The 144,179-nt window shown below is 43.2% G+C and overlaps 2 protein-coding genes across 2 annotated transcripts; both read left to right on the plus strand.

Moving 5' to 3' along the window:
* Nucleotides 1–1,964: 1,964 nt before the first annotated feature.
* On the plus strand, nt 1,965–10,920 carry LOC132250191 (syncytin-A-like). The gene is made up of 2 exons (XM_059726567.1): nt 1,965–2,559; nt 8,309–10,920. Exon 2 carries the CDS (start codon nt 8,917–8,919, stop codon nt 10,399–10,401), a length of 1,485 nt encoding a protein of 494 aa, XP_059582550.1. The 5' UTR covers nt 1,965–2,559; nt 8,309–8,916; the 3' UTR covers nt 10,402–10,920.
* A 146-nt stretch (nt 10,921–11,066) lies between these two features.
* Nucleotides 11,067–101,664, plus strand: BCAT1 (branched chain amino acid transaminase 1). The gene is made up of 11 exons (XM_019489726.2): nt 11,067–11,431; nt 36,862–36,933; nt 57,566–57,766; nt 60,486–60,596; nt 61,589–61,708; nt 66,354–66,517; nt 68,862–69,004; nt 77,203–77,288; nt 81,771–81,911; nt 83,448–83,522; nt 92,308–101,664. Exons 1-11 carry the CDS (start codon nt 11,174–11,176, stop codon nt 92,347–92,349), a joined length of 1,413 nt encoding a protein of 470 aa, XP_019345271.2. The 5' UTR covers nt 11,067–11,173; the 3' UTR covers nt 92,350–101,664.
* The last annotated feature ends 42,515 nt before the right edge of the window (nt 101,665–144,179 follow it).

Consider the following 144,179-nt stretch of genomic DNA (forward strand, 5'->3'; position numbering starts at 1 on the left):
CTGCATGTGCCTGTGCTTTGAATAAAGGCTGTTATTTTTATTTTTTTTAATACTGTTTTTAATGTCATAAAGGAGCTTATTTTTTCTTACATTTTTTCCAGGTGAAGAATACTGTTTGTTACACCTTCATGACCATGGTTCTCATGAGGTTTAAGATTTATGTCTCATATTGATATATCAAAGGGAGAGAATAATTTATTCAAATCAAGAAAAATGAAATACAAAAGCATTAATTTTGCAATAGAATCGGGAAAGAAAACATTTTCCCAAGTAAGATTATTTGGGACTATTAAGTAGGTGAGAAGGGGAAATGAATACCTCTTTATGCACATATTAATAAGGGAAAGCAACGTATTAAATATAGAACTAGCAAAGATGAGAAAAAATGTTCTTGTCTGTAGACCTTAAGCTATGTCAATCCAGGAGGATATGTTCTTTTGACTTCCCATCCTTGTGCTACTGCTTGTGCAGCCTCCTTGATAATAGCAATGAGGGAAGGGCTAATGGAGACTGGATTTGGGTGTTTGTCCTCTGGCACTACTCAGAGCTGGTGGTCTTTCCACACAAAGAGTATGTTTGCACTGCAGCTGGGAGGTGTGACTGTACCAGACCTGAACTACAGCTAATCTGTAAGTGCTTGTTTGTGTGACAAGAGTGATGAAGGCAAAAGCCCTACAGACACAGGCTAGCAACTTGAGTATGTACAGCTCATACTGGGCTCTGCTGCCTCTTTACTGCCTTTGTTACTGGAGCTAGTTTTAAATTATTTTGTTTCACAGCGTATAGCCGATTTTGGATTTTAAATTTAATTGCAGAACAACAAGGACGTTTTTTTACCTCCCTGCCTGCCATCTGACACCTCCAGGGAAGGAATTCTACTTGATCAGCACATCAAAGAGCTACTCAACACAGCTCACACACTCTCAAGGACCCAGAGGGACAGCCTTCCATCTTCAGCTCTCTCTGTGCAAAAATGAAGTTTATTTCTTACCTATGAGGACTTCTTATCATCTTATACCATCTACACTTTTCCCAGAGCCTGGTGAAGGGACTTTGATCCCGAAAACTTGCAGAAAAGGACAACTTGCCATTTTCCAGTTGGTCTAATAAAAGGTATCATTTCGGAACCAGGAGTTCTAGTTTTTTGTATGTCTAGGTTGACCCCTGGCTTTCTGATTTGAAAAGCAAGGATTTTCATAGGCACGGTGTATATCAGGACCAGGCTCAGCTGGTGTGGCCCTGTCCCCTGCAAGTGGTGCCCACAGGGAATGGGGCTCGGAGCTGATGGGGCCATGCCAGCTGAGTGCCAAGCCCGCCCCTGGCCCTTAAAAATGGTGCTGAGCCCAGTGCTGCTCGTAGGGGACAGGGATGAGGAGAGGGATGGGGCTGGGCTTGGTGCTTGGCTGGTGTGGTCTCAGCCCCTGAGAGCGGCGCTGCACCCATCCCCATCCCCTGCGAGTGGTGCCGGGCTGGCAGGGGATGGGGATATGCCAGCTGAGCACCAAGCCTAGCCCTGTCTGCTGTGAGTGGTGCTGTGGAAGGACACGTTTGGTGCCACTCACAGGGGATGGGGCTGGGCTGGCATGGCCTCATCCCTTGTGAGTGGCGCTGGGCTCGTGGCTCAGCTGGTACAGCCCTATCCCCTGCAAGCAGTGCTGGTGCGGCCCAGGCAACCTCACTCGCAGAAGATGGGGCCACGCCAGCTGAGCACCAAGCCTAGCCCCGTCCCGTATTTTTTGATACGGCATGATGTGTAAGTTGAGTTTGATTTTTAAGACGCAAAAACTGGACTTCAAAACACGACTTACACACCACAGAATATGGTAGTGATCTTAAGGCCAGGTAGATGTCTGTCCCTACCACAGAGAGCAGACAGCTTTGTGTGGTGGCTGAGCATGTGCTCAAAAGTGTGCTACAGCCTCCCCTATGCCTCTGGGTGGTAGTCTACAAAGTGGCTTGTGGAATCAGAAAAAATATATGCCTTAAACTTTGATTATTTTAGTTATAAGATGACATAACCGCTTTGTGTAGAATTGCTGGCTCGGTACAGTAGAACAGATAAGGGCAAGTGTTTGTTCTTTGTAACTCTTCTGCAAATGCTTCGCTCACTGCGGCCTTGAAGGTAAAAAAAAAAAAAGTATGTACAAAGTAGATTTCCAGGTGCAAGAAGGAGGTTTGTGAACTAACCCTATCTCCCCCATAATTCCCATCCTGATGACAGCAAAGAAATAATGAAGTAATATTATAGCCGCTTTTCATGCTAATTTCACTATATGATCACGTGAGTTGTAAGCGACTGTTAAAAAGTATATAAGCCTCCTGATTTTGCTCTTGGGGGGGGGACCCCTTCCAAGTGCTTGGGAAATCCATGTCACTTTGGAACTCCCCCTACAGCTGTAGTTTCTTTTGAATAAAAGCTTCTGCTGACCTGACCCAAAAGTACTCTGTGTGTGTTTCCACGACAATTCCTGGTGCCGTGACTCGGATCCAGAACACAGGCTGAGGAAGGAGGACCGCAGGCTACCCCCCCCCCGAACCCTGAGGCGCCAAACTTGAGAGGTAAGAGACCTAATTCAAAATCTCTATTGGGGTTTCGGAGGAGGACTGCCTGTAGGCTCCCAACTTGGCCGTGGTAACTGGATCTGAACCTTGTTAAAACAGGTCAGTCTGAACCTTACTGCCGGCTAAAATTTTCTGTCTGGTAAAGGATCCCATTTTGTGTCTGGTAACGTATGTTTTAGGGAGAAACTGTTTGAGGCACCTTCATCCAACAGCACATCGGGCTTGTAGTTAATTAACTAAGGCGGTGTGGGGTAGGAGGTCTGGCTGACTGAATAAATGTGCATGTGTGTGTGTATTTAGAAATATGAGCCACTGACCAGGACTGAGACTACGGTTGGGCTCAGCCGCCCCAATTCTGCCTGACAGGGCAGTTTTGAAAGCAAGGGGGCCCAACTGGAACCTCGTGACCCAGTGGACAGGGCTTATTGAATGAATGTGTGTGTGTATTTAGAAATATGAGCCACTGACCAGGACTGAGACTACGGTTGGGTTCAGCCGCCCCAATTCTGCCTGACAGGGCAGTTTTGAAAGCAAGGGGACCCAACTGGAACCTCGTGACCCAGTGGACAGGGCGTCTGAGTGATTTTGTCTTTTCCAAACCCCTCGTCCCAGTAGCTTCTGCCGAAAGCAGAAGTGAAAGGATCCCTCTAGTGTTTCCCTCCCCATTTCCATTTTATGAGCCGGTGTCGGGTCAGAAGCCTTTTGTCTGGGCAGTGAAAAACTGCGGGGCAAGGCACTGAGCGGCCCGGACATCCTAAATAAGCCTCTCCTACGTCTCCCTGTGTGACTGAAAATGGGAACAAGTCAGTCTAAACAGGTTCCTGTCCCCCCTAAGGGGACTCCGGCGTACTTTATGTACACACACTATTCTCCCGAGACTTGCAAGTACCTGGATAAGTGGAACTGGTATACTAGGGATGATCCTGTGAAACATTTTCCACAGGAAGGAACATTTGATCAGGATAAAATAGTGCACTTGAGAGGGGCGTTAGAGTCCCGTGGATCCAAAACACCACAAAACCAGTGGGACGCGTTCTTTTATTGGTATGATGAAATGTCCAAAAGGCGGACAGAATCTCAAACTAGGAGCCTAAAAGACTCTCAAGAAAAATTAAAACAGCAGTTAAAAGCTGTTCGGGAGAAATTGGCTGCTCCCCCAAATTACACGCTGGCCACCGCTCCAATGTATCCAGCATTGCCCGGGGCGCCCCCACCACCGGAGCCAGCAGAGGATATCCTTGACCTTTGTTCGAACCCTGCTCTCCTGGGACTCCCACATCAGCAACAACCGGTTCAACATCAGGCTGCAGCCCAGGCTAGTGACCCATTAGCTGAAGCTCCTTCAGTAAATCCATCCACGGAGCTTAATAGTCCGGACTCATCCACCATATCTGCCACTCAATCATCACCAGTGTGGCAATTTACTCCTGGGTCACAACCCACCACAGGTGTATTTAGAAGAATGGGAATAGGCATGGAAAGATCTCCCATCAATCTGAGATCCCGAACTGCACAAGTTTACCCCCTAAGACAAATGCCAGGCATTGGCACCGATGGACAAAATATAGTAACTGTGCATGCACCCTGGACTCCAGGTGATCTCTACAATTTAACTCAAAAGTTCCCAAAAATCAAGGAAGACCCAGAAAAATTTCAGGAAGAATTGCAGACTGTTATAAATTGTTATAATCCAACATGGGCTGACATTAATCAGCTCATGCGATCCATTTTGCCCAAGGAGACTATGCTACGTCTGTACGCTGCCTGTACTTGGCCAGATCAAAACCCAGGGATTGGCCAAGACTTTATTGACAAGAGAAATGCTTTGGTTCAGGCAGTTCTCACAATTTGCCCAAAAAAGGCAGACTGGACCAAAATAAATACCTGTAAACAAAACAAAAATGAACACCCCAGTGACTATTTAGAACGCCTCAAACAGGCATTTGAACGATACTCAGGAATGGATAACCCAGTCGGAAATGCTAAACAAGCAATAGTGGCAGCATTCGTCCAGGGACTTAACCCTAAAATTGCTGAGAAAATTCAAACAGTAATTATTGGCTGAGAAACTAAAGATTTGACCGAAGTCCTTGCTGCGGCTAACCATTTTCATAACAAATTGGAACGGTCTAAAGACAGTGCCGAGTTTAAGTTAATGGCCTTACAGATTTCTCAGTTGCAGGGTCCAGGTAGAGGAAGGGGATGAGGACGGGGAAGGGGAGGCCCGGGTAGATTCAGGGGAAGAGATAGATCCTTGAGCCCACAAAACCCAGGCTATGGGAACCAATGTCATTATTGCAAGCAAGAAGGACATTGGAAATCAGAATGCCCCAACCGCCCCGGCCAAGGACCCAGACCCCAGCCCCCACCTCCACTTCCTGTCAATTTTCCCAGTGTTGAATAGGACAGCCTGAGGGACAGTGACATCATTGCTCCTTTGCTTGCTACTGACCAATCTGGTCCGTTTGTTGAATGCCTTATTTCTGGTAAACCTGTCTCCTGTCTTGTCGACACCGGAGCGTCCCGCTCCACGCTAAAGGCTGCTAAGTTTCCTTTTCTACCTTATTCTCCTGAAACTGTAAATGCTGTCGGTATAGGCGGACAACCTATCCCACATCCCGTCTCTGAACCTGTCTCCATCTCTATTGGCCCTTTGTCTGAAAATCATGCCTTTCTTCTTAGCCCCTGTGCACCTGTCAACCTTCTTGGTAAGGATTTGCTGTGTAAACTGGGATGCGTGATTTATTGTAGCCCAGATGGTGTTTACCTTGAGGTACCGGAACATAGGGAAACCGAGCTTGTGGCTTTGCTAACCCAGGAGTACTCTGATTCTGACACTTCCTTCTTGCAAGAGGAACTGTTGGCACGAGTACCTCCACAGCTGTGGTCCACCCATGCGAATGAAGTGGGGCACATGCTGAGTGCTGAACCAGTGCGTATCATCCTGAACCCTGCCAAGCCACTTCCTCGTGTCCCACAGTACCCCATCTCAAAGGAAGCTGAGGAAGGGATCAAGCCTGTCGTTTCCTCACTCCTTGAGCAAGGGATTATTGTCCCAATACGCTCCCCTTGCAACACACCTATCCTACCTGTCAAAAAACCTGGTAAAGATACGTATCACTTTGTGCAAGATCTTCGAGCTGTAAATGCCGCTGTGTTACCCGCTTTCCCCGTGGTCCCTAACCCTGCCACTATTCTTTCCTGTATCTCTTCAGATGCTACATATTTCACAGTAGTGGATCTTTGTTCTGCTTTTTTCTCTATCCCCGTTCATAAGGATAGCCAGTATCTGTTTGCATTTACTTATCAGGGATTTCAATATACCTGGACAAGACTCCCTCAGGGATATACAGAGTCCCCAACCCTGTTTTCCCAGATCCTAAAAAAAGATTTGGATCCTATCACGTTCAAAGGGGGGTCCACCCTTGTTCAGTACGTTGATGATCTATTGTTAGCCTCACCCACTTTAGAGGCCTGTGAGCAAGATACTTTGACACTCCTCACAGCTTTAGCTCAGAAAGGCCACAAGGCCTCAAAATCTAAATTGCAGCTCTGCAAGTCTAAGGTACATTATTTAGGGCATGATATCTCAGCAGGAGAACGACACCTTTCCCCTAGTAGAGTTGAAGCTATCCTCAACATTCCCAAACCTATGACTAGAAAACAGATGAGGGGATTCTTAGGTGCAACGGGTTATTGTAGACAGTGGATCCTGGGTTATGCTGCTTTCGCAAAACCCTTGCAAGCATTCACTCATGATACCACCCCGGAACCCCTCCCTTGGACTCCTGAAGCCGAACAAGCATTTGTGGTCCTTAAGCAAGCCCTCACTCTTGCTCCTGCTCTTGGACTTCCTAATTATAAGAAACCCTTTACCTTGTTTTGTCATGAACGGGAAGGAATCGCTTTAGGAGTACTCACTCAGCTGCATGGTGAAAAGCAACGCCCAATTGCATATTACAGCTCTGCCCTTGATCCCGTAGCTGCGGGACTTCCTCCTTGCCTCCGTTCAGTTGCAGCTGCTGCCTTGTTGGTTGAAAAGGCAGATTCTCTAGTTTTGGGACACTCTTTAACCATTGCAGTTCCACATGCTGTGATGGCCCTTCTGCTCAAGGGCAAAACTCAGCACATTTCCAATTCCCGTCTTACTAAATATGAGAAACTTCTACTGTCAGCTGCAAATGTAACCTTAAATCGCTGTTCAATTCTGAATCCTGCGTCACTTCTGCCTATTGCCTCTGATGGTGAGCCTCATGATTGCCTGTCTATCACAACTCAATTGTTAACCCCTCGAACTGACCTCAAGGACATTCCTATCCCGAACTCTGACCTTGTTTTGTTTGTTGATGGTTCCTGTCTTAGAAATGATGCAGGCAAATTAGTTGCGGGATATGCACTATGCACTCAGTATGCTGTTTTGGAAGCCTATTCTTTACCCCAAGCTCGTTCTGCTAAAGTTGCTGAACTCATTGCTTTAACACGTGCTTGCATTCTTGCAAAAAATCAAACCACAACCATTTATACTGACTCTAAGTATGCTTTTGGTGTTGTTCATGATTTTGGACAAATCTGGAAACAAAGAGGGTTCCTCACTTCATCAGGGACCCAAATCAGTCATGGTTGTTATGTAAAAGCGCTCTTAGAAGCTGTTCAATTGCCTCTTGCTATTGCTATTGTTAAATGTAAAGCTCATGAGAAACCCTTTGATGATGTCACACGAGGAAATGATCTGGCAGACCGTTCTGCCAGAAATGCGGCCCTTTCTGGCCCACAGGCTCCTAACTCTGTTTTTGTGTGTTTTTCAGCAGACCAGTCTCCTTTGGCTAGCCTTTCAAGTCTGGCCCTTCTTCAAAATCAGGCCCCAAAAAAGGAAATAAATGACTGGCTGCGTGCAGGATGTTCACTGCACCCCGACTCTCTCTGGCGCTCCCCGGACGGCCGCCTGGTGGCGCCTAGAGAGCTTTTGCCACATCTTGCTCGTTTAACCCACGCTGTGGCCCATACGAGCAAAGGAGGAATGATTGCTACAGTACAAAGAAATTGGTTTGCCCCAAATTTTCCTTCCATGGCACAACAGTACTGTAGCTCCTGTCCCATCTGCTTAGCTCACAACATTGGGCAACGGGTAAAAACGACACCCACAGCCCATCCCCCTCCATGGGGACCGTTTATAAATCTGCAAATTGATTTTGTGCAGCTACCTAAGTGCTGTTCTTATGAATACATTCTTGTTATTATTGATGTGTTCTCTGGATGGGTGGAAGCCTACCCATGCGTACGTGCTGATTCCATCACTGTAGCAAAGAAATTGCTCAAAGAATTCATCCCTAGATTTGGATTGCCCCTCACAATAGATAGTGACCGTGGCACCCATTTCACAGGACAGATAGTAAAAAACATCTGCCAAGCACTCAACATACAGCAACACCTACACTGTAGTTATCATCCACAGTCAAGTGATACTGTAGAACGTAAAAACTCTGATTTAAAAACGCGCATTTCGAAGATTTGTGCTGAAACAGGCCTCAAATGGCCTGATGCACTGCCCATTGCTCTTATGCACATTAGAAACACTGTTAACAGAAAACATGGCCTAACCCCTTATGAAATACTCATGGCACGACCCATGAGGATGCCAGCTACACCACCTGTTGCCCCTCACCAAACAGACCTACAATTAACTGATGAAACTGTACTAAATTATTGCAAGGCATTAATGAAGTATGCCAGGTCTGTTCATTCACAGGTCCAAGAAGCCTTACCTCAACCACCGGATGTTCCCTGTCACAACCTCGAACCAGGGGATTGGATCTACGTAAAGGTCTATCAACGGAAAAACGCACTTCAACCCAGATGGAAAGGACCTTTCCAGGTACTTCTAACCACTAATTCTGCTGTTCGTTGCCAAGGTCACCAAACGTGGACTCACGCCTCGCACTGCAAGAAGGTATCACCTCCATTGGACCCCGAAGCAGCTGTATTCCAACCAAGGTTGGGATCTTTCCCTGAGGCCAAGGACAAAGACCCTCAGGACCTCACTCAGGCAAGTGAGGAGCATCAGGGTGCAAGTGCTAGTAACCTCTCCCCTGCACCCAACACCTCAGCCCAGCCGGATTCATCAGTTGAAGAACGAAGATATCATCTTCGGCCTCGAAGAAAGTGAATGCTCCCATTCGGAAGATCACCACCTCGATCAAGACCAAGAGCCGACATTATCAGTCCTTTAGGTAACTTGAGCCCAGAGGACGAAGAAAGACTTTGGCTGCCATCCTGGGTTTGGCTGGTAGTGTTCTTTTTCTTACTGGTGCTGGTTATGTTTGTTGTTAAGATTCTTTGTCCCTCCTGTATCTAAAAATGGCACTGATATCCTTATATATCACACTTGGGTATCTCAGTATCACCCAAGGGGGGTGGGAGAAAAATTTGTATTTGCAGATCTCCCATGCGGTGGCTCAAGCTGGAAATAAAAGTGACTGCTGGATATGCTCTCACAGCCCAGCACACCTACACCAAGGAATCCCAACGATCGGAGTACCAATATCCCTCCAGCAATGGGGAACAATAAACGGCGGCTTCGTTAGACGCTACTCGTTAGCTGCCCATCGGTCCGCTCCTAAAGAATGGAGGGCCGCCCCTGCTAACTGGATAATCTCCCCAAGAGTAGAGGCGCCTTTCTGTTACAGATCCAACAACACCGGAGCTTATAATAAAGCCACACCTGTAGGACACTACCCTCATTGCCTAACTACTCTAGATTATAGCCCTAGTAGCACCAGTGGAATCCTGTTGGGTAACGTACCCTCTCTCAATTGTACAGGATTCATGGTCTACAACTTTTCTAAGGAACCTCATGTTGCTCTCATTGCAAACAGATCAGAATTTTACATTCACTCCAATTTTACTTCTTGTAATATATCTCGGTCCAGCAGGATAGCAGCTGAACGTGGACCGTCCTATACGATGCATATCAATCGAAAGTGCCGGATAGGGCACAACAACTGTCGAGATTTGAGTACCCTTTCTGCCCCAGGCCTTTACTGGCTCTGCGGAAACAGGGCTCATAAAATCTTGCCCTGGAATTGGGTGGGGGCATGCACTCTTGGACGTGTTATCCCTGGTTTCGAAATGCATAGTGCAATATATCTGGAACAAGTAAAAAATTTCAACCATCACATGAAAAGGGCGGTTAACCCCTTAGCTACCAGAAACACAGGGTTCCATCGATTTGTGAGAACCTTCATACCGTGGCTTGGAGTAAGAGAATTGGAACTAGCCATAATTAACATTTCAGCCACAATGGAAGCTATGGGAAATGCCACTGCGGATGCAATTCAGGCTCTGCAAAAAGAGATCTCCCAGATCTCACAAGTAACTATACAACACCGCATAGCCCTAGATTACCTATTGGTATCCCAGGGAGGAGTATGTGCCTTAGTAAACTCCACCTGTTGTGTCTATGTCAATCAGGACATGCGAATTGAAACTGACATTCGCAAAATCCGAAATCAGTTAAGGGTCCTACATCAAGTGGCCTCAGAAAATACTGACTGGGGTCTAGAAGAAATGTGGTCTTGGCTAACCTCCTGGCTCCCAGATTTCGGGGCCCTTGGCAAGAAAATCCTGTATGGAATATTGTTTGTCTTGATAGTTCTGATAATGTTCTATGTCTTAATGCAACTGATCCTCTGCTGCGTGAAAGCCAGCAGGGGAAGCTTTAGCAAGGCAAGAAAACCCACAGCAGAGTCTAGCATAATGGTGTTACAAAAGTGTGAGCAGATTGAAAGAAAACATGAAAGGCTGCATGATGAAATAGAGGGGCTCATGAGAATGGAAATTTAAGGCTAAAGTGAGACTAAATAGTCTCAAAGGGGGGGGCTGTGGAATCAGAAAAAATATATGCCTTAAACTTTGATTATTTTAGTTACAAGATGACATAACCGCTTTGTGTAGAATTGCTGGCTCGGTACAGTAGAACAGATAAGGGCAAGTGTTTGTTCTTTGTAACTCTTCTGCAACTGCTTCGCTCACCGCGGCCTTGAAGGTAGAAAAAAAAAGTATGTACAAAGTAGATTTCCAGGTGCAAGAAGGAGGTTTGTGAACTAACCCTATCTCCCCCATAATTCCCATCCTGATAACAGCAAAGAAATAATGAAGTAATATTATAGCCGCTTTTCATGCTAATTTCACTATATGATCACGTGAGTTGTAAGCGACTGTTAAAAAGTATATAAGCCTCCTGATTTTGCTCTTGGGGGGGGACCCCTTCCAAGTGCTTGGGAAATCCATGTCACTTTGGAACTCCCCCTACAGCTGTAGTTTCTTTTGAATAAAAGCTTCTGCTGACCTGACCCAAAAGTACTCTGTGTGTGTTTCCATGACAGGCTGCTGTCATGTGCCTTCATGCCTAGCTTTTAACAGTTGGGGTCACATGCAGGGCAGCCCCGTGACCCCTGGGCAGTGGATTTAGGAGCGGAGCACCTGGGGGCTGCCTGAAGGGTGGTGGAGGTGAGGGGGAGCAGGAAGCGATGCCAGCGAAGGGCTCACATGAGGGCAGCCGCTGGGCGGTGGATTTGGAAACGAGGCACTGGCGGGTCCCGGGAGGGCAGCGGCGATGATGGGGAGCAGGAGCCCTGCGGTCCCCATCTGGAAGACAGAGGCCACTGGGGAGTCCGCAGCCGCGCAGGCGGGAGGAGGGGCCCGGGCGCGGCTCCCCGGGCGGCGCTGTGTTGCCGCTGATGCAATCGGGCCCGCGAGCGCAGCGCAGCGCAGCGCCCCTCCCTGCAGCTCCGCGCGGGGCCGGCCGGCCGGCGGGCGGGGGGGCGCGCTTCATCCGGCCGGGCGCAGGCTTGCTGTCCTCAGCATGATGAAGGTAAGTGCGGTCCCTGCCCTGCGGGGTGCACCGTGGCAACGAGACTAAAGCCTTTGCAGAGCAGCTTTCCCCTTCCTTCCCCCTCCCCAAGGTTTCCCTGGTTGATTGCTGCTTTGCAAGGGGAGCATCTTTCCCCTTTCCTTCTTCCCTTCCCTCCCAAGGTTTCCCTGCCTAGTCAATGACTGCTTTTCAGAGGGAGCATAGGCTCCATGCCTCCTCTTTCCCCCTTCCCTTCCAAGGCTTCACTGGTTAATTGTTGGTTTGCAAAAGGAGCATCTCCCTCCCTTCCCACCCTCCCAAGATTTTCCTACCTAGTCAATTGTTGCTTTGCAAAGGGAACAGCTCCCCCACCCTTATTGTTCCCCATGCAGAGGCAGGGATGTGAAAGGCTCTCTGCTCCTTTTGTAGGGCCCAGTTGCAGGCAGAATAACAGTAACAGGGTGGGGAAGGCAGCCCCCCTGTGTGATCCTGCTTGTGACTGCCAGAGCCACCAAGGGTACTGTGTACTAGGCAGGCATTTTGACTTGAACATGTGCAGGGGTCTGTTAAATGTCTCAGCCTGGGTAAGTCGGGCTGTGCACTATGGGTTTGTGTAATTCTTTCATGGAAGAGAGTGGCTTTTTTGGGGAGGCAGGGTGGAGGGGGAATGAGCTTTTCAGAGCTGCTGTTTGGTCTCCTGTTCCTCTGACTTTTGCACTTGATAGGGCTGGGGGAGGAATACCTTGGTCTTTGGCACCCAAGACAAAGGGCAAAGAGGGGCTGTGACTGTTGATTCCGCTACCAAGCGCTGTGGAGAAAAGCATTAACTTTATACTTTGCTGGACAGCTGTGTAGTGTGGAGATGCAAATTTAAGTACAGACCTTTCTTTTACATGTTCTGCTACCTGATGCCCCAAACTTGCCACTGGGAGAAATGAGGCTTGTGTAGCTTACCCCACTCAAATAATCCCAATCACATGAAGATGAGACAGAAGAGGAAACAGCAGTGGGCATTACTGGTGCCCCTCCAATCTTGATGATTCTGTTTTCTTCCCACCACTCCATTTTGTCTCCTGAAATTCCCAGGTGCTCCCAATGATGAGAGAAGCAGTGTAGACATGAGTTTTTACCCCTGTGGCAGCTGTGCTCATTCTCCCTCCTATTAGCCTCAGATAAACTGAAGGAGTGCTGGGCCAACCATGGCACAGGTTTCAGAGATGCTCATGGTAATCAACTAAGTGGTGTCTCCAGATCTGAATGCCCTGGGCCTGATAAAAGTTGTATTGGGAGGTGAGAGAGAGAGATTTTCATGTCCCGCTGTACTTGTTATGGGACTGGGGAGAGGGACTGGCCTTTAAATTTTAGGGCTGTTTTTGTAGGGGGAAAAAGAAACAAGTAATATATAGAAGTTATATAGCTGTGCTCAGTAAAATGTAAGTTTCATGGTATTGCCCTGCTAGTTCAGGGGAGGAATAACAGGGGAAAAAAACTGGACAATGAGTCAAGAGAGCTGGCTCCACCCTGTGCTACTGATGTGCTGTATAACCTTGGGCAAATTACTTCATCTCTCTATAACCCCAGTCCCCTTGTGCTCTTTGTGCTGTCTGGTTACAGTGGCGAGGATGGTCACTGTGTGTTAATAGAGTGTGTATTGCTATGGGATCCTACAGTTTGGCCATGTAATCAGTCTTGTAATGTAAACAGTAAAACAATCAGTCAGTAGTGTTATTATTACAGCTCCCTGTCCCTTGAGTTTCCCTTTTCACCATTTTCTGCTTTAAATATCAGCTTTCTATTACAGCAAAAACATATTCTTCCTTGAACCTTATCCAGCTCCTTCCCTTATCTATTGCCCCAGTTTACATACAATATTTCTGTAAACAAGCAAATTGTGCCTCTGGTTTCTTCAGTTCTGCCTTCTTCACCTATCACACTGATTTCAACTGACAGGCCAAGTGTTTGCATCATCTTGTGATCATGTGGGTGGTCTGATTTTATTTTATTTTTTTTCATAGCACTGAAGCTGACTGTCAAAATTGGGGTTATAAATTCATGGACAAAATGGAAGATTCCAGAGTAAGGTTCACATTAATGCAGTTCTGATTTTCCTGAATCAGCCATGGGCCTCATTTGTCTGTGGTGTAATTTCATGGAGTAAGATAAAATCATCCTTGGCATAACTATATTTGAACGATCTCTCAGATTGCAGTGGTAGCCAGGGGTGTCAGGAGGAGATATAGCAATTTATTAGTTACATGAGCAATCGGTTTAAACTGAGTCTGTTCAGACTTCTTGAAACAATGCATTCAGATTAGCCATGCTCAAGATTCAGGACAACATTAGTACATAGTCACTGCCATATTAACAATTCATCACTTTGTAGATGTAATTAATTCAGTGAATGTGGCCACAATTATCATTGTCATTCACAGGCGGTGTGAATGTCAGTGTATGCACTCAGAAATGAGCTAAAAAGCTGAATCTCTTTGACTGTTTCTTAAACTATACATGCTAAGTGAAATTTATTATATACGCTGTCCTGAGTGTTGGTTGAATGCAGCATGGCCAGATTAGACAAGCTAATCAAAGACATTGAGGTCAAGATGAGATCACTGGAGTTGTTCTGCAAGAAATTTAACTACCTGACATTAAAATTATGACCTACAACATTGGAAGAATGATAGTTTGAATACAAGGTAATTTGTTAACCAGGCATACCCATTCTACTAATTTGGTGCCTCTCATCACAGAAATAAATAGATGTATAGTCCCACTTGCTAGGAAATAATTCTGTTGTCTTAACATATCCATTAAGGAACCAGGGAATAGTACCTCATAAAAGGAGGAGGAGTCTGGGAAATATTACCATATGCTATTTAAAATGAAAGTCCTCTGATGTTCTTCTATAAGGGCCAACATTGCTTTTTGCAACGGATCCAAAAGGGTTAATATGAAGTTCTAATTAAAAGTCATTAAACTAATCCAGAGCTTCTACCCATCTGTCTTCCTTGATAACATCATCTCGCCGCATGGTTTAATATTGTTTTACAAGCCAAAGTTGTAATAAACCTATAACAGAGTTATTCATTTACTTACCTTCCTTTCGTGCCCAGCTATCATGTCCCATCTATTATGCCAAGTTTTATTCTAGGCCATATGAAATGCATTAAATAAATGTACAGGTACTTAGTGGGTGCATGGCTAAGTCTAATAGAGCTTGCTATTCCAAGTGTTTTATAAACATTCAACCAACACACTTTTGTAGGAAAAGAATGTTTGATTTTTTTTTACGGGTACTTCTTCCTGCAACTTGCTGAATGGGCTCAACTTCCTTTTAGTCCATCATAAGCAGGGATCCTGGTTTTCTTTGTTTAAAAATCACAAATTCTCTGATTAAAAGCCCCCAAATCTTCCCCACACATTTTCCATGATTAAAATGAAATGCTGGGGGGGGGGGGGGGTGTGTGTGTGTGTCTATGATAGATAGATAGATATATCTATCATACATAAATCGGTTTCAGCTGAACACAATGTTTTATTGATATATTTAAAATTTTAAAGCAATTTGGAAGCCTACCAGTACCTCAGTCACTATAATAAAATATATTCTAACTACCTATAAATTTTGACATTTGATTTGGGTTTTTTTAATGATGGAAAATCAGCCCCCTTCACTCACCAAGATGTGGGTACAGCTGCTACCATCCCCACCCTCCCCTCACTATTTTGTGGCACTGAGCAGCCCTAATGTGCTGGTATCTTGCCCATACCATTGCCCCTCAATCCTGACCCCCAGCTCTGCTGGCGCCTCTCACTCTACACCAACAACTCCCTGGCCCTGCGGGTGCCCCTCGCACCCCACCCAGAGCCTTCCACCCTGGCTGGTACCCCTCACTGTCTACCCGCAGTCTCCTTTTCCCACCCCCCAGCCCTGTCAGAGGAAGGCCCCAGGAGCCAGGGCTATAGGGCCAGGGACCCACAGCATTGCCCAAGCCTTGGCTGCTGCCTGTGGGAAGCAGTGGCTGCTGCAGTGGAGCAGAGTGTGAAGCCCAGCTCCCCCTCCTCCATGGGCAGCATAGCTGGTGCAGAGCCCTGGGTGGTGGGGCAAAGGTGAGCTGCCCGCTGCTAACTTGAGGCTTCTCACCCTGCTGCCCTCCCCTCCCCTTCTCTCTGCCCCGAGCCTCTGTAGCCCAGAAGACAAGACCTGGCGCAGCAGGGCAGAGTGGGGCCAGGTAGGGATGCTCAGTGCTGCTGCCGGGAGCCCTGCACCTCCCCCTGCAGCCGAGCAGCAGTAGGGGATGCAAATCCATGCCTCCCCCCCCCCCCCCCCCCGCTGTCAGGTGGGCATGGGGTGCTTTGGCCATGGTGGTGTGGGGCTCATGGCAGTGGCACTGAACTTCCCTGCCTCTCTCTGTCCTGCTTTGGTGGGTCTTGCCTGCTGGCCTGCAGAGAGCCTAGAGGGAGGGCAGCAAGGTGGGGGGCCCTGAGCCCATAGCGGGCAGCTCACACCTGCCCAGCATACAAATCTGGGGGGCATGTGATCTCACTGACCCCCTAGAAGCACATACAATGGAGGGGAGCTGGCTGCCCTGTCACCCCCTAAATGAGCTGCCTATGGCTGTGTCCTGTTCCCTGCACGGGCTCTGTGGCCATGCATTCCCATCCCGGGTCCCATGCCTGATGTACCGCCCAGGCTGGGCAGCAGCCCCAGCCCAGCCCAACTCCTTCCCTTCCTTATTCCTTCACTATGGGGGGGCCTCAGCCCCCCCCCCCCCCCCCCACTTGCCTGCAGGGAGCTGCTCTCTAGGCTGCCTGGCTGCCATGTGCATGTGTACAGGTGCACGTGCATGTGCCTGCCCCCTTCCTTTTCACTCTCCTGCTTCCCTCTAACCCCTTGCAGGCTGGAGTTCTGCCTGCCTGCAAGGGGAAATCCACCATTTCCTGTGTTTTTCTCCTTTAAAGGAGGAAATCCAGTTTTGTCTCCTTTAAAAATCTGGGTTTTATCTCATTTTTCTGTGGCAAGCAGAAAATCCGGTCCCTGATGGTAAGTAAGAGGGCTCAGCACCACATAAGACTTATCCCTTTGTCTTCCACTGACTTACTGAGTCCTCAGACAGTGATGGGTCTGCATTTACCCTTTCTGAAAGTGAGCATCTTAAAACTGTTCACACTACGTAATACTGGGTTCTTATTCTTAACATCTTGTCACTCCAGTCTCTTGTACCAGGCATAATTACTACATTCATTCTGCAGCTGCATTCAGCTTCAGCTCTGTTCCATAAAGAGCACCAGAACATAGCATATAGAGTGCATTTTACTGGATCCTTAAAACTTCCTCCCAAATGAGAAGCCACAATTCCCTTTTCTGAGCCCTAGTTTTCCACCCAACAGTAGAGAGAGAGAGTCATTTGGTCAGAGGTTGTATTACTTGCAAACTACTCACATGGTGCCCTCTAAGTTGATTACAACACAGACTTCTATGTGGAAGTTGGTTACAGACTAAACGAACTGTAGTGGCTGTGGCAAACTGTAAAAGATGATTAGTTTATCCTGTTAGTTTATCATATTACTAAAACTTGGCACTTCGTAGTACTATAGCACTTGGCACTTTGGCTTCTTCAGAATGAAAAGTTCTATAAAGTGCTTTATAGAAGTAGTCAAATTAAAACGGCAATATAGGCAAGTGTCTTCTTGACATATCCTTAAATATTGAAATGGTTGTGGTGTTGTTATTGCCTTCTGGGATGAGAAGACTGTGAGAATTTTGTCTAGGTTTAGTAATTTATTTGAGGCCCACTTGCTCTGTGGGAGTTTACTCCCTTAGTTAACTCATTAAAGTTAAAGCCCAAACTTACCTGTCTGCTTTCAGCAGGCCTGTTTTATACCAGGGGATACATGCTTCCCTAGTTCATCCCCATTACTTCTCCCCACCAGAAGTAAAAATGCTTCACTTTCTGCTTCCCACTGGCATGGAATACTGTTTGCTTCTCTAAGCCAGTGTTTCCCATAGTTGGTAGGGTCAGAAGGGACCTGAGCAGATCATCAAGTCTGACCCCCTGCCATGGCAGGAAAGAATTCTGGGGTCAAACAACCCTGGCTAGGTGTCTATCTAGCCTCCTTTTGAAGAACCCCAGAAGATTTCCTAGCATATCCTGCAGAGGCCCCACGTTACCTCGTACCTTCTTTTTACCCCCTATGCATTTAAAAACGGACTTCTTGTTATCCTTGATCCGGGTTGCTAGTCCCAGTTCCATCTCCGCCTTAGCCTTCCTAACAGGCCCCCTACAGTCTCAAGCCAAGGATGTTTAATCCTCCCTGGTGTTGGCCCCTCCCTTCCATTGGGTGTATGACTCCTTTTTAGCTTTGAGACATTCCTGGATGCTTTTGGTGAGCCATGGGGGCACTCTTGCCCCCTTTGATCTGTGTTGGGATTGTCGCCCTTTGGGCTTGGAGAATTGTCTCCTTAAGGAACGACCAGTGTGCCACAGCACAAAAGTGTGCCGTCAGAAATTAACAGGTATGCTGTAGAACTTTGCCATGGCGATGAGCTACAATACGTATAAGGATGGGGAATACCTTAATAGGTGTGCTGTGGAAAATGTTTATTAATATAAGTGCGCCTTGGGCTGGAAAAGGTTGGGAAACACTGCTTTAAGCAGTTAGTTGTAAATTCTTGCTTGACCTGGCTGGCTGTCTCCTCTTTAGCCCATGCAGACTACTGGTGGCACCAAGGAGTATTGCATGTACAAATCCAATTTACCTACACATAAAGGAAGGGTTGCTTGAAGTATGTGTAGAAGGGAGACCAAAAAAACCCACGAAAAATCTGGATGTCTTAGCATTGAGAGAGGAGATTAAGGACAGTGGGATACAAAAAGGGGCTGTGGTGTCAAAAAAGAAGCATACTGCTTGGACACATAAGGAATGGGATGGAAAATAATACTAAAAACATGATAATGCCATTATATAAACTAGTGGGTCCTCTTTACCTTGCGTACTGCATTCAGTTAGAGAAGTGATTCTCAGCCAGGGTGCTGTGAGATCCTTTGAAGGGGTGACCCAAGGTGTGAAAAGATAGGTGCAAACTCAGGGTTGTTCCTGCCTGGACAATCCCCCTGTTCCACTGCCCAGCCTCTCTGTGAGGGCGGTGCGTAATTTTAGCGGTTGTTTCATTTCGGGTTTGGAGGTTTCAAAGGTCGAAACACCAAATCTGAAATGAAATGCAGGGCTCTGAAACATCCAAAACGTTTTGGAGCTGTTTTGGAGCTGTTTCGAGCTGTTGCAGAGGTGGGATTGCCGGGAAAGAGGGAGGGGGAGGGGTGGTGGGGAGGACTGCTCTGATATTGACATCTGTAGCTGGTGGCCAGTGACAGTGGTCTGTCCCTGAGGCCCCTTCCAATCCCAGTGCTGGGGAATTGAACTGGGATTCAATTTCCCCAGCACTGGGGAACATTTCCCCAGTTCCTGATTCGATTCCCCAGCTCCCCGATCTTTCCCCGAGCTCTTTGATCACTTCCCCCAGCCTTGGGGGGGCACGGGCCCCTGGATGATGTGGGATGGCAGCAGGTTGCTGCTGCCAGCTGGGGATGGCAACAGCTCTGGGCTATTTCCCCATCTGGCAGCAGCAGCATGCTGAAACCCTGCAGTGCCCCCCAGGAAGAGCTGGGGGAATGATTAGAGAGCTGGGAATCAAACTGGGAGTTCCAGCTGACAGGTGGATCCGCCCCAGCTCTCAGGCAGTGCGCAGAGCCATGCTGAGCTATGCTGCACCTGCATTATGGTGCAAGTACCAGGTGGGCAGAGGAGGCGATCCCCACTGCCCCTTGCTACATTGGGGGAGGCTCTGCCACGAGCCTTCAGAAGCCTCAATCACCACTGCTAGATCTGGTGAGTGCAGGGCTCTTTTTCCCCCCCAAAAACTCCACAGTCACCAGCTCTGAAGCATGCGGATGACAGCATGCTGCTGCTGCTGCTAGTTGGGCCCATCACCAGCACCCGGGTCTGCCCAGCACAGCCTGTGCCAAGTGCTGGGAAGAACCAAGTGCTGGTGTTGGCCCGAGCCAGCAGCGGCAGCCTGCTATCATCCCGCACGCAGATTCAGTGGTCTGTGCTGCCCAGGAGGGCTGTGGGGCTATGGCAGTCTCCTCCTGAGAGGAGTGGGCCCCTGGATCTGTGCGCCGGATGACAGCATGCTGCCACTGCCAGCAAGTAATACTAGTTTTGCTTTAAACAGTTTGAGGTGCCGTTTCCCAAGGACCCCTGCACCTATCTCCTTGAAACTTGGCAGGCTTCATGACCTCAGAAGCGGCTACCATCCCTGCAAGATTCATCCGAATCAGGCACAAAATGACAAAGTTATAGGCAGTTTTGTGGTTCCCCATTATGGCCGAAACACCATTGAAATTCTGAAACAGCTCCAAAACAGTTTTGACCGAAACAAAATGGGACAGTGATTCAAAACACTGAAATGAATCACTGTCCCTCCAAAATGCTGGATCCTAAACAAAACAAAACACGGCCGTTTCAGACAGCCCTATGAAACACTGAAACAAAACACTGTCTTTCTGAAATGCCAAATCCAAAACCAAAATGAAACACAGGCATTTTGCACAGCCCTAGTAAGCACTGTAATATATAAATTAGTTTTTGAAATTGGGTGCCACTCAACTCAGAAAAGTTGCGGTGGGGTGCCTCAAGTCCAGTAAGGGATGCTTTGAGTCTGTCTTGAGTACAAAAAGGTTAAGAATAATTGAGCTAGAGCTACTTAATCTGAAAAAGTTATAGCAGAAACAATATTGGCAATAAAAAAGTTTAGGATCGGGGAGAGAGACTGAAAAGATTACGACTGCCTTAGAGAGAGGACTTGACAGAAGTATAGGAAAGAACATAGGAGAGATTTGACATGCATATGGGCAACAAAGATATCCAGAGTAGTGATAGTAGATACAAAAAATAAAAATGGTTTTGGAAGGGAGATAAGTCTTCGTTCTTCAGAGCTCAAGCCTGTGCTGGAAGCAAAAGACCTTGCGAAAGAACACACACATGAACATAACCCTTACTTCTGTGAGTTAATCCCATTGACTCTGGAACACATTTGCAAAGGTAGCTGGGTGTCTTTGGAAATGTATGTTTGGTAGTAATTTCTTAAGGTAAGGTCATTATTTAGTTTAGCACATGCCCACTCATACAGGATTAATGTGTGGCCCATAGTCCATTTGGATTTATCTAACTCTAGATGTGTAAAGGGTGGGAAATCAGGTCTGTTCTTAGAATTGATGCTTTTGAAAAAATCGATTGCTTCATGAATCTATTTCCCTTTCCTTTCCTGTTTGAACACAGTTACATTAACCAAGCCTCTCTAATGACAGAATGTTGCTGTCTCACAGAAGTTTTTGTTAATATAATAAAATAAAACCTCTTTTCATGAGTTTGAAACTGATCCATATATGATATTGTTTTTAGTGCTTTTTAATGCTCTTTCAAATTTTTAACTTGCATGTACTGGAAGAACTTTCTTAGCTCTTCCAGATAACTGACTAATGTAGCTTTCACTTCTGCAGTACTGGATCTATTAAATTGTGTAACACTTCCTGTCTTCCTCTAAACTGTGAATGGGGAAAATAAAATGTCAGTACATTACCCGTAATATTTAAAATAATGTTGATACCCCTCAATTTCTACTTCCATAGCATATGAGAGACTTTATATCTTAAATTTAGTGAGTTTTGAGTGAAATGGAATATGATGACTAACTGGCATGTAACAGTTACAGTGCACAGTGTCTGTGATTACAGACTGGAAGATTCCTTCCTGACTATCACAAGCTTTTGCCAAGAGTGTACTTGGAGGGAACAATAAAAACAGGAACATATTAACCACCTGACATCAGATCAACTTAATGTGAGAGAACATGCTCCTGACACAGTGTTGTATAGTAAAAATATGCTATCAATATAATGTATGTTCATCATTATAGCATTCAGTGATTACAAGACTAATAGTCCTACCACAACTGTACTACAGCTGCATTGCACATTGTGTGTGTAAATAGACATTTATGCTTACTAGGTAATTTGTGGTGTGCCTTGTTCTAGCATGTGTGGAACTTCCTATTTTGAATGATGTGACTAGGTATACTAATTATATGTTTATATGTACGGAACAATTATATGTTTATATGCACGGACCAAGTTAAAGCTCTGTGGAGAGTTTGCACCCTGTCATAATCATGCTTATCCATCTTTGAAAAGTAGCATTTAAGAGACACAAAAAATGAAGCTTCTGATGTTGGGAAGGAAGGGGTTCCTTTCTATAGGCATGAAGGGGAATCCTTTAGCACATTTGTCTCTTTTGGGTACATTGAGAGACTATGAGCAATTGTTTCCATTGCCCATGCTGCTCTAAATAGCAGGAACACATTGTTTCTAGTGCAACTTGCTCCTTATCTGGAGTTTGACTTCTATTGTTTGGTTTTTTTAAGTGGATATTGGCATAGGAGCGCCTCCCCAGAGTGGCCGTTCCTAGGATTTGACTCCTAGGTAGGGATCTACTTAAAGTGTGCAGAGGTGAAGTAAAAATTGTGGGCCGCTCTCAATGCCTGGAACCATTTTCACAGTCTTTTTGCAGGAAGCCAACTTGGCCCATCAGCAGCGGAGGTAGGAGGGGTCGGTCACCATCTTGGCTACTCCCCCTTTGTGCTGGCAGCTCCTTCCCCTGCCCTCAGTGTTTAATTTTTAGGAAGTTTTTTCCCCCCCAGTGATTTATGCACAAAATTGCACCAGTCCTCACGATGATCGCAGAAACCACCTTCTTTGCCGTTTCTGCGGAAATCACAATTTGAGAATTGAGTAGATCCCTACTCGCAGGGTATTTGTTTCTTGTACTTTTTGCCTCAGAAAAAGAGCCTTTAGTTCCCTGTATACTTCTAGATTGGAGCAAATTTGGCAAAGTTTAAAGTAATCTTAGCAATCAGTGTGAGAGATGCAAACAGTTCTCCTCCAGACTTTGGAAATTCTCCCGCTGCTTCAAACCAGCTCCTCAGGTTTAAAAACTGGTTGGAACTGCCACGTAAACAAGGTTCTGGCAGCCAGAGTCTGTGCACTGCTGTGCAGGGGACTTGTGAGATATAGTTTTGTGGGTGAGGTATGTTCTTTGTGTAGCCCTTGACCCTGTATGTGCAATGATACCACACTAGTTCGTCTTCCTGGGGAATCCACACAATCAGAAAAGAAGCTGAATGTGTTCTAAAATGACATAAGATGGTCATGAGGTTAAAAGTCTTTCAGCTTATTAGCTACAGATTCTGTCTCAGACTTCCATTGTGAAGTCTCTTGGGGAAAGAAAGGGAAACAATCTATGCCATAAATTCCTCATCTGGAAAAAGGAAGTAACACTTCCCGACCTCACAGGGGTGCTATGAGTATAGACCCAATATTGCTTCTGCATAGCATAGTAGTAAGACTAATTGGACACCCTGTAAATAAATAAACAATGCAGCTCCTTTTTACCTTAACTGTGATAGTAGTAAAACATTTGCAGGCCCTGCAGAAACCATTCCACCTTTTAGAATCAAATAGCGTATGTGATTCTAAAACACCCTCAGCTAAAAGTTTCTGTCTCTTTCCAGTTTGTCCTACCTTATCACCCTTTCCCTGTTTTGATTACCACCAGATTAGAAATGACATTTGGAGGGCACACCTACATGTTCATTAATGTGTCTTAGATGCTGCTTGGTTTTTGGTTGTAGCCATGTTGGTCTAAGGAACAGGCAGGCAAGGTTCTTTGAGTAGATGTGGTATCTTTTATTAGACCAACTGTGTAATTGGAGAAAATACTTCCTGGCATAGGGAGTCTCTGCTGTTCTGAGACTCCAAGGAGTGAGAGAAGCTAAAAGTGAGACAGTCTCCTCTACTTGGCTTTGGCTTTTTTCCCCATGCTCCTCTCCTTTACCCTCCCCCTTCCCTGCTTTACCTTTTGTTTTCCTAATTTCTACTCATTTACATTCTCACTGACATTCTGTCAGACTTTTAGCTTCTCTCATTCCTGGGAGTCTCAGAACAGCAGAGACTACCCATACCTGAAGAAAGGTGACTGCACCCAAAAGCTTGCTAAGAACTCTTTTTTTTCCAACTACTCACTTGGTTTAAAAAAAGATACCACATCTACTCAAAGAACCTTGCCTGCCTTAGATACTGTGCATTTAATTTAGTACTTGCTTAATAAAGTACTAACTAAATGCTCAGTAACTAGAGTTACTTACTGTGTAGTAGTGCTGGTGCACGGCTATTTTGTGATGCTTAGTGCACATTAGCTTAATAACACTGAGCAGTAGGCTATTAGCATGTTTTTTAATCGCCATGTTACTGCACAGTGTTATTAGGCTAATGCACAGTAAACGTCTTGTGTAGACATGCCCAATGTCACTCATCAGCCAGGCAGTTCTGCAGAACAGGAGCCCAGTCCAATTGTCTAGGATTCTTTATCCAGGCAAGAGAAAGTATCCATGCCCACACATTGCTTTTCAAAAGAGCCATTGCCTTTAACACACACAGTACACTATAATAGCCTAGTTATATAACTAAAGGGCAGTCCTTTTAACGGTTGGTCTGCTTTCAGATCCCAGGTCAGATTGTAGCTGGCATGCATTTTCAGCTTAATTTTATGATCAGCTGTCTCTTAACAGTATAATAAACTCTTTGGAAGTGGAGGCCAGGGCCTCACTGCACTGGCAACTCAACCCAACCCAGAAAGCCATGTTCCTGAGGTCTCCTTGCACGACTTGGACTTGTACCCGATTGCAAACTTGCAATCACGTGTGTGGTTGCAGAATGTTCTGTTGCCCTTCATGCTGTTGATATCTGGTCAAGCCTACCTTGTAAATTACTGTTTCATTGCTTCCAGTGAGAGGTGTAACCATGACATGTGTGGCGGTAACAAGCATGTCCAGCAAAAGAATACCAGAGGCTTTGTTTTCAGTGTATACTTTGGATCATGTAATCCTTTGTCCCAGGGCAAAATGTGTTTAAGATGCTACTATTTGGTAGCATTTTTTTACTCATTTTAACTACACATGACTTTGCAAAAGAGCAAATGAGATTGTGATGGTCAGATCTTATGTTCTTTCCATGACCAAAGCTTCCACTGAAGTTTATGCAGGCTGTGCTTAAAAAACAAATTCAGGATCATGTCCTCACAAATTGGTTTTTCACATTTGTTCTCTTCAAGTGTGTCTGTTCTCAGTATGGGATGTGTCATCACCATAATTATAGTTTCTAGAAGTCTGTAATGATATATTTGCGAATGAAATGATATATTTGAAAGGAAATTCTGATTTTACATAAAATTATCTGTTTCTGGTTCTGAGCCACTATCTCTTCAGACAAATGATTTGGTTTGTCTCTACTATGTATACATTTTTATTCTATAATTAGCAAATGATAATTATAGATATATGGGAAAGCCACTCCCCTTGTCAGGAGCTTCAAGAGCTCTAACTAAGAATTTTACAAATATAGCTGGTTATATTTTATTGCATTTAAAGCCAGGTCTACACTAAAAATGTTTGCCTCTAGCTCTATTATTACAGAAGCTGTTGTGATTATAATTCAGTGAAATAAATTGTGCCAGCATAATAACTCCTAAAGAGGTATGTCTGCATCTACACTAGAGCTTTGCTGGTATAAAGAGGTTCAAAATTGCACTCCATTACTGACATTTCTGTACAAATGCTTGATGGTCATGTGGACCTGCCTTTAATATTTTGTTTTGTCCATATACTCTATAAAGAAAAGCTACAATAATGAGAATAAATATTATCACAAAGGGACATGTGTCTATTAGCACAAAGCCCCTTTTGCTACAATAGTAATGTGAACCCCCTATAAAGAGGTACTGGTACATTTTCTCCTCCTTCTGCCACAGTGATGTAAAGGGATCTTGGTGTAATGGAAATCAGGCCCAAACCCAACAAAACAATCCCTTCCTCCTCATCTGATGAAGTAAGCCATTGCTCACAAAAGTTTATGCATCTCTGATTCAGTTAGTCTATAAGGTACACCACTACTCTGCCTGAGTTTAGACTAACACATCTAACTACCTCTCAGTCCTCACGTACACTTTTGATGGGAGGGGGGAAGGAAGAGTGAGCTTCTGTTTTAGGAGTAACCATATTACAGATCTGGGCCCGATTAGGAAACAAGTTTGTGCATTAATACATCAACTGTATCGAGCTAGCTGTTTTAGTATGTTTTTATTTTTGCCATTCATGCAAACAATCCAGTTATTTAACAAACTAATTAATGCGAGAGCTGACAAACAAGCCAACAAAAGAGGCACTTAGAGGCAATGTTCATAGGAATTAAAGGTGGAAGAGATCCATTAGGTCATCCAGTCTCTCCTATCAGTGCAAGATTGTTCCCTACAGTGAGAGTGGAAAAAAACAGTGAACTACATAAAGGGGTGAAGAGAGAGGAAATAGCACTGAACAGTGGTAAAATAACAAAAGGGTCACAGAGAGGAAAAAACAAAGGAAAGAACATTAGGGGGAAATGCTGCAACACAGAACATCTGAGGTCACTTGGGAAGGAGGCTTTTATAAGGTGCTTTCCTATTTCTCTAGGCACTAGTCTGGCTAAGAAGACAGGAAGTGAAATTGCATGCCTGAAGTGGGATTTTCATCTCTTCAGGGCAGTGGTAACCAGCAAGTTTAAAAAAAGAAGCAAAATAGAGATTCATAGTTGTTCTGCACCTCACTTCAGCACTTATACTGGTAGCATTTTAGACCTACCTCATCTGGGTATAAAGTAGGCATAAGGCATGAGAGGGCATTTATGTATGTACCTTTGTCTGTTCCAATATGCCGGAAATCCAGTCTGTCGTAAGCTGACGAGCCCAGTGCTGCATCACATGCATTTGTATAAATGGTGAAGTGCACAGAAATGTCGATGGTGTGCTTTTGAACTAAAACACCTTTGACGTGTTTTAGTTCAAAAGTGTGCTGCTGCCATTTTCTCAGCGCTGATGCACATTTTGCTGTGTATACAAATGCACATAGAGTTGTATCTTATGGACTAACTGATGCTACCTGCATAGCATCTGTTGAAGTGAGCTGTTGCTCATGAAAGTTAATGCATCTCTGATTCAGTTAGTCTGTAAAGTGTACTTCTACGTTGCCTTCTACCTAATTTCAGACTAACATGGCTAATTACCTCTCTGAGTATAAAACAGCAAAAAAATCAGTCCCAGTATCTGCATGACACTTGTAGTCTGAAGCTGCATAGATCCTTAAATTGTCTGTGGGATTAGTTCCAGTGAATAAAAATTCTTTACATTTTTAGAGGGTGTTTCTCCCCTCTGGCCCTCTCAGAAATCTATGCTGTCAGACGCATGTTCCTTGTGGATTTCAAGCATGCTCATACATTACTGACCCCAGTTTTATTGCATGTTTTTCAAGTGTCTTTGATACGTCTCATTTATCATACTAGCAAAACTGTCAATAAACTCACTGTTACTAAAGTGTTATGATTTGAAAGTTTAATCTACTGCCTTTTATATTCCTCCTTTAAATCTTTCCACCCCAAATAAACATCCTATCCTCCCACATTGTCTAACTTTATTGGCTTTGATGACTCCACTTTGGCAATTGAATTATCTTGTATTGAGTGTTCCCCCTGAAACCAGCTGTTACAAGCAGTGTGCTTCTCTCTCCTTTATATCAAATATGAAACCTGACCAGATTAATTTATCAGTCACACCTACAGTGTATATTCTGCTGGCTTATCCACTCTAGTTTTAAGATTTGCCTTTACACAGCACAGCAAATTGTGCACTAGTTTAAGTATATCCATTTTAATTCAACCTTTGTTCCTTTTCTAGGTGACTAACAGGAAAACCAATTACATCATCAGGAGGGTTTTTTCTTAGTATTCAGCTTTTGTTTTCCTTTCACTGCATCCTGTTAGACTTGGTTACCATGTCCTGCCCCAAATCAAGGCTTTTAAAACCTTCTCTTCTATAGAAACTGGTCAGTGATCAAAACATACCATTACTGGAATCCCTCTTAACTGGCACAGTACACAAGCTAAGTTTTGGAAGAGCTTAAGGTTGAATTATCCTCTTGCTTTCTGAAGTTGTTTTTGCAGGTTGGACTTCAGGCGTATCAATGGGTTTGCTTTGGAAAACTTGCTCTGTGGGAGTACCTCTGCTATGATGACTGTTCCTTTGGAGAAATGGAGGACTTCCTTATCCCAGAAGAAAGATCTGTTTAACACTAACTTTTATTGCCCCAGCTCTTGGGAATACTGTTAGAAACCAAATATGCTTCATGACGATGCAAAACACAACTCTAAATAGTCTTCACAAGTGTGCAAGAAGCCTAACTATTATCACAGGCTATGAAGTCATCTCTTTGCTTACCTGGAATATTTCAAGGACCTGTGACTGTGCTTCTAGCAACTAGTCAATCCAGGTTAAGTAATAGCCCTCTCATTTCTCCGTATTCCAGATCATTGCAGAAAGAAGGGTTCATAAAAGCATTTCTGTAAAAAGTGGATGAGATTCTCTCACTGATATATATGCTCAATCTCATAAGTGAACCAGCTAAGCAAATCACTAGGGGAGCTGTATAACATAGGCCACTGATCTCTTCTGTTCAGAGATGCAATACTTATTTATATAAATAATATTATATATAAAATAATATTATTTGTGTACCATGTAACTACTTCGTTAAAGTGACATAGGGAAGATAAACATGTTGGAATCTGTGATACCATAAATAAGTTTGCAAGGCTGCCTATACACATGCTCATTGGCATTCTAATTAGAATGCATTGGAGCAGACTCGATTTAATTGAGTCTCTTCCACATTCTAATTAGAACACTGCAGCACTGCCACAGCGTCATGTGTATTAAGCCCCATGTGTGTTTAAAAATGGCCATGAGGCACTTTATCTAAATCTCATTCAACTAGGTTTAAGTAAAGTGTCTGTTGGCCATTTTTAAATGTGCAGGGGCTTAATACACATGATGCTGCAGCGACTTAACTACGGCGGCTGCCTGGGAACTGCTCACATTAGAAGCCCGCTATCCCCCATCTCCAAGTATGTGTATAAGCTGCCCAAAATTCTGGAGGCCTTTAGTGAGCAGGTCCCTCACCCAGCTTCCTTATTCAGGCTAGTTCACCCTGTGTCCTGGGTTTCTGGCCAGTTGTTTTTTCATGGTGCAAACATGGAAAAAAAAACCAAACAACAACCAACAATAAAATGAACAAGTCTGCAAAACTACAGATGAACTACAAAACTGCAGTCTTTCTTCAGACCCTGGAAGGGCAACCTCAGCTCCGTGGTTTTTCCTAGCACCATAACCTCCCCTCTCCTTTCCACTCTTCCCCCTTTGTGCCTCCATACTAACTCCGTCATCAGTTATAGCTGCTGTCTGTCTTCCAGCCAGGCAGACTCTTAATTGCTGACTGTCTGCAGGCTGAGCACCTCCTTACATCCTTCTTCAATGTCATGAAGTTAATTGCCTTTTTTTAGTTGATGTTAAAATGAATAGTGTATATCGGGGGGGGGGTGGAACTTTTATTTTTTTTTTTTTTTTTTTTTTTTTAAAGCAGCAATCACTTTACTATTTTTAGTTAACTTTTTTCTATAATCTCATCTTCATGTTGTGTGGCTGCCACAGTGATACTTATCTTTTGGTCTCTGCTTATGATTGATTCTTTAAAAAAATGTTAAGGATGTTTTGCTTGACATGCCTTTGATATAGGGCAGAAAGGCTAACTTTTTGCCTTTAACTTTTTTCCTGGCATTCAGATAAAGTTAACATTATAGGTGATCCACAGTAATCGCCATTTGCAGCATCTGAGAGTCAGTTCTGCCACTTATGAGATGGATGCAACAGGAACCAGAATAACAGAGCCCCAACATGGCAGTCCTGTCAGCAGTAGCACTATACTAAATGTTAGATGCTAATGCCAAAGTCATAGAACCACTGGGTTTTCCAGAAACTCCTTTCTGAGGAAGCACAAAAATAACCACTGCCTCAGTGGTGGCTGATTGTGCTGCTGTGATTGGCACACTGGCAGCTAGTGCTGTACAGTATATTGTGGCTGCCATGTGCTCCTAGGCTTCTGGTGGGGTGTCTTGGACTACAGACAGAAATTATATATATACCAGTATAAATGATCAGAAACTGGTTCAAATCTGTAACACAACAGAAATTCAGTGCACATGAACCACATTCAAAATGGCCAAAACTGGTCTAGCATTCCTTGGCTTCTAGCCTGTGGTTGCATTTCTGGAATTAAAAGTGAATGTCTGTTCACTTGCTTCTCCATTCAATCTCCACAGGTTAGACTAACCTGCAAAGATTGAATCAGTTTAGCCTAGGGCTTTTGGACTGTCTGTACTTAGCTTTGGAGGGCAACAATAGTTTTGGGTATCTAGGCTAGCTCTGACACAGGGTACCATTTGTGTGAAGGTGTGATAAACAAGAAGTCTGTATTAGAGAAACTGGAGCTGGGGACAGTGGCTGGAACTGTCTGAAATGCAGGGAAACTAAAAGCACAGGCACTCAGTGCAGTGTGAGGCCCATGAGTGTCCAAGAAGGGGAGGTCTGCTAGTGCTGGGTGTGAGAGTCGTTAGATAATCTCCGTTACTGTTAATATGAGCTACACACAGTTCTTTCAGATGTTGGTAGGAGATTATTCCCTTTAATAAAGTTTGCCTCAATTAGAGTGGAAATCCTACAGAAACACTTTTCACAGGCTGTGGTATTATCCAATTAAGGTCATTCTGATTAAGGTTCCTGCAGGATATACTAAAGGATTTCCAATGATTATTATAAACTTGAAATCCTTCATAAATGCAACACAAAACTAAACAACCACCAAGTTTTTATTTAGTAGTGTTAACTGTTAATGCAAAGGCATAAAAGGCTAGTTTTCAGAGAGACAAAATGTATCCATGACATCATACTTTTTTGCTTGTACATGTCCTCCATTAACTATTACATATAGGTACAAAATCAAAATTCCTTAAACCACAATAAATGGAGAGTTGTAAAATACTTTTTTTTTTAAATAATATGGGCAAAAGTAAAACAAGTCAAATGTATAAATTGTGACTACTTAAAATATACTCTAAAGAAAAAAATAGTTGGATCTACACTAGAAAATGAGAAATACAATAAGTTCTGTGAAGTGATATAAATCATTTTGATAGCTCAGTTAATTGATCCAGGCAGCTACTGGATTCCAAAGGTTAAGAAACCTCTGTAATAGACCAATGTAACTCTCAGTTACATTTCCACGGACTCTGATGCAGTTTGACTACATAACAGCTTGAAAGAATCAAATTTTTCCCTATAATAATTTCATTGTAAGCAATACATTTTTTAAACAGTCTATGCTATTAACTGCAATAGAATAAACACATTCTCAGTGATTTCCATGGGCAGTATTGCCAGTAAACCAGGGACAATTGTCCTGTTGTGGTTAGCTTCTTGTTTCAAATTGATAGGTTATAAAAATATGACTCTTCTAATTGGTGGGTAATCATAGTGTGTCTTTCCAGTGCTGAAGGAGTAATTCTGTTAAATCTGACTGAGGTGCTATATAACTGTTATGGTCCAGAAAAAAAACCCTTGATTTTTTTTTTTTTGTGGTAAACGATGACAGTTAACTACTTGTTGTGGAAATCCGTTTAGATCTGTAAAACACAATAACTACAGTGAAAACAGAAACAGCCCAGGCAAGTTGGATCTGCTCTCAGATATAATAATAGTGTCCAAAGTAGCTTTACTGATTTGATTGAACTCAATAAGGTTTTTAAGTTGAATGGAAATGGAAACAGACTTCTGGGATACAGGCACACAAACTAGTTTACCATTAGGTAAAAGAAGGCACAGATTTACTACCCTATTGTTTCAACAGTGCTGTATATAAGTTGACCTCATTTTCAGGTTCAAGTGTCAGCAAAACAGCTTTTGGAGTGCAGCACTGTTTTCCCGTTGAAATAAAAGGGAAACTGCCCATATAACTTGGTTCCAATTTGTTTGTCATCTTTTCATGTCCATGTGCTCTTGTTGTGGGTGTTGGTGGCCCTCCTGTTCAGGTGATGTTAAGGCAGTCAGTTATTTTCACTGATTAACAGAGCCAGAAGATACCCCTACATAAAAATGAAGAGGTAGGTGGAAGGATCAGAGGGGCCAGCACTGAGCAGGGGAAGAGGAGAAAGGGGCTTGTAGAACTGCTGCACAAGGTCTAGTGCATCTGGCACTTGGGTTCCAGTGGGCTCTTGGTTCTGACTGGAACTCACAAGCTGCCTGATGTGGTAAAACCAGCTCCAGAGAGGAGTGTCTGTCCCTGTGAACAATGGTGGTTTTCCTCCTTACTCCACAAACAAAATTAAATTTTTTATGGGGCTTTGAAGTTAAGCCCTGTGGCATGAGATATATTAGTCAGATTCCTGATCTCTCTCCACAAAAAGAAAAGTAGTTAGGCATGCTGTGCTAGTCTGAAGTCGGTCAGAAGACGGGGTATGCACCTTTAGAAACTAAATACCATATTATATATTGAAAATATGAATCCTCTAATTAGTAAGTAATGGTTTGTCTTTGCAGTGCTAAAGGACTGAAAGTATTGAACTGTGTGTGTGTGTGTGTGTGTGTGTGTGTGTGTGTATTTGATATTTAGTTTGTGAAAGCTTGTGCATGTTCTCTCTCACTCATTTTATATATATGAGAGAGAGCACACAAGCTTTCATAAACCCAAGTTCACTTCACTGGCTGCTCTCTTCCCCAAGGTATCCTTGGACTTGAAATAGGGCAGTGACGCCTAGTTCTGTGCCAGCGAGGCCCCAGGAACCAAGGTGGATCCTCAAAGAGAGGGCAAGAACAGAGGTGCAGGCGGGTGATTTAACAGGGCAGTTGGGGTGCTGTTGTGGGGTGGACAAATCCTCCTGACCTGGGGGTTATTTTGTGCACCATGAGGAAAGACTGGGCTCATGGGATCCAGCCAGGGACTGGGCCAGAGGAGCAGCTGAAGGCTCTGCTGATGGAGCATGTGGCTACACCTGACTGCTCCGATCAGCTCAGTATTGTCCATGTCCAGCCCCCGCCCCCCACAACCACCACTGCCTCCTTCATGCAAATGCTGCTGCTGCCAGGAGCAACATGAGGCTAGTGCAGGGATTGGGGTGTAATGACACCCCCCCTCCCCCCCGAGAATGGTGAACACATCTACCCCTTACCAGGTCCTTCTAGTGGCTTGTGGGTGTGGGACAATGGCAGATCCCGAGGGCTGGGGACATCTGCTCTGCCCCGCCACATCCCATAGTTCCTTGGAAGCACTGGCAAGTGTTGCCTCCATCCCACCCTGGTCCACTCCACTCCACTCCACAGCCAGGAGCACTTGGAGCCTGGCTGGCTGAAGAGCACTGTTTGGCATGCTCTGGCCATGGGCCTGGAGCCTGGCCAATGAAGCCTGAGTGGCTTAGAGCAAATGATGCCTTCCCTGCTTCCCCAGCCCAGGCTCAGGTGACAGAAGAAGAGGACATTGTAAGGCACAAAGGTGGCAGCTACTTCTCATGGAGACCTGCTCCATCAATTCTTAACTGAGGACCCAAACAGATGGAGGCTTAAGAGGCTTAAAAGTCGCAAATGGTTTGTACATGAAGCCCACAAGCTCCTGGAAGAGACAAGGGATGCTGAACCAGACATATGGGCAGCAATGGAGTAGGCTGACTGCTGGGAAAGATCAGAGCTATTCGTACAGTTTTATACCAACACCAAACAAGTTCCCCATTGAACACAACCTTGACAGAGAAGCATGGGTCAGAGCTGAACAGACTTGAGATCTGGGTACAGACGCTTCAAAACAACACTTCACAAGAACATCTTGGACAGCCTCTTGTGTGAACAAGTGTCCTACAGCACAACACTTATTCAAAAGCTGCAGTGTTTACAGATTGCAGACATCCTCAGACACAGGAAACCTATAAGTCATGTATGATGGTCTGAAGAAAGCTCTAGGCCCTACTGTCAACAAGGTTGCGCCTCTCAAGTCATGCAGTGCTGAAGCCATTACAGATGGAAGCAAGCAGATGTCTCATTGGGTTGAACACTACTCAGAGCTATACAACATCACTAGTGAATCACTGGACCAAATATCAACTCTACAGGTCATGCCAGAGTTGGATGTGGAACCCACTGTAGAAGAGTTAAGCAAGGCCATTGATTCATTATCAAGTGGCAAGATGGTATCCCAGTGGGAATTCTCAAGTATGGGGGGAAAAAAGCCTACTACCATATCTTCATTAGCTGTTACTCAAATGCTGCAAAGAGGGTGAGGTATCACAAGACATGTGACACAAACATCAGCACTCTATAAAAATAAAAGGAGATGAGGGTGACTGTAACAACTGCAGAGGTGTTTCACTACTAAGTACAGCAAGAAGAGCTTTTGTAAGAGTCAACTTGGTGCTCCTACAACACTTAGCAAGTTGTGTGTACCCTGAATCTCAGTGCGGATTCAGGGCTGGAAGATCAACCATAGACATGATATTTTCCCTGCGACAACTTCAAGAAAAGTGCAGAGAGCAAAACCACCCATTGTACATTGCTTTCATGGATCTAACCAAAGCATTTGACACTGTTAGCAGAACAGGTCTTTTTTCAGTCCTAGAAAAGATAGGATGCCCACCAACCCTGTTAAGTTTTATACGTTCCTTCCACGACAACATGAAAGCAATTTGTTCAGTTTGATGGGTCCACTTTGGACAGCTTCAACATAAAAAGCAGAGTGAAACAAGGATGCATTCTTGCCTCTACACTCTTTGGAATCTTCTTCTCTGTACTCCTTGTGCGGGCCGGGCCCCGAGCCCGCCCTCGTCGCCATGTGCGGCGGTGATTCCGATCCCATTCTGGCCGCCATGGGCAAGCCAGGGGTGAACCGGGGTCATACTGGACCCGTCTCCGGTGCACGTGGGCTGTGGCCGTCAGCCCGGACACGCGGGGTGGGAGAAACTGCGGGATGGTTTTGTGCACGTGAGTTAGAATTAGTCACGGAGGCGTAATGGTTGATTGAAAGGATTGTTTACTTACACCCAAAGATGGTATCGGTGTAGGCTGGATAAGTTTCCAGGCACAGCTCCCGCTTGAACCCTCGTTGGAGGACTCTGACAAAACGATTGCTCCCACGGAGTTTGCTAGGCTCCGCGGGTCCGGTTAAGTTGTGTTCGAAAAGTTTCCCCGGAGTTATTCAGGCTCCGCGGGTCCGATATGTTTTCCCCGGAGTTTGCTAGGCTCCGCGGGGTCTGAAATAATAGGAAAGGGATACGTCTAGGATTGCGCTCGGAGATGGGGAGAGGTGAGAAGCAAAAGCTCCGTAGGCTCGGTTCTATTGCCTCTCTTTGCCTGCTTAGGGGAGGCGCGCCGGGTCCGCGAGGGTCCACAGCACTTGGAGATCTTCACACAGAATATCTCTCTCTCCTCCCTCCTCTGGTGTTCGTGGAGTCCTCCAACTTGGGCAGAAACCACACAAGCCTTATGTATGGCTAGCAAGCCAATCGCTAACCGCCACGTGTGCCTAAATTAGGAGTCGGCCAATAACATGGCATGGACCCTAATACAAATGGCGGGAACTTCTTTACAGCGTGTATCACTATGATGCAAAAGAGATGCACACTGCAAAGAAGCTGTAATTTGGCGGGAAAGCCCCCGTTGCACCAGAGCTCTCTCTAGCAGCAGATAGCTCTACCATGCAAAGAATGCGTCAAAAATGGCGGGAAATAATTTAGCAGTGCCGAAGCGTGCACACAAACAAAAAATCACAACTTTGGGTTGTGACACTCCTAAACTGTGTATTTAAAGACATGGAAGGTGGAGTGTACCTCCACACGAGATCAGATGGGGAAACTCTTCAACCTGTCATGACTTAAGGCAAAAACTAAAGTTAGAGAAGGGCTCTTCAGGGAGCTTCTATTCTCTGATGATGCTGCCCTTACAGCCCATGAAAAAGATCTACTACAAGAACTCATGGATCACCTCTCAAGAGTTTGCCAGGCATACCTCTCAAGAGTCTCACCATCAGCATAAAGAAAACAGTTGTGCTAGTACAGGGAGTTCCCCAAGATCCATCAATCACTCTTAATGAGAACCAGCTACCCACAGCACAAAAGGTCAGCTACCTAGGCTCCACAGTGACCACCAACCTCTCACTGGATGAAGAACTTAATGTTTGCATTGGAAAGGCTGCCACGACTTTTGGTACACTAACTAAAAGAGCATGGAACAACTCAAAGCTTACCATCAAGACCAAAATGCTAGTATACAAAGTTTGTGTACTCAGCACTCTCGCGTCTGGTGGGGAAACATGGAAGTGTGAATATTAAGAGAAAAGGTTCAACACCTTCCACCTGCATTGTTTATGCCACACACTCAACATCAAATGGCAAGATAAAATTACTAACATATAAGTTCTTCAAAGGGCAAATTTACCAAGTGTGACAGCCCTACTCAAACAGAGACAACTGTGCTGGCTAGGCCATCTGAGCAGATTGGAAGATGGACCCAAGGACATGCTATATGGGGAACTATCAGAGGGAACAAGAACAATGGGATGTCCCAAGCTTTGCAACAAAGACGCATGCAAGTGAGATATGAAGGCATTTGGAACTAATCCTGACCAATGGGAAACCTTGGCATCACTGTCTCCACCAGGGCATAAAGTCCATGACAGGAATTGGCTTGAACAGTATGAAGATAATAGAGTTCGGAGGAAGCAATCATGAACCGCACAATCATGCCACATACGCTTGCAACCATTGCCACAGATAACGCAAATCTTGGATTAGACTATTCAGTCACATGAGACACTGGAAACCATCTACACCATAGGCTGCACTATCCACTGTCTCTCACAGATAAGAAGATGCCAATCAGTCTTTACAAATGCCCAGATGGGGCAGAGGGAATCCACACATTGAGTGATAATACCAGACTGTGGTTCCTAGATCCGTAAGTTGGTATCTGATGCCATATGAAACAGAAAAAGAGAGAGGACTTGTGAGAAACACAGGAGTCTTTACTCCTCCTCCCCACCTCTTCCAACAAATCAGTTGCTCATTTATTCTCTGGTTATAACCCTGAGACATGTATAAGACTAATGGGAGATTTCAGCAGGCTGGAGAAAGCACAGCAATAAGAAGGTGCTTGACAGAAAATCACCACAGAGGATGGGATATGTTACAATGCAGAAACCCAAGCAGAAAAATCACTCCCTCTGTTTGTTTGTTTATTTGTTTATTTATTTTTCATTCTGACCAAGTAACAATGAGATTGGATGGTCCCAGACTTTGGGGGGTCTTTCTGCAAAGTATTGGCTGTGTGAGTATCTGGGTCTTGGCAGCAAGCGTTTAATTTGCTTTCCCCTGTGTTTTGGTTCTTTGCAGGGCTGTCAGACAGAATGCCTAGCTGGAGGATGTACAGGGGGAGCCACGAAGCAAGTGACTGAATCTTTCAAGGTAAGTTCCTTAGAAAAGGACGTGTGCCTGTGATATGTTGGTATAAACTAGTGACTCTCAACCCAGGTGGCAAGATCTTTTGAAGAGTGCTGCAGGAAGCATGAATCAGAAGGTTAGGGTTGGAAGAGGGACCTCAGGAGGTCATCTAGTCCAACCCCCTGCTCAAAGCAGGACCATCCCCAACTAGATCATCTTAACCGAAGCTTTGTCTAACCGGGTGTTGAAAATCCTCAAGGATGGAGTTTCCACCAACTCTCTGGGTAACCTGTTTCAGTGCTTCACAACCTTCCTAGTGAGAGAAGTTTTCCCCAGACATACAACATAAGTTTTACATTTTTTCATAATACATTCTGTACACATGAACTTGGGTAGACATTAGGGTATAATGAAATTTAATCATTTATTTTTTTCTTATATCAAATACATATCCATTTAATTCTTTAAAATCCATTTTTATATTATGTAATGACTAACTGTATCATCATGTCCATATGTAATGCAATACAGTCTAAGTTTTGATTCTTCCTCCAGAGAGAAACTGTCTTATATTCTATATATAATTATCAATGTATTTGTTAAGTTATGGCTATGTGCTTGCTATCTGGGAACTTGCCATTTTCAGCTGGTTTCAAACGTGAAGAATCAAAGGTACAGGCAACCTTAATTCCATGGCTTTAGCGAGCTCAACATATTCAGCAACCAAACAGTACTACAATAATAATTAGTGCTGATGAGCTTCCAGGAGTTAATGTCAGGGAGTGCCATCTTTTAATTGTTTTAAATTCAAAATTTATTATCTCTCTTTCCCCTTTTCTCAGTAAAAATGTATTGCTGATAAAAGCAGTAAATAAAATAAAATCAGTGTTAATCAGTATATACGTTACCTTCTATTGTTTCTAGATAGTTTTGCTAGGTAATTGGAGCACAGCAGTGGTGCCACAAAACCAGTTATGCTATTCTTCGTTCTTTTTTTACTCTTCCTTCTGACCTCATTTCTTCGTATTGTTTGTCTTGTCTGCACTCTCTTCCCTTTCTTCCTTTTCTCACATCTTTGTACCTTTTTCCCCTTTCTCCCTCTCTCCCAGTTTTACATTCACATACTTTAAAAAGCACCATCTAACTTCCACAAATGTTTTAAAATATTTTCCTAAAGTAGAAATGTTCTGTATTTTTTTTTTGGCATTTCATTTCCTGTTATTGCTGGCTACCACCACAAAGGGAATGAAATTATAATAAATCCTTTTGTAATCATCTTGCTCTTCCTGATTTTTGCATGGTGTGTTAATCCAGTGCGCATTTCCAAATTGTGCCTAACTAGTTGTTGTTTCCCTCCTAGCTGTCAGTCAGCAATTATAAATAAATACTGACTCAAAATTATGATTTAGGGTGACTCTTCAGCTCAAGGTTCTTTCCTGGAAAACACTATTTTAAAAAATAGGGCATAAATATCCAGTTATAAACCTCTATGATAGATATGGAGCTCCATTGACTCATCTGCATTAGTAGATTAGGTAGGTCTCATTAGTTTCACTCTGTTTGGGGGGGGAAGAAATCTAAAAGGCAGTGGATCTTCCTGTCTGCATATGTTAACACAAACATCTGTTGAAACAATGCGTTATAGCTTGCCAAACTTCCCTATGCTATTTCTCCTCTCATGTTGAAACTTCTGGCAGTTACCAAAAGAAGGGTGAACAGTACCAGAGGGCCAGTGTGTTCTCATTATTTTGGGGCCACAGGCAGGCTGGGTATAAATTAGAGCAGCCCTAAGGATGCTTTAAATTACACAGGCAGTCAGACAGGTCTCCATCAGGCTCTGAATGCTGGGAGGCACAAAGCTAGCTTAATGCTGCTTTCTTTCCTTTCCCTTTCATTTCCTTCCATTCTCGTATTTCAGCTGGAATGCGGAATTGTGGCCCAAGCCCGTATCTGAGGCAAGGGAGTGCTAGCTAGAGGGACAAATGGCCATGAAGGCTCAAACCTTAAAAAACCCAGCCACTCAGACTACTGTCTGATTTGTAAATCTATTCCTGCCTTACGGCCGTGTCACTTAAGATTAAATGTAAGCCCCAGAGAGGGGTACACTTTTAGACAATGTTATATTATATTTGTCAGTATTGCATGGGGATATTGCCTGTCACACTGTGCAGAATAAAAACAGAAAACTTCAAACCAATCCAAAGCACTTTGTGACTGGTCATGGAAGCAAACAGCAACATTGTGACTTCAGAAACAATGAGTAATAATAAAGGAATTGTGAACAGGGAAGCTGATTATACTAGAGAAAGCAGCTGTTTATGCACTAGTAATCCAAGATTTTCAGAATGGAAAGAAAACCAGAAAAAGGGGTAATAGTGTTTAACTTAAAATGCATTGTGTGATATCCACTGCATAATGACAGTCATCCTCTTGAACCACCATTTATTTTTAAAATTTAGTTTTAAAATCCTGGGTTAAACTCCGGTGAGAGAGTTGGGTTTTTTTTGTTTTTTTGTTTTTTTTTCCTCTGGCACAAAGCTTGCAAAACATCCCATTGTGGACTGGTGTGAAGTGCACCTAATGAACCCAGTGGCCTGCCAAGTCCTTTGGCTACCTGTTCTTTGTTGTCAAATTTCAGTGGCAGTAGACTAAATCCTGCATTTCTAAACTCCCATTTATTGTTAATAAATAGCTTTTATATATGATCCATTTTTCCACAATCAGCAAGCTAAGCCTTTGTTCTCAAAATGCTATATTTTGTACTATCAGCCTTAGATTTACAGTTAATCTATTACGATTGATCAAGGTAGAGATGGTGTACTTTGTGATTCCAGGGTTTGTACTTCTCGTGCCTGAACTGAATTAGTTCCGCATATAAAGGATTTCATTCTACAGAGTGGTGTCAACCCAGCAACCCTTTCCACAATAAAATGTTTTTGCATTTTTTTCAAGGGGTTCTGAATGAAGGTAGCTTCAAAACAAGAAACTAACAGTATTTTTGCAGCTTTTTTATATCAGCAGAATCAAGCTTCCAGTTTTGGATTTAAAACAATAAAATACATAAAAAAGCAGGGAACAATTATTGAAATTGCAACTGCAAAAGCTTCATACAAAAACAGATATAGCCAAATATTCTGACATGAAGTGACACCATGCTATCATAACATGATTGTGATTTAATGCTTCTTAGAGTTTGTGGTTCCTTTTTTTTTTAGGTTAGACAAATTAAATGCACATTTTCCATAAACTGTTTCTTTTTTTTCCTCCTCTCTCATGATATAACTGTAGGGTAGAGTTTGTGCTGCTTATGTGTCCCAACTGTTCCATCCCATAGGGTGCATCTACAATGCAAAGTGAAATTAATGTGAAGCAATAAACTCCAGTGCTCATTGTACTGGAGTTTATCGCTCCCAGGTGCTCTGTTTACGTGCATCTGGGACTGCCACACATTAAGCCCATTCAGAGCAGTCCTTGGCTGGCAGGCTGACCCCCTGGGCCCACTGCCAGTCAGGGTTGTTCCAACCCAGCTCAGCGTGCTGCAGAGGATTTGGCTGGGGCACAAAGGTGCTCTAGTGAGGGGCCAGCTGGCAAGAAGCCTCCACACTGAAGCACTCTTGTGCCCCAGCCAGCCCTGTCAGCATCTACATGTTCATTGCTGCGGAGTAAAGTACTCCACTGCAGGATAGTACTTGTATTAGTTTACTCCAGCCTAATAGCACCACGTGTGTAGATGGTGACATTTTATTGCAGAGCTAATTAGGCGGTAAATGTCTCATCTAGGCATGCCCATACTTTATCATATTTAGCCATAAACATCCTGGCTTTGTAATACTTTGTTTCGGTATAATTATAGTATTTCTGATTCTCATTTCTAACTTCAAAATTACTGAAACTTATTCTGAATCTTAACTCTGTCTTTCTTTCTTTCTGAACCCTAACCTAACTCTACATTTCCCCCCCTTAAGTCATAGTATGTCTTTGAGGGGGTTTTATAGTTAAAAATTTCTTACTTAAACAAATTCAAAATAACTACCTATTTCTATCTTATGCACTATTTTACTTAATTAAAAATGAGCAGAGCTAATTCTACCTTTACATTTAGAGATACCCTGTATACCAGAGTAATGCAAAACTGTCAAAGAACATTGTCTAGGTAAGCTGGATTTACATTGCATTTTACATTGCAGTTCCAGAACAAGGCAAATCCAGTTTATTGGGGAATTTGGTCCTTATTCTACAACTGAGTTGTTGGTTTGGGGAATTATGTTGGTGAACCAGCATAGTGTAAAGAGGGGTGCAAGAATGAAAAGTGCATTTTAAAGCATCTCTGCACTTGAAAGGCATCCTATGATTTTATGTAATGACATCTAATATATACACATGTACTTTCCAGATGCCCAAGAGCCCAAATCATGGATCCATACCTCATGGTGCTAGGTGGTCTACAAACACAGAAGCAAAAGACAATCTGTGCATTGTGTATAACCATCTGTAGATGCTTGTACACAGTTATTACAGAACATATGACTGTTAAATCTAAAATAACTTGTTCCACTTTCAGATTAAGTGACTCACAAGTGCAGGTGTTTGCGGTCAGTGTTAAAACAGTGTAACTAATATTTCATACTCTAGTTTCCTTTTCCAAATTATTTTCACACAGTCATCACTGTTTCCTGTATTACGAGTTTTAGCTTACAACAGTTCAGCGCACAGATCCCCAAATCAAGTAACTGTTCACTTATTTCTATTAACTGCTTGGTATAATGGAAAACATGCTATGCTATTTCTCTCATCTTATCCTTAAAATTGCCATTTTTTCTGGCAGATAATGTAGAAGAGGTTAAAAGTTAAAATGCATTGTAGTTTACAGTTAAGGACTCTGTAGGTATACATCTTAACTAGGTATGTTTATTATGCTTACAAACTACAGAAGAGCACAGAGGACACCCGCTGCTACTGCTTCACCCTGCAGTGGCAAGTGAGAAGCCCCTGCCGCTGAATGCAGCCAAAGGCCCATTTTCACAGGCCACAGGCCAGATCCAGTGGCTTATGGGCTGGATCTGGCCCATGGGTTCTAGTTGCTGACCCCTGATTTACTGAAGTCATAGCTCAAGTCTGGGACATGAGATTCTATTTCTGCCTTTACCACATTCCAGATGAGTGTTTTTTCTAGGCCAAGTAGACCAAAAAATGTCAGCCTTGTTTGCCTGAAGTTAGGCACGTAAACCAGCTCCTTTGAAAATCAGGCTACTGCTCTCCCAAATATGAATGCATGTGTCTTAACATTAAATCTGTTTGGAATTTTTAACCCAGAGTCCTTCGTGCCTCAGTTTCATGAGTATAAAATTAGTATATTGATTCTTGTTGAGGGGTTCAGATTAAAGGAATATATTTAAGCCAGGCTTTAAATTTTTCAGTTCATATGAGGACTATTCAGCTCCTTTCAATAATTTATCTGAGGACTTTAAATGTATTGTACCGTATATTTTTCAACATTCCAGTTTGCATTTCACAAGCCAATGTGAGCACTCAGTTTGTGTTAGGATCAAACTTCCTTCTAGTCGAACGCTTTCTAAAATTAGAACATGGTGTTTATGCTACATTGCAACAGTACAGCAGTCATAAGATAAAGAACTACACAGCATTAGAAATTGCATTAATCAGCAAGCCTAGCTGGCAAATCAGCTTTTAAGAGAAGACTTTAGACATGAGTTGTTAATTGTCAATTTTGTCATTTAACTAATTAAATACTCCATTGGGAAAAATCCTTTAAAATGTGTGTGTGTGTGGTTTGCACCCAGATTTAAAATAAATATTACAGTCATATATTGGGTCAGACATGGGCCTCTTGGCATGGTTATATCTGAAAGCAAATGTTGCTCAGTTACATTTGCAAATGAATAATTCCACCCAAACATAATGTGATATTTTTAAAAATATTTTTCACATCTGATAGAGGTAGTGTTTGTTTGTTTTTTCAAAGCAAAGCTTATTCTTTTGCCCAAGCATTTTTTGACTGTGGGCATTCACTCAGGAAGCCTTTTTTACATGGGGTTGGGCTATTACGGAGTATGAGTTTCTGCTGTTCTTGGCACTCTGTAGGTAGTTGTTTCCTCTTTGAATACAGCTTGGGTGTGAATGTATTGCAATCAGGAGGTATGATTACATAAAAAGTAGTTTGGGGAGATATTTGACTTGAGTAACTAACGCTCACTATGAAGACTTATCAGTATGGACATCACTACAGATAAAAAACCTGGATATGTATTCACGTTCTACAGTGGGCTTGCGCAGTTCATACTGAAATCTGCACAGCCACAATGTCACTGCTTTTGCTATTTGAGCTTGAGATTAAAACTAGCACATGAATGCCTGTATGTAATGAAATCATATCTGCTGATGGCAGCGTAGACACACCTCATGAGCAGAAAGCCTAGCAATGTGCACATAGATACAAGTAGTTAAGATGCTCAAATATATTGTTGCATGATAAATATATTGTTGCATGGTTCCTTTCAGTTTCTAGTCAGATATTTGTTCAGCTACTTAGTGTATAATTTTAAAAACTTCTAATACTTCTATTACAACAGTTTTAATGTTAAGATATAGACACCTGCTGAATAATCTTGCATTCAAAAGCTTATCTAACTTTATTCCAGCATGCAGTTGGTCCAGTAAAAGATATTGCCCCCCAAAAATCCTTGCATCTTACATATTCCTGGGCCATCATGGCTACAACATCACTCTAACACAACCAACTTTAATATGTGGGTGGGCAACGAGTGCCTTGCAATGGTGGTTTGACCAGCGCAGGGCCCCTGGGATGAGGGCAGCAGGGCAGGGAGCCCTGAGCCCTGCATCTGCCCTTGCTCCACACACACATCTGGGGGGGGTATGTGCCCTGCCCCCATGTCAGCCCCAGCCACCTCCTTTCTCCCCCCCTGGCCCCTGGACAAGCTTTCTGTGGCTCCATCCCAATCCCTGCCCCAGACCTGGGCTCCATGTACTGCCTTAGCTGAGCAGACCCCCAGCTGCAGCCACATTCCTTCTCTCACCGTAGGGACCTCAGTCTGTCCCCCTTCACTCCCTCTATGCCCCGCCCCCTCCATAAGGAGCTGTTCTTCATGCTGCCTGGCTTTCTTGCCGGCCATATGCATGTGTGCGGACACGTGCAAGTGACACCTTCTGTGTCTTGCTTTCAGCAGCCCCTTCTAGGCTGGAACACTGCCAGCCTGCAAGGGAAACCTGCTGTTTCCCAATCCCTGCATGATGCTGCGAATCTGGGACAAATGCTGTCCTGGAGTCATGCAGCCCAGAACCAGGACTTTAGGTTCCCATTCCAAGACTTTCCCACCCAATTAGGGATGGGTGGTCACCCTACTCACCACCTTGACCCAGTCTTGCACTTAGGGCTTGGACCTGATGCTGTCCCAGCCCTGCATGCCTGATCTAGCATGCAGGGCCATGCTGTCTGGCCCATCAGGCTCCCCACAGGTCCAGAAATTTGGTAGAAGGGAAGCAGCAATTAATGCTGCCACCACTTCCTCGAGGATGTTTGCTGACCTGTAGGGAGCATGGCAGGCTGGATGACATGGCTTCGCAGGCCGGATTTTACTCATAAGATGAGTGTTGAGCACCCCTGGACTAGAGGATAGAACTGAGAGGCAGACCACTGAGACCGTATCTAGCTGTGGGAGAATACAAGTAACTTCCTTTGAAGGCAGTGGGAATTCTGCACAATTAGCGGGCATAGAAGCCAACAGTTCTACTTTTATGTCTGTTATACCTTGAGGCACTGACTTGACTTTTTGAGCATTACCTAGGTACAAGCAGTAAAAAAGAATTAATTCAAGGTCACACAGTAAGGATGTAGAATTACTTTACCCATGAGTTTGTTGGTTTATTTGTGTCTTCCCTACAAATTGTTGAGAAGCTTAATATTTATATGATGTTTTGAAGGTCTGCAGTGAAACCTGCTGAATACGTAAATATCTTCAGGTGTGACCATGCTCCCCCCATAAGTCTGCAAACTTGGTGCAAATCATCGATAAAGATGTTGGAAAGCATGGACCCCTGAGGGACACTACTGGCCACTTCTCACCAGGACGACACAGATTTGTTCATAAGAACCCTCTTGGTCCTACCTCGCATCCAGTTTCCTACCCACTTAACCATTGAGCAGTTAAGCCCACAATCTTCCAATTTTCCCATGAGGAGATCATGGAATACTAGATCAAAGGCCTTCTGGAAGTCTAGGTATATAATGTCGACCTCCTCTCTCTTGTCCAGGTGGCGAGATACCTGGTCATAGAAGGAGATGAGATCGATAAGACAAGACCCACCTGCAACAAAGCCATGCTGGCTGTCATTCAGAATCCTACCCTCTGCAAGCGTGTTGCACACAGACTCCTTGATTAATTTTTCTAGGATTTTCCTTGGGATAGAAGTTAGGTTGATTGGTCTATAGTTGCCCAGGTCCTTCCTCTTCCCCTTCTTGAAGATGGACACAATATTGGCCCTCTTCCAATCCTTGGGGATCTCCCCTGAGTGCCATGAGTTTTGGAAAGCAACCTGTTTAAATTTGTTGATGATACCAAAATTTGGGGTGAAGTGGGCACGCTAGGAGGGAGGGAAAGACTGCAGCAAGACCTGGATAGGTTGCAGGGGTGGGCTAACAAAAACAGGATGCGTTTCAATACAGACAAGTGCAGGGTGCTGCACTTGGGCAGTAGTAACCAGCAGCCCACTTATAAGATGGGAAACTCCCTTCTTGAGAGCACGGAGGCAGAAAGGGATTTTGGAGTCATTATTGACTCAAAGATGAACGTGGGCCGACAGTGTGAGGTCATGGTCGGCAAGTCTAACCGGACCTTATTGTGCATCCACAGGTGTATCTCAAGTAGGGCCGAGGAGGTGATCCTCCCCCTCTACACGACGCTGGTCAGGCCACAGCTGGAGTACTGTGTCCAGTTCTGGGCACCCCACTTCAAGAGGGATGTGGCCAGCATTGAGAGACTCCAGAGGAGGGCCACCCGCATGATCCCGGGACAGCAGGGCAGACCCTACAATGAGAGACTACGGGACCTGAACCTGTTCAGCCTTCACAAGAGAAGGCTGAGGGGGGACCTTGTGACCGTCTATAAACTCACTAGAGGGGACCAGAAGGGTTTGGGGGAGACCTTGTTTCCCCTAGTGCCCCCCGGGATAACAAGGAATAATGGCCACAAGTTGTTGGGGAGTAGGTTTAGATTAGACATGCATAAGAACTACTTCACAGTTAGGGCGGCTAGGATCTGGAACCAACTTCCAAGGGAAGTGGTGCTGGCTCCTACCCTGGAGGTCTTTAAGAAGAGGCTTGATGCCTACCTGGCTGGGGTCATTTGAGCCCAGTTTTCCTCCTGCCCAGGCCAGGGGGTCAGACTTGAAGATCTACAAGGTCCCTTCCGACCCTACTTCTATGATTCTATGGAAAAGTTTCGCCAGGGGTCACACAATGACCTCAGGTGCTCCTTCAGTACTCTCCAGTGGAGTTCATCCGATCCTGCTGACTTAAATGTCTAGTTTTTTCTAGTTGGCCACGTACCAGCTCAGCGTCAACAGTAGGAAGGTGGTCATTCCCACCATGCCCCCTGTTAGCCTTATCTAGAATGTTTTTCCCCTTGGTCTGGTGAAATACTGAAGCAGAGTGGGCATTTGGGAATTCAGTATTTTCCTGAGTGTTGGTTACCAGCTGTCCTGAGGTGTTAAGCAGGGGCTCCATGCTTCCATTTGTTTTCCGTCTGCTTCCTACATACCTAAAGAAGGACTTCTTATTGGCCTTGATTCCCGTTGCTAACTTAAATTCAGTCGCCACCTTAGTTTTCCTAATCTTCTCCCTACATGTGTGACCACTGTTGTATAGTCATCATTGAGGACTGTTTCAAGCTTCTATTGTATGTATGGTTTTTTTTTTTTTTCTTTTTCAAGAGGACCATGATATCTGTATTAAGCCAAGAGGGCTTGCCAGCCCTTCTGCTACTTTTCCTCTGCACAGGAATGGTTTTCTTTCATGCTTTGAGGATCGTGTCCTTGAGGAACGACCACTGTTTTGTGCACTCCATTCACCTTCAGTCCTTGGTCCCGCATCGCCTTCCCTACTATTAACCTGAGCCTGTTGAAATTTGCGTTTTTGAAGTCCAGGACTTCAGTCCTGCTGTCTGATTTGTCTGCCTTGCGGCAGACAGTGAACATAATGATCTCGTGGTCCCTGTTACCCAGGCTACCCTCAATATTCAAGTCACTCACCAAATCATCTCCTTTGACCAAAACCAAATCTAGGAGAGCATTGCCTCTGGTCGGCCCTTGCACTTCCTGACTCAGATAGAGCTCTTCAGTACAGGTTAAGAAGCTATGTGACTGACCCAATTTAGCCAAGTGTTCCTCCCAATCTATGTCTGTGTAATTGAAGTCACCCATGATGACTATGTCCCTTGCATGTGCGACCTCTGTCAGTTCTCGAGAAAACTCCAAATCGAGCTCTTTCCCCTGGTTTGGTGGCCTGTAGTAAACTGTAGGTGTTTATTACAGGCCACCTCCTCAGTCTGAGTGGAGATTTACTCCATTGCACCAAAGTCAGTATAGTTGATCTTAGAAAAAAGGGTTACTCAATATGAGGAAAGGTGTAGAACATGACCCTTAATGAACTTTCTATCAGTGGTTCTTAGCTTTCTTGCACCCCTTGTTAGATTCAAGGCATCCTTCCTTAGACTTAAGGCACCTTTGGAAAATGCCATCTCTTAGCTTTCACTTATTTTTTTGACAATGGGAAATAATATAGTAATTCTTCCCTTGCAAATAACTCCAGAAAGGTCATGGGTTTACGCTGTGATTAATATGTAGGTTTGCACGCCTAACTATGCTCATATTGTGCAACATCCTTGGTTGAGAATCACTGTTCTAGATACATGTGCTAATTAAGGGATCTTCTTTTTTGGTTTGGTGTGCTGAACAGTATCTCAGTGTTAATTACTGTCCCTGTGTGCTTTTCATTGAAAAGACAAGTGCACAGTAATTAGATAAACAACTGATTTGTTATCAGCTTCTCCTCTATCCCATGGGTAATGAAGGAATTAGCGAGTGTCATAGCTGAACCACTAGCAAGGATATATGAGCACTCATGGTGCTCAGGTCAGGTCCCTGAGGATTGGAAGAGGGCCAGTGTTGTCTCAATCTTTAAGAAGGGGAGGAAGGAGAATCTGGGGAATTACAGACCGGTCAGCCTTACCTCTATCCCAGGGAAAATCCTAGAAAAGAGTATCAAGGAACATATCTGTGGGAACCCTCTGGCTAATGTGATGCGGAGGGGTAACCAACATGGATTTATAGCAGGCAGGTCCTGCCTGACTAACCTAGTTTCTTTTTATGACAAGGCCACCAAATGTTTAGATGCAGGAGTCAAGGTGGATGTTATCTATCTGGACTTCAAGAAGGCCTTTGACACGGTATCTCATACCATCCTTATTAATAAACTGAGGAGATTTGCCTTGGATGATTATATGGTAGACTAGGTAGCAAACTGGCTCGGGGGTCGCACTCAGAGGGTGGTGGTGGATGGGTCAGTGTCACCCTAGAAAGATGTGTGCAGTGGAGTCCCTCAGGGCTCGCTTCTGGGGCCAGTGCTGTTCAACATCTTCATCAGGGGTGGGGAGCACCCTGTCCAAATTTGCAGATGACACAAAAATATGGGGTGGAGCTAACACCCTGGAGACGAGGAACCAGATCCAGGCTGACCTCGACAGGTCGGGGAAGTGGGCAGAGAGCAACAGGATGCAATTCAATAAGGACAAGTGCAAGGTGCTACAGCTAGGGGGAAAATACTGCCATCATACCTATAGGCTGGGGGGGGGCAACTTTCTCAGCACCACTGCGGCAGAAAGAGATCTTGGAGTCGCTGTTGACCCCAGGATGAACATGAGTCATCAATGTGATGAAGTAGTTATTTGTAGGTGCTTCACAAACAGGTCCAGGGACATGATTCTCCCTCTCTACACGGCACCGGTCAGGTGGCAGCTGGAATACTGTGTCCAGTTCTGGATGCCGCAGTTCAAGTGGGATGCAGACAACCTGGAGAGGGTCCTAAGAAGAGCCACTCATCTGATTGGAGGCCTGCAGGGAAGGCCGTACGAGGAAAGATTAAGGGACCTTAACTTCTTCAGCCTCCAAGAGAAGGCTGAGAGGAGACCTTGTGGCGGCATACAAATCTATAAGGAAAGAGCAACACGAAGTAGGTGATGATCTGTTTACCAGGGCACCCCCTGGAACAACAAGGAACGATGGCCATAAGCTATTGGAGAGTAGGTTTAGACTGGACATTAGAAAAAAGTTCTTCACAGTCAGGGTTGCCAGGATCTGGAATGGGCTTCCAAGGGAGGTGGTGCTTATCCAATCCTTGGGAGTCTTTAAGAGGAAACTGGACAGGCACCTAGATGGGATCATGTGATCCCAGGTTTGGTGACCGTTTTCTTGCCTGCCAGGGATAGAGGGTTGGACTGGATGGCCCACTGAGGTCCCTTCCGACCCTAGAATCTGTAAGTCTGTCAAGGGTGGTCAGTGCTTCCTAAATGCCAGGGAATGGCAGCTGTTTGTGGATGCAAAGTGGTGTTATGCAGGTACTGGCAGCCCAAGAATGTCTAGCTATCTTTTGCCTACCACAGATGCAGCTTTTTTGATTCTTCCAGGCTCCCCTCTATTTCTTGCATATTTTTAGCATATCTCACGGGCTGATAAATGTGCTTGCAAGGAATCTTGACAAACAGTTGAGCATATCTCTCCCTACCTCTCCATCTACCCAAGTTATGTTGCCCTTAACATGTAGTATCTGTGTCCCATGACCATTTCTCTCTCAATCTCCTATTTCCTTATCATTCCGCCATTTTTCAGCTTTGCTGCCTGCCAGATCCACAAATTAGAAGCAGCACTGTGAAATGCTTGGAGCATTAATTAACAAAAACCACCACTATACATTGTCACCTATATTGGCAGTATGAACAGAGGATTCCCTTTCCCTGTCAAAATAGTAGGTTTCCCTTATCAGAGTTGGGGGTTACTGGCAGAGTAGATGGATGTGGAAATTTACACTGCTATTTTCATGTGTTCTTTTTTTATGGACAAACAGGAGGCTTCAGTTTTCAGTGTGGTTCACTAGGTACCTTTTACAGCTTTATTACTGTACACTTTTTCTTCCACCACTGTAGTATCTAAACAGCACAATAGGGTGCCTATACATGAGCACGGAGGCTGCTCCAACATGCTGTAATTGCAGCACTTCCGAACAGCCTCGGTTAATCCAGTCTGCTAGAGCGTGGTAGTTACCATGCTTCAGCCAGCCTCTGCATCTCATGTATCATGTCCCCACACTTCAAAATGGTAGTGGGGCACCTTATCTAAAGCTTTTATCATGTAGAACGAGCTACATGAGACGCTTAGGACGCTTTAAATAGAGCAGCTCAGAGAGCGCTCTAATTAAAGAATGCCCCCCAACCCTGGAGTGCCCATAGTGTTTGACTGCCAGCCAGGGAAGAAAAGTAAAAGTGCACCAATACATTGGTCCCATATATCAGCACTGATGAAAGGAAAATTGGCATTATTGGCAATCGGCTTTTTTTGGTTGATGTGCCCGATTAATGTCACCAATAAATGCTGCGTACGTGCAAGTGACCAGGAGTGCAGCCCAGCAGCATCAAGAACAGCGTCCAGCTGGTAAGTCTGTTGTGGGGGAAGCAGACAGAGGCTCCTGTGGTGAGGGAGGGATTGAGGCTGGCACTGGGCCTGGGGAAGGAGAAGGCTGTGCACGTCCAGGGTGGAACATGGGATGGAGCCATGAATGGCTAATCTGGGGGACACCGGGGGGGGGGGGGCTCCCGCTGCTGCTGCTGCTGCATGCGCCCTGGGAGGGCATGGCGGGGAGTGTTCCTACTGGGTCTTCCTTGCAGGGTGAGGGCAAGCTGTTGCTCTGGGCTGGGGCTGGGGTGGTGCTGGGCTCTTCCTGGTGGGAGGGTTAGGCTGGGGCTGTGCTTGGGGTAGGCGGTGGCAGCTCTTGGAGAAGGGCTACGGGACGGGGGAGTTGCAGCCCCCCTCCCCCCCCAAATTCACCATAGCAGTGCCGCTACCCTCCTCAAGTGCAGCCCCGGCTCAGCCCCCACACTATGAAGAGCCCAGCTCTGCCCCAGGCCTCAGCCCACAGTGGCCGCCCGCCCTTGCCCCACGTGCAGATCCGGAGGGCTCATGCTCCCCCATACCCTCCTGGGGTGTATGCAGCAGCAGGAGCTCCCCCCCCCCCCGCCCTCCCAGATGAGCTGCAACTCTGTGCCCCACTCTGCCCCGCCCTGGCTGTGTAGCGCATGCCCCAACCCCATTCCCTCCCTCCACAATGTAGGGGCCTCTTTGCCTCCCCCATTGCTCCTTGCCCCACAACAGACATACCAGCTGGATGCTGTTCTCCAAGCTGCTGGGCCACATATTGGCAATCAGTTTGGTACTGGCTGATATGGCTCGTTAAAAATCAGCAATCAGTATCAGCCTAAAAAAATCTCTGTCAGTGCACCCGTAAAGAAAACAAATGGGAGAACAGAAGGGAAGTAGAAGGGTACAGGTATAGGCTAGAAAGTTTGAGAGAAGTACAGGAAGAAGCTTTAGGAAAGAGTGGACAGTACTAATGGTCAAAAATAAATATATTTTTAAATGTTTCCTCTTGAAGTTTTCATATCAGGGACAATGAGAGTGATTAAAGCTGCCTTTTGCCTGCCTCTGTTGATAAAGCCATGATTTTTCCACAGCAGGTGCAGAATTCATGGAAAACATCCATTTGAATAAACTCCATGACATTTTGCAAATAGATGAAAAATGCGTGTAATTTGTTGAGTGTAGAATTACATGTCAATGTCAAGTGCTGACAGCCAGTCAAATCAGTGGGTGTCTCGCACAGGAAAGCATGCATCGCTTTGCTGTTATACGCCTGCATATGTTGTTCAGCCAGTGAGATTTGTAGCTGAGCAAGAAAGTGAGTATGTGTTCTTGAAATTAATGAGAAGACATGAAAGGCATGTAGTATTTTTCTCAGCTGAGAAATTAAAAGAATCCAAGGGAGATATTTCACGAATGTGGTGGTTTGACTCTTTGTACAGCATGTAATGTTTTGTGGATTTCAAATGAAAAGCAAGCTATGACAGGCTCCTTGAAAGTGCCTTGTGGAAATAGGAAGTCCCAGAAGTTCAATCTACAGAAGGTTAGACAGAGTACAAATAGCAGTGACTGAAAGAACAAACGCATGGTAGAACAGAAGTTTACCAACTTAGAGAGACTTTTTGCACTGTTAGTGTTCCACTTCTTGCCATAGGGAACCTGACTATGAAAAGCAATTTGGAAAGCTCTTTGAAAAATGTTAGTGTCAAGCGTCATTTGGATCAGTTACAAAATATGTATTTACCAAAGCAATTTGAAAGTCACATACATGACCTGAAAAAACAATTGAAAGATTGTCTGGGGCTTATTCCTGTTGAGAGAACAGATGCTGAAGGCTGCTCTGTGCTAAATATTGACGTGGCCCTGTTGACCTTCCCAATGAATAGGAAAGGAGAGTTTGGAACTTAAATGCACTCTGTTAGAAGAAGCTTGTTTAGAAACCATGAACTTCAGGATGGTGAGTCAGGCAGTGGCAGTAGTGCTTCAGAAAAATGAGGCCTTTTGATAAAGCAACTACTTTTGCTGAGAGTGTTGTATATATGTAGTCCAGAGGGGTTTAAAATGTAATTGTAAAACACATTTGTCTTCCTAATGTAAAGTATACGCACTGTAATCCATAACTGATATACGCAAGCACATGGGCACATTTACGTTGTGTGTCACAGGCACATTGGCGTTCCATAAACCTTCTGGAATAGATTCAAATAGAGTTGGCAACCCTAGGTGCAGGTGGATAACCAAGGATCAACTGCAGAGAAGTAAATAGCCTAAGAGAAAAGAGGAGCTACAGAGCTTCAGGTAGGTATCTAGGGTAAGATGCCGCTTCCAGGAAGGTAGCAAACAGTAGGTGAAGGCCAGCTGGGCAGATTGCAGCACATCAGAATAGGCTGAGTATGGCTTGGGATGCACCCCAAGCCATAATAGCTCTTGCAAGGGCCAGGGGACCAGTGGGCTGAGGGGATGGAAGTCTAATGGGTGTAGGCTGAAGCAGCCCTGCCAGGGCCAGGGGCCAGCAGGCTGCAGGAGCTGATGTTACAACAGCCAGAGGACCTGGTTAACGGAGTCTGAGGAGAGGTGGGCAATTATTTCCACTGGAGGACCACTTAATGAGTTTTGGTGAGTTGTCAAGGGCTGCAAGCAGGGCCGTCCCTGGGGGGCGTGAATCGGGGTGACTGCCCTGGGCCATATGCTTTAGGGGGCTCTGTGGAGCTGGGTAGAGCGGCGGTTCTGCGTCCAGCCGCTCGCTCCACACAGAGCTGGGCGGAGCAGCTGCTTCACATCCAGCCACTTGCTCCCCACCACCACCACCGCTGATGGCAGCAGCAGCTTCTTCAGGGCTGGGGCGCATGGGATCGAAGCAGGGGCATGGCTCCACATGGGCTGATTTGCCCTGGGCCCTGCACCCTGCTCAGGTCGGCTTTGACTGCATGAGTAGCCCTGCCCCTTGACAGGTGCCCCACCCCCTGGTTACCATCTTGAGGCCAGAAGTCTTGCGTCTAACCCCTGAGCTTTGCCACCAGAAGCCCCTCCCCTTGCCCCAGAAGTACTCCTTTGGGAGGAGGTTATCTGAATCAGAAAAAAAATACCATATACTAAAAGTCAAACATCTACTATAACATATTTTAATTTTATTACAAAAAATATTTTGTCTTGATTTGTGTTTGTGTAGTGTATATAGATCAAAATAGGATAGTGCATAATAGGTCAAAAATAAAGTCTTACTCTTGTATTTTGTGTGTGGGTGGGTGTGTGTGTATGGTGGGGGGGTGGGTGTGCATGTGGTTTGTGAGAGGGTGTGACTGTGTGGGAGGGTGTGTAGGGAATGTTGCAAGGTATGTATATGGGGGGGTTGTGGGAGCAGGGTGTAGGTATGTGGGGTGTGAGGGAGGGTAGGGGAGTGTGGGGACGCCCCACACACTACCCCCATGGGGCACAGCTTGTGCTGCTGGCGGCAGCAGCAGAAAACGGGGCCCTTTGGGGAACTCCTGGCCTGTGCAGGTGCTGCTGCCCGGCGGCACATGGCTCCAGCCAGAGCTACACATTACAACAAGGAGCTCAGTGTGCTGCCTGCCTCTATCGCAAAGGACTCTGCAGTACACATGCAGCTCCCAGCACTCGCATGCCATCGGAGGAAGCCCCACACAATGGAGCTGGCTGCCTTCCCCACTCCCTGCCACCACAGAAACAAGGGATAGGGCTCCTCTGGTGGAGTCCCGGCAGCTGCACATGGTAGGGAAGGAAGCCGGTTCCAGCATATGGGGCTTCCCTGGTGGCACGCGAGTGCCAGGAGCTGCGTGTGCACCATGGGGAGTCCCTCATGATAGAGGTGGGCCAGGCAGGCAGCGCTTCTTGTCACCATTTGCAGCTCTGGCTGGAGCCATGTGCCACCAGACGGGACTGCCCACATGGGTCATAAGCACCCCAAGAGCCCCCACCTATTGCTGCTGCTGCCACTTGTGGCAGGGGCTGTGCGCCATGGGGGAGAGTGTGTGGGGGTCTCCACAGCCCCCTACCCTCCCTCACATCCACACCCTGCCCACCAGAGCCCTGCATTCCTGCCAGCCCAGCCCCATGCTCCCTGCCCCAGCCTAGCTGCAGCTCCCTCCCACCCCCACTGCTTCCCTACCTACTGCCTGGAGCAGCAGCCCTGCCTAGAAGCTGCGCACCAGAGTGCGAGCAAGGCATGGGGGCTGGGCAGGGTACAATTGGTGAGCACTCACAGGCCGGATGGAATTGCCTGGTGGGCCGGATCTGGGCCACAGGCTGTATTTTGGCTGCCCCTGAGTTAAAGCAAGACCCATGAGGCATGGGCATGCCTGTAGGGATGGGGTTGGAGGCCGTAATTAGCACCGGTGAGGCACATGTGGTTTAGCTAGGGGCTTGGGCCCAGAGCTAAGCAAGAGAAGGAGGGATTAGAACAAGCAATTGAGGCTACTTAGATTTAGCTCACTATGAGTCTCCAAAAGTGGCCTCCCAAATACATGTGTCATCCAAAAAGCCTAGAAGGTAAGGACAAGGGGGTAGCTGTGGGAGGCCACAGGAAGTGATGGTAGACACAGTTTTAATTATTGTTGCTCCTTTTGACCTAAGCAGTTAGTATTTGGGGCTTCACAAGGCTGTTTCTGTTTGGACTGGAAATGGGTGGGGCATGTCAGGTATATTTCCGGTGCTGTGCTGCCTTCAAGTTTGCACAAAGACTGGACGTAGTTGATAAAATAAAATGGCCTAAATCATGGAGATATCTAAATTAAAAGTGGTCTTGAATGCAAGGGTAAGAGTGACTACCTAACACCTTTGAAAAAATCACCCTGCTTTGATTTTGGATATTGAAGTCTTTGGTAAGTAAAAGCTTCCTTATTCAGAAGCATATTTGATTACATGCTTGACTTTTGAGTACATGCTTAAAGTTGAGCTCTTGCCTAACTGTTTTCCTAAATTAAGGCATACATGTAGGTGGCTGATTTTGAAGTGACCATCTTTCAAAATTCTGTTTTTGGTTGGTTGTTTTTTTTTATTGTCTGCTCTTTTCAACCTCTCTTTTGCAGTTGGTTAATAAAGAGGATATTATTGAAAAGCTCCTGTGTTGGTTTCAGAAAATCTTGAAGCAAACTGTTCCCTTTAGAGAATTTACTGTCAGCTGGCTAATTCTTAGTATAAATCAGTGATTCTCAATTTTTTTAGATTCAAGATATCCTTTGTTAGACTTAAATCACCCCTTTGAAAATGCCAGCTCTTTGATTTCACTTGTTTTTTTGACTACAGAAATTAATAGAGCAATTCTTCTGTTGCAAAGACTTCAGAAAGACCCCACCCAACACCTCAGAATGGTTTTGAAACTCTGGATTTCTTTTGGAAGTCTTTTGGTTTATCACATTAATCTTGTAGGTGTGCAAACCTACCAGTGTTAATATTGTGTGGCTCACAAGGGCACCCTTAAAAGGATCTCACCCCAGACAGTTGCAGTACCCTGGGTGTGAATCACTGCTATGAAGAGTTAAGAGCAGTAATTGCTGTTTCGTCAATTTTTATTTGTTAATGCAGCCTAGCTAATGTACCATAATATCTAGACAGGCCCTGCAATTGGTGATGGTTTAAAACAGGCTTCTAGCTATTCATGTGCTTCAGCTTTCAGTTGATTTCACATCTAAGCCATTATGCAAAATAATAATGAAAATAGGCTAGTGTTCATTAACGATCGCTTGAAAATCAGATTGTGCAACCATTGTACTCTTAGAAGAGGACGTTTTAATATAAGTCTTGCTCTTAAATTTTGAGCCAGAATTTGTCTTGCTTCCAAAAAAAATTATCCTTAACCTGAGAAGCCAAGTCCTTTGCAGAGGCCATGACAGCAAGTGTTGAACCTTAGCGGACATTTGAATTTATTGAACAGCTGTTCAAAACTATGGAGCAGCTTGTCTTTCTCCCACCTCATGGATACCACTTATCTTGTAGAAAGAAACAGTTAGCTAGGTTAGTCTGAAGTCAGGCACAAGGCAGGGTAGACTGGCACTTTACAGATGAACTAAATGAGTCGCACAGCATGAACTTTCTTGAGCCTGAGCTTACTTCATCATATGTCATAAAAGGACATGGACAGAGCAGTGGCAGTATATCAAACAGAGGGGGATTTGAATATGAAAGACAAGCAAGGAAGGGAGGGGAGAGGAAAGTGGGGTACTGCGTAGAGAGGCAAACACATAATAAACCCATAGGGACAAAGGGGTCAAAAAAGTTAGTCCAGGTAATGGGATGAGAACCTGCAGTCTGTGTTTAGACTATACTTAATACAATCCAGTCTGAGGGTTTCTTGTTCTACAATTTTGCATTGAACCTCATTTTTAAAATGAATATATCTTGTAGTCATAATCCCTTCCTCCTTTTTACCTAAGAGCAAATTCCTTTTCCCCACTGAGTTGGTTCAATTTGACTGGGCAGACAACTTGTGGAAAGGACAGGAGCAGAAAATGAAACCAAGCCTCTGCTTCACACTCCTCTCCATCCATTTCCTACTGTACCAGCACCACAGTCTGCTCTTCTTGCCTACCCTTCCTCCACATTGTGATTCAGGGAAGAATACTCATTTTCCTCTTGAAAATCAGTCTTGCCTTGTGTGAAGTAATTTTTACCCTCTGCATACATACAAATGTATAGGGAAATTACTGGACTATTTATCTAAAAGATTTCCATACATAGATGGAATATTTTCCAATAATTATTTTCCTTTTCTTAAATAATGTTAATAATTGTAATGCAAAGTGTTCTGTACGTATGTGCATGTGTGTAATCATGCATGTTTGTGCCTATTTCATATAAATAATCTTACCCACCTCTTAGTCACTTCTGGATTGCATGTTTGTACATCCACAGTAACTGGTACATAAGCATTTTTAATCCAATTTGGTTTTTACATCATGCATTTGTTTCACTTTTTTTCCAGGCTGAAGACTTAATTATTACCCCGGCAACTACTCTCAAGGAAAAACCAGACCCCAATGGTTTGGTGTTTGGAACTGTGTTCACAGATAACATGTTGATAATCGAATGGTCTTTGGCTTCAGGATGGGAGAAACCTCATATTAAGCCTCTTGAGAATCTTTCATTACATCCAGCCTCATCATCTCTCCACTATGCTGTGGAAGTGAGTACTGAATGGGTTGGGAATTTATCTTTTACTAAGTTTTTGAAAACCTAATCTTGTAATGTAAGTATTGCCGCTGTCTTAGTTGCACATGACTAACACATGGCTGAATTTTGCTGTGCTAACACATTGCTGAATTTTCCTATGCTAACATTGGTCTCAGTCTCAAGTAACTCCATTGGCCTTAGTGGAGTTACCTTATATTCACTTTTGGGTAATTGAGAACTCTCTTGGTCCATGGTTTCCAGTTCATTTTACCATATACTCTGACACTGAAACGTGCTGTATTACACTCCAAGAATGATTTTATTAATTTGGGGGTGGGGCACAGACATGAAACAGATAGATCCTCGAAGATCCTTAGTTTGGACTGTAGAATCTGCCTAGCATGTCTTTGTTTGTGACTTCTGCTAGCTACCTAGTTCTTTGGTAGCTTCATAATATTGCAAATGATGTGTTGGAACAGAGAGAAAAAGCAAAGAGTTGCCTATAAGAAAGTGAAATGTCACAGCTGGAAGCCAGCGTGGTGGTGTTTTAAAAAATACCTAGTGATGAATGTCTACAGTGGTCTTTTCTGTATCATTGGAGCAGCTTGCTCTATACTCTCGTTCATGTCAGAGCCTCAGTAAAGTACTTTGAACGGCTTAGGAACACAGGGTGAAAACGTGCATCCTGATTCTCCTCCCACTTCAGTGTAAACTGTGAGAGACTCTACCAAGTCAGTAAAATTACACTGGTATAAGAGAAGCGTAAGTAAAGGGAGAATCAGGTATATGACCTTTTCTTTCTGTCACTGGGCTCTAATGCCTACTCTACTTTTATTTTTTCCATTCACTTACCTAACCTTCTGGGATCTGTACTAATGATTATAGATCCCTGTGGCTAAGTATACTAGTGACAACTCTTGACCTGCCCAAGAAGCAGGCAACCACGCTGGAGTCCCAACATTATTTCACTCATAGTAGCCTATTACTTCTGGCCCAGTCTGGAATCATTGCTAATATGAATGTGCTCTTACTTTTTTTTTTTTTTTTATTTTATTTTACCCTTGTTGCATCACATTTCCTCTAGCCAAGAGGACAGACAGAGGAGAATCTGGTGTCAGTGCTGTGGCTCAATGAATACACAGTGGGTATAATAAAAATGATCAATTTGGCATTCCCTCCCTTTTTCTCCTTGCCCTTCATGATACAGTTTGATAGCCTGGATCTGCTAGCTTCCAGATCCAGTTCTTGTGATGTACAAATACCAGATAATATTGTGTACATATTTGTAGCAGCAAACCAGCAAGCAACTGCAGCTGTTGCTTTCCTTGGAATAGAGCATTCCTGAAACACTGTCATTGTCTTCCTTTTTAACAAGTGAAAAGTTTACTGAGCTTTGAAAAGTTACAAAAATCTGTCCTGGGGAGGTAAGAGCAGGTGTGGAATCATGTAATGATGTAACAGCTTGAGCAAGCATTGTGTTTCAATAGAGATTTGATTCTATTTCTACCAGACCATTGGACAAAACTTAGCAGTAGCATTCCTTCCTCTTCCCTCTCATACAGATTCTAGTAACTGCATGTTGTGAGGAAAAACTCTATAGTAAACCCATTTGGCATTACAAAAAATAGCTTATAGCGGGTCCAGTACAAAATGCAAGTTTCCATGTCATCAACTATGCTATGACTTACTAAAGGTGCTTTTTGTTCTCTAGCTACAGTGTCCTATTTGTGACGTGTGTGTGTGTGTGTGTGTGTCTCATGTGTTTAAAAAAAATGCTTCTTAATGGGGAGAACATAGTCCATAGTAATAAGAGCAGCATTGAAGGTGAGAATTCCCAAGTTCTCATTTTGGCTCTGCTATTTAACTGATGGGCAGCCTAGAGAAATTTGCTAAGGCTCTGTTTATATTGCAGTTGGGCTGTCTTAAAGCCTTAGACAGACCTATCCTATTCTAACCCTTATGGAAAAATGCTGTATAATTTAGGATTACATTAAAATTACTCTTAAAAACACAAAACTATCAAGCTCTAAGCTGTACTATAGAGCTTAGTATTGTTTTGGAATCATCCTCAAATTATCAGATGTTTTTAGTAGTTTTCTGGTAAATTCTTTTGGAAGACCATGGGCCAGATTTTCTGGTGTGCTCGAAGTAGTTGAGTTTAGCCTGTAAATTATCAGTAGAGAATATATGTTAAAGCTAATTGATTGGGCTCTAGGATCAAGGCATTGCAACTGCCTCCCTTAATTCTTCTCCTGTCCTTTACCCTTACCCCTGTACAAATGCACGCTGGGCTGAGCCCTGAGGCAAAGTTATCATGTTACCTTAAATTCTGCAGGCATTTTTTCTAAGGGAAGTTATTGTTTGGGGTCAGTCCTGACATTAGTCAGGTTATGAGGGGATAGTTAAGTCAACCCCATGCTACAAATATTAAGTTGTAGCTAGATTTCATTATAATTGCTAGCTCCCCTGATGCTGATATGCTTATAGCATACTGAAGGCTAGCACAGGAATGAAAATACTCCTTAGTCTTACCAAGATATTGTAAGGACTAATTAGCCTTTATACAGTGCTTTGAAAATGTAGTTAGAGAAGTGCTAAATGCTTTCATTTCCAATGGGCATGTTCTGTATTTTTTTTCACTGGTCATCATGCAGTTACCTTCCATAGTGATTGTCTGTGTCTGATTCTATCTTTTTTTTTTTCCCACCCCCTCCCTTTCTGGCTTGGTGCAGCTGTTTGAAGGAATGAAAGCTTACAGAGGAGTGGATGGTAAAATCCGCCTGTTCCGCCCCATGCTCAACATGGACCGGATGGCACGGTCAGCAAAGCGAGCCACGCTGCCAGTACGTAATTGAAGCACGTTTTAACCTCCTTATGCTAGGAAAGTATTTTTATTTTTAGGCTGAAGCTCTGCAGCAGCTGTAACTCTCGCTGAACACCAGAGCTCTTCATCTCTATCGTTATAGAAGTTCAGCCATGGGAAAGTGATCGCTTCAGGGAGCTACTAAAATCAATTCTGCCATGAACTCATCAGCACATACACGCAGGTTCTGTCTCTGCATCCTCTCCTTCCTGCAGAAAAAAGTGTTTGGGGATTTACTAAACCTCTTTAGAGATGAAGGCACGTAATACAAACATTCATCTGAGCATTTATACATAGGTAGGTGGCCAAACTGTGCCCTCTCCCATATAAGCCCATACAGTTCCCCAAGTCAAATTTAACCTGGCATCCCTAGTGGCTAGGTCTGCAAGGCCCAAGTTTTATTCTTAGTTCTGCTAAGAGTTTTTTTACCTTAGTTGGATGATTTCACATCTCACAGCCAACCACATATTCTCACTATGCTAGTGAACTTCCAGCAGGGCAGAAGGTACCTTTCTAGTACTTGCACGCTGGCCTGTGCATTCCCTGCCATGTCAGTTATCCAGCTTTCTGGAGGCATTTTCCAGTAAAGTGGGACATCCGGTCTCCTTGCTTGTTCATCAGTTTCTAGAAAACCTTGAAGAAGAGCTGGTCTCCACACTTAGGGAACAAACGGAAAAGTTGAGGTGTACCTTTGTGCATATTGAGCTTTTTCTAGTGTCCATTGCAAACTGGAACCATAATTGTTCATCCCACTGTTTCCTTGATTGTGTTTGGACAATACATTTCCTAACCGCATGAAGATACTCGGGATAGTTCATTTCTGGTGTGGTTACAGCCACAGGGCCCTTGCATCCATGCTCTGTCACACCAATGATAGTGGTATAATTCTGTGGAGCTCTGTAGCCTGTCACCCTGATTAAAAGTTCCCAGGAGTATGTTTCTGATAAAGCTGGGTTCTTTCTTTCTTTTCAGTGTTTTGATAAGCATGAACTCTTAGATTGTATCCGGAAGCTTGTGGAAGTGGAAACAGAGTGGGTCCCCTACTCAGCCGCTGCCAGCCTGTACATCCGCCCTACATTGATTGGAATAGAGGTGGGGAAAATCTTTTTCTTTTTTCAGTTGTATGTACATGTTCATTGCTTTGTTGTTGTGTTGTCCTACCCTGGTTTGGCACTAATATTCTGGCACTTAGCCCCTGACATTCATTTAATGGCACAATCAGCTCACATCTGTGATACCAACAATCACATGCCCTACTATGCCACATGTGCGTGCAGTTTTTGGGAGGAGAAATCAGATTTCAGTTCTGCTCTTTCAGCTTGCCAGTATAGGTGGAGCTTAAGATGGACCTCTTGTTCTCAGACTTACATCAGTGGTTTTACAAAGTATTTGGTATAACATTTTAAACAAAATCTTACAAGGCAGCAATTTGGAAATATTGAAATATTGGAAACTGTCATGGCTATATGGCTGCATTTTGCATTTATATGTTTGTGAAGATACACCTTAGCCCAAAAATAATATTTTTGCACTGTCTTGCATTTGCATGCTCAGTGGCTGTGTCTACACGTGCATTTAACTATGGAGTAGACTACTTAGCTGTCAGAGATAGTATTATCGTATGGTAATTAACTGGTTAAACACATGTGTATATGCTGGCTTCTGGCATAAAGTGTGCCCAGTCAGCCCGGCAGCATGGGGCCAGACTATACTTCCAGCAACCTTGTGCCCCAGCCAGCTTCTGCCATCTGATGCCACCACCCAGAGTCTGGGACTGACCCCCCACCCCCAGTGCCCTCAGCCCTGGCATAAACTTCTCTACCCCAGCTCAAATTGCTGCTGTTCTGGGGGCACATGTAGACATGGTGCCCAGGAGTAGTTTACTTCGGCTCAGACTGCTCTGGAGTTTATTGCTTAAAATTAATTGCACATGTAGATGTACCCACTAATCACTATTTGCCTTCCTTCCTCCCTTCCTCATTCCTTCCTCCTACTGTTAATGGGCAGTTTTGACCTTTCCTGTTCTTAGAACATAAATACATCTATTTTTCACCAATTGACAGAGAATCATGAATCAGCTAACAAGTTCATTTTGTGTGTTCTTATTTGCTTGCTAAAAATGTCTGGCCATGCTATGAGAACAGCAGACTTGGGAAGAAAAGACTGCCTGATAGCACAGCTAGAGCTAAACTGGTTTGCACACTTCAGAGCTGAAAGTGAAAACTACCACTGGTAAAATACAAGATAATTTCAGTGATAGGAAGAATTGTTAACTACAGTGTTTAGTCCTAACTCTTTATTCTGATCTTTGCATTATTCCAATTTCTGCCCACTTGTTTTTCACAGTTAAGGTTCTTTTTTGCAGTTGCCTTAGAGTTCATTTATGTTTCCCACAGCACCATCTAGTGGAAATATTTGTTCAGATCCTTAGATTTAATGTACATTTTCTCTTTAACTGTGAACAATTGCAGTACGCGTGTGTGTGTGTTTAAAGAACTTAAAGTTTTAATTGAGGTTTTGTAATAAAAAGCATACAGTAGCATTTGTCTTTAAAAATTAAATAATACATGAGAATGAGCTATATGAGACATGTTTACATATATTCAGTGACTGATTCATTGTTCCATGCTATTCGGACTTCCAAACCTCAAGAGTAAATTAAAGTTATTCCACCATGAAGGACAATTTACAATCTCTGTCTTATGATTGAACCTATATCTTACTTCTGGGTGAAACTTACCTCAGTTGTTCCCCTGTAGTCATATGTTTGTATGCACCTACACAAATTGCTTGTGGGTGTAGATCCCTAATGTCTATAAAATGAATAGGGAATAAGGAAGTGATTTTTTTTGAACATTTTCCTTGCTTGTCAGTTCTCATAAAAGGGAAAACTTTTATGGTTCACTAAAGCACCAGTGCTAGAATCAATATTCCCAGCTCTGTCCCTGACTTGCTGTTTGCCGCAGGGCAAATCACTGTAGGTTGGTCTTATAACCTCCAGCTTTTATAAACGGAAGTAGGGGCTTGATTTTAATTTTAAGGTGTATAAGGCACTTGCAGGTCCTAATCTGTAACATTGTAAATATTAAAAATCACGATTTGCAATTTTTACAGAGGTTTATCATGAGAGGGCTTTGTTAGGCAAGTGAAGTTCTCTGATGGGGTTTATACCCATGTCAAACAGAGAAATACCCTGTTCCCAGAATGCCTTTTCTTCTTTATTTCTTTTATTCTCTCTTTCTATAAATGGCTGTCATTCTTGGAGGCAGATCAACTGTGTTGGGATATGTCCAGGCACAGATGATTCACTTCATTGGGTGACACAGATGTCACCTGTTGTCCTACAGGGTTGGGCCTCTACCACTCCCTGGACTTAAGGGACCCAATCCTACAGGACAACAGCATGTGGGAGAACCTCAAGCATCTGTGGTGAGGTGAGGGGCATGTACATCTGCTTGAGCGTTGTGCCACCATATAGATTTTTATGGCAGTACAAAGGCAATGTCTATTTGCAGCCTCTGATTCACATAACAAATAATAGGACTTTCTGTCATTTATATCTGTATTTTGACAATCTACTTCAGTTGCCACTGAGCAGCATGTGGATATTACTTAATTTACTTTTTTCAGTTAGCCATTTTGTTGAAGGACTGAGAAGTGCTGGGAAATCAAAAATGGCTTCAGTAGAGCTGAAGGAAGCTTATCTGAATCTTCCAATAGTTCCATGGCCTCAGCAGAACCCTGGGATTGAGGTTGGGCTGGTTCAGATACCATCTTGACCCCTTGCAATTTGACCTCTAAGTTTTTTATAACATGAATTTATGTAATGGTTGCCCCTTTTAGAAAGAAGGAAGTACTGCTGTCCTTATTTGGGTGATCAGTTTGGCTGACAAGAGAGAAGATAGATGCCCAGTTTAATTGGATCTAAAATCCCAGCACACAGCCAGGTTTTTGCTACTTGGAATCCTTCACGTTCTTTCCCCGGGCACCTTCCCGGTTCCCTCGCATATAGGTGGCACACCATGATCTCCTGTACATGTGCAAAGAGGCTGCTCTGACGTGCTGTAATTATAGCGTGTTGGAGCACACTTGATTAATCTGTGGTAATTACCAGACTAATTAATTAGCAGACACCAGCATCACGTGTCCCTGTGCTGAAAAATGGTGGCAGGGTGCTTTAAACTAAAGCACATTGAATTAGCTTTAGTTAAAGTGCCCCACTGCTATTTTTCAGCGCGGGGATGCTGGTACATGTGACACTCTGGGCACTTTTAATCGGTGCGGCTTTCAGAGCTGCCCTAATTAAAACATCCCCTGCATCCTGGAACACGTCTGTAAATGCCTGGTAACAGCAGCTGTGTCAGATTCCTTAAAGTATTGCTCAGGAGGACTTGCTGGATTGACTTATTCTGTACTGTGGTGACTACACATGCCAAGATGTTTGGGTGGGCCACTTGCTGAAAGTGATTCCTCTTGACACAGAATTGACACTTGAACATTCTCCAGGGAGACAGGTTTGCTTCATTTTCAGGGGGACTTTATAGTAGGAAGAAACCAGCAATGTTCCAGTCAAACAAGTCTGCTGTTGTGAATATACCTGAGCCAGAAAACCCAGATTAATAAGATTGTCAAGCTTTTTCTTCCAAACATTCAGCGTTAGCATTCAGAACCTGTCACTTGGCAGCAAAAATGTTACTTACGTGGCAGTATAAGTGAAGATAAACGGGGCTTTTCTTTCTTTCATCACTGCTTGGATCCCTGAGTAATGAGGTGGCATTGCCCCTCAACAAACCAGTTTCCTGAAGCATCAAATGCTTTGCTCCCAACAATTTCATGCATCTGCTTAGTGGTTGGAGTTCTTCTATGTGAGGGGCAGGATCCATGATTGCTTGAGATTTCAACTCCTGAGGCTGAAGGAGTTTGGAAAAGGATACAGATATTCTAATCAAGTCAGAGAACACTTTATTCTTTCTATCTGTATTACAACCATTCATGTGTCTTTTTCATGAAGTGTAGCAGCCAGCACAGCAGTTTGAAACAATGGGTAGAAACAGATGTTGTTTGACTTCTCATTTGTGCCTCCTTAAAAAATCTTAAGGTGGCACAAATGCTGAGCAAATAGATGTCCTTACCTTTTGTTTCACCACATGACAGGAAAATCAGTGGCACAATAAAAGGTAGTAATAGACTATGCCACTTTATTGCAGCGGACATCTGCTACCTTGTGCCACTTTTCCTACTCAGCTAGTAGGGCTGACTGGGCAGGGGAAAGCCCTGTTTTCCCCACTGCATTAGACCAATGGCATAGGTCTGGGCCACTGGGGAAAGTGGGGAGATGACATTGCCCCTTGTCCTGCACCATCAAGAGTGGGATGAGAGGCAATGTGTGCTTTGCCCAGTGAGGCAGGTCATCTGTGCCCCAACACATCATGGCACAGCTGAATTCCTCCATTCAGCAATGTCTATTTCTAGCCTTAATTTGAGAGAATTAAAATAGCATACAGGTGACTAATTGTGCTAGTATATTGTGGCCCTATTCTTTTTTAGAAGTGGGATTTTTGGAACTAGTGTAAATCTTGCTATTCTGTTGTGGCCCTTGCACAAGTTCCAGCAGAGGTGTGTGGGCACTATCCTAATGCAGTTGCTCTTAAAGTGGTAATTCAGAAAGCCAGTGTCTAAACCTCAAAATAGAGAAGCCAACAAAGCAAGAATGATCTATGCATGCTTTACTTTTCAGCCTTCTCTTGGAGTTAAGAAGCCAACTAAAGCCCTGTTGTATGTCATACTCAGTCCTGTGGGCCCTTACTTTGCAAGTGGAAGCTTTAATCCAATATCCTTGTGGGCAGATCCAAAATATGTAAGAGCCTGGAAAGGAGGAACTGGGGACTGCAAACTGGGAGGGTAAGAAAGTCTGATTGTACGCAAGCATTAGCTTTAATGTTTGACTGTGTTTACTTTTAGCAAGGTATTTAACCATGACTCTGATGCTGACTATCCCTTAAATGTAGCATATGTAGATATAATGCATGCTAAGTGTAGAAACAAAGAGATTTCTAAAACTGAAATGATTACAAATTGTGAGTTATTCTTCAGTTGCCTGTTTTTTGTTCTGCTACACCAACCCTACAGGGTATTTCATGAAAGAACCCTTTGCAAAGTGAAGAACTGGGACAGTCAAGTGTCCACTTTAATATTTTGGCTGCTCCTTTTGCAGACTCCGATGCATCACTGAAGTGATGTTTTCAGTGTCATTCAGTGTAGCAACCTGCTGCCAGCTGGCCAAGGGAGAGCTTGACTGCTATTTTCCGTCCTTGGCAAAGTGTTCTGAGAAGCCATCTGTGATTGGCTTGGAGAATATGGGAATTCAGGGAAAGTGTTAGACAGATCTGAAGGTGGACCTCTGTGATCTGACAGTGCTCTAGTGTACCAAGCAGAAGTCCCAGGTTAGGCAAGTCTTCTATTAATGTGCTACCTGTTAATGTACTAGGCATCTTGGACGGTATGTATTTTGGCTGTTACCACAGCAGAGTAGCTGGGATCCTGGTTAAGTATGCAGTTTTGATGTGGTTAGATAATAGACTCGCTTATCAAAGAAAATAAATGCCTGATCTTTGTTTTGGAAGACATTGATAACTTTCTTCTATGAGAGTCTTTTAGATGCAGAAAGCTAGTAGGAAATTTTCCTCTGATTACCTGGTTATGAAATACAATATTCTGGTATGATTTCAGCTTTGGTAGTGAGCAAGAAAGCAACATAATCCCATGGCTGCAAAAAGTTTCTTCCACCCAGTCCTCCTTTTTGTGACTCATATTTCTTTTTGTTGTCTTGTTATTATTTTTTAAATTAAATTATTGCTTGTTGTGCTACTCCAAAAGAGAGTTGACCTGGAAAAGAGTATTAGGAATTCACACTGACTTGAGTTGGTTTTGAACAGTGACTCGGAGGTGAATACATCCTGTTACCACAGCCCTCTTCTATCACATCTTTCCCATGTCTTTGACACACACCCTGTGTGCAGCTGATGGTTAGGAATCCTGTTAGTATCTGAGATGTTGGGAGTATCCAGATTTTTTTCAGCAGAGGCCACTGACAAAAGTAGTGAATGAATGTATGCTCTTTAGTTAGATTTAGCCTGCAGACAGCATTTGTAAAGAGCACTGACTATTTATGGTTATGACCAAGTTGCTTACAAGTGCTTGTTATCTCTGAACAGATATTGGTTACTAGTAGATTGCCATCTCCCCCTCCCTTCACTTTAAGATGAATTGCAAAATGGCACAGAGAGAATAAGGCAGAAGTTTTTAAACTCAGGTTTGTGGATCATAATGAGCTGCATGGGAAAGTAGTATTGTTTCTCTAGGATTCCAGCTGCTACATGGAATTAAAATAAAATAAACCCAAGAAAAATGTTATCTTTATATTTCTGTCTGTTGCACTGCACAAAATTGGATAGGAAAGGGCAGAAAAGGATCTCCTTCTCCACCAGTAGACATCCAAAAAGCAGATAAACATAAATGCAATCCTAATCAAGTCCCAGAATAATCATTTGTGCTTCTGCTTTTGACCATCTTAGCTTTATGACTCAGCCAGAAAAGAGCAGTGAGGAAAACCCTTTTAGTATTAACATTTTTTCAAGACTTTACCCAGTGGACAGCAGCAACAGAAAGAGCCAAAGGGCAGAATGGCGCCTGCAGAGCTAGTATACCACATGACTCCTTACTGAACTGCTCTAGGTTTTCTGCTTCTACAAGTAAACTTGCTTAGATCCATTTTTAAGTGCATAAAACCTGAAGTGTTTAGGCAGTTTACTGGGTAATATATAAGTTGTCTTGCTTGTGTAAACCTTTGAAGAAGTGTCAGAAGTTACATCCACATCCCAGGGTTTTGTGGAACTTCCTGGTTGTTCTCTGTCTTTCTCTGCAAAGCTTTACCCAGACAGTACAGAAACTCTTATGAACCCATATGAGATGCTGATAATTGGGTATCCCTTGACTCTGCTGAGTCCTTCAAAGTTCAATGCTTGTAGAAGTAAAACAACATGCCAGACCATTTAGTTAAGTGTAATTATGTCAGGGACACTCAGTGACTTTTCTGAGTGTTTTAATTAAAAGGCAGATTTTAAATCTGAGCACTGAAAATAACATAACCTGTTTTTAGGAGTAGGGAAAAAAAGAAGTTTTGTCAAAAGATAATATCTAGTTAGTCACTGATGGCTTTTTTTTCTTTTTTCTCCCCTTTTGAAAGGAATTATGGTTCTTCTATTTATGCCCAGCATGAAGCCATAGAACTAGGGTGTCAGCAGGTTTTGTGGCTGTATGGAGAAAATCATCAAATAACTGAAGTTGGAACTATGAATCTGTTCCTGTACTGGAAAAATGAAGATGGAGGTATAGTAATATGCAGCATTAAACTTTTTACCTGGGCAGCCAGTTGTGATCTCATTGTCAGTGTTAATGGCATAGTTGTTATGTGAATTAATCTACTTGCAGCCTTAGGTTCTGGCCCAAAGAATGCAGTTCTACAATGCTTCCCTTCCTGTTTTAATGGCAGGAGGGATGTTACTCCCACCCATAACCCAGACACTTGCACTAACCCACACAGCTGTTTTTCAGAATTCTTCCTGCAATGCATGCTCCAAGTCTAAAGGGCACAAATTTCTTCCAGAGAAATATGGCTTGGAGTTGTCCCCTAATGAGAGAGAAAGGGATCAGACACTGCAGCCTTACAAAGCCATTGTTCTGTCAGTACTACAGTTCTGATTATCAGTAACCTTACAAAACACTGTCACTGTTTAAGTAGGGGACTGAGGGCCAAACTGTTGGGTTTGTGTTTCTAATTTCATTGGTGATATTTTTGGGCAAATCACTAAGCATGTCTATGTAAGACGTGCTTACCCAGCTTAGAAAAACACTTTGGGCACATCCAGACAAAAAAATAGAAAAAATGTGGTGCAGTGCACACTCCAGGAACATGTGCCAGCAGATACAGAGGCTTGGTCCTTCCAGGAGATGCTCTGGCTGACCAGAGCATATCCCCTCTAGTTCCGCCCCAGCTCTTCCAGCATGGCAGGACCCAAGAGGAGTGAGGAAACAGCAGTTTTCCTGAAGCGCAGCATTTTGCCCCACACTAAAGTGCACATGCAGGGGCTTGTGCAATGGCAACAAATAGTGGCACAAATTTGTGCCTCTACTTTTTTTTGCCACAATAAGTGTATGCCCTTACATGTGGGGACACACTTTTTGAGTCCAACCCTTGGCTAAACCTATGTAAATGAAAAGTATTACTGTGATGATAAAGATTGTATCACACTGGACATTCTTGTAACTGGTGTGGCAAATTTGTGTGTATACATTCAGTGGAATTACAGCAGGGTGGAATTTGGCTCATTCTGCCTAGCAAAAGAACAGCATGAAAAAGGAGATAATTAGAATTTGATGTTCTCATTGTGCTTTAACCAGGAATATTCAGGAATTATCCAGCTGCAATACCATAGTGTTCCAAAGATCTGCCAATCATTTGCATTACCAGTGCACAACTGAATAGTGCTATTGTGACATGGTTGTAACAAATAGTCATATCTCTTAACAGAACTGCTGTTCCACAGAATATGATCATTACCACTGCAGGGGTTATTAGCTACCTAGCAATGTATTAATTAATTCGTGCTTATGATCTAGAAACAGCAGAGTGCCCCACAAAAAGATTCCCCCAAAGAATATTAAAAATACACATCAGTCTATAGTTGCCTGTACCTTTGCATTGTGGCAAAAGACTGCTGTAATACTCTATCACTTCCCAAGGGGTAATAATTAGGTGGTCCATACTTTTGTTTCATTGTGTAAATACTGCAGTTGAGAAGAGGGAGAGACCTTGCATAAAAATAGTGAGACTTGGCACTCAAAACCACAAGCATCAGAAAATACATCTCATTGTGTGGTTTTTAGAGCATACATGCGGCTTGTGTACATGCTGTGTTTTGCATAAAATATGCCAAGGTCCAAAATCAACAACGCCTTTACTAACGCATTGGATGAGGACTCATTTCAGCAGTGCTTTAGATGATGGTGTAGTTTTACTATGAGCTATTGCTGGATCATTTTAGCCACTGTAAAGAAAAGAGGTGTCCAGTATTCCAGTCTTGAGCAGGGAATGGGGAGCCTAGTAAATGTCTCCTTCATAATGATTCAAGTGAGAGGGAGGCAGCAACACAATTGCTTGTAAATCTGCCTGACACACTTCATGCTGTTCTGGTACTTCTAGTATTGCTCTGCTGAAGCTTATAAAGTAGCTACATCTAAATGGCTGTTATTACAGAAATAAATGACTGCAGTTGCTTTCATTTATGAAATTCTACTTGCAGCAGTGACATGTGTGAGGAATGGCAAAGAGCCAGGATTGTTTCCATGTTTACAAAAGGTAAAGCTTGATCCCTCTAAGCTTACATTTTCAGAGCACACAATGGTGCTGAAAGACAGCAGCCATCGGGAGTGTGTCTCTTTCTCCTATTTGAAAGGCCTAACTTGCAGGGGTGGAAGACCTTAAAATAAATGGCTGATTTAGAGAATGAGGGCTGGAAATTATGAATTCTGGTTTTATTTCCCAAAGTACATTTTTTCTGAATTCTGGTTTTATTGAATAGCTTAGTGCCTCTGTTGACCCCTCAGTAAAATGGGAATCATAATTCATAATACCCACTTCAAACAGGTGATGTGAGTCTTAATTACATTGAACCTCTTTGAAACTTCAGGCTACATCCTCACGAGCGAGCATGTGCCTGTTGAAGTATCTCAAAGAAGTTTGAAATGCCACAGGAGGCACACCACAAATGAAAAAATATTTCCTGCTCTGCAGACATGCAATGCAGGCTCTAAGTTTGATACCTGGAAATACCAATATCAAAAGAAAACACAGCCAAAAAAAAAAAAAAAAAGCAGTGCAAGGCATGCTCCTGGAGCATAGCCCAAAGCAACTGGAGGCTGGGTGCTCCAAGAAGATGCTCTAGCACCTGGCCAGAGCATCTCTATGCCTGCTGCATGCCCCTGCTACTCCATCATGTTGCCTCAGCATGCTGGAGGAAACAGAAGTGGGACAAGGCTGGCACCAGTGGCCTGGACGCAGGCTCTGTCTTCAGTAAGCAGAGGTGTGGGAGTGGAGGGGACTGTGAGGGGACTGTGTGGGTGGGGGTGGGTTCCCCCACCTGCCCTCCCCATGGCACACAGCCCAACCCCCCACCTGCAGCAGCCAGCAGTGGGCCCTCACGTCACTCATGGCCTGCTGCAGGCAGAGTCCCCTGGCAGCGAGCAACACCGCCTGAAACCCAGGGGCTAAGTGTGGCTCACAGAGTTGGCCCAGCCCGCTGGTACATGCCTTCATACAGAACTGGTTTGGCTCCTACTGCCACTGGGGGCTTGTAGGCCTGCAGGCAGAAGCCACGCATCATTGGGCAGGGCCAGCTTCTGCCTTAACATGGTGGGCATGCAGAAGCAGGAGCCAGCCTGGCTTGGCAGTGCACGGTTCTGGCTGCAGTGCCGGGAACCCCCAGTGGCAGCAGGAGCCAGCCCGGTTCTGTGTGAAGGTGCGCACCTGCTGGCCAGGTCGGCTCTGTGCGCCACATTTAGCCTCCAGGTTTCAGGCGATGCAAGGGTCCACTGCTGGCTGTTGTTGCTGTGGGGTGGAGTGGGGGGTGCTGTGTGCTGTGGGAGGTGCAGGCAGGAGACCCACCTCTCCCACACAGTCCCCTCCAACCCCACACAGCCCCCCACACAATCCACCCACAAACCCCATGCCCATGAACCCGCACATTTGAGGCCAGGAGGACACACTTCAACCATTCAAAGCGGGCCACTGTAACGAGCAAATCTTCTGGACAATAGCTGCCCAGATGGCAGAGTGGGGGCACCAGAAGACATAACAGCAGTGACACCCAAAGGCTAAATGTGCAGCCATGGCCCATTGGTAGCTAGCTCAGAGGTTCTGCTGCAGTGCCCATGCCACAGCCCAGGTGGCCATGCAGTCCCTGCCCGGGTCTGGAAGGCACGCAGTCATGGGGCCTTGGGTCCAAGGAAACACATGCTGTCACAAGTGGCAGGAGGTCACAGCTGGGCAGCAGCCCCCACTGCCAGACTGCTGCAGTGGGTAGAGGGTGCAGGGGCCACTCTAGGTAAGGGCTGATTCAGCAGTCCAGCTGGCACAAGGGGCTAGTGTCCCCAGATACCAACTGTCCAGGCCTCAGAAGTTCCTGAGGGCAAATACCACCTGTGCTGACCCCATCCTCTAGCCTCCCTGGCTGAAGAGCTAGGAGGAGCTGGGCAGGGTCGGTTTGCCCCAAGTGGTACAATTTGCCCTACACCAAAGTGCATGTTCAGGCACATGTGCTGAGGCACAAATCTCTGGCACAAATTTGTGCTACTGCTACTTGAGCTGCTGCAAGTGCATGTGCCTGTATGTGTGGATGTGCTGTCAGATGAAAAGCCTTGAAGAACCACTCAGTAATAATATGTTATGTAAATAAACCTGGATAATTATTGTATATCTTGTCCCCTGTGACAACAATGATTTTAGAGGAACAGATTTTTTTTTTTTGGCGGGGGGGGGGTAGAAGGTAAAGGGGGAGCATGTCAGAGTGGGTGCAACAAATGTAGGGAATGACGGGCAAAGGTAAAAGGAAGACAGGGATACAGTAGCAATCAAAATGTAGAGGGAAGGAAATTGTTAGGGGAACTGGTTGGGGTTGAGAGTGAGTGAAAGGAAACCACGAGGGACATAGTAGGAATGGGAGACAGGTGTTTATATAATAGTAGGATATGGATACCCAGAAGTACACCTGATACCCCCCCCCCCCACCCCATTCTGCCATGTTTTTATCTTGTTATAATTGACTAACCCCAGGTTTATAGATGCACTTATGTAAGAAGGACAGAAGCTTATGCTGTCCAGCAGAATTCAAGGCCTGATTTTAAAGTCACTTAGATTGTAAGCTCTGCAGACTTGGGACTGTCTCTTTGCTACAGATTTGTACAGTGTCTAGCATAGTGTTTCTTAAACTGGGGTACATGGATGCCTGAGGGTAGGAAGCCAATTTCTAGAGGATACATGGGACTAGATGCAGAAGAGAAAGATGAAATATAGATTGAGGAAAAAGAAGAAAGTAAAAATGGAGAACAACTTCGTAGTATCACTTACTCTGTTGGAGAGGTGACGATGAGAGCTTATTCTTCAGAACACAGAGTAGGAGTCAAGAACATTAAAGCCGATTTAAATAGGGATATGCAGCCCAAACAAGTTTTGAGAACCACTGGTTTAGCACATTGAGTAGCTGGCTTCTCAGTGCTACCACAGCAGTAGTAACATAACAGTAATAATATAAACAAAAAAAAATAAGACCCCTGAGGATATTCCATGTTGGGGTCTTCCTCATACATGCTGATGAAAATCCTAGTATCCCCAGTCTATCAAATCACTCAAAGATAAACTCTCAAACCATTTTCCTTGAGATGAGCAAACCGAAGCCATATGGAGCCAGTTCTGGTATCAGTTCACAAACAGAATTAGTATTTTGGCACATGGTGTCATCCTCTCTGTCTGGTACCCATGGAAGCAGATGCTCCTTTAGCTGACCACAGGCTGGTAGATGTGATATGTACGCTCGACAAAATTATAGAAAGCAAGCAGTTTAAAGTGTTTTGCAGACTCCCATACTCTATCAACTCGTGCTGTTTGGCAGCTGGCCTGGCAAATTTTCAAAATAACATAACATAGTCAGTGCATGTTGTGGAGCTTAGAAAGATCCAGGCCAACCATTCTGGATAATATCTCCAGAGGGGGAACAGTACCAAGTGTGTTGTCACAGGCTCAGACACCACACTCCACATTATTTTCTCTTTTTGCAACTAACAGCAACTAACATGATCAATTTTGACAATTCCAAAGTTGGTGAGATCACAAACACAGAGCTTTGGAAGTTTCTGGTCAGATCAGATCTGTGGATCCTATGTCCTGTGACTGGCCAACACCAGATTCTTCAGAGGTAAAACAAAGAAGGAAGTTACAAAGTAACTTCTCCATCAGGGTAGCTTCTGCTTAGTACCTTCCAATTTACTGGCTGTGCCAGGACATAGAGCAGGCAACCCTGGGATGTGTTTGCTGGAGCCTATTTGGTGTTATGATGGACTGGTAGGAAAAAGGAGGGCTGAGAGAAAGAAAGCATTGCTGCATGTATCAGTCTGCCTTTGATCAATTATGGACACTACAGACAAGTCAGCTCCTAAGCAGTGGGTAACCCTATTCTGAGTGTACTGTACCTTCTACTAACAAATATCTGAGTTGTTTCTATGCTTTGGCAGCACTTGTGTAGCTTGTCATGATAATTCAAATGTATAGGACATGCCCACTTTCAAATTAATACTTCAGGTTACATAGGAAAAATAGGAGCCATTCTCTTGGACCATGGGAAGAAATACAAGCATGAGTGAACCAAGGCAGAGAAGCAAGCAATGTACATGTCTTAAGGCATGGTGACATAAGACATTGTCTGTAAATGTCTTGAGGCTGCTGGATACAACGAGCAGGTTAATTTTGTATACAGAATTGACATGTCTCTGGGATGGTTTGGGAATGGCACATCTTGTTATCTATGCAGCAGAGTTGATGTCCCTGAAGTCCCTTCCTACCCTGTGATTCTAAAATCAAGTAGGATACATACTAACTCGCAGAAGAGTTTGAGGTGCTTAGAAGAGAACATGGGGTAGCCTGTTGGAGAACTGAAATACTTTTTTCAGGGAGCAGGTACAGAACACTGTGTAAAAATCTGGATCCATTTGGAGTGCTGAACATCTGTCCCAACTTGAGTCTACTAAAGATTTGGATACCTCTGTTTGCATAGTCTGCTAGAGGCTGCATCACTAACTTACTAAATGGAGTCAGAGAGCAGACAAGAGACTGTGCATCCTAAAAATATTCATACTCATAATCATCATTTTTTAATTTGCTGCATCTAGTCCCAGGGTATTCATTGTGTTAGCTTTTACTAAGTGCACAATTAAATATGTTAGACACATTTATTTAAAACTATCTTTCTTTTTCCCCACTTAGAATACCAAGAGCATACAAGCCTGTTTTAATCAGAGCATTGGACTTGCTGGATGCATCTGAATTCCATGCAGACTATCTCAGACAGGTTGAGGGAAGGTAGCAAAGGAAAGATGTCTTCAGCTGATTGGGACTGTCAGAGATACAGACTTCCTCTCCTTTGAAATGTGTCCCATGAAATATTTGTCTAAGCCTCCCACCAGAAAGCCACAGAGTTTGTGGGCATTAAAGAGAGAGGGTTATGTCTTTTGTCTCTAATATGTCATTTTATATCCAAGCCAGATTGGAGGTGGAGGAGTACAGAAAGCTTCCATACCTAAAGATGACCATTCAGCAAATTTTGCAAAGTGAGCTTGATCCATAGCTAGGTTTCGCAGAACAGACTATACAGCTGTCACTAATGGGAGCTCACACTGGCAGTCTTGGTGGAAAGGCCAAAGGCTGAGCAGATACGAAGGATGACCTACCTTCTTATCTTTGCTTTCTGCCCACCAGCTCTGAGTTGAGACATGGTGGGTAGGCAGCAAAGGGTAGTGTACACTGAGCTTCTGCTTGTAGCTGCTCTTTAGATGCAGATAAATGTATTAAGTGGGGAAATTAAATGTAAATCTTATCAGATTATTATCATTAATGTCAGAGATGAGGAAACTTCTAATCACTCACTATGTGTGCTTCTCGTCAAACTCGGAACAGAAAGGTCCTGAACTATGACTCTCACTTGTCTAGCGAGTTAGCCTCAAAAGTCCTTACAAACGTTAACTAACTAAACGTAGTATTATAATAGCCACCAAGCATGGGTGTCTGGTGCCCCTTGAGTCGGGGGGGCACGTGTTCCCCTGACACCAGTCAGCAACCAGGAAGGGGGCATCCCCCACGTCCGATTTCACTCGCCGTAAAAGCAGCCACGCTGCTTCCGGAAGTCCTGTGGCCGCTTCTGGAAGCAGCATGGCTGCTTTTGCTGGCAGCCCCGTTCCCTGGCTGGCGCTCGTAGGGGGGGCACTGGTGCTCCTGCCTGCCCCCCTGCCCACTGGCTAAACAGGGAGCGTGGCCTCACAGGGGGAGCACCAGCACTCTTAGGGGGTGCATGTGCACCCCTGTGCACCCCCTACACATTTCCCCTGCCACCAAGCAGATTAGAAAGCCAACTTCCACTTGTGCCTCCTAAGCTTGAGGTTGAAGATCCAGAAAGGTTAAATGGTTTTCCAGGATCATACAGTAAGTTGGCAGCACAGCCAGGAACCCATTTCTGTGCTCTAACAATTAACTGTGCTTTTTTCCCAATCAGATATATGAATGGGTTCAAATTGGTTAGCATCTTGTTCAGGCTGAGCTTGTGCCATTTGTACTTTTCTTATGAATTACTAGCCATTGTTCAAATCTGACTGTTGGTACATGGCACTTGTTCCCATATGATTTTTCAGTTATCATATACTGCTCTTTTTATTTGGCTATTGTTCATTTACATTGGGACTTTTGTTTTGTGCTTTGGTTTTAATAGAAGAGGAGCTGGCAACTCCACCATTAGATGGCATCATTCTTCCTGGAGTGACAAGACAGAGTATTTTGGATTTGGCACACCTGTGGGTTAGTGCTTGCCTTGTTCTTTAGTCACAGCAATTTTAATGTTCATGAAATAAGTAGTTGTGAAAATAAGTCACTCAAGGTGTTTAAATAATGCCTTGTGGTTTCAGGTGATCTGGATAACTCCTTTAAACAAAATGGGAAATAAGGGAGCATGTTAGATGACTGTCTCAGCTATACTGTCAAAATACCAACATACATCCCACAGAACAATGCAAACTCTTTTTTAGAGGGGTGCACCGATAGAGATTTTGGGGGCCGATACTGATAGCCAATATTTAAGGAGGCATATTGGCTGACACTGATCCAATACAGCTGCCTCTAGGTGGCAAGTTCAGTGTGGTGGAAGGGGAGGGGGGACAGAAGGGGCGTGAGGGGGTAGATCAGCGCCCCCTGCAGTGCACTGTCCAAGGCGGGGGCACCCCAGTAGGGTGGGGGTGGAGGGTGTGTGCCCGTGGATCTGCGTGGTGTGGGGTGGGCGGCAGCTGCGGTGTGGAGCTGGCGCTACGTGGGTCTTCTCAACACGGGCTAAGTTCGGAGCAGACTCTGGCAGTGCTGAGAGGAGGCTGCGGCCACCCCAAATTTTGCCGCAGCTCTGCTCCCAGCCCCACACCACCACCTGCCACAGCAGCGACTTTTCCTGGCACTTGGTGGAGGTGGGGTGTTCAGCCAGGGCTCGGAGCGGAGCTACCGCAAAATTTGGGATGGCTGCAGCCTCCTCCCATCGCCGCCAGAGCCTGCCCCAAGCCCAGCCCCCGGCAAGAAGAGCCCCGTGCAGCTCCAGCTCCACTCCGCAGCTGCCGCCTGCCCCACACTGCGCAGATCCAGGGGCACAGGCCCCCCTGCCCTGCCCTCCTGAGGTGCAAGCAGCAGCAGGAACCACCCTCACCCCATGAGTCACACCTCCATCCTGTGCTCCTCTCCCCCCCGCCCCACCTGGGCAGCGCCTGCCCCATCCCTTACTGGGGGTCATTGATCTGCCCCCCCCCCCAGCTATCCCCCCTCCCCTTCCAACTTACCAGCTGGAGCAGATCTCCATGCTGCCAGCTCTGCTCTGTGTTGCACTGCAGCTGCATGCAGCACAGGCATTTATCAGCCAAATTATTGGCCCCATTGGGCCGATATCCGATATAGACAATTTTCTTCGTATCTGTACTGATCCAATATTGGACCAATGTATCGGTGCACCTCTACTTTTTGACCTTCCCCAAAGCATTTCTACATAAGTGTTGGCTACAAATGTCCAACTCGGGATCCTTAAAATTCTGGTTTATTAGGCGGATTGAAACACTGTAATCATAAACCTTGGGGCTGGTCCCCACACACATACATACGCACAGTAGCAGGCTACAGAGTCAGGTATACCTATCCTACAAGCACTGGAGTCTGTTGTTGAGGCTTCTTTCAGCGTGGTGTTATCCTCCAGAAGGGGGTCATCGGCTGGTCCTTCTGGCTGGACAGGTCGGGTGCTGGTCAAGTTGGAGATCAAGAGGGCGCCACTGAGGGTCACTTTTCACTGCCTTTTATCTGTCCCTGGCAGACTTTGGTGACTCCCCAGTTTTCAGGTTTGCCCAATCCAGGGGTTGTTGACCCTCGTGGGACTTCCCCCCCTCGGTGGCTACTGGATGGCATCTGTCAGCCCCAGGGGTTGTCTGCATGTACGTGCAGGTTTGGGAGTCCGTTGATGAATTTTGAATAGGGCTCTGGGAGCAGTTGATCTGGAGATACTCAGCCCAAAAGTTGGTCCCTGGCGTTGATTAACTCAGGCCAGGGCTTCTAGCCCTTGATCAGTGATGTTTAGAGATTTCCCGGTTGTTACATTGTCTTCTACTGAGTTCTTCCCTTGGTTGATCTGCAGCTTCCCAGGTGTTAATTGCTGTGTTACACATTCAATCACTGATTCACTTGCTCTTTCAGGGGCCAGTCTGGTACAGAGAAGGACAGTTTGATTCCTGCCCTTGTTAACATTGTTACGATGTATAACTTACTAAAACACATTTAGTTGAAAGTTGAAAGGTGAGGAGTGTTGGGGCCGAGGGGCTGTGGCCAGCAGCCCAGGCACGTGGGCCGGGGAAGTCGGCACAGCGAACTAGAATTAGGCACTGATGTGTGGAGGTTGATTAAAGATTATTTTACTTACACCATAGATGGTTGCGGTGCAGGTGGGAAAACTTGCTTGAGTTGCAGTTACAGACAAACACAAATGGAGTTTGCTAGGCTCCACCGAAGACACACGAGCGGAGTTTGCTAGGCTCCGTAAAACGAACTGGGCAGAGCTCTGGATACCAAAATGAGAGTCCAAAAGGTGACTCTCGACGAGCGCGCAGGGTAGGGGTACGTCGAGGAATCGGTCGGCGATGGGGAGAGATTCTTGATGGCTGATCAAACCATCATTCGGTCTGAGATATATGTAGAAATCCACCAGATAATCGTGGACTCCTTGCCGGAATTCTCTCGGATTTCTCCTGGAATTCTCGGAATCGGGGTTCTCAGGATCCTCCTGAGATTCTCGGAGATCTCCGACTTGGGCGGAAACTGCTCAAGCCTCTTATATGGCTAGCAAGCCAATCGCTAGCCGCCACGTGGGAATAATTTAGAAACAGCCAATAATGGGGAACAAATTTGCATGTGAGCGGCAGGAACTCCTTTGCACTGGGGTTTTCGCTCTGCAGCTGAGAATTGCACCGCGCAAACAAAGCTCCATGTGGCGGGGAAATAATTCTGCAGTGCCGAAGCGCACACACAATCATTGGGTAATGACAAGGAGTATAAAATATAAGTTACAAATGCCATGGCACACAAATAGATAAAAATACCAAACTACAAGGGGAGATACAAAATGCACACACAAATTTTAAAACACAATTCCTTATCTTAAAGTGAAAGAGAGAGGAAGGAAGAAAAGGTAGAAAAAGAGAAACATATCCAAAGAGGGGAGAGCAAATGCAGGCAAGAGGAAAAGGGGGCTTTCTGCTACATAAGAACCTTCATTAACTTTGAAGTGGGGTTGGTAGACTCCATTTCCCACTAATTCAAACAGGCTAAAGCAAGGAAATAAGCGCTTATCATTCATGACCCCATCTGTACTTCATTCCTCAGTTCCTTGTTCTGTCATTCCACATCTCCAGCCTTAAATCCAGCCCTAGGTGTAATGCACCCACATGCTTGCAGGGTCTAATTCTGTGATGTCTGCATCCAGTTTATCAGATTTAAACCAACTGATAACATTGTAGAAAATCTCATCTTGTGCTTGAAGGGCTCCCCATGGTGCTACTGCCTCAGTCCAGGTTCCAAGTGTAACATTTACATTGCAGTCAGAGGTATGACAGCACTTTATAAGGGACAGTGCAGCACTTTTATCTGGGTATACTGGATACCAATAGCAGTAAAGACAAGGCAGCATGAGTCTCAGTAAACCTGCATAAGTCCCTGGGAGCCATGTTATGTACTCAAGTTGCTAGCCCTCACAGGAGTCCTTGCCTTCATGCATATGCTGTAATCATAACTCTCACTTTTAGCATAGACATAACTTCAGTCACCACCGCCTTGTTCCAGAGGCACTATTCTGCATCCAAATCTTGTTATAACACTTTTGTCTTTTGCTTACATATTTCTTTTTCCCTCTGATCACTCTTTGTACACTGTACTCTTCCTCTCTCTTCCTAGCCTTTAACTTTTATTCTCATCCAGAGCTAGTTGCCACGTTTTCTGCTGCCCAGATGGCTCCTGTTCCATATTAGAATTAGTTCAAGGCACAAGGGTTAAGTCATAGATTGAGTAGAAAATGCAGTTTCCACAACCAAATGACACCATTCCAATGTTTAATTGAAATATTAATTAAACATTTAGTGTTCCCATCGACATTTCCCTTAAATCAGGAACGAAAAGATAGTTAGAATTGCTTAGCACTTCTGCAGAGTAGCATGTGGACCTTTATTATGCCTGTGCAATGTTAATAACTTAACTTATCATTTGTGGTATGGGTAACATGAATTGAGAATATGGCAAATACATGCAAGCCACAATAGAAGATTAGGGCAGGAATCGAAGTACTTGGAACCACAGGAGGAATTCCAGGTGAGTAGAATATAGTTAACTACAGTTGAATTTGATAAGAGATTTGAAGACAAGCTTACTTACACAAGTGCTATGAAGTTCATTAGTAAACATAAATAAACACATCCTCTATGTTTTTCATATCATTATAAATATATTTTCCATCTGCACAGTGTTCTGTAGTATGGTGTTGAGGTTCAATACCAAGTCAGAGGAAAGACTGCCACACGGTGAACTGACAGCATCTCATGTTGCAGACCTTTGAGTTTTCCTTGTAGGTCATTCATTTGTTGACTAGGTTCCACCTTGACTCAGATTCATAGCCTAAAATAGGCTGAGTGCAACAAATTCAGGGCATTTAAGTTGAGGAAAGTGCTTTGACTTTAAAGATGATGTGCTTGCCTCTTTTCTTTTTGGTTTCTGTTGCAGGGAGAATTCAAAGTGTCTGAGCGGTACATCACCATGAGTGATCTGACAACTGCCTTGGAGGAAAACAGAGTGAAGGAGATGTTTGGTGCTGGGACTGCTTGTGTTGTATGTCCCATTTCTAAAATATTATACAATAATGAGGTAAGAGAACCATTTATATGTTTTTATTTGTTTGTTTTCCCTATTAACTATGAATTGAAGGAAAAAGAAATAACTAGGTAGAAAAGGAGGCTGGTTGTAGCTCTGCTGCCAAGCCATTGTCTGAGGTGGAGGTGTATCTTACAAGTACAGTGTCTTGTTGCCTTCCAAGTGACTAAGCAATAGAGCTGGTGGGGGGAAAATACTTTTAGGGTCTTTTTCTTTGTGTGTTACCAGCATTTCTCCCTCCCTTTTTATTTTTAATCTGTGAATTCAAAATGTGAAAAAGAAAATGACCAGCTCTTAGCTGACTGGGCAGAGGCAGCAATTTTATTTTAAAGTTAGTCGAGTTTTTGTCATTAAAAAAAAAAATTAACATTTCCTATTTTAACATTCTGATGAAAATTTGAAAAACACTTTGGTCAGCTTGACAGAGGAGTGAACATGAATTGGGGTCAGATCTTTCCTCACTGAGAGCTGGTCTGATCCTGTTTTGTTCATCATGGTCATAACGTTCTTTGCAGAGAGTCAGCTTTAAGGTATACTGCTAGCAGAAAACCATGCATGAGCAACAAACCTGGTTGTGCAGGGTACACAGCTTTGTGCTATTATTCCCCTTTCCTTCTCTTCTGCTTTTCCCCGTGCCTAACATGACCCTTGCTCTTTATTTCTGGCAGCTCTGATGAAGTTGATCTAGGTGTCAGGACTAAGACAAGGTAGTAAGGTTACTACTTCTGTCTGCTATACACCAGCTGGAAGATTTCTTTTTCATCCAAGCGAATTCTCTAGGGCAGTGATTCTCAACCAAGGTGCCTTGAGATTCTTTCAAGGGTGATGCAGGGTGCCACAGTGTTACTGCTCTTAGGTGTGTAAACATGATTCACAAGATAAACTTAGAAATTTCAAACATGAATCCATAGAGTTAACAATATTTTGACCTGTTGCGGTCTCTCTAAGTTCTTTCCAACAGAAGTATTGTTCTACTTTTTTTTTTTTTTTTTTTCCTGTAGTCAATAAAAGAGTGAAAACTAAGAGCTGGCATTTTTCAAGGCGTGCCTTAAGTCTAAAAAATTTGAAAACCACAATTATAGGGCATTTCTCGCACTTTGTGTTCACTTACACAGTCCAAAGCAAATTTTAAGAATGGAAAATGCAGTCATTTCTTTGACAAGCTATATACTAGGACAACCACAATAGAATAGTGGTTTAGAATAATTAAATAGTTGGCGTATATCTATTAAATAATATTGTACTTTCCCAGTATGATGGGAGACATGAAGATGTTGGTTATTGGAAATGCATTTGTTTTATTTTAACACAGTTATGCAGATAGTAAATAGAGTCTACATCTAGTGGTGCCTATTGTGGTCTTTCTGAGTTTTTTGCAACAGAAGAATTATTCTATTCTTTTCCATACATAAAAAGTGGGTGAGAGCTAAGAGCTGGTGTTTTTCAAGGGGTACCTTGAGTCTAAAAAGGTTAATAACCACTGCATTATTGGCTGTATAATAATTATTCTCTTTTTAAATTCCATCCTAGAATTTGAACATTCCAACTATGGAGAATGGACCTCAGCTGGCCACTCGCTTCTTAAACAAGCTGACTGATATCCAAGTAAGGGCTTGCTTCTCCTTAATGTGACAGAGTAATAAAAGGGGTAGCTTATAAATGAATGGATAGGGTTTGTTTCCAGTAACGGGGTACACCAAACATCAAAATGTAGACTTCAGTGCCAGGGAAAGTAGAATAAAACAGTGTCTTGGCAGATTATCAGAGGTAAAGAATTGTGAAAGATGATATTTTCTCCTACATATCACTTGGGGTTGTTGCTGTCCCCTTTTAAAACTCACCAAGCCTCATTCATCCTGAAACAGAGTAGGGTAACACAGGTATGACATAAACGACCTGACATGCTTCCAGGATATAAAGGTTTTGGCCACAAACCCTAGTAGCAACTGTTTCATCTTCCCTTTAAACAAATCAAATAATACATTAAAAAAATTCTGACCCTATTTGCTGATACAGTTATTTCATGACTGTTGCAAGAGAATTGTTTTTAACTCTCAGGAATTTATCCTCTCTGAGCCTCTGAACTGGCAGTCTTAAAGCATTGTTGAAATGTCTTTCAGCATTTCAACATTTATTAAGTGTGGTTCCATTAAACTTTTGGGGGCTTTTTTTAGAAACTTTAAAATCAGATTCTTTGCTATTGTACCAACTCATCTGCTAACTTACAATAAGGTTGCAACATGGTGTACTTCAGCTGATACAACAATCAGAAGGGATTGCTAAACTGAGCTGCTTGTGAATTGTGGCTTGTCATCTACTTTCTACTCACCTGAAACACTGTGGTGAGCATGCTGAGACTTACAGTGTGGTATTGCATTACTATTCAGTGCATTAGGTAACAGAGAAGTTAAAACTAAAATGAAATGAATAACATTCCACTAATAATTCCCTAATTAATTAAAATAGTGTGTGCCAACCTTAGAGCAAGGACAGTTGGGCATCATGTAGTTTCAGTATTTCGTGTGCATTTCTCTTTCTGTAATGCAGTTTTCACAGTTGGGTATTAGAATTCAGATTTTTGCCCTGAAACAGCTGCTTTTCACAACTCCAAGAAAGGTAGGGGTGGGCCAGTAGGGGGCACTTCTGCGCTCAGCCACCTGCCTCATTGTGCCTGACCAAAAACCACACTTTGGGTGTGTCCTCTGGGGGCCTATGTCTGACCAACCCCTTCCTGGATCACACCCGCAAGCCTGGGGTAACCGCTGCCACCACCAGGGCCCTGGTCTTGTTAGGGCTCTGCATAGCCTGGGGTACACAGACCCTGGTGACCTCAGGATGCTTAGCCCACTGTGGTATTTTGGGGTGCTTCTTTTAGCCTGAAGTATTCACAAGCAACCTCCTGTACAGGAGGAAAGTAAAAAGCATCCACCTTAGCCAGCTGAACATGGGGGGCTTTAAAGACTAGTCTCACCCTCATAAGCATTTACAGCAAGCCATGCTATAACAGATAGCTTTATTAATCAAAGAGGGAGAGAGTGAGGAAGGAATACAAAACAATGGAAATTGAAAGACAACCTACTTAAGCAAAACAAAATGGGCTTGTTGGCCCCTTTTGATATGTGTCTAACTCACTTAATCCTAAATTACTGGCTGAATTTCAGGTGAGTTTCTCACATGTTCATCCAGAGACTGATAGATCTCTGGAGGCTTACTGCTTGTTTCAGCGTCCCAAAATGACTGACCTCTCCAAAATGAAGTGACCCCATTTAAAACTTTGGTGATCTCATCACTATGTCCCAGCCAGAAACCAGTATCCTCAGAACGTGGTTGGTTCAGGCTAGTTAGTTTGAAAAACATCAGCAACACCCCTGTGGAGTGGTTCCCAGGTATTTGGGTGGGAAACTGGAACAAAGGGAGAGCGAGTTCCCCCCTCCCAATGGAGTCACCAGGTGGAGCCACCAGTTGGAGTAAACAAGTGGAGGGGGGCTGGGCTGATGCTGTCTTAGACCAGGAGACAGAGAGAGGATTTTTTCACTCCCTTTGCAAGAGATCCTGAAGTGGTACCATTGTGGCTCCTTTGCCTGGCTGACTTTACCTCATAGACACCATCTGAGAGAGACTGTGCTTTGGCAGCCCCTTCCTGGAATAGCCACAAGCAACACAAGAAATCTTTGATGCTGTACTACTTTATAAGGGGGTAATAGGTGACTTTATGCTTCCCCCCTTAATAATTTGCATGTAGCCTAGGTTCCAAGGCTATATTTTCTCATGGCAACATTTTTATCTGAGAAGTAGATGTTGCAAAGTCTGATTTTACTTTTCTCAGTATTCAGATGGGAACGGTGGATTACATGTAACATCTTCCATCATATAACAGAGCTGTTGCACAATATTCTTTGTACAGTCATCCATCATATGCACAGTTTCATCTATATCCTCCCAATAGGTTTTTATGTTTGAAAATACCTGAATCATCTGTCTAGAATTACTGTTTCAGACTGCTGTAAGTCCAGGTCATTTTGTGTTTCTCATTTTAAATTGTCCAATTTTGTTTTAGAAATAGGCTATGCTTGAATTGTATTGACTTCCAACTCCTCTTCCTGCAGCTCCCTGCTTTCACTTTTGTTCAAGGGTGGTCTTGAACATATATTCAGTGTGGAACTCTGACATTTAACATGCACGTTTACAATTTCCTGTTCACTTTCTAATGTTTAGGTGATGACTTTTACACAGTGTTTCTGTGGAAGCGGTGTCATCGCTGATATGACTTTCAGCATTCTAGGGTCTGTTTCTATCTAGACTAGTTTCTGTCTATAGTTTATATTCATGAAATCACTTATCACCAAAGAGAATTATCAAGCTATGTCTTTTAGTCTGAGCATCATTCTATGATAGTTTGGTCATTGCTACAGAACTGTCACAGGGTGATCACTTTCTTAAAGGACAGTCAAGGCACCAGTAGCTTCTATTGTAGATGGTGGTTTTTGTACCTTGGCATAAATATAAGAGCCTTATGGATAACTGATAACTGTTTGAACAGACAGACAAAATTTAACTTTGGTCTCTTATCTTGGACAAAGCAAGAGAAGTTGCATTTAGCCCATGCCATGGGCAAGTGTTAAATTTGTAGTACTATATATGCCCCTTCATTGCTTCAAAAAGCAAGCATAGAGTCACTTAAGTTACTTGTAGTGAGGAAAAATGTAGCCAAACTGCCACAAAATGTTGCCTTTTTCCAACAAGAACTTCTTGGCAGCTCAAGAATTTCTTGCGCCGTGTGTAATACCTGTACCAGTCAGGCTTTCACGGTGCTGCAAATATCACTGAAATCTTTAGTGCTTTAAAAGAATGTCTACCCATACTGCTAGTCTCAAAACCAAATTCCACCATAAAGTTGTCGCTGTTCAGGCCTAGCTGCATCTCGGATGCCTTCAGTGATGCCTCTCTAAATGCATCTCTTCCAGCCAACAGTCTTCGTGCCCTCATCTCTCTCAGGTTAGAATCCTACAGTTATCCCATTCATATTGGGACATGGATTTCAGTCTACAAACTCTGACTGTATGTGGGGCCCATCTGGATTTGGTTGCCTGGAAGGTCTTTCCTTGTGGAGCTGAGAGTAGTGAAAGAAAGCAATGGCTCAGCTTTTTCCAAACAAAATATTGTTTAACCTTAGTAGGAAGAACAAAACATAAGAAGGCACCAAGTTTTCAGTGCAGCAACCACCTGTACACATCTATCTTATCCCAAGCTTAGGAGGGCTGAAGTTATCCAGACCATAGGACTCTGGTGTGGGAAGTTTCTGCCACCTTCTTCCTCAGGCTTCAGGAGTCACGCATTTATCCACTCCAGAGTTCTTGTAACATGGCTTGTAATATCTACCAAAACTGTTGTTCCCCATAATTTCAATGGAGTTACAGTTCTGGTTGTCCCAGATTGTTGCTATACCATGCTAAACAGTTTTGGTGTGCCACCATAGTCATGTGGGAGCATGTATATTTCAAGTGTTACAGGAAGGGATTTCTGTATACTCGTAGTTAGAACAAAAAGGGCTTTCAGATTCTTTGCTGTAAAGATGCTGTATAAAGTAGAGCTATTTGTGATAGTCCTCTCTAAATTATAGACACCCCTCCACTGGGAGCTAGATGGAGATTGATATTATACTTCATTGTTGGCCAGCCTACAGTGATCACATCATAGCAATTTTTAGTCATCAGCAATTTGCCCTGTAATTGAACCTCTGACCTGGGGCAGAATACCTGCCTATCCTATTAGTAAGCACCTGTATCACCCAGGTTTCTCACATACCAGGGGTGGGCAATTATTTCAGCTGGAGGGCCATTTAATGAGGCTTGCTGAGCTTTTGAGGGCTGCATGGGTAGTCCTGCCCCTTGACAGTTGCCTCACCCCCTGGTTGCCATCTTGGGACTGGATGTCCTGCCCCTAACCCCTAACCTTTGCTACTGGAAGTCCCTCCCCTTGTCCCCCCAGAAATACTCTTTTTGGGAAGTGGGGATTGCCATCTTAGAAGCAGAAAAAACCACGTCAAATACCTACTATAACGTATTTTAATTTTATTACCAAAATAGTTGTCATGATTTGTGTTTGAAGAGCGTATACAGAGGTGATAGCATAATAACTCAAAAATAAAGTCTTAGTGTATATTGTCGGGGGGAGGATGGTTGGCAGGGGTGTATTATGGTAGGGTGTGTGCATGTATGGGGGGGTGTATGGTGATGTCGGGGGTGTGTGTGTATGTATAATGGGGGGTGCACGTGTTGTGTGGGGGTGCATTTATGGGGGTGTGGGGGGGTTGAGGGGGGTATGGCTAAGTGTATAGGGGGTAATAGGGTATGTTGGGGGGTGTATATGTGGTGGGGGTTGTGGAAGCAGGGGGTGGGTGTCTGGTATTTGTGGGGTGTGAGGTAGGGTGGGGAGGTATGAGGACCCCCTCCACACTCCCCCCATGATACACAGCCCCCACAGGCGGCAGCAGCAGTTATGGGTGCTCGAGCCTGGCACGGGCCCTAGTGCAGCAAAGAACACAGCCCCGCTGGGCTGCCTTTATTGCCGGGGCTCCCTGCTGGACACGTGCAGTGTCTGCACTTGCATGCCATCATTGTGAAGCCCTGCACTAGAGCCAGCTGCCTTCGCCGTTCCCTGCCATGCAGGTCCCGGGACTCTGCTGGAAGTAGAGGGGAGCTGCACCCCCTGCTTCCCAACAGAGTCCCAGGACCTGAACAGCAGGGAGCAGTGAAGGCCGCTGACTCCATCACAGAGCTTCCCCCCAGCGGCATGCAAGTGTTGGAGTTATATGTGCATAGCGCAGAGCCCCGATGATGAAAGCAGCTCAGCCAAGCTGCACTGCTCACCGTGCTGTGCAGCACTGGCCAGAACTGTGCACTGCCAGGCGCCAGCACCTGTTCTGGGTACAAGCGCTCCAAGCATTCCTGCCTGCTGCTGCTGCCACCACCTGCAGGGGCTGCGCACCATGGGGAGAGTATGGGGGGTCCTCCCCCACTCCCTCCCACCCACACCGTGCCCACCCAAGCTCCACGCTGCTGCCAGCCCCATGCTCTGCACTCCTTCCCGGCTGCAGCTCCCCTGCTGCCCTGCACCTACCGCTTCCCTACCTGCTGCCCGGAGCTAGCAGGATGCCAGGGAAATCGAGCAGGTCCCCCAGCAGTTGCAGCAGAGCCCCACCCAGAAGCTGCATGCTGGCTGGGCTGGGCCCTTCCTCCCACGAGTGTAGGAGTGGGGCACCATAGGATATGTTGACGGGGGGTGTGTATACATGGGTGCCTTGCTCCCACTCTTGTGAGTGGAAGGGCTGGATGGGGTACAATTAGTTGGTGGGCACTGCAGGCCAGATGGAAGTGCTTGGTGGGCCAAATCTGGCCCTGGGCCATATTTTGCCCACCCCGTCATGTACCGTATATGCTAATTTAACCTTTTCAAATGACCTGAAATATTTTGTTTCCTGAACTGCTTCTCTGCCACTCTTTGCTCTGTTTTGTTTCTTGTTTGTAATCTACAGTTTTCACATGTGCAACAGGGTTTATTTGGATTTGAACAAGCAGCTGTGCCGTGGGTATTAGAGCCAGAGTGACAAATTAGAACCTCTTGGGCAGAACTGATTATATTTCTCATGGCAGTTGAGGGAGACAGAGAGAACACTACAGTGTACATTTACCTTTGTGTCACCAAAAGGAAATCATGGTTACTAAAGGTCGATACAGTTTTAAATTAAATAATTTACTCTGTATCCAGCAATAGCTTGGCTATGAATGAATCAGTCACAAAATCCTGTGTTTTGTAACAGCTTGATTTAGAAGATTATATCAAGATAAGATTCTCTTTTCTGGGAATTAAAATCTCTCTGAAATACCATTCAGTGTTGGCAATCTCCTTGCTTCTAAATCAAAAGCTCCAACTGCCTTGGCTGGGATGGACAGTAGTTCCAAATATACACTATTTATAGTGTTTTTATATTTGAGGAGGAAATACTGAGAGTGCAGACCAGAACCTAATATGGTAGCGAGGAATGAGTGGGTTTAGATGAATATATAGTTTGTGTTATGATAGCACTTCAGGCCACAGCCAAGATTAGGTTGCTGTTATGAGAATACAGTGCACACATAGAAAAAGTTGGTCCCTCCCTCAAAAGTCACTCACTCCTGGAAACCTTAGAAACACAGTAGTAGGGTTAGCAGGAGGAAGAGAAAAGAAATATTAATATCACCAGATCAAGGCCTGTGGGACAGAGTGAGCGAGTAGCTTGCCCAAGGTTAGACAGGAAGTCTGTGGCAGAGCCAGGAATGTAAACTCAAGTCTACTTCTTGTCAGCACAGGGTCTCAATGGTGAGAGTGTATTTCCTTCCTAGTTTTTTGGCCGAAAAATGTATCCATACATTTTGATTTATGAAACATTAGGCCACTTTTTAGATTATTTTGATTATATGCAGGTATTTACTTTGTAGTTTTGAGCTGACTGAGAGCCACTTGGTACAGTGAGGCCCAGATCTCACTTGAGGTTTCTCTGTACTACTATCCAGTATTTGAGATTAGACTTTACCCTTCTTTGTCCTTCCAAATATCCTTCCTGATTACTGACGCTCCCTTGCTTCTATTCTCCCCTCCTCCCACTAAAACTGCTGTGTACATCCCCCTATAGTCAAAAGTCAGAATCCCCATCTTTCACTAGTCCAAACACCAGACAACCTTCAGCCGTCTGGGTGCCAATAGTCTGGTTCTTGGCCCTTCCAAGGCATGATTTGAGCAACTGTAGTCCTTATTTTTACCTGAGTCTGTCTTGACTTCTCACTGCTGAGGCAGCACTTGAAGGAGGCTTTCCTTCCATGCCTTCTGCACAGATTATCTGGCTCACCCCTTGTCCTCTAATATGGCTTGTTATCCCTGTGTAAAAGGGATTTTCCACACCCTATGAAATGGCCCTGCGGACATGAAGCTCCAATCTTTTACTATTAATCTATGCCCACATATAATTAAATATGCTGCTTGTGATGTTGTGGTGCACTGAGTGTTTATTTACATGCTTGTGGCAAAGAGCCTTAGAACAAATGTAGTGGCAAGTTAGTGACTGTGTCTTACCTTGAGAGGGAGAAGACCCAGGATGCTGACAAATGTGATGGTTTGCCATGCAATCAGCCACTGAAAGCACTCTACAGCCATGCGCTGAGAGAAGTGCACAGCTGCAGAGCACTTTAAAAATACCTGGTTGCACGAGAGTCTGAACCCTCATTTCCAAAGTGGAGCACCTTCCTTAACATTTGTCAGAGTGTGGTGGGAGCAGGGCTGGGTTGATGCAGCCCAAATCCTGCTCCAGGTGCTGTCTTCAGAATGGGAGAGGGGGAAGGGAGGGGAGTGAGTCTGGTCTGTGGGTTGCACAGCCAGCACTGGAGAGTGGGTTAGGTGCATTGGAGCCCCCAAGGTGGGGGGGCTCCAGTCCACATGTCCCCCCACTCCAGAGCAGGGTGGGGAAACCCCAGAACAGACCTCCTTCCCTTCCTGAGAGAGCATGGGAGCTTGCAGAGGGGGGTGGAGCTAGAGGACAGATGCTGCAGACAGCAGCCTCTCCCCCTGAATCATCTTCAAAGTGGAGCTTGATCACCCACTCTCCTGATCCAACAGCAAATGTCTATTGGATCAGGAGGGTTGGTCTAATTTATGGTGCTTTCTGAGTTAAACCGGGGAGCTGCACAGCTGTCAGCACCCTCAATGTGATAGATCTTTCCAGCTCTGTTTTCTCTGATCCTATTTACTAGGTAGGGAGAGCAGGCTTTTATTTTCTCATCTACAGAAGGTTTGTTTTATCAGTTTATGCTGTTCATTCTGTATGTTCTCTTTAATTACACTGTGTAATATTTCAAATTTGATTATATCTGAAATAAATTCAAAGTTCTTAAAAAAAGGAGAGAAGAGAAGATAAGCAGTCACATTGACATACTGGGGCATGAATAAGCCACATTCTTGTGAACATGTTAGCAAAAGGACTGTACGCAGTAATCCTTGGTCTTTAATACAGACGTTATTAAATTTCAAGGCTGCTCCATCAGAGCAAGTGTGGTCTGTTTTGTATCTTGTCATGGGAGAGCAGCATAGCTCTTTCATAGCTTGCTCACAGGGAGATGCATACAGGTTCACACTGCTTTCGGTTTTGTTTAATAAAGATTAGAACTAAGTAATAAAACTAATTAATAAGCCTGTTCTATAGAAATGTCTATATTGTACATTTACTGCTCTATTAAAGCCCTGTTCCATTATTACAGTAATGAAAAACAGTCTTAGTGCAGATGAGACTAAGTGTGAGTGGGTTTTTTTGTTGTGTGCTGTTACCTTTATCCCTGAACTATGATCTTTGCTTTTGTTTCAGTATGGGAGAGAAGACAGTGACTGGGCAATGCTGGTGTCATGAGCAAAAACCTGGAGAAGACTGGACCTTCCATACACTAAAGACAAGCCAAACCATTACACACAAATGATGACTGACTTCTCTAATGGCGTATGAGTAGTGTAGTCTTGTCACCTTGATCCCCAAGATATTTGTTTCTCTATGCCAGGGAATGTGAACACAATCATTTTGATTTTTACTATAGTCTTGTTAGTAGAGGTGTCTCTTCTCTTTAGGGGTGCTAGATGTAAGCAATAGAACTTTTCCTAGTGGTTTTCTTAGTGCCTCCTTGTGTCTTATGTACAGTCCAAAAACTTGTAAAATACTTTTCAACTGCTCTTCAGTGTTTTATTTTCCTCTCCCAATTACTGTCACTGCCACCACCAGAGTTGGCTGCTATATAAAGAAAAGCAGTCCACTGTTTGGAGGCCTGTTAATATCTCTTTGTTTGTGTGCTCAGCTGTTGAATACCTTTTAACCTTTACATTTTTCCCCCCTTCTTTTACTACATTTGGGTGGCAGGTTCCTCGCTTGAATTTCCAGAACTCTTAATATTCTCCCTCATTTTTATTCTGCCAAAACACAGCATCATTCTTTAAATTGCATGACAGAGCATGCACTCCTTCAGAATGAGGATATATTCAGTCCCAGAGCATAGCAACATGGGATGCTTACAGAAGTAGAAAAAAAAAAGAACTTTACTTTAAACTTTGGGTGCCTCCACACTGAGCCCAGCGCCTGTCCAGAAAAGGCACTTTTATCTAATAGCTGATTGAATCAGCTATTAGATAAAAGCCGCCAAAAGCCCCGCTGAAGCGTGTGATCTATATAGACGCTGCGGAGTTGGACTAACGCACTTCCTCTTCTGGTAAAGCACTGTTTTATTTTGTTTTGGCGGTTTTTTCCCACATCTGTCAGCATCCATAACTTCTAAATTAGTTTGGACGAATCGGCAAAGTGTTGTTTTATTTTTTTGTTAGTTGATTTTTTTCCTTCCCTGTCCAAAAGGTAAAGACTCTTCACCCTCACTCGCCAACATGTTCCTTAATATGTATTTGTGTTACAAAGAGGCTATGGTTTTCCCACATGGGTTCTACTTTTTGCTTTCCAGTGAAAGTGTTGAGTGCGGGAAGACCAAGGGACTTCATTCCAACCTTGTTGATATGTTTATTATTTTCCCCTTCATGTGCTACTGTACTCATGCACACATTCTGTTGTTTCCATTTGGAGGCAAACAGAGCATTTTTTGCTTCACATTTGGGAAAGTTTATGATTTCTACAGATTTTCTTTTACTGTTAAATATACTATCATCTAGATAGTATCGTTATTTATATCATCCAAATGAGCCTTCCATTCTATACACATGACTTTTTTAACAAGCTTTAACATCTTCATTGCCAAAAAATGTTACAGTATTCCATAGCAGTGCTCCACGATGCCTTCAGCCTGATTCTTCTGTTACTTCAGCACAACGCTGGTATAATTTCATTAACTTGAATGGAGCTACACCTGCATAAGTTAATATGGTGGAGCATCTAACCCTCTATTTTACAACAGACATGCAGTATTAGCATGTAGTATTTTTTAAATGGCAAATAACCATTTTTTCCCACTGTTTGCTAACTGTCCCTACCTACAATTGGCAACTGCTAATATAGGGCATGTGTAGACAAAACAGGGGCCCTAAATTAAAGCGGTGGGTTTTAAAAAACACCATTTCAATTTAGGGCTGATTAAACCCCCATGTTTTGCACAAAGCCCACTGATTGACTTGCCTCTCCGGCGGGGAGGGGAGGGTGAGCTGCCAGCAGGTGGAGCGGTCTCTAGGCAGTGGGGGGGGAGGGGGGGTGTCTAGTGCTTCCCTCCGTGGCAGCATCAGCCACCCCCCCCCCAGTCGGCACCCAGCTCGGGCAATCCTGGGGGGCACCGCAGCCATGGAGGGAAGCACCAGGCCCCTGTGCAGCTCAGGCAGGCTTCACAGGCAGGGAAAAAAAGATCAGGCTCGCCACTTTTCTTGGGCGGAACCTGCTTTCCCAAACTGCTGCCAGACTGCCTGCAGGGCTTCCTGCAGAGTCATGGAACTGCACAGAACCCGGTGCTTCGCTCCGCAGCTGTAGGGGCACCAGGGGGACCTGGTGACCGTCTATAAACTCACTAGGGGGGACCAGAAGGGTTTGGGGGAGACCTTGTTTCCCCTAGCACCCCCCGGCATAACAAGGAATAATGGCCACAAGTTGTTGGAGAGTAGGTTTAGATTGGACATCTGTAAGAACTACTTCACAGTTAGGGCGGCTAGGATCTGGAACCAACTTCCAAGGGAAGTGGTGCTGGCTCCTACCCTGGAGGTCTTTAAGAAGAGGCTTGATGCCTACCTGGCTGCGGTAATTTGAGCCCAGTTTTCTTCCTGCCCAGGCAGGGGGTCGGACTTGAAGATCTACAAGGTCCCTTCCGACCCTACTTCTATGATTCTGTGAAAATAAATCTCCTTGAAAATTTTAGTTTGCTGTGCCCCAAGTCATTTAAGGTGAATTACGCTGCTGAATTTCCTACAGCAGCTAGAATTAATGCGCAATACGTCGCCAAGGCATGCAAACACTGACACCACTGAAGTGGTGCAAAAGTATTTAGCCCGCTTTAAAATGTCATGCACATACCTCTCTTTTCATCTACACATGGCCACAGTAAACATAAGCTAATTAGCTCTAAATAAGTAACCCACTGTTTTAGGCAACCACTTTAAATTTCCATAGGGCTTCTTTGTGAATTTTTTTGGTTAAGAAGTGGTCAAACATACCTTGCTATTAGGCTATCAATTTCTTCTGCTCACTGCACAGTGGCTTTAGACAGATTTTACTGTTACCCAGTCTTTATATTTTCTTGAAGAACAGTTGAAGGTTACTTAGTGACAGTGTAACAATTATTAAAAGTAAATTGTTGGACAGTGTTCTCTTTAAAATACATGTGCAAGCATAAAATGCTGTTTCACTTCAGTAGCAGTAAAACTGTGTATCTGTTCCTCTCTCAATTTAAATCTATATTGTGTTGCTAGTCTTTGTTCAGTATCTTGCCATGTATTATAAACTACTGGTAGTCTACCTTTTTATATGGTTGGTGAAAAAAGTAATACGGGGGATATGTCAAGACATGATTTGGGGTAGAGAAGCTGTTTCCAGTAAGGCAGGTACCATAACTAGAGTGGCTTTGATTACAGCCTATGTATCATGGAGCTCATATGAAGATTACACAATGAGTAAGAATTAAGTGATTTGGTTTTACTGAACTATGATCCATTCCATTATGTTCATCTTAGATACTCCTCTTCAGTGTCAAGTGGGCAGGTGCAGCATGTTGATTTGTAGTATATATAAACTGAACGTGTGACCTCCTACCTGAGATATTAATAATATTAACAGGAGTTGTACATCAGAAATTCCCCTGGGCAACCCCAGTCTCCAAACAGTAATCTGATCGTAAGTTAAAATGAATAAAGGCCAAGTAGTCCGATTGACTTAAAAAATAACATTTATAGATCTGTGAAACTTCTTATGTCTGATTAGTGATTCCACGTGGAAGTAGCCAGTTGGCCTTTGATGTTTGTGACCTACACTGCTTCATGGGGAGACTAGAATTAGATCACCAATCATTTTGCCACAGAGCTGTTAAACCCTTCAAAAATAAAAAGGCTAAAGCAGAACAAAATTGGAAAGGTAGTCAGCTACTGCATGTGCCACCTTTTGAAACTGTTTTGCCCTGTCTGCATAAATTCTGATAGGCTTGATTAGTTTATTCAGACTCCAGTAAATAGATTTCAAGCTTCAGGCATTATATTCTAGATGAAAGAACTACATAGCACAATAAGCAAATGGAGTATTTTGATGTTGCACAACAGACCTGAAGGGAAATACATGGCCTGTATTCTGCATCTGTAGTATTTATCCTATTAACAAAAAATTGCAAGAAAAAAGCATTTATATAAAACAGTGAGCACTTTAGATATTGTGTTCTCTCTATTTTAATCCATAAAGTTTAGGAAGGAACTGTGTTATTCCCTGAGCTGATAATGTAATGTTGCTCTTGTAAAAGAACATCTGCACAATCTCTTTTCCATGTGTACTATTTGTTTAATTGCAGCAGATTTACATAGAAAGAGCATGGTACATCATAACTAGGCAATTATCCATTCTTCATCACTTAGTTATGGTTCCACTAATTGATCATTTAAGACATAAGATAGTCTAACATTAGGAACATTTGAGGCTGTTTAAAAAAGATCAACAAATTAATATTGTTGTGTGATATTTGCATAATTGGCTGCAATTATTTAACATTTAATTGGGTTGATCAAATGAGATTCAGCCTCTCGCATATGTATGCTTTACAAACAGTGGTGCTTTAAAATGATAATAATGAACTAATTTTTGCATGTTCTTTCTTTCCCCACTTCATTCTTTGATTATTCTTTTCAACGTTGAGCATGTCCTTAATTTTCAGGTCAGTGAGTGTGATTTATCAGCAGAAAAGAAGTCCTTGGGATGAGAGAATGTTTCAGAGGTCCTTGAACTTGTATTTCACACTAACTTTTCTGATGGAGGAGTTGTGATATTACCAGCTTCCGGATTCAAGTCAGGGCAAATGCTCTGACTTGCAGTAACTTTCGTGAGAATTCTAACAAAAGCTTCCCAAGGACTGAGACTCCAACAGGAGGAGATTGTGGTGGCACAACACAATTAATTTCCACTGAAGTTGGAAGGGCAGCAAGGACAGAAATGGAAGGTATTGGCCAGGAAGGGAGAAGGGTGAATCTTCTGATTCAGTGTATGCTTCCACAGTCTCAACCATCAGGATTTCCATAAAACTCAAGCTGTCAGTTAAGCCCAGAAACCTTCAGCAGGACACCCTCTGAGAGAAATACAGTTGACTTCCCTGTAAAAGGAAAGGGGATTCTCTTGTACTTATATTACACCTGAAGAACAACAATCTGAATATATGGAACCTTTTAAAACTAAAGTTGCATTAGATGTTGAGTGAAATTCATACACAAAAGTATGTTAGCAGTTAGGTAAGAAAGGGAGGCCAAAGGGGAGAGAGTGAAGAACAATTCCACAGCCCCATTACCAGCGGGGGGAAAGAGAAGGAAGTATTGTTGGATGGTTTCTACAAAATAACCTGTATGACCTCCTCAGATGGCTGAGTTTTGATTGCCTTTTGATAGTATCCAATTCAATACAGATTCCTGTAGCAGAGCTAATGCTAATACCTACCAAGCTATGTGGTGGATCCCCCATTATGTGGTATACTTAAATTTGAATGAGATGTCTCTCTAGAGGAGAGCTGTGGCTCAGCTGAAAGTTATGGCTTGAAACAATTACTGATGAAAAATCAATGACCTATTTTAAGAAAGAGATCAGATTAAATCATAACGGTTCCTCTTGGCTTTAATATGTTTTTGCCTCTTAGTTTTCAGTCTCTGCCTATGGCTTTCATTGGGTTCATTTTCTCATTTCTTCCATCTTCGAAAAATAAAAAAAAATAAAATCAAGTAATATCGGGACCAAATTTTAGTACAGTTAGTAACTTCTATTAATAAGACTTCTGTGGGTACTTACTGTGCTCGAATAGTAATTGTTTTGGGGTGCCTAGATAAGAAGCCAGAGTCACTGAAGTGCAGCAGAATGATGAGAATATTTTGAACAAGGTAATGGGCTTTTATTTGAGAATTCAGTACTCCTCCTCCCCCCCCCCCCTTTCATCCCAGTTTGAAACTAATGAAAATATTGTGGAAGAAGACAAAGGCCTTAGAAATAGTCAGTTCTTGACTCTGGGCACAAGAATGCCCAGAGTTCAGGGTAGTATTCCAATTTAATGTTAACTCTCCTTTTTCATTCATTAAGCATAATAAACAAAACAATTTACCAGTAAATTTGAAATTATGGAATCTCATGGCTTAGGTGAAATGCTAAACTCACTGCTCAAAATTTCTTTCCCTCTTGTGGCCTCTTGTGCATATGGGATCAAAGGATTTGGATTAAAAGGTTCTGACTAGACTGTTTGTATTATGCTGCTTGGCTCCTAGTTATAATTTGGTTATCTACATACAAAGGAATGAGCAAAGAAGGGATTAGGAATTGGGTCCTAGGGGTTCCGCTTTGGCTCCTACACTGACCTTGGACAAGTTAAATAACCACTCTTTAAGTTCATTTGCCCATCTGAAATCAGAAATAGCACCAGCTTATATTAAGGGTGAAAAATAAATATTGAGTGAGGTAATGGCTTGGGTTTTACTGGGGCTGTGGAAAGAGTTTGAAGAGTCTGCCCTGTTAGAAGCCCCAGAATAAGCCCACAGCTAACTGTTAGGAGTTGGGGAGGCTGTTCCATACATCCACAACAGGTTTTCTTTAATCTACCTATTCCATCTGACTTTTGTCCCTGTCAGAAGCAAGGTACTGAACTAGAGGGTCCACTGATATAATGTTTTAGTTTTTGGCAATCCTGTATTCCTGTCCAAACAAGAACTGGATATTCTGTATTCTACCGAGGGCAAGAACTGAATCACACTTCACCTGCTTGGCCAAAAACCATGGCCAAGAAAGTAGGTAGAAGGAGGATGCATGTTCCTTACCCGTGGGGTTTGTTCAGGTGGTATATATACTTCCTACTTATTACTGATTTTACTGTAACGCAACAGTTTAACTGTGTATTTGCAAAGTACTTTGAAGGATGGAAAGCACGGTTTATAAATGCAGAGTGATACTAGTACTATTTTGTTGTACATGGGTTCAATCTAGACTTTAGCCAAACAGTATCCACTTTGTTACAGATAAGCTATAAATGAAGTTCATTCACTTTCAGAAATATATTTAACCAGCTGAGGTAGATGTCAGAAAAGAGCCAGTGTTTGAAGCATCTCTTCCTAGCTAATTGCATCATTTTAATTATGCAGAACACAAATGTTGATTTTTATGATGCAGCCTGTTTTTAAGACTTCTTGCAATGAAACCATAATCTTATGAAATGCAAATCTCAGTTCCAAGTTTATAACAGCATTTGGCATGTAGAAAAATGTTTGACAAGGACACTATTCAGAGATCAGATGTAAATTCATGTTTATATTTGTCAAAATCAAGCTGAAGTTTGTAGGAACCATTTCATCAGCCATGTTTCTAAACCCTTCTGCAATAGCATCCATCCCCTACCATTTTAGATCACTGCTGTTTAACATAGCACTCATGTAAGGTTAATCATTGTTTTGGGGTCCATCCTGCAAAGGTGCTGCTGATTCTGGAATTTGACAGATAGGAATTGAGAAGCATTAGGATGCCATTTATTTTTACAGAAATAGTTATGGACATTAAACTCAAGACCCACTGTTACTATTTGGCTCATTTAAGTAGCTGTGTTTTTCATTTGTGATGGAAAAAGAGAGAACAGAAGATGATTTACTGAGTTTGCTCATTTACAAGATTGTAATGTAGAAAAGCCAGATAAGATTTTTAAAAATCGGACCCTAAACGACCAAAGGTGAAAATGCAATCACTCCTTTGGAGCCTTGTAAAGGATTTAGGTTTTAAAAGCTTTTTGTTTAGAATTGCCTGCTGAATTAGATTAATATCACAAAGGCAGGTTCGACTTTTGAAGAAGAAATTAACCATGATACTGAATATGAATTTGCAGTGTCATTCTGTGTCTGTAGAAAAGCATTAGGTAAACCGTGTTCACTGTCCTTGCCACACCCTTCTCCATTGCCCCACTTCCCCCAGTACAACAGCTAGTTTTCTGTATTTTTCAGTGAAGACAGAAGTGCCCGCTGTAACTGAGACCGCTTTGCAGGAAGGGTTCTGAGTTGGACCACTTCCCTGGACCAAACAGAAGTTCAGTTGGTTTGGGGGGTTGGGGAGGAATCTTTGCAGTTGGTTTCTCCTAGCAACAGCTCTCCTCTCTCCTAGCCTATCCCTGTTTCAGAATTGGAGAGGGGAAAGGGAGGAGGAGCTCGTTCTATGGGTTCTCCAGCAAGGGTTGAAACCCCCCCAGACCAAACTCCCTCTGCTCCCTTTCCCCCTTTCCATTCTGAAAACAGCTCGAAGCTGGGACGCAGCACAAACACAAGTTACAGAAGACACTGTTTTGAAACAATCTTCATGTGACCCCTGATGCAATGAGAGTTCAGATTTTCACCTGATTGGCCCATTTTTTAAGCACTCTGCAGCCGTGCACTTGTGTTGGATCACAGCTATGAACATTTTTCTATGGCCGGATTGGGTGGAAATTGTCATTTCTCTCTGTGTCCTTCATCTCTTTTTAGGATAATATAACTAGGTTTAAAAAAAAACCCAACCAAAACTGGAACTCACCAATAATCTAAGAAGTATTCAGAGCAGAAGTGAGCGTTCCACATCCTCTGTGTATAACCGCTCCTATGAGATACTCCCCCCTCTTCATTGTTAATGCCTAAATTGTCTAGAGCAAGAACCCCTTTGTTCTGTAAAATCCCTGGTTTACTCATATCTTCACTGAATGCATGCTACTAATGGATTGTGGGAGATGTCAGAGAACACACAGTGAAGTATGAAGCCCCCTTCACAGAACAGGTACAGTGAGGGCAGTGATGGTGCCATCCTACCTCAACTGTGTTTTGGTGCCAGGGTACTATACCCTTTCTAGTTTATAACATGCCAGTAGCTGGCTGGAACTGGTGATAGGAGAAGGGGAATAATAGTTAACTGTGATTAATTCCTTAATTTAGGATGTTGATAAGGAATTCATATCTTCATTCTTTGACCTAAACATCCTTAACTGGACATGATGGTCCATAATAGGGGATTGATCTGAAACTGCTTTCAAGCAGTTCCCTTTGGAGCAGTATATTTGTGTCAATGAATGCCCCAGTCTAACCAGTTTGCATTTGCAAGGCAACTATTAAAGTACTTTATTACTTGGAATTTCTACACTTAAATAGAAAGAATTAGAATCTTAAACCAGGGACAAGTAAATACTTCTGAAGAGCCTTTACTATCATAAATGTTCAAGTTAACAGGGTATTTTACAAGGAGCTGAGCATATAAAAATATTCAAAGGCAAGTGTGTGAAACAATATTGGGTAAAGTAAAGGAAACTCTACCTCATTCTCTAAAGGTTTTGTAGAAGCACAATTAAACACTCCTAATAGCATTGTTACATACAGACCATCTGGCATGAAAGAAACACTTTTATATTTGTATGTCTATAAGTCCTGTAATAACTGTATTTTACTGGCAATAGAAACAGTCTATACTGTTTTGCTGTTTCCTCACCAAAACTGTAATTATGAAATGTTTCTGTCTTCAATAAAGGAATTTAATGGATACCAGTTTGTCATGTTAGGAAATAAGCATTGCTGAGTACACACGTTATATAATTCTGCTGTTTATGGAAGCTAATATAAAATTAGAAGTTGAAAACTTCATTTAAAAAATGTTTTACTGAAGAGGCATATTGGATAAGGTCAATGAGGACAGACACTAATAGTGATGAGATCTATGAGGTGTGTACTTAAAATTCGAAGGCCCAGGTCTATCTGCAATTACCCCCTGAAATCAAGGAACATTTCATCCAAGTAACTGACAGAAGAATCGGTCTCTAACTGTCAAATCTACATCTGTTTAGCCAAGCCTGGATACAGAGTCAGTTGTTTCACTAGAATAAGAACTGTTGGGCAAACCAAGTAGCTAAACTGCCTAGCTACTAAATATGTTGTTGTGAAACAATTTGTAACATCATGTAAAACTTTGCTGCAGTGACTGACTGCAGCCCTTGTTCCCAAGGTTTTGGAGCCAAAAGCTCAAAAGAAGAAAGGCAGAAGACAGCTTAATACTTAATGTGCTTGCTTCACAGTGCAAGAGGCAAGGGATATCTTTTATTGGATCAACTATGTATTTGGGATAAAGTTAGACAAGCTTTCAAATATAAGACATTCTTCCTCAGGTCTCTGATTATAGGAAGCGAGGTGCAGCAAGTTAAGCACAACATAGGGGATGGGCTGAGAGAAGTTCTCATTTAACCTTTAAGTGGCTGGTTTCTTGAATAGAATTCAAAGCTCAGAGTTAGGTGCCAAGATGCCATATAAGGGGCATGGAAAGTTAGACTCCCAAGAAAGATGATCCTAAAAACTTGCATTCTGAGTAGGGAGCCACCTAAGACTAGCTGGTAGGAAACACTAAGTACATGGTGCATCTAAAGCCCCATTCGCTCTTTCTGCAGAGCCTACACAGCTGAGTCAGCTGTAGACAGTAGTCTCTCTCAACCTGTGATCTGGAACTCTGCAGTGGGTACCACTATTGTTTTAAGGAACTGAGAAGTCTTACTCTTCTGTTTTAAGGTGCAAGCACAGGAGCTGGCACCACTGCTGCCATCCCCCTTCTATGGAATGTCCAGAGGGGCTCCAGGCCATCCGTAGAAGAACTTCAAACCACGTCTCTCCCGCTCCTGTCCCGTCCCGTTCCCCCCCCCAGCATCACCCTGGTCACCTGGCTGCTATTGAAACTGTCATGGTGCAGGAAGAGAGGAGGGGCACCCTGCCCACTCTATTCCAACTGTCTAATACTCAGCATCCTGCTGCTCTTCCCCTCTTCCTCCCCCCTGCCACTCTTGGGCATCTCTGCCCAAGGAACCAAAATTCTTGATCACACCTCTGAGCTTTCCTAATATAAGATTAAAAACATATCTGCACTAAAAAGGTTAATTTGGGACCTGATCTTGTGAAATGCCCCACATTCCTTAATAGGTGGGTTTCAAGGGGGCTGGTCTTTAAAGGGAGAAACTACTGCTTTCTGCAAAATCTTGAAAACCTACCAATTGCTACTGCTTGGAGCATCTCAGAGGGCACATCTACACATGTATTATTGTCTTTTTCCTAATGTGCATTAAATTTAATACCTCCAATATGAGGTACTAAATAAATGCACAGTAGTGTAAGAACACACTTTTTAGGTGATGTTTAATGTCCAGTAGCCTATTCTACTGCGTATTAGCATATTAGTACAGTCTTTTATGCACCACTTCAATGTGCAGTAGAATAGGCTACTGCTCATTAAAGCGCATGTGTAGACATGCCCAAGGAGTGACAAAAGCTTTGCTAAATGCCTATGTATTTCTATCAGAGAAGTACATAGGCATCGGACTTCACATTTGTTCTTTCTGGTCTTGAAGAATGCATATAGATTACAGAGCTTCTATTCTTGGCTACGTGGTTTCATAACTATAAAACTGAGGTGACCTGTGCTCTCTGCTCATGAAAAATTCCAGAGGTTCTAATAATTACAGTCCAAATTAAGACCTGGAATCCAGTACTTTGTGTTATACAAGGACTGTATTTCAATATCAGTTTGGCGTTTCTTCTTCCTTTTCCTCTGCCTAGTTTTGGACACTAGCATTAATATATTGATGCCTGAAGAGTTGCTCCAAATTTACACCTTGGCAACAACAAGCAGAATTTGGCTCAATGTCACCATAATTGTCCTCCATGTGCCTACAAAGAGGTGTTAACAGCAGAGCAAGAGTATGGCATTTGCTAGTCTGCCAATATTCTGAAATGCTAGAAAGAACTTCATTTGAATTTGCTTGATTGCATTTATACTAATTTACTTCATAAAATTCCCACCAGTCTCACAATCCAGCTATGTAAGTAGGATCTGTTTTTTTGCATGATACAAAGTAGAATAGGACAAAAGTAGGTGGTAAGTCTGAAAATGATTTCATAAGTCAGTTCATCTCTAGTCTATCTTATTTTTAACTTTTGCATTTATTTAAAATGAACCATTAGATTAATGAAAAAATAGGCTCAATACTGGCCTAATGTTTGCTTTTAATTAAGTCAATGGGATATTTTTAACATTTTGTGCTAAATGAAGGTAAAAATAAACCTTAAACAAAAGTAGCTAAGATCCAAACTGTGGCTAAGGCCATGATTTTAGTTCTGTTTTATTAGTTACATGTCATTAACTATAATAAGACTTACTTTAAGGAGTAAATAAAAAGGACTAAGATCTAAAATATGAATCAGACCCTTAACAATGGTTGATTTTATTAAACTGTTAGAGTTCTCAATGAAGTGGAATGCTTCCAGCATTACAGATACCTGTGTATTCTTTACAGACAAAAGGGGCTTATTTATGAAGTCTTTTTAATTATTGTTTGTTGGGTGAAATGACAGTGAAGGGCCTAAGGGGCATTTGCACATTCATATGTTATCTGCATCATGTCTTCTAAAACACTTGAGGTAGACTGAGACTGTTTTGATAGCATAGATAACATCCACTACAACAGTAGCTCCTGAATATGCATTTTTTAAAAATTCCTATATGTGTGCAGGCAAGTTGCCCTGGGTGTGCTGATGTATCAGAATATTGTACCTGGTACAACAGACAAGGCCATATCAGTGGGCATGTGCCATTATTTTCTAGGCATTTATTACTGAGGACAATAGGAACACATCAATTTTACAGTCATTACAAGAGGCTGTGATGTTTTCCATGGATGTGCCAGGTTCTTGTAAACTTGTTCGTAGTAGAGGTTGTGCTCCAAATTTAAACCCAGAGTGGAAGTGGCAGCCCAGATCCAAACTCAGGCCTGAAATTAACCCCCATATATAAATGCCTTCTAAAGTTTATATCCAATGCTATTGAAGCCAATGGAAGACTACTCTGGAAATCATTAGGCACTGGATCAGGCCCTAAGAAAGATCAAATTTGGATTTGAATCTGATCTCCATCCAACTGTCTGGTTGGGAACCACAGCTGGGATTGGTGGGAAGGTTTGGAGGTTTGAACAGGGCAGTGTTTGGGAGGGGGAAGCTGGGGTTAGGGGGTGTTATTTGGGGAATCCTGCCTGTGGGTTAATGGTTTATTGTGAGCTACTCTGAGCCTTTCAGATGGGGCAGGATGCACATCTAATAAATAGAAACATAAATAAAACTTTGATTTCTGTTAGCAATATTGTAAAATATCTTGGATGTATAACTTTTTAGGTGGCTCACAAATGAACTTTACACAAATGGCTGTAACAACTGACTAACAACGAAGTTCTGCAATGAGAAAAGAAATGAATCCATGGACTGATTTGAACTTGTGATGAAAGTTATTAGGAAGAAAAGAGGTGAGGAAGTAATGAAAAATAGAGAAGCGCACTGAAGGGATAAGGGAAAAAAAAAACACAACTTTTCCTTTTTTTGAAATTCCAGTCATTTCTACCCACTATCCTTGTAACAGGGTCAGTTGTGGGAACAGTGGAAACAAGACTGTGGTAGATATTTTGTACCCAATATTTTGGTTTCAAATTTGTGGCAGCTGCCCTCTCAAAGAATTCATCCATTCATGCTAGGCTTAAAAACATGAGTAAGAGCTCTTTAGTCAGCACAGAGATACAGAAAGATGGTAGCAGAGCCATAGGGTTAAGCCTACCAGATGAGCAACTCAGCTCAGTCGGACACTACGTACCATACAGGTAGATTAGTGGTGAAGCAGTGTGGTATGTGGTACCAACATATGATTAAGACTTGAAGAATTAGATTTCTATGTGTTAGGTCCTGATTTCCAGTCTTATTTGTATGATAATTATATATTCATATCTTGGATGTCTCTGTATGGGTCTCCACCTATTTATATGACCCACCCATCACCATAATATCTCAATACTTCTAAAAAGAAATTGTTTTTTCTAACTCTCTTCCTACCAGTCTGTAGAGGAAACAGCTTAATTAGCTTGTTGGGTTTTGTGTGCATAAGAGACGGGGAATATGCTTTAACTGCGGGTATTTATGGACAGAGGGCCATGTTTTAAAGGTATCTAAAGATTCAGATAGGAGCCTACTTAGATTCTAAGATGAGCCAAGGTGCCTATTTCCTAGAAGGAGATGTTATCTGGATTTTTAACTGCTTAAATAAAATTAAACATCTGACTTCTAGTAACAAAAATCTTTGCCAGCTGAAGTTAATGGCAATGTCCCTTTGGACTGGTGAAAGATCCAGGTCTTGCTGAAGGAAAGGTACTGTAACTTTATGGAATTAGTTTTGCATTTAGCATTGACCCCAATAAAATCTAAAGTTAATTTTTCTCTTGCAGGAGTGTGTTTCACAACCTCCTCCTACTGGTTGACAATGTCATGGTTCCTTTGAAATGCAGCTGTTGGGAAAGCCATGATCATGAAAGAAGAGGCAACCTTTCAGATACCCTGAGTCTCTCCTTTGGAGAGCCTTGATTATCAACGCAGAAATCTTGCACTGGGCACCAGGATGACTTTTCTTACTAAGGAGATAGGTGGTTGCATTTCTACCCAGCAGAGGTTTTTCTAGTATTTGTAGCTTCATTCCTAGAGAAGGTGATTTCAACGGGGCTTTATTCAGGGACAGTGGCTGACTTGTACTTTTTTTTTTTTTTTTTTTTTTGGCAAGATGAATCTCCAAGACTGGAGGTCACAAATGTGTGGTTCACTGTGTCCTGATGCATTTGTTAGAATGAAGTACTTTCTTCTAGTAAGATACAAACTGAAATATTGGGGGGGTTCTGCTGCCATATTTTTGAGCACACAGTAGATAAGCCCAAAGGAACTCTAGGCTGTAAACTGATGTCCCCATAAGAACTACCATTTACTGTGTCAGACCATAGGTCAATTGTTCCCAGTATCCTGTGTCACATAGAGGCAGAGAGTAGATGCTGATTTACCACTTGTACAGTGGAGGCCCTGTGAATTGATGACCTGGACTGGTCTGCATCCCACCTAACTCATTCACTGCCAGATCTTTGGTCCAAAATTCACCAGCTTTCCCAATTCTTTTTAGAACTTCCTCGGGTCTCAGAGTTACTCTATTCTGACTCCTCATGCTCTTTTCTATGCTTCTTTTAATACATAGTGCTCTCTCTGTACATTTAAAAGCAGGAATGGGGAGCTGATGCTCTGGTGTAAATCTAACAGATTTATACTGGTCTAAGTGAGAACACACGTAACACAGCGTCAAACAGACCAAAATCCAAAAGTCCCATTTTGGCACTCCTGTTGCACTTGTGGAGACCTGTAGGGCTACACTGAGAGCAGAATTTGGATCTCACGCTGTCCTGTGAGTGGCTTTGGTCTCCTTTCTCCTCTGATGTGTGCATTATGAAAGCTCATTCTTAACTGACTTCCTGCCAACTCTTATTTTCTATCACAACCTTCACATTATTTAAAGTTCTTTGAAATTAGAATTTGTATTCTGAGGGCATTTCCCAAGTCAGACACCTCCTATCCTGATGCATGAAACAGTGTAACTCCTTAGGGTGTTCCACACCTGTGTTTGTTCAGTGCAAGTTGGTGCCAGAAGTTTGACTTAAATAACTTGACTCAGCAATCATATTGTAAGTGTGAAAGATTTTATTAATGCCCTGGCTACAGATTTATATTGTAGCTCAGAACTGTAACTGAGTGTGCATGGCAGGTAACTTGCATATGACTGACTTTATTTTAAAGATCATATATCTACAAGCAGAAGTTGGGAGGCATGCATTTGCACTGGATGTGCCTGCTGGTCAGTTGTTGTGTTCTTTTGCACAATCTGCACTTGCACTGAGCTTCTTGTATGCAATCTGGAATGAGATCACATCTGTTTGTGACCCTGATTCTTTACACAGGCACAACAACAACAACAATTATATTTTCTGTATACGAAACTCTAAAAGTTTGGCCATATTACTTCAAAACTAGTAAAAAATTTATTCTTCCCAAAGTTACAAAGGTTTGTGTGTTGTGAAAACTTTTTCAGGATTATTCAGCTAAAGCTGGAGGGAGTTGTTTATAGAGTTGGGCTAAACTTTTAACAAAACATTATCTGAAAAAAAATATTTTTGACAAAAATAGATTTTCAGAAAAACTGAAGTTGTTAGTCTTCATGAAAAGCTGAAAACTCTGAAACCCAATATTGTTTATGAGGGGAAAATAAGGTTGTTGACTACCTGAATTTTGAAAGTCACTATCAACTGATAGATTCTATCTTTTTTGTCACCATAAATTCTCTTTTCAGAATTCTTGCTGTTTTCCACCTTGCAAAAATATGCAGGGATATAATTTATGGGAGCTCAGCATCTTTTCCCACTCCAGAGAAGCTGTGTGCATTTGAATTGTCATACATTTGACAATGAAATCTAAATGTAAAAAAGCTGGGCTTGTTCACATCTAAACTTTTTAGAACTTCAGCCTTATGGATCTATGCAATTTGCTTTTGACTTAAAAAAGAAAAATGCAAGCCCATTATCATACAAAGTTGGGAAATGTTGCTGTATCTCATTGCTTTGCTTTGGATGCCAGTGAGTTGTGCTGAAATTTTGAGAGCTTCTTGTCAAATTAAGCATAGTCAGCAGTAGAGACCAGGGACAGAAATGGATGCTTGTTAAATGGTACTTGGCAAATTGAAATGCATGGACATTTGAAAAAGATGCAAGAGGAAAATATTTGGAGGAGGCAGCAGCAAGTCAGTTTATGTGCACATTGCTAAAACAGCTAACTGCTGTTGCAGCATCTTTGCCAATACTTCTCTTAATTAAGATCCACTTTAGTTCTGCAACCACAAGATCCTTGCTTAGCACATGATCAGTGCAGAAGAGATCAGAAAGACTTACCATGTTTATTTTTGTTATTCTTGACTTAACCTGCAAAATTAGAGATTCCATCACAATTTATTGAGAAAAGTATAAATTGTTATGTTTAGAAGAAAAGACTGGCCTTGAGTCCTAGTTCAGTGACTTAAAAGATAAGTATTCAGTTTTTGGCTATATCACAGACTTCTTTGTGTTCCTCGATCCAGAGCTTGTGGTCTTCAGTGCAAATTGGAGCTGCAAGGGACCTTTTGTCACTGGTAGATTGGTCATATTGGAGTTTCACTTAGACCTACCCCCGTGACCTACCCATTATGCTGGAAGTGGCAAACTGGGTGTGGCTAAGCTGCCTCTATTGAGTTTGCACTTTCCTTTCAAAGGAAAAAAATGTACTAGGTTATTACTGGCTGATATGATTCCATTTGTGTAATTTGCCAGATCAGATAATCCACCCATAAGGGTTTAAAAACAGGAAGGGATGGGTTGAGGTGCATCTAAAAGGGGTAGGTTGAGATGCAACAAAGGCCCATCTGATCTCTTCTTTCCTGCCTCCTAATAAAGTATATTCAGTTACTGAAGCTTTCTCTGTGGCGCTGATTTTTTTTTAAGTGAGCTGAGTTCCCATTGCCAGGGAAAATCTCCCATGACCTCCACTGCAGCAGTGAGAAGAAGATTCCAGCCTGGAGCCCCTTCACTCAGCACCTATTACATTTCTGTTTGTATCTTGTCCCTGTTCTGTCTTTTCCTGGTTAATCCAATTTTGAATGCCTGAGCTGCAAGAACATTTATTCCCTGATAACATGCATACATGCGCGCGCGCACGCACACACACACACACACACACACACACAACTTTTATTAATTTAGCTTACACTTAAAACCTGCTATGTCTCCAGCAATTTGGCCGTGAACCCTTTGATGTCTACTGGCAGAATGACTCCAGGTTGTTTATCACAATTTTAACTTTTCAGGAAAATTACTCCTTCCACTTTCAGAGATGCATGATTGGATCTTGATTCCCACCTGAAGAAAAATGTCAGTCTTGGGATTTACCCAGCCTCTTTGTCCTGCACAACAGCTGTCTTGTTTCTCCCTGGAGATTTTCCATATGTAGCTTATTCCTTTCAGACTTTGGTAACTTACTTTGAAGAAGGAATACATTACAAAAAAGAACAAAAGTTTTTCCTCCCAGGATGGGAGATGAGTGTTTAAATCACACAGGACCATGGCTATATATAACCACACTCAATGGCAAGCATGTTCGCTCCTCCACAGTGAGATTCTATGCTGCATATCCTAGACCTATGTAGACTAGGGAGGGTTTACAGGTATAGGGATCCCATTTCACTGTCCTGACAAAGACTTGCAAAACTGCACTCTGTAGTGATATGATATAATCACACCACATGCCCAGCCCTAACCCAAGCCAAACAAGCTTTCCAGTAAAAGCGCAATTTTGCCAGTATAGCTGCCTATACATGAAAGATTCTTCCAGTATTGCTATGTCAGTCTGGGATCATCACATCATCCTTTTGACTAACATCGCTATACCAGCAGAGGCGAACTTTACTTTTCTCCAGCTCAGAGTCAGGATGGACTGTGCCCTTCTGGTACAACGTAGTGGAGTAATAGGAAAAACTACACACTTTTTACTTAAAGTAGTTAGTAATTGGTTCATTAAGAATAACAAACATGATTCTCCCTTCAGTTTAATGAAATTGCACTTGTTTAGATTTGGTTTTAAAACCAAAGAATCAGGCTCACTATATTAATGAATTTAGACATTTAACAAAATATAAGGGATAGCCAGCACGCCAACATCTTAAGGGATAGCCAGCATGGGTTTGTTGCGGGTAGGTCTTGCTTGACCAATCTCATTTCCTTCTATGACCAGGTGACCTTTCACCTGGACAAGGGAGAAGAGATTGATGTCATATATATTGACTTCAAAAAAGCCTTTGACCTGGTTTCCCATAATCACCCCTTAGAGAAACTGGCCAATTGTCGCCTTGGGTCCTCCACGATCCACTGGCTGGAAAACTGGCTCTGGGGTCGGACCCAGAGGGTAGTAATTGATGGAAGTCACTCATCGTGGTGTCCTGTGACCAGTGGGGTCCCCCAGGGCTTTGTCCTTGGACCCATACTGTTCAACATCTTCATTAATGATGTGGACACTGGAGTCAGAAGCGGACTGGCCAAGTTCGCTGATTACACCAAACTTTGGGGAAAAGCATCCACACCAGAAGACAGGCAGGTGATCCAGGCTGACCTGGACAGGCTCAGCAAGTGGGCGGACGAGAATCTGATGGTGTTCAACGCCGATAAATGCAAGGTTCTCCACCTTGGGAAGAAAAACCCTCAGCATCCTTATAGGCTCGGCAGTGCTATGTTGGCTAGCACTATGCAAGAAAGAGACTTGGGGGTCATCATTGACCACAAGATGAACATGAGCCTGCAGTGCGATGCTGCGGCTAGTAAAGCGACCAAAACGCTGGCTTGCATCCATAGATGCTTCTCAAGCAAATCCTGGGACGTTATTCTCCTCTTGTACTCGGCCTTAGTGAGGCCGCAGCTGGAGTACTGCGTCCAGTTTTGGGCTCCACGATTCAAAAAGGATGTGGAGAAGCTTGAGAGAGTCCAGAGAAGAGCCACGCGCATGATCAGAGGTCAGGGAAGCAGACCCTACGATGACAGGCTGAGAGCCCTGGGGCTCTTTAGCCTGGAAAAGCGCAGGCTCAGGGGTGATCTGATGGCCACCTACAAGTTTATCAGGGGTGACCACCAGTATCTGGGGGAACGTTTGTTCACCAGAGTGCCCCAAGGGATGACGACTAGGTCGAATGGTCATAAACTACTACAAGACCGTTTCAGGCTGGACATAAGGAAGAATTTCTTTACTGTCCGAGCCCCCAAGGTCTGGAACAGCCTGCCACTGGAGGTGGTTCAAGCGCCTACATTGAACACCTTCAAGAGCAAACTGGATGCTTATCTTGCTGGGATCCTATGACCCCAGCTGACTTCCTGCCCTTTGGGCAGGGGGCTGGACTCGATGATCTTCTGAGGTCCCTTCCAGCCCTAATGTCTATGAAATCTATGAAATAAGGCAAAACAGGATCTTGGAGTTAACCCCAAGCATCCAGAAATCATCACTCAGGACCTTGTATCTCAAAACTTTTTTTAACATCATGAGATTTTTAAAAAATCCACATTTGAGTTCTTTTCTTTCTAGTTACATTTAACGCACACTTGCTTCATTTTTTCAGTCCAAAGCACTTGAAACTAACTCACAGTTCAAACAAAAGCTGAGATTCTTCTGCAGTTAGAACTAGTGGGGTTTTAAAAAAATGCACTCTCACTTCATGATTTAGTGATCTGAATCAAGAGTGCTGAATCAAGGATATTTTCTGACAAGTTAAAAGGTCTACCATATATGGTTCTGGACATCTTAAATATGTACTGCTTTAGTGACCATATCATTATCATCTTCTCAATTTCCCTTCATCATTGTTCTCAGAAGAACTTTTAAAATTCTGTTCCCATTACTGCAGATACCACAGATTTAGAGAAGACGCTTCTACTTGTAATTGTAGATGACACATGAAATGTTGAACCACTAAGCAGTGGTTTAGTAAGTAAGTGATTTCAAATCTGTAACCATCCATGCTATTAATACTAAGGGTTCTTGCCACACCACTCTCTTTATGGGGCTTTGCCATTACAATCATGTATTTGTAAATCTATCCATCCTAAGTAAGTAAAATAAATACAGTAAGCTTGATCCAGAGTCCATTGAAAGCCTCCCTACTGACTTCAGTATCAAGGCTACAAAAGAATATGACTTTTCTCTGAAAGCAATTCAGGAGCAGTGACCTTTGTACTGCTGAGTGTTGCGCTGAGTGTTCTTTGGCTGCAGCTGAAGACCTAGGTAATAATTCTTGCTATTGATATGAGTACATGTATTTTAATAGAAATGCTCAAGATAGTAAATGCTGTAATTAGTAATAAGGATGACTTATTTGGGCCTAAAGACTTTAAAACAGAGAATGTGTCTTATTCCATTTATAAAATATCTGTCTTTAGTGTAAGGGCTATATGGATAAAAATTGCCAGACTACTAAAGAGACTCTTCGAATGAACCAGAAATTATCCAGGAAGTTTCAGAAATTTCACTAAGTTTGGACCTGTCATGATCTCCAGCCTGAAGAAATCTGCTTGTCCTTCAGATGTTAGAATTGTACCTATGAAATTCCAGCACTGCACCATTGGCTCAGAATTTCAGAGTTTCGGGTGATGAAAGAGCTGTTCTCATGGAGTCCATGATAGCTATAGTAAAAGTCATTCTCAAATACTCCTGCCTGGACAGGAGCCTTTTCACTTTCAAACCAAACGGTTGTTTTATTGCTCAACAATAGATGGCGCTAAACTTCTACATGTTCAATCCTGTTAGCTAGAAACTATATTTTAAAATAATTAGGGCTGTAAGATAACACTCCAAAGGGTTATTCACTGAAGTTGACGAAAGCGTGTGGGCATGGAGAGCCAGGAAAACCAAGATGCTTCACCAGCTGGAGAAGTCTTAGGTGAGATAGATTGATTGCCAAAATGGGCTGCCAAAATAGACAAAGGGAAAGAACAGTGACAGGACTAGAGTAGGATTTGCAAATTCTTGAGGACAGCTATTGTGAATATCCTCTTTTTGGCTAAATCAGTTAACGCCTGTCCAGTTAAGCCTAGACACCTGTTCCTTCAGGATCTTGGGCAACACAAGTTAATACACCTGTGGCGATACTCAGTTTTGTTTGCAGTTTGCCCTAACTTGCCCATCACCCAGATTTATAGTCTCCACTGAGGGCCGGTATCATCTGGCAATGAAGATCAGGATTACAGTGCACTGGCAAAACTGACAAGAAAGTTTGTACTGTTCCATCCTCTGCCTCATGCCTGACTTGCAGCAGTACTCCTGTTCCTGACTTGCACACAAAACAATTTTATTTATTACTTGGAAGAACTGTGGGCTTGGTTTTGCAGTGTGAAGGAGGCTATGCTGGGGAGATGCAGCCTTTTTCTCATGCACACTCCCTCCCAGCAGGAAGCAAGTAGGCATTGTGGTATGCTCAGCATGGTTAAGCAACATTCGTGCCTTCCCAGCCCAAAGTGGAACATGCTGTAAGGGAGATGGAGACAAAGACAGGTTCTTCCAGAACTATTTCACCCTCAAAAACACTGAAGAAATGAGATTTGTAGCAGCCAGAGCTTAGAAAAGCAGCATGCCTCCTGGGACCAGGGGCACAGCTGGTGTTGCACGGCCAACCAAGTACTTCTCTAGAAGGCTAGCGTCCCTATGCTAAGATGAGCAGCTGCCCACAGACCTCTAGTGGCTCTTTGAATGCCTCTCAAGTTACCCTTATGCAAGATCAAACCCTAGATCTGTACTTCACAAGTGCAAATATTATTTTACTTAGAGGGAAATGAAGTGGTGAGGGAAGGATGTATTCTGCAATGGTTGGTTGGGAAGCATATGCTGTCAGGAAGTTGGTGGGCAGCGTTTGCCCGTGAGAGGCATATCACTGAAAGCTCACACAAGGTTGTTTTCCTCAGCACTCCCCCCACCAAGGCACCCATAAGCATAACAGCAGGGGGATTTTTCCCCTTCACTTCACTTCTCAATAGGCTGTTCCTCAGATCTGTTTCTTTCAATGAAATTAATAAAATTAGAGTAGTCGTGCAGACGATGGCCGTGCTAAATTCAAGCTTCACAGTACACTAGTTTATAGGTTAGGGCCAGGTATAGCAGGGACTGAGCCAACACAAGTAAAGGTATGAGAAAAGGAAGGACAGAAACCAAAAAATACTAGCCATGTTAAAAATGTGAACATTCAAGAACAAGATGTTCAGAAATCATAATGCTGAATGCATTTGAGTTCTGGAAATAACTGCACTTAAAAAAATATTCTGCAAAGATGTCTGAAATTGAGGGGAAACCTTACAAAGCTCATCAAAATTTACCAGCCCAGACCCTAGATCTAGTTGTTCATCATAGTGAAAAGTTAATACTCTTTCATGAAGCCATTCAAAAGCATTCCTTGTTTTGACTAGAGGAAAATAATGTTTTAAGGATCAAGTGTCTTACCCAAAAGACAATATAATAAAAAGTGGCTGGAAACAATCTAATGCCATTAGAATAAAGGTGTTTCATTTATCCCAAAATCTACTAGTAGCTTTGCCAATTACCTATTTGTGTTTTATACCAGTTCATTTAATTTATCAATAGGACTTTCCTCAAAATGGGAATAATTATGCTTGTTTGCTTAGCACACAGGTTTTGTAAGAATTGAGGCTTATTTACTTTTCCAAAGAGAGAAATGTTATTATTATTATGAATGTAATACACTGTATTTTAATAATGGAATATAACCAAAACATAAGGACAAAGCAAAATTATGGTACCCCTTATTAAGAAAGCAGTGCTCTCTATCTGTACTTGCACAGTCAAATAGCTAGAACTTTCACAAACAGTTAACACATATGTGCGCGCGCACACAGACACACACACAGCTTTGATGCTTAAGTCAAGCTTCTGTGTCCTCATTTAGGCTCTACAAGTAGTAGTGGTCTGTTTATCAAAGGGTTAAACAATCTGGATTCCCATTTGAGATTTGTAGGTCTTGAGTACATATAAAATGCTGGTAATTTTAATTTAGGTGCCTAAATACAGAAATAGGACTCTAAACTATAGGCAGCCAAGTTTGAAACCAGTGGCTCAGTGGCTTTGCACTACTTCAGAGGGAGAGAAAAGGTGACCATTTCTACTAACCAGTTGAGGGGCTACAAAGCTCTCCCTCTTCAATATTTTGAAACAAAGAGGGTATAGAGTAGAGACTTGGACCTATAAATCCAGCATAATTAAAATACTGAATCTTAACTATTAAAAGCACTCATAATAAAAAGACTCTCAAAGAGTTATTAAAAACCCAGAGTTTTCAATTACCACTAACTGAGGCAATAAATGCATGTGCAGTTAGTGATGTGTCCTAATTATTTAAAAAAAAAACCCTTCTGTGCACCTTCTAGTATGCTTTGATTGGTGACAGCAACAGGCTGTTTGAGGCAGAAATGGCCCAGCTGTTCCAGTGCCTCCTTTCTTCCAGAAGGTGTTGCTATTATACAGCTCTGTTAAGGACACAGTCATGTGGAAAGGTGGGTGGAATAAAATGTGGTAAGGCTGGATAAAAAAATGTAAACCATACTAAGTATATAGAATTCAGGGACAAGGATTTCTATTATGCAGGGAAAAGAGAGCCTTTAGTGTAGCATGTGTCCACACTATAAATAGTTTGGCAAAATGTAAACACCAAATATTTCCACCAGAGAGCTTTGCAGCTTCACATACAGTAGCCCTACTTTTCTTTTCATTAAGACTTCTTTTAATAAAGGGGTTTTTGTGGCATTAAGCTGGGAAAAATAGCAGCCACCTGTAAATTTTTTTAAACCTAACAGTACATACAGTACACCTATCAAAACCAAAGGAATTTGAAACCTGCAGACTTTTTAAAGTAAGTTCCACACATGATACAGAACAAATGCCATGTGTGCAACAAGCCAAGTAAATTAACAAAAGGGCAGGGGCATTTGCAATATTCTTTGAATAATTCAGGCTGAATAATTGGCTCTTTTCACACATGCACACCAAAGCTAAAATGTGTTTAAGGAGAAAAACATGCATTTTTATTGTACTGTATGGTGAGGGCCCTGATTATAGCAGCCATTAATCCCAAACAAATATATTCTACACAGTATTTTGGGGTGAGTGGAATACTTCCCTGAGTGTAGGTGTGTATTTGTGTGCAAATGGGGACAAGCATTTTGATTGCACCATTATTTAATGCTTCCCTTTGTAGTCAGAAGTGACTATCTTTGTCTGTTCCCCAATAGATAGGTATCACTAAACTGTTATTTCTAGATCACCATTGCCAAAGTGCTCAAAGACATGCCAAGGATTATACAGGACCAAGGTTGCTATAGGCTGATTTTTCCAAGGGTCTGAATTCTCTTAAAATTGCAGGTCAAGTCTGTAGAGGCATGGCACTTTTGGAAATAAGAGAATGAATTACTCCTAGAGGCACAGGTTTCAAGCTCAGGCTAACATATTTTAGGAATTTATTCTTCAGCGCTGCCAAACCAGCACTTCTTACTAATTCTAAATTAACTATGGATCCAATACTGGTAGTAAATGAGTTCCCTCCATTCTTACTGATTAGTGATTCTGAGTAGTTACGGTAGTATCGTGTGGGACTACAGGGCATTTAGTACTTCTTTATGAAGAAAAAATGGTTTAAATTATCATAATTCTCAACTCACCAAAGCCCTAATGTGACACATAATGTGTGACAACAAAACACAAGGAGGGACCCAATTAATCATTCCTGCAGGAAATTTAAAAAGATGCAGGATTCATTCCTTTAGCGAAAATAGTTCTGTCAGTTAATCAACAGGATACCATGTTTATTTAGTGCCTTTGGCACTAAAATGAATGACATCTCTTGAAATGAAGGACATTGAAGAGATATAATCTTGAGTATTCAGAGAGAATAATTGTGAATAGGAAATCAAATATGCAATTTGCCTTCATAATTTTCCTTCATATAGACATTATGACCAGATGTTCAAAAAAGCTCAGGTCCAATTTAAGTAAAAAACTAGAGACAGATTCTCAAAAGTACTTAACACCCAGAAGCTCCCACTGTGATACTTAAACCATATTTTCAGAAAAACTCATCATGGTACACATGAAGCTCTTTTAAAAAGCTGGCTACTTAGCTGTTAGCTGTTAATATCAACCAGATAAGTCTTTGTGTTATATAGCAAAGGGCAAATTCCAGCATCTTTTGGTTGATTAATACGGTACCTGTGCACTTAGGCAGTATGTCTGAGTTGCACACAATGCAGCAATGTGCAGAGATATCAGAGATGATATTGGAATCAATATAAGTGCATTTTCACAGTGCTTTCTGCCCAGGCTAGCATAGCTGACTTTGCAGCTGGGATAGTTAATTTGGGTGGAGTATCTTGCCAGTGCAGTCATACTGCTTTTCCTTACCCAAGCTAGCTCACTTATTGCTGTTTTGGCTATCTTTGATACCGAATTTTGCCATGAAGTCATGAGAGATGTGGCATGTTGGCACTTAAAGGAGACAGATGGCAACACTCTTGGCTAATCAGAACACAGCTTAATCACTCAAAAAACTTATCAAGGGATGTGATGATAGATTCTCCATTAATTAAAGTCTTTAAGTCTAAAATGAATGTTCTTCTGCAAGATATGCTGTAGCTCGACACTATATGAGCTTGTTGTAGGACTGACTGGGTGAATGTCTGTGTTTTATTGAAGATCAGATTTCTTGGTCCTGATAGGACCTGCTGGCCTCAGAATCTATGAAGCGTTCAGTTTCAGTGTTAAAAAATCTTTTTCTTAATTTAACCATTCATTTTTGAGGAGATCTATTTTTTGAAGTGCCCCATAACAGCTTGTAACCCTGCATTTCACTTACATAGCTGGATGTTATTTGACCCACAGGGACAATATGCAACCAATGTATTACAATACTCAGCAATCACATCACATTTTTTACCTTAACCCTTAGGTTCATCCAAGCAGACTAGGTCCAGGGTTAAAAATGGCATTTCACTTCTGCCCTCTCCTGATCTAAATTTACAAATTGCATCATAATGAATTGGCTCAGTGGGGCCAATAAATTGGCCACAAAGGATGGAATCAGAAGTGGTTAACCCCATGTATCATATCTTATACATAGTGCCCTATATAGCTTAAAAGCCAAAAGTTACTCTCCTCTAGAGAATGTGTGTGTTCAAAAAACAATTCTTGTCATTGCTGTGAAGTTTGAAGTAGTCATGATGCATTATATGGACACAAACATGAGGTGGTTACTGTATTAATAACCATCTCACTAAATAGATCTATGCAACAAATAAATCTTACACAATGTAATAAATATTATGAAGAGAAATCAGCCTTAGCCCTTTCCTGCCATTTCAGTTTACTTTTCATTCCTTTGGATAGTATTGGAACCCAACAGGAAGGAGCATGAGCATGAAAAACAATTTTCAAAAAACCTATGGTAAGTGAATTTGGGATGTGATTCTTGTGATGGTTTGAGGGTATTCACCACTCTTGTCAAGGTTAGGGATGTGTGCCTACTCAAAGGCTAGCAGAACCTGAGTATTCTCAGTGGGCTCTTAGGGACAATATTTTCCTGAATGGACAATTCTATCATTGGTTTAGTGGGACTTTATAAATATCTTTTGACTTTATCAATAGAATGATCCTACAGGCCTCTTCTCAAACTTTATCATGACAGGCTACCCTATTTTATGAATGTCGTGTGACAACTCAGAAAGGATGGGAGATAACTAGAACACCTTTGTATCAAAGAACTCTTGTACTAAAACGGAGTAATTCTGTCATACAGGTTTTTTTAAATCTTGTGCCTTATCCAGAAAGCAAAGAAATTTCATGTAGTGCATACCTAGTCTTACCACCAATTTGTTTTAATAGTGAATATTTTGGTGAATTCAAGCTGTTTTCACTTAACTCAGCTAAATCTTTCTTTTTCTTTCTTTCTTTCAGTAATTCCCCACATCATGCTATCATGATTTTAGCATGTCCTCACTAGTGTTGTGTTCTCACAGTTTCAAATGTACTGTTTGCAGAATACTGGCATAAGCTTGTGAAGCTCCTGACAGTATAAACTCAGAAACAAAGCCTACAATTCTGTTGCACCTACAGGAGGAATCCAGCAGAAGTCTGCCCCTGTTGCTCCCACTCCTATCAAACAGCAGGGTTTTGCTTGTTGGCTGTGTCATCATCTTCTGGTTGCAGAGAGGGAGGGCAGGAGGAAATCCATCCATGATTTTCAACAGACTCACAGAGCAGACAAATTTTGCTGGGGAAATGGCCCATACACAGTTTGTTGGCTAAATTCAGCAGCAGGGAAGCTTGCAGTTAATCAGTTCTGCCCTCACCACTGGGTTTCACAACAGTTGGAGCAATGTTCCAAGAGGAGGCAAGGATGATTCAGTGTTTGAACAAATAAGGAATTAGCACGATAATGTTAAGAAAGGAATATTATTACAAACTGCTACTTTCCCCCCTGCCTTTGCTAGATTTTATTTATTAAAAAAGACCAAAAAGACCCCCAACCCTGAGTAGTGGTAGAACCTTTAAAGTCTCTGATTATAAATATTATGGATTGGATCATGGTTTGCTGGAGCTTAGCTGGGGGATGGCACAGGGAACTTTTCGTGGACTCTTGTACAGGGGCTAGGAATTCTCCCAGCCCTTGCCATTGCAGCATGCAGTGACTGAGAGAATTAATTGCAGGCAGTGTTCTCACACACCCCAGGGCAGTCTGAGGAGAAGACATGAGCTGTCCTCTGATGACTTGGACAACAGAATTAAATTTACACAGGGTACATACCACATCTTCCAAAGTATACAGAAGTCTCCTCAGGCCCACATTCTCCAATCAACTCAAGAGGCCCAATGTCCCACTCTAGATGGTGCCTCCTCTTCACTAACCCTCAGGCAAGCAATGGCTTAAAAAAACAATTTTGTGCTGCTCTCAAGTTTAACATCAAGAATGCAAATAAAGAAAATAAATGAACAAAACAGAGGACTTTCTGCAGCTGATCTAGTCATTAGTTCATCTTTCTTGGCATATTTTCTCTTGAATTATTTAGCCAGTGCACAAACTTCTGGACTTTTCAGGAAACAGTGAATTCTCAATGCCCCAACAGTAACAGTAGCAAAAGCACTTATTTCTGTTCATGTCTATCAGGACTAGAACTGAGTAAGTATTGCATGTAAATTCCTGACCTTCAGTTTTGAGCCTCAATTCTTCCAACAGAAATGTGTGAGCAGACCCTTGTGTCTTCACAACTACCCTCTCCGTTATCTCCTTTATAACACAACAGATGAGTTCTGCAAAACCCATGAAATTATCAAACAGAAGGGAGAATTCCAAGCAGGAGAATGGACCTAGAGCATAGAACTCTACCCAGAGATACAAAACAATGTGAGCGTCACGGCATTCCGAACTAAGGACCTGATGCAGGAAAGCACATCATTACTAACTCAATGGGACTCAACCATGGATTAAAAGTAGGGGTGCACCGATAGAGATTTTTGGCGCCAATACTGATAGCCAATTTTTAAGGAGGCATATCAGCCGATACTGATCCAATCTCTGATATAGCATGGAGACCTGAGTGCAGCTGGTAAATCTGTTGTGGTGGAACGGGAGGGGGAGGGGGAAGGGCCATGGGGGCTCAGATCAAGGCCCCTGTGGTGAGGGAGGGAGTGGGGCAGAGGCAGGGGGGCCTGGGGCAAACGCTGCCCAGCTGGGATGGAGCTGTGGCTTGTCCAGAGTTGCAGGGGTGGCTCCCACTGCTGTACTACAGAAGGGTACGGGGGGGGGGGAGTGGCATGTGCCCCCTGGATCTGCCCAGGGCTCATCTGGGGGGCACCCCACCACTGCGCACACCCCAGAAGGTCATGGGGGGGGCATGTGCTCTTGGGTCTGTGCAGGGCAGGGTGGCTGCTGCTGTGGGCTGGGGATGGGACTGCGCTGGGCTCTTCCCAGCGGGGCTGGGCAAGGCTGTGCTCAGGGTGGGTGGTGGCGGCGTTGGGAGGGAGAACTACAGGGGGGACTTCAGCCATCCCAAAATTCACAGTAGCCCCCCAACCCCCTCTCCCAGCACCACTGCCACCCACCCTGGGCACAGCCCGGCTTAGCCCCCCTGCCAGGAAGAGCCTGGTACAGCCCCAGCCCCAGCTCCAGCCCACAGCAGCAGCCACCCTACCTTGCACAGATCCAGGGGCACACGCCCCCCCCCTCCCCATGCCCTTTTGGGGTGTGCACAGTGGTGGGAGCCTCCCCCCCGTACCACCCGGATGAGCTGTGGCTCTGTCCTGTGCCCCACCCTGCCCCTGGCTGGGTGGTGCCTGCCCCAGTCCCACTCTCTCCCTTGCCACGGGGTCCTTGATCTGCTCCCCCATGCCCCCCTCCCCATCCACCACAACATTCTTACCAGCTGCATGCAGTTCTCCAAGCTGCCGGGCTGTGCTCCTTGCCCCCTATGTGCTGCACTGCAACTGCACACATGCATGGGGCATTTGTCAGCCATATTATTGGTCACATTAGGCCAATTTCTGATACAGCCAAATTTTTTTATATCGGTGCCGATCAGAAAGCGAACCAATGTATCAGTGTACCTCTAACTGAAAGATAAACTCATGGTTTTGTGATACCATGAATTGTGACCTATCTATCTCTTTGACTTTGTTTGACCCCAACAAGTGTCTCTTACAAAGCCCAGAAAAATTCCCTTTGTCTAATGCACTTAAGATGAGACTAAATTCTACTACACGCACACATAGCTGCCTGGCACACACACACATTCATGAAGTGGGTCTGCTATGCATATATGCCAAATATAGACAACTAGAAAAAAAAACCAACCTACTAACCAATCAATCTATGCCTCCGACAAACTGAGTAGGAGAAAAGGAGGGATAGGGGTTGTCATCTTTGGGAAGTGCTCACATATTATAGAACAGTATTAAAGGAACAGATATACATTTAGATAGGAAAACTGATCATTTACTTGGGCAATTCTGATGCTATGCTTTTGGGGGGAACATTTCTTTATTTTTATTATTGTTAGCATTATTTAAAATTTATATTTTGCAAGTCCCCAAAAGCTCAGATCCTAATGTGGGACCTGTCATATCAAGCAATGAAATAAAATAAAAGTTTTCTGTCTTGTCCCATATTATTCAGCTGCTATTACTGCTGTTAGTTGTGGTTGGGAAATCTGTCTTATCCTAGGAAGTGTCTCTGCATTCTTAGTGCCTTGCTCTGTTTTTCTATAGCCAAAGTGATACTGGGCAACCAATTTAGCCTGTGAGCAATCAGATGTGATTACCTTACTTTGTTAATGGTCAAGAAATTATCCAGTCATTTCTAGAATTCAGCCACAGTATTTAATTATTGTTTGCATGGGGCTTTGACGATGCAAAGTAAAATGTAATTGCTAGGTACCATTGTTATTGTTCGTTGACTTTAGAGCATGAGTTAACAATCCGAGCATGGAACTCTTGGATTCTAACTTTAGCACTAGCATTTCCTTGCTGCATGATTTTGCCCTTTTTCCTTCTGTATCCTTAGTTTGACTTGGGATGTTGGATATGGGCACAGTACTACTTTCTACTGGTAGAACTGTATACTTATATCCAAAACCGCATCTACCACTAAATATGCACCATATTTACTCAACTCCAAGAACAGGTTTTTCCCCCCACAAACAACATGGTGGGGCCTTGTCTTAGGTTTGAGTACTGACCAGAGGCAGGCAGTAGCTCAGCTTGGGCTTTGCACCCAGCTTCAGTGCCAAAGCTGGAGCTAAGCCAGTGCCTGCAACAGACAGGGGTGGCTTTTGCGGCAAGGGAGACCACATGATTAGGGGTGGCTTGTGTGGCAGGGGAGACCTGCCACCCCAACCCCCTCCACACACTTTCTTACCTTCTTCTCCAGCTCCAACCCCTTCAGCCCCAGTCAGAGCTGCTGCAGCTGCAGCTGCTTCTTCCTGGCCAAGTGGGTCCAAATGAATATGGTACTTATAGTATCTCCCTTTGTGAGCCTGTGACCAGTAATGAAACAAATCACTTCAACAAGTCTTCTTAAGTTAAAATATTGTTTAATCCTAGCAGTGAGAAGAAAATCAACATAAAAAACCAGGATTTTGAAAACAAGAGGCTTACACCTATGTCTATATTACCTGAGTCTTACTAGCATTGAACAGGGAGCGTAAGAGCTATGTTTTTGTTTGTCCACACCCCCAAGTAAGTATCTGTATGTGTCAGTCAGTTCCTTGTAAACAGTTACTAAATAGCTGCCTCCTTTCTGGATAAAGAGGAAATTTTAAACTATTTTTGCTACTTTGTTGGTTCCTGACATTGGCAAAACAAACTATATAACTTGGATGGAACCAAAGAAGTGGAATCTTCCTGCTAATACACAGATACTACTGTCTCTTAATTGCCCATGCAGTGTTTAAAATAATAGGATAATAAATAGATATAGGAAACAATATGGGCAATATGCAACAATAATACATTATTACAGAGCAGCCCCTTGTTCTTCACAGGAAGTATCCAAAAAGTTTATATTTACAGTACTAAAGAGATCACTAAAAAACAGTAAGCTCGCCTTGTACATTTTCTGGACCATCTCAGCTACAGCAACATTCCAAATTTATTCTGTAACTTTATAGAAAGACAGGGATATAAAGATGTTATGTATTAAAAAACTGTAAAAATGTGGAAGTGACACAAATTTATTCAGACTACAGAAGACAGTGAGGAACACAGGATAAAATTCTAGAACTGGAAAGCAAAAAATGAGACCAGGAGTATCAGTGTAATGCAAATTTATCTTTTTTATTCAAGGAGAAGTTCTTAGATCCTTCTCTGTTGTATTCACTCAATTCTATAATAACTATTTTAGTGTCTGGTTTCGAATATCCCACTTGATTTGGAAAAATGCAGACTGATTAATCTGATTACTAAAGCATTTATGAGGTAGGTACCATTGTGGAATTGTAATTTTCACAAAACCCATATGCTGAGAAAGGTAACTGAGGAATGCAGTTTTTCTCAGCTGAGGAAAGTATGCTGAGAAAATCTTAGTGTGAGGACTGGGAACGCAGGGTTTTCTACTCTTATGCTTAAAACTTTATTTGAAATATCTGTCAAGACTCAAGAACTGGGACAAATGGAAAACTTGAAAGAAAAGAACATTGTCTTAGATGTTTCTTATTGCTTTTAAATGGAATGGGAGAATTCTGGGAAAACAATGAGAACCCCATTTCTTGACTAAGTTACCTAATATATCTTTGAAGTGGCACTAATATGAAACTCAAGAAACTGGTAAGTCTGCAATTAGGTGAATCCAAGACAAAGGCCCAATTGCTCATTGCTTACCAACTTGCATAGCCATCTATACCTGCATAATGTAGGTGTATGAAGAATTCTACTCTAGTATTATTCTACATTCAGATTGCACAGTTGTAAATGATTCATGAGGTGCAAGGCAGTGGAGAATCCGGACTCATATTTCCTCCTGGAATTTTCAGGACAGGTGCATAAAGTCACCCACACGGATCATAGAGGCAACATCACACACTCAGTAGCCATTCCAGCTGTGTGAATTTGAGTCTAAGTAAGTGTAAAAATAACTTTCTGTAAAATTAGATGTGTCCATGAAGAATTTTTAAATGTTGGAACAAATAGTATCCCATATTGGTTCTGTAATTAAGATATGCATATCTTGGCTCCAAAGATCCCTAATTACATCTGCTTTAGGGATTCTGTTAGAGAGTAGATAATTGTATACAGTAGCTTCAGAGACATTAGAGGAGTTTAATCTAAAGTATAGAGAAATCTTAGAATAGTAGTTCTAACATACATGGTATGTTGTAATGGCTTCTTTGAAGATATTAAAATGTATATTGTCTATTTGATGTAATTAAAAAAAAATTACAAATACATGTATTTTGATTAGAGCTTTTCAACTATGGTCCTGCTCCTGTTCCTGTTGAAACCAGTGGAGAAACTTCTATTGTTTACAAGTGTGCAGCATCAGGACCCATACTCATAGGTGCTGACAAAATGGATAAAAATCTTAGAGTCTTATGTTGCAGGACACTAGGACATGCCTGCTTATTTAAGGGCAGAAGCAGCCTAACCAGAGAGCCCTGCAGGCTAGGCAGAGCTCCACAGCTGCAGGTTGCCTGAACGGCAGACTAATGAGGGAATTAGCTGGCACCTGCATGTGGTCAGCTGACAGGAAGAAGGCAGGGCCCTGGACAACTATGAGCCCCAGGGCTGGGGCTGGCAGGAGTTAGTTCTTTGGCAACTGCCAGGGGAAGGAGCTCCTGCATGAAAGAGCTGCCCTGAGATGTTTGGTTGTCTGGTCTGCAGGACTCATAAGATTCCTGAAGTTCATAAGGTACCCTGGGCTGAGTAGCACACTAGGTTAAGGAAGAAGTTTGCCTTCTTAAAAGGGCAGAGGATGACCCCATCATTATTTGTTATGTTATAGCCCATGGGCTGATGTTTTTGTTGTCGTTTGAACCAGAGGCTTGGGAGAAGGCTGTGACGGGAAGTACAGAGGCCTCATTAGTGCCCAGAGAGGCACACGATTGCCTTGGGTCACGTCAGTAGTTGCTCAAGGCTCAAGTAGTTACAGGGCCTGTAAAGGGAGGGTGTGTGCAAAGCACACAAGGGGCCAGAGGGCCCAGCACCAGAGGGGCATAGCAGTCGAGGGCCAGGGGCCTGGAGACTGGAAGAGATTGATCAGAGCTAGTGCCTCAAAGCCAGGTCTGACACAGTGGGCCTAGGCTAGAAGGCCTAGCTAGATCATAGGGGTGGAGGCTGAGTAGGCTGAGGCCTCAACAGAGGTAACAACATCTGTGTAACAGCCATGAGGCATAGGGCACAGTATTGGGAAGGTTTGGAGCCACACAATTAGCCCATAAGGCTTAAGTTGTCCCGTGAGGCACTGACTTGGATAGGAACCCAGTGAAGGGCCCAAGGACCAGTAGGGTCTAGGGGGTTCCACAGGACCCTGGCCATGCAGAAACTTGTGGGCAGCTTCCCTGCTTATTATTTTTCCAACAAGATGTGGCAGGTGAGATTAGAAGGTGCCCTTGGGGCAGACCTGGCATGGTCATGGAGCCCCAGAGGCATCACAGTCATCCCTGGGGACTCTGCACCATGACAACTGGTGCATTAGGCAAGAACCGGGCCATGCACAGGGAAAAAACCCGTGCCCCTGAGAAAGGAAGTGGACCCTTGGGTCAGAATAGAATCCCCGAGAGGTTTATCATGAGGCAGTGGTACCCAAGCTCAGGATGAAGAGCTGAAGGCAGAAAATACCACTGCAGGAGACCAAAGGAGGGAAGACTTCAGGTCTAGACCAGCAAAAAATAAGGTCAGGAGATGACCATGGCAGAGATGGAGTCCATGGAAGGCTGGAAGCAAGAGGCCTTCACCTGGCAGTTGCGGATAAATGAGGTGGAGGAGAGAGTGGCCCATTTACAAAGGGAGTTAGAGATAGTAAACTTCATAATTGAGCAGCCTGAAGTGAAAGTGGCTGCATTAGAACTGTGTTTGCAATCTGGGAAGAAGAAAGGAGGGTCCAAGGAAGTCGGGTGCCTGATTGCAGCTGAGACTGAGAAATTTGAACACTGGAACAGTTTATCTCGAATTAGGCTGAGAAAAGCAAAAAGTGGTAAGAGAGGTTACACAAGATGCAGAAGGAGATGGCAGTGTCGATGCCAAGGTCATCCAAATTTCACACAGCTCAGGCAACTAAGAAGTCAGACCTTTCACAATGGGTTGAAGAGTCAAAACTCCTTATAGGGACTATAGAGAACAACTGTGGAATCGAGAGGACTGACTTGCATGAGGAGCTGGAGAGCTGGCAACAGAGATACTTTTGATTGGAAGAAGTTTGTACAAGAGATTTGGAGACAGTTAATCGAAGGCCATATCCAGTCGGAGGAGATAGAAAATACCATATTGATGGAAATGGAGAAAGTCAGAGAACAGATGGAATGTTATAAAGTGCTACAAGACCAGATACAGTCCCTTGAAGCAGAGGCAAGGGCAGAACCGAGGAGTGTGACACGTTGCAAAACCAGTTGCAAAGGCTGGAGGTGGAAAAGGGTCAACTTGAGGAAAAGATACAGTCCTTGAGGACCCTTCTGGAAGCAGGCATGGCCATAGAGGTAGCTATATCTGTAGAGAGAGATCAACTGCAGTCATGTGTTCAAGCAAAAGTAGATCAGGTATTGGCACTAGAATGAGAGATCAGTCAACTTTAGGAGAAAGGGAAGAGAGGTGGGAAGCCAGGCTGGTGGTAGCTGGAGAAGAACTTCAAAGGGCTCACAGCCCTAGGCCCCTAGCATATTAGTAAAGCTTCTAGTTCATTTTTAACTGGAGGAAAAAGATGTGTTGTTTTATATGTGATTAATGCACTTCACTATCTGCACCCCCCTTTTCAAAATTCTAGATCCACCTATGAATTATCATAACAATTACCAGCAACCAATTCTCCTCACACTCACCTGCAAGATTTCATGGGGGTTGGCACACCCGTCTGATGCGGTCTACTTCACATTTTGTTTATCATATTGCATAATAGGCTAAGTCTACATACACTCTACATTATAGCTCTATCTTCAAAACATATCTATCAGGAAATAGGCAGTTTGAGACGATACAATATGTGATAAGATTGTTAACATCCCAAGATGGTTTCTTAAACAGGAATCTAACCATTTCTTTAAGAATGGCTGTATAATTATCCTAGGCCAGATTCTCAGCTCTTGTAAACTTAAATACTCTAGTGACTCCAGAAGAGCTATATTAATTTATATCTGCTGTTAATAATGGTTCAATGTTTCTATCACAGGCTTTAAAGAGTGAAAAAGAATAGGGATAAAATCTTTGATTCATTAAAGGCAACAAGAGTTTTGCCATTGTCTTCACTGGAGCCAGGATTTTTCCTTAAGGTGTTTATCCCATCATCATGACTTTGATCCCAGAGTACACCCACAACTCAGTAAGAGACACAGAGTAAAAACCATTCACAATTAGGGTATTTATCCACTCCCAGCATGATATGGTTCCCATCAAAGCAGTAAGGCTGGCCCAACTCAGACTGATTTTTTCTGGAAAAAAATAGGCCAATGGCTCCTCACAGTATTTAACAACATTCAATTCTCTTAGAGAGCTGATGCAAACTGGATTAATCAGACTGTACATGATTGGAACATTTCTACTTTTCTGACTCTAAAAATAATTTTATTAGAGTAGCACTTAAGACATTCAAGAATAGGACTTCTATTCTAGTAAGTACTGTAAAAACAAGAAATAGTCCCTGCTATGAAAACCTTACAAGATAGAAAGGGGGTGCAAGGAAAGGGAGTATTATATACAAGCAGGGTGAATAATGTGGTTGTCTGGCAAATGTGATGTTAATTCTGTATTTATCTTTGTGGGAGAAAAATATCCCAAACTTTACCATTATTGGACAAGAATGTGGTCTCAGTTATATTGGTGTAAATCCAGAAGACTCCCATTGAGGTTAATAGAGTTCTTCTATATTTATAGTGCAATGGAGATTAGACTGGTACACTGTAGCCAAATACAGACATTACAGCTGTCATGACCCAAAGGTCTGATTTTGTGTGTGCTTCGGCACTAGAATTATCCCCGTGGGATTACAGCTTCATTGCATGGTGGAGTTTTGCTACACAGAGGACCCGCGTGCAAGGGAGAGAGTTCCTGCCACTTTGCAGCTGTCTTTGCAGGGTGCATTTTCTTTGCAACACAGAAATGCACAGTGCAAAGAGTTCCCGCTCTTCGAATGCAAATTTGTGTCCTGCTATTGGCTAGTGCTAAATTATTCCCACGTGGCGGCTAGCGATTGGCCTGCTAGCCGTATAAGAGGCTTGAGCAGTTTCCACCCAAGCCAAAGAGGACTCCACATCCAACTCATGGGGACTCTGGGTAGGCGGCAGGGTCATAGAAACCCTGTGTGTTATTCAGAGGAGTTTGGCGGCCTGATCCACCGCCCACCTCTTCCCGTCTTTGAGCGGTAACCTTTTATAAGATGTATCGACGAGTTTTGAGGCGCGCTTGTCCTGGACATCCGGAGTTCTGTCTGCATGGAGCCTAGCAAACTCCATGTGATTGTTCGTGTTCTTTCTGTTTGTAACCGCAACTCAAGCAAGTTTTCAGCCTGCACCGCGACCATCTCAGTGTACATAAACGATCTTAAAATCAACCATTATGTGTCTGTGCCTAATTCTAGCTCGGTGCCTGCCCTCTCCGACCCGGCGTGCCCAGGCTGCCGGCCACAGCCCGCGTGCAGCGCAACAAAGGGCCTGGGTTCGCGCCTGGTCAGCACATGGTGATGAGGATGGGATCAGGAGAGGGCTCACTACAGTCAGAATTAGTTGAGAACTGCCCTTGGAAAAGTGGGAGACGCAACGTAGCAAGTGTTGTGGAACTGGAGGCGCACATCGCGTACCACCAGGCAGGCGGAACGGGCAAGAGATGTATCTGTGGACGCCTTTCACTAAAGGGAGAAGAGGGAGCTCCCGAAGTCGGAGCCCTAGAAGGGAAAGAAGTGTATCTTCACCCCGTGGCGTTCGGGTGTATCATGAGCGACGAGCGGGTCCTGTACAGGCCCCTCGATACTGTGAACCTCGCCGAAGTCGACCAGGTGAGCGCAGTAAGCCCGACCCCCACCCGGGAGTGTGTCTGTTGCTCGCGGTGTGCCCGGGAGATGGGAGAGCCGATGCCGATCGGATGGCTCTCCCTTTGCATGGTGATACCTAGACTGAGGGGTCGCGATCGTCTGTCCGAGCTCCGCGAAAACCCGGAGACGGAGGACCGCGCTGCAGATGAGAGAGTGGTCCTACGGTGCGACAAGGGGGGAGAATTGAATGCAACTTTTCAGACTATGACAGATCTAATGAATAAAATTTTAAGTTTGAAGACCCAGCTGCGTATGGCCGTTCGGGCGGTCGGAGAAGCAGCTGAGAAAGGGGATCTTAAACTGCCCCGACAAGATGGCGCCGAGTGGAGAGAAGACCGCGTGGAGGAGCCAGAAGAGAGGGATGGAGCTTTGGAGGAACCCGCAAGGGTTTGGCCGGTGACTTCGCCCAGTGACGTAACGCCGCTTCTGCCGACCACGCCCCTCTGCCGACGGGAGGGGGAGTCAAGCGGAGGAGTGCATCCTCCCCTCCCGCCTGAAACAGCGACAACCCCCACTGTAACAATGACTACAGCTCCGACAGAAACAGCAACAACAACGACTCGCGAAGAAATTGATCAGCCTGCAGCATCAAGCAGCCAAGTCATCAATCCGCAGAGTGCAGTTCATGCTACCACCTATTACACTCGCTCCAGAGCCGAACTGCAGAATTTGTGCAGAGAATCCAGGATCCGACCCGAGGAAACTCTGGCTGTGTGGTTGGGACATCTGGTCGTGGAGCTTGGGTCCGACCTTCTGGACCAGGAAGAGGCAAGCTTCTTGGTGAGACAAGCTTCACGGAGTAGGGGACATGTCAGCGACATCGACATGGTGGCGTTTAGCGTCCACTGGCCTATTCCAATTCCAGCGCTTGTGGCAGGAGTGATCAAACAGAAGGCCCACGCATGGCACGATGGACGACCAGAGCACACCGGTGCAGAACAGCTTGTACTGGCTATCATAGGAGTTTCGTATTGCACCTGGAACCCAAGAGTATGTACGCTGGGACTGACACCGCTCCAGCGAATGCGACCATGGCCTCATCGTCACCTACGAGACCCTGGAACTGTTCCAGTGACCCTCGACAGCATAGACAGTTGTCTTAAGGTCTATGGGCAAAGAAACATCGTGGTTTTGCGAATTGTGCTTAACCCAATGGTCGATCATCCTGTGAGTAGTCTCCTTCATCAGTTGCCAAGACGGCGCGTCCTAATGGAGCCAAGACTGTCCAGTGATCGGGAATGTCAACGCCCAACTGAGGCTCAGAACACAAGACACCGCGAATCCAAACGTCCACTATTACGCCAGAGAACGCAAGAGGAGCGATACATGTTTGGATTCCTCCTGCAGCATTCTGGACTTAATAAGCGACAGCTTCGGATTTTGGGGGACGCAGGACAATGGCAGCTAGCCTACGAGTTAGGTTTTCATTATCTAGAAGAAGGCGACGACGACTCCTCGACGATTTCGTCGAGTTGTTGAGTGTGAAGAGAGAAAGAGCTGTCCAGTATAGAATAGTGTTTACATATCTGTATTTAATAGTGATAATAAGTTTGATCGACTGCATTATCGTGCGGTCCCGTGTGATTTTATAGATAGTAGTGGAATAACCATTTTAAAAAAGTTCTTTTATAGATCCGGGATTCGGAGCGCATAGTGGAGAGAGGCCCCGAGAGGGACAACATCACCGAAAGGAGCGAAGGCCTGACGCGCGATTCCACCATGACACCCACTGAAGTCATGATCGTCTAGTTTTTTGTTATGGATGTGATTTTATGTATATGTGTGTGTGCCGGCTATTATTTGATTCGATCCCTTGAGGATGAGCTTTTATTGTTAACTGATTTTGTATTTGTTCGTTTAGTTTCACGAACCGTTGACAGAGCTACTAATAACCCGGATGATGGATTTGAAGTATAATTCTATTGTGCCTTCAGCAAGGGGGGATGTCATGACCCAAAGGTCTGATTTTGTGTGTGCTTCGGCACTAGAATTATCCCCGTGGGATTACGGCTTCATTGCACGGTGGAGTTCTGCTGCACAGAGAACCCGCGTGCAAGGGAGAGAGTTCCTGCCACTTTGCAGCTGTCTTTGCAGGGTGCATTTCCTTTGCAACACAGAAATGCACAGTGCAAAGAGTTCCTGCTCTTCGAATGCAAATTTGTGTCCTGCTATTGGCTAGTGCTAAATTATTCCCACGTGGCGGCTAGAGATTGGCCTGCTAGCCGTATAAGAGGCTTGAGCAGTTTCCGCCCAAGCCAAAAAGGACTCCACATCCAACTCATGGGGACTCTGGGTACACGGCAGGGTCATAGAAACCCTGTGTGTTATTCAGAGGAGTTTGGCGGCCTGATCCACCGCCCACCTCTTCCCGTCTTCGAGCGGTAACCTTTTATAAGACGTATCAACGAGTTTTGAGGCACACTTGTCCTGGACATCCGGAGTTCTGTCTGCGTGGAGCCTAGCAAACTCCATGTGATTGTTCGTGTTCTTTCTGTTTGTAACCGCAACTCAAGCAAGTTTTCAGCCTGCACCGCGACCATCTCGGTGTAAGTAAACAATCTTAAAATCAACCATTACGTGTCTGTGCCTAATTCTAGCTCGGCGCCCGCCCTCTCCGACCTGGCGTGCCCGGGCTGCCGGCCACAGCCCGAATGCAGCGCGACAAAGGGCCCGGGTTCGCACCCGGTCAGCACAACAGCATCCCTGAACTTAAAAATGGTGGCAGGAGTGCTTGAACTAAAGCTTGTCGAATGAACTGTAGTTCAGGCACCCATGCCATCGTTTTTAAGTGAGGGAATGCTGATACATAAGACACTGAGAAGCTTTAATTGGAGCGGCTCTCAGAGCTGCTTTAATTAAAGCGCCACCCACCCCACCCCCAGAGCATGTGTAAGAGTGACCTACACTTTTACCAGTATCAGTGATCGGAAACCAGTCTATACCCATAACAGAAAAGAGGTTCTGCACACAGAGATTGGTTTAAAAATGGTGGAACCTGGTCTAAGATTTGCCCTACCCCACCAAAGGGAGAGTGGGTGTTCTGTTCCCATCTAAACTACACTGCTTAAAGAAAACCATGTAACTTGGACTGATTCTGCCTCAAGCTGTTTAAATATCTGTACCTAGCCTGTGTGTTGGAATTGTTGAGCAATGAAATGTTAAAGTTAGTGTACATTACTTTGGCTGAAAATATGTAACAGAGGTATCTTTGGTAATGAAGGAGTTAAAAGATAAAAGATCCACCCTCCCCCACCCAAAAGAAGCAAGCTTCAACCCAGGCAGTTTCTGTACTTAATGATTATTTTTCCCCAAATTCTCCACACCTTCAAGTTTTTTTGCTTTTACAATCTAATCTCTTGCATAATAGGACAGACACAAAGCCTTGGTTGAAAATCTCCCCCTAGCCTGTTGCAATATTTATAAAGCCATGGTTTTTAAACACACTGCAAGATGGGTTTAGTAAAACAAAAGGCATTATAATTTATTGTTCTGAGATTATTGATTCAATAAATTAACAATAATTTCCATGGAGGGTAGGAGCCCTGGCACTGTAAAAGTTTATTTATCTACACTTTAACTAGCATTGATTAGGGTATTCAAATTGTCCCAGTGCTATATAATGGCTCTTTATAGGTGGAATGCCCTCTGCTGTGCAGGAGACAGTAAAATAAACATTCAGCCAGAAGTGACAATGGCTCTTTTAAAAGCCAGGAATTTTTTTTCAAGAGGGAAGAAAGAGTTTGTGTAATGCTTTAAAAACACAGTGGCTATTGGACAAAGTACCTTGTTACATTGCAAGGACATGCATCCAAGAGGTTATTGCCATTGTATAAACATGATAGTTATATCTGGTATTTGAATATATCCAAATGAGATGGCCTTTTTTTGTTGTTTTAAATTGCCATTCTATATTGCATTTAAGTGCCAGGTGGAGATTTTTTATATGTGTTTTTTTATCTTCTCCCTTTTGTTCATGAAGTGCTGACTGAACCCGTTCAAGGTAACTTTATGAAGCTATTATAAATCTGTTAATAACTTCAACAAAACAGGCTATACCTTTAATTTCACATCCACTGAGCAGGTTAGTTTTAAAGGAACATTCTGTTGCTAGCAAAAACAATAGCTGGTTGGGTGCATAAGGAATGGTATTCTTGTACAGTTGTTATGTGGCATATTTGAGATAATTATTATTTATACAATAGACCTATATTAGGGTCATCTTCTTATATATGATAAACCCATTTTATTATATATCTTGGGTAATAATAAGTTTTAGAATTAATTTTTTTTTCCTTTTAAGTAAATATCTAACTGATGGAATTGTCTCTTAGAACTGAGTTTGCAATAATTAAAATAAATTATGCATCTTAGTAACCCAAGGTGTGTGATTTATGCAGGCTTTAAATGATTGTTTGTGTTAAATTGTTTCTCCAAATGCAATTCAGGAATTTGAAGTTGTCATATTAACTGCTGTATTTACTGGTCTGTTTGATTAGGTGAGCATAGTTTTATATTCCCTCTTGGAGACCTAAATAGCAACCATTTCCTACCAAAACAGCACAGAAAACAAAGGCCCCATTCAGAGAACGTATTCAGAGTGGGCAATGCTCTATAGCCCTTTGTATCCTGAAAAAACACAGTTACTAAAGAGATTCTAAAAGAAAAAAAGGTGCAACATTTTTAAAAAGCCCTAATAATAATGGACAGACTATCAAATTTGTTGTCTGCTGAACAAATATATTCCATCATAAATTAATACATTCATTTCATTACTGGACTTCTCTAAAAGTCATCACTCAAAGGCCTTTATGGTTAGGTTTTAAAATGGGACTTAATGAAAGCTGCAGAAAAGGTTGCAAATATCCATTTAAATCTTTAAACTAATTCATGCTTTCCTCGTTTGTGTCCATTTTGTACTCTCTTCCCATGAACATTTATGCAATTGAATTTTAATGAGCATAAAATGTCCATGGAAACTGAATTTTAGGCTTACACGCATGAATCCTTACCAAAAGTGAATTAAAAAAATTTTTTTTTTTGTGACAGATTTGTACCAGATACCTGATGATCAAAACTCCAATCAGGGATCAGTAACATGATCATGTGATTTATGTGGCCAGTCAAGCAACAAACATAAACTGCACAGCTTGAACGTTGAGTTTCACACTTCCAATACCAAGCCAATTTACGTGTTTGTTTAATTTTAGCAAAATCCATTCAGGTGCTTTTGTGTATTCACAACAAATTAAACATCTTCTCCTTATTTTTCCCACATATTCTGGTGATAAATTTTGCACGTATACTCAGTAGCAGGCTGCCAACAGTTTTGCAGGTGGCATTGAAAGTGCTTTGAATAATAGTGAAATTAGTCACATTGTCATGGGTATAGTACAGCGTGCTCTTTAGTAACCTTATGACACTTGCAGGCAAAGCCAAATGATTTTGATCTGACTGTGATTGTGCTGTGTTATTAACAAGTAGAGGATAGTTGTGCGATGATGCCGTATGCCAGCTTATTTATTTCTTTTTTTTTCTTTTGCAGTAGCAGCCTCTTTGAAGGCCAATATAGGTCAGCTACAGTTGCTATTTAATGGAGCTGGTGAGGGAGATGCAGCTATAAAAAAAGCAAGATATGAAGAGACATTGGTAAGGACTGGGTTCAATATCAGTTGATTAAGTGTTATTTCATTTGTTTGCTACAGCTGGTATCTGTACAAGCTAAGAACTTGTTTGGGTTTCTGACAGTGCACATTGGGAGGTCGGATGTGGAGATTTTGCGATACAAGATACATTTTGCTGTGTACCGTTGGTCTACTAGTAGTTTGGGGGTTGGAATGATGGGGCGGGTTTGTTGCAGTGTTTCACTCAACAACTGGTTGGTATCCATAGAAGGTGCTGAAGGCATCTGGCTTGGGCACATTACCATATGCTAATTGCATAGTGTATATTCTTCTTACAGGAACATAGTCATGATATGTGATTTGGGGACACTGAGATTACTTTGGGTTCAATCTGCATGATCTTCACTCATGTTGGCTTCGGGCAAATATCCCCACAACATTACATGAATTAAACCTCTTTTTTTTAATGAATTGTCAAAAAAAGGTCATTTTTTTCCCCTTTATCATTAGAAACTATGGAGTGTGTAGTATGACTGAGTCTTGTGTGCTCCTTCAGCATACACATATGTTAAATGGTTATTGAAGTGGTTATTCATTATACCGGAGTTAGGCTGTCACAACTCAGGCCTCATCAGTCAAAAGGGAAGGCAAGAACTTATTCCAGAAGCAAAGACCGCAAGCACACCAATTGTTGGTTGACTTCCTGGGCAGTATTGAAAACAAGGAGGAAAACCTATTTGCCTCTAACATTATGTGAAACCTGAACTTGGCAAATTGGTATTTTCCTTTCCTACTGCTCTATATCCTAAGAAAATGTGGGAGGTAACAAACAACTCTGTTTCATCTGCGAGCTAGAGGGTAGTAGAAAAATTCTGCAGTGTCTGATAGAGACCTGCCTGAAGTGCTAGGTGGGCAGCACCCACTACTACTTCATCCTCTTGCCCCTTTTTAAAGGAAAGAGTCCTTTGAAAGACTAGGATGCAGCTGCATATCTTCAGGAAATGATTCTGGGCTCTGGTTTCCAAGATCAGGGAGATGACTACTTTTATGTCTCACTCTGGTGCTTAAGCTGTGGAGAGGGTGGGATTTCAGACATATTCTTGTGCTGAGCATTTTCTGTTGACTGCTCGTATGTGGCTCTCTCCTCTGTATGAGATGCTTTAGGAGCACCCTTCTGCAACACCAAACTTGTAGGTGAGTGTATTTATATGGAAATACTGGGCCTTGGGTTGAATCACAAGGCCAGTGACACCTGGCATGCTTGTCCTCTATAGGGTCTAGTTTTTAGTCATCTATGGAGTAGATAAGGCTAGAGAAAGTAGCAGCTATATGGCAATACCTAAATGAGATGGGGTTGATTGTAAAACCCATGTGCCATCAGTAAGGGTAAAATTCAGAGAAGGTATTCCAGAAAAAAAGACTAAGGGGAGCTGCAGGTAAGCAAAAATTAAGCTTTAATGGCTATGTGTATCTTTATCACAGAAAACCAAACTCAGACAGCACCGAAGGCTTTAACAGCAGTGTTCACTGTAACAGCTCAACTAAGCTGACCCAAAATAAACCCCCTAGACAAGTAAAAATCTTTCCAAAACCTCAAACAGAGTGGGAGTATTGCAGCCCTGGCTTTAACTAATTAGCTAATTTTAACTAATTTAATTAATTTAACTAGACTAGGCCTCCCTAGTAAACCATAGGCAGTTTCGTCTCTAGAAAGAGAGAAGAGCAGTCGTCTGTCTGAGCAAGAATCAATTTAGCTGTTAAGCGGGCCTCTGAACTCCTCTGTGAGGAGACTCCTGCATGCTAGTCACCGGTCTTCCTTCTCCTGCCCTTGGAAGGGGTAAGTGTGACAACCGATGGCATCGCCTGCTTCATGAGGTGGCGTTTATCTTCAAGCCTTCCACCTTTATGCTAGGATTTCTGAAGGCACATCTTTACCACTGCAGTGGGAGCCGCCTGGCACTGAGGGGCTCAAGCACCTCTGCCTACTTGTGCCCGCTGATCTGCTTCAAACTAGAAAATTTGCCAGGGGACAGGCTTGTCCCCTGGGCATACTCTGGGCCCTGCTAGAGACTGCGTGTTTGAGAGCAGGCCAGGCAGACCAGCCCAGAAAGCCTCCTTGACACATCTCTGGGTTTGGGATCTGCCTGTGAACTAAAGCAGGCCCTCTGCGCCAGGCCCCACAACCACAGGGATGCCGGCAAACCCAGCTTGTAACTGGCCAGCAGCTTGCTACCCAAGTGCCCTTAGGACCCTTTGAAAATCGTGGTCTAAGATCACAACACTTAGCAGGAGCTGAGCAGCCCCATTCCAACTCAGCCTTGGGAAGAGAAGATATGTGGGCTTTTCTTTTCTGATGCCCAATTTGGAGGCAGCTGGACATGACACAGTGTACTTACCAGCGCCTGTCCGGAAAAAGGAATTGTTGAACACTCAAAAACACTCAGTTTAGGGTTGGCCGACAAGATTCTTTGGGTAAATGTGATATCTTTTATTAGACCAACTAAATAATTGGCAAAATTATTCTTTGCAAGCTTTTGGGCACCAATACCCCTCTTCAACCAACACCCCAGTTTAGGGTTGGAAATGTTTGGTTTTCCTGGGAAATATGGATTAAAAAAAATAAGGGATGCTTTCAGAAAAACCCAGTTTTCTAACATAAAAAAAGTTTCAATGGAAAATGTTCAAGCAGCCCCAAGGCTAACATCAGACTGAAGCAAGGAGGGTTTTTTTAAAATCCCTTTTAAGGGTTAAGCAAGCAGAGGTGTTGCTTCCCCTTGAAGCTACTGAGACTGCCAGAGGAAGGAGAGATCCCACACCTGGGCTCTACAGGGGAGCTACATTAACAGGAAGGGGAAGTAGCTGAAGAGCTTAAGGATGTACTAGGAAGTTTTATTTTCCCTCTTTTGATTTTCTGTAGGGCTGTAAAGAAACCAGGAGATTCCCAAGCTAAACTCTCAAAAATAAGAACTTGATTAGCAGAGGACTATACTTCTTCTCAGAGACTCTAAGTTAAGACTGTTTGCCCCTGTATTGTGGTTTCCCTTGCCTGCCTGGGTCTTAAGTGTGAACTTTTTCTTTGACCAAAGATGAAGAAAGGTTCGGTGCTTCTACTCTCCAAAGTGGCCAGGGCAAAGAGGCTCCGTAATGGCAGGCATGTGCCTAGTATAGGATAGCATTTCTGTTCTTTTATTGATTTCCCACCACCCCCTTTTTGTGCTAGTGCTGGTTGTTTCAGGTCTAGGCTATCCTTACTTGTTCTGGTTTGCCCTGAAGAAACTAGCAGAGCACAGCTGGGAGCTGAACATCTTCTTGTGAAGCATCAACAGACGTGCTTACTCAGGTTAAGTGAGAGGGTTTTTGTTTTTGTTTTTTTATTATATTATATTATATTATATTATATTATATTATATTATATTATATTTCATGTTGCAGATCAAATTAGCCAAATCAGTTCCAAGCCATATTGATTGAACAGAACTCAATCGTTCCAAAAGCCACACTGATTAAGCAGGCAAAACTCAACCATTCTAAACAACACGTATGGCACTACAACTGGCAAGCATCCTCCATCCCAGACCTCTCACCCTGGGCCTTTAGATGCTTCCAAATCTATTGGCAGGCATCCTATGTACAGGCCCAAGCCTGGAGGTCTTGGGGATCCCCAGCTACTACAGGCAAGCATCCTTCATCCCAGACTCTTTAGTCCAGGACTTCAGATACTCCCGACACTTGATCTTATCCCACAAGAACCCAATCAAGCAACAAACATATTTACTCAGGTTTAGTCAGGCACACCTATGCAAGGCCAGGCTCACACATGGAATAATGAGAGGACGGCAAAGTTGCACTGTTATTGCTGATAGCCATGTGGAATATGGAGACAATCTAGCTTGGCTTTTTTTTTGACTGATTTTTTTTTTTTATAAGTGTAGAAGCTAGGAAGAAATAGGTGGAGAAAAAAGCACCCACCCATTTACCTTATCCTACTCCTGTTGTAGTTGGTGAGTTTTTCCATCACCTTCAATAGGACTCTAGGTAAGTGAAAATTGAACATGTTGGTAAATCGTAACCAATATTTTACTTGTAAACTGAGAACATTTTCTACAGAAATTGCTCTGGGCTTGTCCACACTAGAGACATCATTTGAATGTTGCCCGTTACTTCAGACTCACCCAGTATATCTCTAAATCAAAATGAGGTGATACGTTTAACATGAGAGTGCTGGCCTGCTAGGGCTATTGGTTATAGTTTGCGTTAGCACAGCTTGTCAGCTAACCCCAGTCTGTGCAGTTTGAGAAGGATTTTGCAGTGTGCCTGCTTTCAGTCAAGCCAAGCTAACTTGAGGAGAGTTGAAAGCAGGTAACTTTTGTTATTAAGTCAGAAATGAGGATATAATCTAAGAAAAAGCTTTAGAGAATCACTGTATAGTGCATAAATTTACATTTAATGTTGAATTAACACATGCTTATATACATGTAGTTAAAATTCAGAAATAAGGCAATACTCAATTGAACTGTATTAATGTTTGAAAGGGAGATGAGATGACCTTGAATAAAGAAAAAATATTTTTAATCATTCCCTCATAGAAGAAAGAACCTTAGAATTTTTATGGATTTTTGCAAGCTATGTGTTACGTAGCTAACTGCTTTCCAGTGATCTATCACTTATGACAAAAAAATGAGAATCTCTACAATGTTGGCAGGCATGGAGCTCCAAACATAGGTTTTACCAGTAATATTTAAATTGTGTCACTTGCTGAATCTGTTGTATTCGACATTAGCATCTTTTGATTCATGGTCTGTAATATATAGACTGTATGTACGCATATTGCAGCTTAATTGCTATGCTATTTACAGTGGAAAAATGCTGCACTTGAAAAAAAAAAGTGCAAACAGGCTCCTTTTCACAGTGGACGTAGAATTCTGTTAAACAGAGGAAGCACAATATCCCTTTTCATAGCAAGAGATCAAATGTCTGCAGAAGAGTTTAATTTATACTTCTTCATGTGCCAGAGCTGTGTCTGAGACATTGCAGCATTTCAGTGCTTTCAATCAGGTCATAGTTTCCAGCACAGATGACTTCATCCCTTTTAAAATAGAACAAATAGAATAAATGGAATTCCACATAATCGTGCTAGGAACTGGGATTATAGGAAATTAAAACACATATTTAAAAACTTAGCTCTGTGTGGTAAATAATCATGACATGGAGTTTAGAAGGTAAGTTTGGTTTGTAATCTCTTCTTGGTAGTTAACAGGCAGCAAGGGTCTCTGACTCTAACTTTTTGGGGCTAGGGTGTATTCTAAAGGAGGATGACAACAATGATTGTGGATAATGTGCAGTGTCACATTTAATAATTCCGCTGTCTTAGACATATTAAAATAATATCACTTAACTGAGATGCAGAGTAAATGGACCATGGCTATTTGAAGTTGGCCATATTCTTTCATCTATGCATTGTTATACAAGGAAATGTACTGACTGGATTCCTGGATTGGATCATTTGCTCCAGAGTCACTATGAACTAGGAATACTTTGCAGCTAGTGGCTGTGACTCTACATTAGCCAGTCTGAAGAAAAGTATCACTGGGTTCTGTATGAAATCTGTGTTTAATAGAAGTCCTTCTTAAAATAATGGCATATGCTATGGCAATAACCCTAAAACCTAAAGCAGCACACTGTAACCTGAAGTCCCTTTGGGCCAAAGTTGTAGAACACTGTACTATTAATATAAGGACAACTAAAACTAGAGGCTTTATTCCTTAAAATGGCAGTGCTTGCCCAAAACACTGTCTTCATTGTAATATTTGTAAAAGGCACTGAAATAAAAAGCCCTATAAATGACTAATTTGCAATATGGAGAGACCCCAGCTGAGAGGCATTGTTAGGCATTGTACCAACTTAGAGTGAAAGACTGTCTTTGCCTAAAAGAGCTCACAAGGCAAATTGGCAAGACAAAGGAATGAGATATGGCCCTTTTATAGATGGGGGACTGAGACATTAAGTGACTCGTCAAAAGTCACCCAGGATTTCTGTGGTAAAGCTGGGAAATTAATTCAGGTCTTTAAATTCTCAGTTCAGTGCTTTAAAATACAAGCCATTTATTGTATGGCATGGCATGGCATGGCATGGCATGTCTGTATATACAAAGTGCTTCCTTCTAGATCACATATAAGGTTTATGTGGGTCTGTAACTTATGTATCTTATTTTTTATCATATTCTTGTATTGTATTTTATGGTGGCAGGGATTTATATATTTAGGCATGTCTATGCTGCATGTGGAGCAGGAGTAAGTGGGTGGGGATAATTTTTCGGCAGCAGGCCCAGGCTCAGCAGGGTGGCAGTATAGACATGGCCTTAAAGTCTACTGTACAGAATTTCCTTTGAGAAAGTTATGATTTAAAAATAAATAAAAGAACTCTGAACACAATCACAAATTCATTGCCGATAAGCTGGTTAAATTTTACTGTGTGCTGTGTATTATAACTTATCCCTAGGAACTGATTGTGTTGGGTCTGCCTACCAGATAAACCATAAAAGTGAGCAGCACCCGACTGCAGTGCATAGAGCATAGTTCATTCATCCTCTCTTATATGGCATCCAATTAAGACAGAAAAAGGTGGCAGCTTTTCAGGAAAAGTACATAACCAAGTGGGGAGTTACAGGTGAAAGTTTTTTATGCTTTTTACTGGTAAGATTTCAGTATGTTCCAAGGACTCGCTTTTAAAAATTTACTTGCATTGGTATGTTATCTTTAAAAGCTTAATCTAGATCAGCAAATCAGAGCAAACTGAACTGGTTGATTTCAATAAACATGCTTTTCTGTCATCATCAAAGTTTGTAAAAACAAAAAGTACTGGCTTGTCTTTGACTCAGATCAAATTGGGATGTTTTTAGAACAACTTACAAGTATAATCGTGTTGCACAAACTTATCAAAAAACAAATTAACCCCCCCCCCCCCCCCCCGCCCAGCCTGAAAATTGCTGGTAGTCAAACATGCATTGAAAAAAACTCAAGATAATGCTAGGTGGTGTTAATACATGGTTTTCTGTAAACTTTGAAGAGCAGGATTAAGTATGCATAAGCCATGTAATGTAAACTAGAGCAGTAAAGACCAATCTTTGTGGCAGCCATGCCAAAAATTAGCCCCACACCATGCTTGAGTGTCACTCCAATCCCTTTCCTTTACTTGAACTGCTGCTTTACTATCTGCTCCCTGAATAAGATGGTGCTGTACTTCCTGCTCCCTGCCTTATATGCCACTGTGCTGCCTGCCCCCTCCTCAATCTGCTCCATGCCACACAGAGGTTGCCCATGCCCCTTGTGGCACCCGTTCACAAGTTGGCCACCTGTGAACTAGAGTCTGCACCTTCACCTCGGAAAAATCAATGGGGCTTCACTGATGTTAAGACAGCAAAGCAAATGCTGAGGGCATGGTGCATGGCTGAATATATTTCTGCCCTCCCCCCGCCCCCTTGATTTTTGTTAAACTTCCATTTACAGGAGAGTAGGGGAGAAGAAAGTAACAGGAGTTACCCCTAGAATATTTTTCACACCCACAGACTTGTCATTCACAACTTTTTTTATTTTTTATACATTGATGCTGCTAGAGTGAAATCACAAATTTGAATTCATTTCATACATGCACATACCTATAGATTCCTCTTGGTTTCTTCATCCACAGCTGGTGTTTGTGGCAGTGAATCTAAGAGATGACTGGTTCTACAGTAAAATGGTCTCACAGACTAGACTGCATTTAGCACTGACAACCAGTGGAGGCAAGCCTAGCAGCTCTAGGAATAATCCTAATTTATTGCAACAATTCCACTATCTGTCTTTCTCATGAACACACCCAGGAGTGCACACTGAATCTTACCATGTAGAAATGGTCAATTTTTTTTCTTATATTCTTTTTTGTTACTGAAACATGCACATACAGAACAGCGAAAACCGTTTTGCAAACCTGTGACAAATTTGTCAAATTGTTTTTAATAGGGAAAAACAATAAAAAATAATGCAAAGAAAAGTGAAATATTTGGCTTTTTAAACAAAGCATTTCAGCTCTTGATTTTAAAAATGTGCTTTGAAATTTACGCAAATTAATTAAAAAAAAAAATCCTGCAGAGTAAAATAAAACATCCTGTTTTGAGCCAAGTGAAATATTTTGCATGAGCCTACATTCTTTTTCTTCTTTCACTTGGTCAACAAACCAAAAACAATCAATTGC

This window comes from Alligator mississippiensis, chromosome 4 (genome assembly GCF_030867095.1).
Source record: "Alligator mississippiensis isolate rAllMis1 chromosome 4, rAllMis1, whole genome shotgun sequence".
Classification (NCBI taxonomy): domain Eukaryota; kingdom Metazoa; phylum Chordata; order Crocodylia; family Alligatoridae; genus Alligator; species Alligator mississippiensis.

Bases quoted from the DNA above. Each gene is read 5' to 3' on its own strand.
- LOC132250191 (XM_059726567.1), top strand. From the start codon at position 8,917: ATGGCACTGATATCCTTATATATCACACTTGGGTATCTCAGTATCACC.
- BCAT1 (XM_019489726.2), top strand. From the start codon at position 11,174: ATGATGGGGAGCAGGAGCCCTGCGGTCCCCATCTGGAAGACAGAGGCC. The intron at 36,934-57,565 runs GTAAGTTCCTTA...CTTTTTTTCCAG, and splicing joins AAGTGACTGAATCTTTCAAG to GCTGAAGACTTAATTATTAC. The intron at 60,597-61,588 runs GTACGTAATTGA...CTTTCTTTTCAG, and splicing joins CAAAGCGAGCCACGCTGCCA to TGTTTTGATAAGCATGAACT.